Source organism: Lontra canadensis, unplaced genomic scaffold (assembly GCF_010015895.1).
Source record: "Lontra canadensis isolate GAN:19392208 unplaced genomic scaffold, GSC_riverotter_1.0 scaffold106, whole genome shotgun sequence".
Lineage (NCBI taxonomy): Eukaryota > Metazoa > Chordata > Mammalia > Carnivora > Mustelidae > Lontra > Lontra canadensis.
The window spans coordinates 3,094,423-3,223,328 of record NW_022631100.1 but is presented as its reverse complement, the minus strand read 5'-3'; the positions used below and the strand labels follow the sequence as shown (position 1 = coordinate 3,223,328).

The 128,906-nt window shown below is 40.9% G+C and overlaps 5 protein-coding genes, 1 long non-coding RNA gene and 11 other non-coding genes across 34 annotated transcripts in view; 15 read left to right on the top strand and 2 right to left on the bottom strand.

Annotated features, from left to right (window-relative positions):
• The window catches only part of RC3H1 (ring finger and CCCH-type domains 1), a 74,538-nt gene extending 63,446 nt beyond the window's left edge, over nucleotides 1-11,092 (top strand). For 4 of the 7 annotated variants that reach the window (XM_032838816.1, XM_032838815.1, XM_032838820.1 and 1 more), the window contains 7 exons: nucleotides 1,506-1,658; nucleotides 3,640-3,853; nucleotides 4,818-4,908; nucleotides 5,156-5,288; nucleotides 6,917-7,087; nucleotides 8,076-8,191; nucleotides 9,348-11,092. In XM_032838816.1, the coding sequence (XP_032694707.1) occupies nucleotides 1,506-1,658; nucleotides 3,640-3,853; nucleotides 4,818-4,908; nucleotides 5,156-5,288; nucleotides 6,917-7,087; nucleotides 8,076-8,191; nucleotides 9,348-9,498 (1,029 nt within the window). In that variant the 3' untranslated portion in view covers nucleotides 9,499-11,092. Of the gene's footprint in view, nucleotides 1-1,505; nucleotides 1,659-3,639; nucleotides 3,869-4,281; nucleotides 4,301-4,817; nucleotides 4,909-5,155; nucleotides 5,289-6,916; nucleotides 7,088-8,075; nucleotides 8,192-9,347 lie in introns of those variants that run through there. The other 3 variants (XM_032838817.1, XM_032838819.1, XM_032838821.1) reach the window with 3 other exon arrangements.
• A 22,321-nt stretch (nucleotides 11,093-33,413) lies between these two features.
• SERPINC1 (serpin family C member 1) lies at nucleotides 33,414-43,801 on the top strand. The gene is made up of 7 exons (XM_032838710.1): nucleotides 33,414-33,567; nucleotides 35,448-35,817; nucleotides 36,110-36,325; nucleotides 37,115-37,252; nucleotides 38,925-39,315; nucleotides 40,362-40,426; nucleotides 43,552-43,801. The coding sequence occupies exons 1-7, from the start codon at nucleotides 33,527-33,529 to the stop codon at nucleotides 43,726-43,728; spliced, it is 1,398 nt and encodes a 465-aa protein (XP_032694601.1). The 5' UTR covers nucleotides 33,414-33,526; the 3' UTR covers nucleotides 43,729-43,801.
• Nucleotides 43,802-58,222: 14,421 nt separating this feature from the next.
• ZBTB37 (zinc finger and BTB domain containing 37) lies at nucleotides 58,223-70,805 on the bottom strand. Of its 5 annotated transcripts, none has more exons than XM_032838724.1 (5): nucleotides 70,552-70,801; nucleotides 69,826-70,020; nucleotides 67,735-68,694; nucleotides 65,957-66,056; nucleotides 58,223-60,709 (listed from the first exon to the last, which is right to left on the bottom strand). In XM_032838724.1, the coding sequence occupies exons 3-5, from the start codon at nucleotides 68,655-68,657 to the stop codon at nucleotides 60,221-60,223; spliced, it is 1,512 nt and encodes a 503-aa protein (XP_032694615.1). In that variant the 5' UTR covers nucleotides 68,658-68,694; nucleotides 69,826-70,020; nucleotides 70,552-70,801; the 3' UTR covers nucleotides 58,223-60,220. The 5 variants fall into 5 exon arrangements, with proteins under 5 accessions (XP_032694615.1, XP_032694617.1, XP_032694618.1 ...); XM_032838726.1 differs by having other exon boundaries at nucleotides 67,735-68,691; XM_032838727.1 differs by lacking the exon at nucleotides 69,826-70,020.
• Nucleotides 69,995-75,177, top strand: LOC116855746. 5 transcript variants are annotated; one of them, XR_004380431.1, is made up of 13 exons: nucleotides 69,999-70,013; nucleotides 70,924-70,973; nucleotides 71,564-71,616; nucleotides 71,812-71,844; nucleotides 72,033-72,068; nucleotides 72,336-72,367; nucleotides 72,691-72,733; nucleotides 72,997-73,030; nucleotides 73,164-73,194; nucleotides 73,380-73,432; nucleotides 74,298-74,325; nucleotides 74,511-74,564; nucleotides 74,749-75,177. It is a non-coding gene; the product is annotated as an uncharacterized LOC116855746 (long non-coding RNA). The 5 variants fall into 5 exon arrangements; XR_004380430.1 differs by having other exon boundaries at nucleotides 74,298-74,564; nucleotides 74,749-75,173; XR_004380427.1 differs by lacking the exons at nucleotides 74,298-74,325; nucleotides 74,511-74,564; nucleotides 74,749-75,177 and having other exon boundaries at nucleotides 73,380-73,727.
• LOC116855821 lies at nucleotides 71,188-71,267 on the top strand. Its single transcript, XR_004380446.1, has one exon. It is a non-coding gene; the product is annotated as a small nucleolar RNA SNORD74 (small nucleolar RNA).
• LOC116855829 lies at nucleotides 71,678-71,737 on the top strand. The gene has a single exon (XR_004380453.1). It is a non-coding gene; the product is annotated as a small nucleolar RNA SNORD75 (small nucleolar RNA).
• LOC116855817 lies at nucleotides 71,886-71,966 on the top strand. The gene has a single exon (XR_004380442.1). It is a non-coding gene; the product is annotated as a small nucleolar RNA SNORD24 (small nucleolar RNA).
• On the top strand, nucleotides 72,198-72,265 carry LOC116855826. The gene has a single exon (XR_004380450.1). It is a non-coding gene; the product is annotated as a small nucleolar RNA SNORD77 (small nucleolar RNA).
• LOC116855823 lies at nucleotides 72,560-72,621 on the top strand. The gene has a single exon (XR_004380447.1). It is a non-coding gene; the product is annotated as a small nucleolar RNA SNORD44 (small nucleolar RNA).
• On the top strand, nucleotides 72,860-72,924 carry LOC116855827. The gene has a single exon (XR_004380451.1). It is a non-coding gene; the product is annotated as a small nucleolar RNA SNORD78 (small nucleolar RNA).
• Nucleotides 73,233-73,316, top strand: LOC116855819. The gene has a single exon (XR_004380444.1). It is a non-coding gene; the product is annotated as a small nucleolar RNA SNORD79 (small nucleolar RNA).
• Nucleotides 73,480-73,559, top strand: LOC116855824. Its single transcript, XR_004380448.1, has one exon. It is a non-coding gene; the product is annotated as a small nucleolar RNA snR60/Z15/Z230/Z193/J17 (small nucleolar RNA).
• LOC116855820 lies at nucleotides 74,364-74,441 on the top strand. Its single transcript, XR_004380445.1, has one exon. It is a non-coding gene; the product is annotated as a small nucleolar RNA SNORD47 (small nucleolar RNA).
• On the top strand, nucleotides 74,604-74,680 carry LOC116855818. The gene has a single exon (XR_004380443.1). It is a non-coding gene; the product is annotated as a small nucleolar RNA SNORD81 (small nucleolar RNA).
• Nucleotides 75,178-83,607: 8,430 nt separating the features above from the next.
• DARS2 (aspartyl-tRNA synthetase 2, mitochondrial) lies at nucleotides 83,608-109,781 on the bottom strand. Of its 3 annotated transcripts, XM_032838747.1 has the most exons (17): nucleotides 109,125-109,781; nucleotides 108,395-108,494; nucleotides 105,956-106,022; nucleotides 105,092-105,193; nucleotides 104,601-104,696; nucleotides 103,215-103,338; nucleotides 102,246-102,292; nucleotides 101,192-101,298; nucleotides 99,950-100,019; nucleotides 98,418-98,597; nucleotides 97,252-97,359; nucleotides 95,266-95,328; nucleotides 90,713-90,865; nucleotides 87,657-87,875; nucleotides 87,331-87,441; nucleotides 85,286-85,361; nucleotides 83,608-84,297 (listed from the first exon to the last, which is right to left on the bottom strand). In XM_032838747.1, the coding sequence occupies exons 1-17, from the start codon at nucleotides 109,243-109,245 to the stop codon at nucleotides 84,083-84,085; spliced, it is 1,959 nt and encodes a 652-aa protein (XP_032694638.1). In that variant the 5' UTR covers nucleotides 109,246-109,781; the 3' UTR covers nucleotides 83,608-84,082. The 3 variants fall into 3 exon arrangements, with proteins under 3 accessions (XP_032694638.1, XP_032694640.1, XP_032694639.1); XM_032838748.1 differs by lacking the exons at nucleotides 83,608-84,297; nucleotides 85,286-85,361 and adding an exon at nucleotides 86,481-86,517; XM_032838749.1 differs by lacking the exons at nucleotides 105,956-106,022; nucleotides 108,395-108,494; nucleotides 109,125-109,781 and having other exon boundaries at nucleotides 104,601-104,716; nucleotides 105,092-105,192.
• Nucleotides 109,782-110,408: 627 nt separating this feature from the next.
• CENPL (centromere protein L) lies at nucleotides 110,409-125,467 on the top strand. Of its 2 annotated transcripts, none has more exons than XM_032838805.1 (5): nucleotides 110,409-110,540; nucleotides 114,480-114,656; nucleotides 117,740-117,991; nucleotides 122,108-122,650; nucleotides 125,020-125,467. In XM_032838805.1, the coding sequence occupies exons 2-5, from the start codon at nucleotides 114,483-114,485 to the stop codon at nucleotides 125,083-125,085; spliced, it is 1,035 nt and encodes a 344-aa protein (XP_032694696.1). In that variant the 5' UTR covers nucleotides 110,409-110,540; nucleotides 114,480-114,482; the 3' UTR covers nucleotides 125,086-125,467. The 2 variants fall into 2 exon arrangements, with proteins under 2 accessions (XP_032694696.1, XP_032694695.1); XM_032838804.1 differs by having other exon boundaries at nucleotides 124,822-125,467.
• Nucleotides 117,304-117,406, top strand: LOC116855832. The gene has a single exon (XR_004380455.1). It is a non-coding gene; the product is annotated as a U6 spliceosomal RNA (small nuclear RNA).
• Nucleotides 125,468-128,906: the final 3,439 nt, after the last annotated feature.

Here is a 128,906-nt window from a genome sequence, read left to right as displayed (position 1 = left end):
ATAATACTTTGGATGTATTAGATTAAATAGAATATATTATTAAAATTAATTTTACCTGTTTCTTTTTTTTATGTGACTGCCAGAAATTTAAAAAATTATATATGTAGGTCTCATTGTATTTCCATTGGGACCGAGCCTGCTTCTTCCTCTCCCTCTGCTCCTACCCACCCCTTGGTACTCTCTCAAATAAATAAATAAATGTAAATTCATACATTATAAGAATACAAAATAGAGAAATTTCTCCAAAATCCCATTTTCTGTATCACTGTAAGTTTATTATAAGTTTCAACTTTCTAAATATATTTCAACCCTTGTGTGCATGAACTAACCTATTACTTTTTAATAGGATCATTTAGTAATATATCCTGTGGTTTTGTTAATATTTATATTTTTTATTGTTTTTACTTGACCAATTATCCTGTATATTTTTCTTTGTCAGTATATAAATTTATCTAGTTCTTTTTAACAGCCACATAATATATTAGGGTGGGGCAGGGTGAGCACTCTTGTTAGTAGGTCATATCTTTAAAAAGCTAGCTGTTCTACATGAAATTATCATGTGAAGGAGAAATAAAGAGATAAAATTTTTAAATTGTGATAGGACAAAACAGTTTATAAACAATAGAAATGGGAGTTGTGGGTGAAAATGATTAATATTTATGAACAGCAAAACCCTCTGTCACTATAGAAAACCAGTAATGATGACTCAGAAAAGAGATTTTTTTTTTTTTTTAAGATAGGGGGGAGGCATAGAACCACTTAGATATATCAGTAGCCCCTATGTTACCAGTATATCAATGTATATATATTTCTGATAAAGTTCTAGTCCTAGTACTGGCCTATAATGGTGTATGTAGCCTAGCCTTAGATCAGCTGTGTTCTCATATGGATCTGAGGAACGTATGAGGTAGTATACTTAAAAACACTTTGAAAACTGTAAAACTTTACACAAATGTCAGTATTGTGATTTTAATAAAAATACGTTAGACCTAGAATAGCTTTTCTGTCACTATATAATTTCAGAAATCATCTTAAGAAAATTCAGTATCTTACCCTTTTCACTTCACAGAATCAGCTTCAAGATGAGAATTTATTTAAAATACGAATTAATGCTATTAAAGAGATTTTAGTAAAAAAGTTACTGCATCATGATGCACTATATAGAATATTCTAAGCTACATTTTAAGTAGTTTTTAATGCTGTTGTTTACCTGGAATGTTCTTAAAAGAAACAATGAGGAGTGTCCAGCAAAGCTAGGGCCTGGTACATAGTAGTTTAAGTGTTGACTTCCATCTGATAAAGAAAAGGATGAGCAGACCTCCTCAAAAATCCCATCTTCACTTGTGTATTTTTCAGTTTACAAAAATCTTCTGTTGTAACAGATCAGATAATCATCATGTTGCTTTAGCATATGGTGTTCTAAGACATTCCTGCTTTTTCTGTGTTGTTATTTGTAAGACCCATTTCCTATACATACATATATACTTTTTTCCCCCCATCTGTAGTTTCTGGATGAAGACTTGAAGGTAGCTGGGAAATACAAAGGAAATGATTATAGCCAGTATTCTCCCTGGTCATGTGACACCATCGGCTCCTACATTGGAACCAAAGATGCAAAACCCAAAGATGTGGTGGCAGCGGGAAGTGTGGAAATGATGGTATGTCTGATACTAAGTCATAATGAATACAAATGAAGATAAGCCAGATGAATCAGGCCCCGTTAATAGTGTAGACATAAATAATTGAGATTTCCTTAAGAATTTCAGACCATATTCTATATGATGTGAATTGAATTATGTTTAAACTATATGGATTTTTTGTTTCTTTCAGGTATAAACATAAATCTTCTAATGCACATCTAGATAGACAAAGAAGATCATTTACTGTATTTCTGAGCAGCCAACAGTTAACCAAACAACTGTTTAGAACCCAAATTAAATTATTTTGTATGATTAATCAGGATCTTGGATTTCTTGTTCAAGTAAATTATAACTTTTACAGCTCTGAGGTTTAAACAATGAAGTTGAATCTAATGAGCAGCAGTAGTATTTGAGTCAGAATTGTAGCTAGCAAGCTTCAAGTGAACTTGAAATACATAGAAATGTGTTGTAATTGCTCAATTTTATTTTTATGTGTCTAATACTAAGTTTTATATATATAAAATATATATATATATATGAAACTATCTTAATTGCTTCTTTATTTTTTAAAGAAATAAAACTTTATAGAAGTAGTTAAATCTTCTTGTATATACCTCCCCAATCTCATTTTTCTTCCTTCCATCTTCCCTGAAGGTAACCTTTATCTTGAATTGAAACTTTATCATTTCATGGATACTTTTATACTATTCCTAAACAATTTTGGATTGTCTGTTTATAGGCCTTATATATATTACATATTTCAACTTGCATCTTCATTCAAGTTTGTTTTTTGAGATGTATCCAAAGTTATAGGTCAGGTTCTTTAATTTTAACTGCTTTTATCAAATACCGTTGTATGATAACTGGTGTTGTATAGTAAATATATATACAAATTATTTCTTTTCCTGGCTACAGGGAGTTTGCTCCTCTCTCTCCCTCTGCCCCGTTCCCTGTTCATGCTCTCTCTCTCTCTCTCAAATAATTAAAATCTTCTTAAATGGGTGGAGGATTATTATATTAAAACCAAAATTAGCAAAATAAGACTCATTTCCTTAAATCTCTCAAAAATAAAAATATTTGTCAACCTAACCTAGACAGAATTGAAAATCTCCCAAATGGTTGAAAGACCATTAGTGTTTTTCAGACATTCGTGTGCATATAAATTATGTCAGAGTCTAAGTAGAACCTGTTAAAGTGCAGTTCCTAATTCGGTAAGACCAGGGTGGGACCTGAGATTCTGCATTTCTGATGAGTTCCCACATGATGCTGCTGCTGCTGCTATTGGCCCTCAAACTATATTTTGAGCAACAAGTGCCTACCAGTTAGATTTCTGTTTCCATTTATCTTGGTACTTAATTTCTAATTGGAATCTCTTCGAAACATCTGCCTTGGCACTTCATATTTTTAGGCAGTGGTTTTCTTTCGTTCTTTCTTTCTTTCTTTCTTTTTTAAGATTTTATGTATTCATTTGACAGAGCTCACAAGTAGGCAGACAGGCAGGCAGAGAGAGGGAGGGAAGCAGGCTCCCTGCCGAGCAGAGAGCCCAATGCGGGACTCGATCCCAGGACCCTGGGATCATGACCTGAGCTGAAGGCAGAGGCTTTAACCCACTGAGCCACCCAGGTGCCCCTAGGCAGTGGTTTTCTAACTATTGAGTTTTGAAATTGAGTGGGTTGTGATGGGTCTTTTTTTTTTTTTTTTAAGAATAATTTAGAATAACAGTATAAATATAGGAGCACATACAGTAAGAGGTAAATATCTATCATGAAATTATATCTGTATGTTAGAATGTATATACATGTACTGGGTCGTGATGTAAGATGTATTTCTTACTGTGATCGGAGGTTTAAAAAGCAGTGTTTACAATGACAAGCAAATTATTTTAGTCCTACCAATAAAGACGTTATACTCTTTTTTTTTAAAACCTTACCACAGAGCTGGAGGAAATAATGTTAGAGAGCTAAGTGTAGGGTGGATTTCTCATTTTATTTTTTCCCAGAATGTGGAGAGTAAAGGAATGAGAGATCAGCGACTGGATCTTCAGAGAAGAGCAGCAGAAACCAGTGATGATGACCTTATCCCATTTGGAGACCGACCAACTGTATCTCGGTTTGGTGCCATCTCTCGAACCTCCAAAACAATATACCAGGGTGCTGGTCCAATGCAGGCCATGGCACCTCAGGGAGCTCCCACAAAACCTGTTAATATTTCAGGTAAGAATCAAAGGTAAGCTGATCTAGTGGGTTCTTATTCATGACTTTCAGCCGCCATCCCTACTCCCCATTTACTGTGAGTACTTTTCATAATCTTCCAAGGCAGTAATCTTTTAAACTCTTTCATGGTATTATCCCTACAGATAGGTAATTAATAACCCAGAGATTTCTAAGGGTACAAACTAAAATGTCTCTTTGTGAAGATTGCCTATGTTGGTTGTGTGTTAATAGCTGTGTTGCTTTTATTAAAATAATACATTCTCGGGGCGCCTAGGTGACTCAACGGGTTAAAGCCTCTGCCTTTGGCTAAGGTCATGATCCCAGGGTCCTGGGATCGAGCCCCACATCGGGCTCTCTGCTCGGCAGGGATCCTGCTTCCTCCTCTCTCTCTGCCTGCCTCTCTGCCTACTTGTGATCTCTGTCTGTCAAATAAATAAATAAAATCTTTAAAAATAATAATAATAATAATACATTCTCATTTTAAAAAATTGAAATGGGTGCCTGGGTGGCTCAGTTGGTTAAGTGTTGGACTCTTGATTGCAGTTCACGTCTTGATCTCAGGGTTGTGAGTTCCAGTTCTGCCAAAAGAAAGGAAAAGAAAGAAAGAGTTACAAAGACTGGTATCTTTTAGTAAGGAAAAAACATCAGTACCCTCTTACATTAGTGGACATCTTTCCAGATAGCTGTGTATAAAATATGCCTGTGCTTTTTAGGTTATTGCTATCTTATTTTTAAAAAATTTTATTTATTTATTTGAGAGAGAGAGTGGTGGAGGAGAGGGAGAAGCAGGCTCCCTGCCAAGCAGGGAGCCCACTGTGGGGCTCGATCCTAGGACCCTGGGATCATGACCTGAGCAAAAGGCAGACGCTTAACATCTGAGCCACCCAGGCACCCCAGATTATGGCTACTTAAAAGAATGAAATCTCTGAATTGCATCATCGCACAGTAAATTATTCTCTTACAGATTATAGTCCATATGGAACCCACGGTGGCTGGGGAGGGTCTCCATATTCAACTCATCAAAACATTCCTTCTCAGGGACACTTCGGTGAGAGGTATGAGTCATTCTTTCTACTTTTATAAACCTTTAAAATTATTCAGCTTTTCTTAGTTTATTTTTCTTGTCAGTGATTTTTGTTATTTTCATTATGAAGTAACACAGATTTTTATGTCAGCACAGTAGTAGATCAAACCTAGCGGGGGTGTGTGTTTTCTTTCAATTTGGTTTTTTTCAGTTGCAGTATAGTTGACACAAAATGTTACATTAGGTCAATAATATTTTATCCTTCTTTCCCACCAAAGGGAGAGAATGTCCATGTCAGAAGTGGCCAGTCATGGAAAACCTCTTCCATCTGCTGAGAGGGAACAGCTACGACTAGAATTGCAACAACTAAACCATCAAATTAGCCAACAGACTCAGCTACGTGGGCTAGAGGTACCAGCCTACAGATATTTTTTTCATTCCAATTTTTGAAGGGTTCTCAAAGAGGTTTTAAAAGGAAGAACTTCTAAGGTACTATGAACATAAAAACTTAAGGGCTGTTTCTTAAAGAGTTAGTATAGGTGTCCATTCTTCAAAGAATTTAAGTACTTAAGAATTCAGTGTGGGATAATAGGAAATTTAGAATTTCTATTCCATGAAAATAGAAAACAGATTATCTAAAAATTTCCCAGCAGAAACTTCGATTCCTTGATGGCACATTTAAGGTATACAGTTTTTATCAACAAATGCTTTTAGCTTAACATTTCTCATTTTTCATACTGCCTTTCTTAATTTAAAAAAATTTTCCTTTAATCCTCCACATTTATTTATATATCCTTAAAAGATAGAATTTTAGAACTTGGACTTAAAAAAGAGCCTCTGTATAGCGATTGTACTTTTCATTAATCTACTTCTTTGAGTTTATAAGTTACCAATCACAGGTCCTGACTGACCCTTACAATGACCTGGTCATGTAGGTTCGGCAAGTGGTATAGTCCCCCTCTTCTGGTTGAAGGATAGGAGTTTCACAGAGGTTGAAATATAAACCCAACTCTTCCTACTCCAAATTCAATGTTCTTTCCACCGTGTTGCCTAACACTTAAAGAGAAAAAATATCTGAAAACAAAGAATTTTTAAAATTCTTAAAAGTGCCACATAAAGAAGATGGTTTTGTTTGCTTTATTTACATGGGAGCGTATTCTTTGAATTTAGAAAACTGAAGACATTCTGCTGATAAATACATTGCTCCCTTCTGGAGAAGAAGTAACTATTAGAACATTAGTTGTTATCTTTCTACCAAAATCTTTGATAAGGAAGGCACCCCTTTGGGAATAAATTTTTAACTAATTCTCAGATTCCTCATTACAAAGACAAGTAGGAGATTGTGTTTTTTGGAACACATGTCTGACTTGTGCTCTTATGTAAGCAATTAGGCTTAGAATTTTTTTTAACTATGTAATACTCATATTTCATCTTCTTGTGCCATTATTTTATTTACACTGGTCTAGAACTTCTTCCTGATTTCTATTGTTAAAAAAAAAAATAGAATGCTGTGTTTATGTCCTTCTTTAGTTGATTAGCTTTTTAAAGATTCAGACCATTAACTGCAAGTATTATTTCTTACCCTGCTAGGTCATGGCTTTTTGTCTTATTTGAAATTTGTAGACTCATTTTCTGTTCCAAAAGAATAAACAGCATCATTTGGAAGTTTGCCACATATTTAACTCCGTATGGTTAAATGTCTTTGCCATTACTGAGGTTTCATTGAAATAAATTGCAGGATTTACTTCAGAAAATTCCATTTAAAAGAGGGGAAGAAATATGCATTTATACTTGACTTCTCTTTCAAATCAAGTAAGAGGAACTTATCCCTAAGATTAAATTACTGTTTAATAAGTTTAAATCCCCTGGTTTTTCTTTTTAGTTCAAATGGCACTCAAAAGAGAACCTTATAGTGTCATTTTTATTGCAAATATCTTCATGATAAACTATTTGAAGCAGTGGTCTGAAATTGGGCCTGGTCATTCTGTGCATGGTGTGAAATGTGTTGAGTTGTGTATGTGCTTGGCTTTATGTACTAGGCTGTTAGTAACAGGCTGGTGTTGCAGAGGGAGGTGAACACCTTGGCAGGCCAGTCACAGCCCCCACAACCACCTCCAAAGTGGCCTGGAATGATTTCAAGTGAGCAGTTGAGCTTGGAACTGCACCAGGTGGAAAGGGAAATCGGGAAGAGAACCCGGGAACTGAGTATGGTGAGTGTTCTGGTGGGAAAGCGTGGGAGCCGGGATAGGTGAAAAGGAAAGCTTCTGTGTAGTGATGTCAGAGAACTCATGGCTCTAGAGCTCTAGAATCATCACCCCAAGGCACTCTAGTGAGTGGTTAATACTTAGAATAAGTTTCATGAGGATGAGCTAGCTCCCTTTTTTATTCATTCCTCCTCTCATTCCCTTTTGGTTTGAGTGTGTTCTCGGTCTTAGGAATTCTGCATTATGAAAAACTTTAAGGGAAAACAAGGCAGTTAATTGTACAATATTAAATTACTGTTAAATATCCTGGTTAGGGAAGATGAGGGGATGGTGTTTATGATTTTGTGAATATGTGTTCACAAGTAGCATTCTGGTTTTTATAGCCTTTAGTTATTGAAGACCTGTTTTTTGTTATGAGTAAAATGCGATCTACACTTTCCTTATTGAGGAATTGTATCCATAGATATACTTAGGATTTGCTTCCTAGTACATGCATACTAGTGTTAGTAAATTTTGGATTTGGCGATTGAACCATTCCCCCCGGTTGCACGGTAATTGACTCTTTGGTTGCATAATTTTCACGTTCTTTCCAAGCAAATAAATGGGGTATTTCATTTTTCTGGCTTCAGTAAGCACATTATAGGTAGTTATTACATTTTGGCTTACCTTTTCTAAGTCATCAGTTTTTCTAACTTGAGGCATTTGCCCCCTTGTTTTCTGGCTTGGATAGTGAGCAAGTGTACTCTATTATTATCATGTATGTCTCTCTTTTAGGCTGCCCATTTCTTTGGTCATTTTATAAAAATGTATATGATTGTTCAAGTTCCTCTGAGGCAATGACATTCTAACTGGTTAAACATTTCTGACTCACTATGAGATTAAAAAAAAAAAGTGTATATGATTTGTGAATTATCAATTTGTATTATCTGTATTTGGTCTCTCATTAGCACCATTAAATAGAAGATAACTGAATTTACTTCCTTCTCTTTCAAAGGAGAACCAGTGTTCCCTGGACATGAAAAGCAAATTGAATACAAGTAAGCAAGCTGAAAATGGACAACCAGAACCACAAAATAAGGTTCCAGCTGAGGACCTTACTTTGACATTCAGGTAAAGGAAGGGACATTGTTATAGTCTTACATTATGCAGTCTTGACAGAAGTATCCTCATAAATATGATTTGTTTTTAAAATTATCATTCTGTATACATTAAGAATATTTTCACATAAATTTAGATATAAAACTTAGAAGTTTAGAACAGGTTCAAAACTGAATTACTGTTAATACCTAAAAATTAACTTTTCTGGCTCCATTTCTTCTTTCCTATTTTTTAGTTTATTTAAAGCCATTGTTAACATTTTGCTGTAGACCTTTCCAGCCCTTCTAAAGTGTGTGGGGATTTAGCCTTTTCAAATCCACCTTCCACCCCATCCCCTTGGTTTTTAATTCGGTCTATCCCATATCATCTAGAGGTGGAGGGATACATGTTAGCTCTCTGTGAACAACCCTACAATAAACAGGTTTGTCGTAGTTCTTTATGTGCACAGCTGTCATTATTTCCTCAGGGTAGTTTGAAGTCATTTGCGGCATAGTCCTGAATTACTCTCCTGATGATTGCATAGCAATAATTTCTAATGCCCTGTTGCTTTCAGGCTTAGTTTTTAGCTAATTAAATCGATGCATTGTCCTGAGTTCTAAATAATTTCTTGTACTTGTAAGCCTGGTAAAGCATGGGTCAGAGCTTTTAGTCCAGATAGTAAGAATTTAAAATTAGGGGTCTTACAGTCTCTGTGGAGAAACTCTCAGTTCTGCCCTTGTAGTGTGAAAGTAGCCATAGACAATCCATGAACAGATGGGCAAGCTATGTTTCAATAAAACTATACTTATAAAAACAGGCACTGCTTAGCCTTAGTTTGCCAACCCCTATGCTTAAACCATAGACATCGAACTGTAAATTAAAGTCCGAAAGTCCAAAAAAGCTACTTGCATATTTTTCCATACTAGTAAAAGAAAGGCCCTATTTTTTTTTTTTTTTAAGATTTTATTTACTTATTTAACACAGAGAGAGAGATCACAAATAGGCAGAGAGCCCGATGTGGGGCTCTATCCCAAGACCCTGAGACCACGTCCTGAGCTGAAGGCAGAGGCTTAACCCACTGAGCCACCCAGGTGCCGCAAGAAAGACCCTGTTGATTTTATTCTGCTAATACTCATTTTTACCTCTCTCCTTATTTAAAATTCCAACTTTTTTTTTTATATGTTAACAGCGATGTACCAAATGGCTCAGCTTTGACACAAGAGAATATCAGCCTCCTGTCAAACAAGACCAGCTCTCTGAACCTGTCAGAGGACCCTGAGGGAGGAGGTGACAACAATGACTCCCAGAGAGCAGGAGTCACACCCACTTCTGCTCCCTAAATTATGAAGAGTCCAACGTTTATCTTTTGCTCCTGATTAATTTGTGGGGCATAGGGGTAGGAGAACAGATAACTTCTAAACTTTTTCTCTGAGAGTGGTCAGAGAAATCAAGGAAAAGTAGCGGAGGCAATGTGCACAAACACCACTACTAAAAACAAACCCTGCACATAGTTCACATTAATGCATTTTTTAATTTAAAAAAAAAAAAGAAAAAGAAAAAGAAAATTAGCAGTATCTGCAAGCAATTCAGATTAAATTTGTTTTTGTTCTGTGAATGAACTTTATTTTAATAACTTTGGACGCCTTGGATCCAGGGCTTTAAAAAAAAAAGAAGATATTATATATACACTCTGTTTGATTAATTGTATGATCTTAATGAAGTAGGTTTTTCTTGTATTTTGGTATTATTACATACCCAGTGTATAATTCCTTACCCCCAGTCCTATCCAACGTTTGCAAACCCCATAAATTAAAACAGACAGAAAGCACCAGACTGTGAGAATTTGGTGGTGCTTGAGAAACAGAGAGACAGTAGTAGACTAGTTATTAGAAAATGTGCAGCAAACCAACTTTTCCAAGAGCTATTACTTGAAAGTCATAATTTTCTTTCTCTTTCTGGTTACTGGCCTCATATGTATGTTTTTCATATGGCACTAAAACTTTTAGTTTTCGCCTTTTCAGAGAGTTAATTACCAATTAACTTTTTGGTCCTCACTTCCATATTAAGGATCCATGTCATTCTCTTAATGTAATCAGAAAGTCAGGCCAATATTATAGGCTCTTTGATTAGTTTAAATGGAGATGATTTTAAGAATGAACTGTAACTTACTAGTACTGAAAATACATGGTCAGTGTATTACCTGTACTAAGCGGATGGTTGGAAATTTGGAGCTGTGCTTTTTCAAATTAAACTTCCTGCTAAAATCATAAAATGTATTAAAAAAAATCAACCATGTTTTAAAACTGCAACACTTGACTTGAACTGAAAATGAACAGTCATGTTATTTCAGTGGATGTTTTTATTTTGTTTTACTGTCAAAACCCAAAAGTATAAAATCACATGAAAGCCACTGGCTTTCAAGTAGATTTGGCAAATACAGACTGCCCAGATCTTAAGGATAGTTATGAATTGACTGGGTGTTGTTCAGAATCATTGGCACCATTAGGTCGTAAATATCTAAAAGTCAGTTTTCTTAGACTTGACTTTACAGTAGTGAAGAGATTCTTCGTAAAAGTGTTGAAAAGAATAAGGAAGAATTTTTTTAATTTAGTTCTGCTGCACATATTCTGATGCCGTGTGTCTATACTGAACTAAGACCCTCTAGAACATGTTTAGTGGGGATTATTTGATGTAGTCACCCTCCCCATCCCTCCGTTTGCCTGATTTTTTAAAACTTTCCCTTTCTGGACTATACTACTAAAACAGAAAGCACTGGTTATGTAATAAGTTACTGCATTGCTTTGGTTGGGTAAAAGCAAGAGTTTGTATTTTTCTTGTTTCTTATTTTCTTAACCCTTAACTCCTGCTGAGGTCATAACAACCTCAGTGTAAGCTCTGTGTCCATCATACTGTTAACTGAAACAAATGGGGGGGGGGGAATACAGTCCTGCCATTGCCTACCAGTAGGAGAGTCCAAACAGAACACTCTTTTGAGTAGCGATTATTTAATTTGCCCAGTCAAGGCACCGTGTTTATATACTATTTCACATTGAATTTGATTATGCCCTACAGACCTGGCTGGTCAAGGATTTGATATACACATATTGGCTTGGGATTCGAGCTTTCTTTTTTATTTAAATAAAAATTTATATATATTATATATATATACATATATACATAGCTATATCTGTATATATATTGGGTATGTTTTAAGGATTTTTTCGCATGAGCGCAGCTGTTGCGATAAAATGACTGATTGGGAGGTAGAAGCACTGAATGAAGATGAGGCATTTTCTCAGTTGATATCATATTTTCCTTTTTTAAAAAATACACACTTGCTTTTTTTGCTTTTTTGTTTGTTTTTGTTTTTGCTTGAAACCCTCTTATATGTAAGTGCTTATTGTTTTTTGGGAGAAGGAGAGAAACTTTGTATGTCTGACAGAGTCCCAAGATTTTTCATTTCTTTGTATAACTATAAAAGGCAACATTCTTGGCCTCCAACCTTCTGTAGGCAGATTTGGGCAGATCTTATTTCTCATTTGGACATGTTAGATAATTCCTAAATTTTAGAAGCAGTTGGTTCAGTTTGGAACTCAGAATGATTCTGATATTAGGGAATTTTTGAGTATTGATTTTGTTGAAGTTAAGAATAAAAGTAAAATTCTATTTTGGATATCCATTGAAACATCTAATAAGTCACCTTCTGTTATTCTTATTTTTATATCCTCCAAATACACTCCTTGCTTCCACCATTTTGATTTCATAAGCTAGGCAGGAATAGGTAGTATTTCTATTATGAATAAAACCAGAAAAGCCACTATTTTGAATTGACTTAAAATAGTCCCTTTCACTTTTTAAGGTAATTTCATTGGTGATGGGGGTGGGGGGCAGATCACTTAAATTGTAGCCTTAATTCTAGCTGTACCTCAGTAAGGCCCCACACACTCTAGAGGAAATCTGGTTGGGTGGAAAGGCAGAAGAATGATAGCCTATCCCACTGTGCCTTTAACTTACCTATTTTAAATTGGTCATTCTGCCTTATCTCCGTGGAAATTCTTAAAACTTTCCTATTACCCCCAAGCAGTTTTAGAAAGTAAATAAAACCTCCAAAGTTTGGATATTTTTTTTCCTTTTCCCTTTCTCTGTGATACACTTTGTGAAATGATGAGCCTGTAAGGGTAAGCAACCTTTTAGGGCAAAACTGCTTGACTCTTCAGCTGCTGCTGCTTTTTTTTTTTTTTTTTTTTTTTTGGGTCAAAACCTGTGAAAGGGATTGTTTTTTGGGGGTTTTTTGTTTTTGTTTTTGTTTTTCGCTTTTAAAATGTATGCCTTTACAGACAGTTAAGAAATTAAATCAGTCAAATAGGAAATACAGTTTTTATGCTTTCTACTTAGTAAATATTAATTTCTTCTGGAGATGACTTTATTTGCTTTTCATTGAATTCAAAAGCAAGACTGACATCACAGATGAACATGAGCAATTCTGAGAGGGTGAAGGTAGGAGTATAGTAATCATTGTGTTCATTCTTGTTTAGATAACAAAACCAGAATCTTATAGCTAGGAATATAAAAGTACTTTTTTTTCCCCCAAGGTAGCTCTGGAAAAGTGTAGAAGAGCTAAGAATAAGATATCTACACATAGTTTCCTAACTTATATATAGTTCTTTTACCTTATAGATATTGTCACAAGATAAGTCCAGTAGCTGCCCTGTCTTGGGTAATTTACAGAAGCTAAAGTGACCAAAGATCCATTCCTTATAACTTTTGTAATCAAAAGAACAGTTAGTTATAGCATAGGTTTCTAGTAATAGTATTCACATGATAAGACACTATTTCTAATGCCAGTTATAAATATCCAAATACTCAGAATGTATAAAAAAATTATTTGGTATGGCATTAATGTGGCTGATTCCCTTCTCTCATCGTATTTCCCTTCCCTTCTGGACTTCCCCATGCATTTATTCTTTTGCCTAAAAGACATAAAATTGGTATGATTCTCATTTGCTACCATGAATGTGTAACTCCATCAGACTTTCCATAGGTCTTCAGGGTTGGAGCTCAAAGTTTGTTTTGTTTTTTTTTTTCCTGACTCTTTTCTGTCTTGCAAATTCCCCTTGACTTACCCACTGCCCTCCCCAATCTGCAACAGTGACAGTTTGCTGCCTCAAAACAGAGCATTCAAATGAATTCGCTTAGCCAATAACTTCTGTGAAGTTGCCTTTTCTAATGGTGTTATTACTCAGTGATGCACAAATGTGATATTTGCCCTACTGGTAGGCAAACAAAGGTCTGGTTAAGAATGGTAACCTGCTGTTTTCTTTAAAGGAGAGCCAAAGACTTGTGCTTTACTCTGTTTTGGTTTTGGGGGAAATAGCCATTTTGATTGTGAAACCTTTTAGTATTTGTCAGTTGATTGTACTGTGTAAGTAGATTTATCTAAAGATAACTGTTAAAGGTAGCGGGCCTTATAAAATGTAAAAGTAATGAAAATTCACTAGTTTCTCTAAACCAGTGAATGTCATCTTTTACAATATTGTGTGTAAGCAGACCCCCTGTTTTTTGAGATTATCTTGTCATGATAGCATCTTGTGTGTTTTGGTTTTGTACTTGTGTCTGGAAGGACAATCTCTATCACTATGGTCAAGCTATGAGACTGGGTAAAAGAATTCATGAGCATGTGACTGGTGAGAAATAAACTATAGTCACTGCATGTCTATGATTACATTTGGATTTAGAGAAAAACATTCTCTTCACTAAAAAGTATTTGAGCGCTTTTAAATACAAATGGTGATGGATGGAGGTCTTACCATCTTTTTTCCACTTCATTTTTGCTCATTTTAAAGAATTGAGTAAAGGTTTCATAATTTTAAATTTACCTGTTAAAAGCACCTGTAATGATACATATTTTGTAAAAGGAAAGATCCAGTTACTTTTTTGGAGAAATTAATGATCTGCCTGGAAATTAACTTCAGTGTTTACCTAGATTTGTCCCCTAAAAGAGCCTGATTGTGTTTATTTTTTAGTTGGTGATACCTGGTGATAGTGTTATAAGATGATCTCTTCCCTGAAAAGTCAGCCTGTCCTTTTAGAAAAAAAATTAGAGCAACTAAACTAAAGCAGATTTCACTTTCAACAGTAGGGATTGAACAAACAAGCAGTCTACTGCTGTCATCATTTTACCCATTTTACTGGTCCTCATTCATACCTTTCTACCTTGGACAGCTATGACTTTTATATTTATTTGTGCTTCAGCTCAGCTTTATGAAATTTTCCTGCTGAAAGGATTTACTGGGAGTTGTAGGTGGATTGCAGTTAATATTTTATTCTTTATTCAGTTTTTCTGAGCCATTTGAAAAAGAAAGCTGTTTTTGTTAAAAGGTACTGTTAATTGTAGTAAATACCAACTTAAGATTTGGTTTTTAAGATTTTATTGCTTTGACTGCTAAAGATGTTTTCACGTATAAAATATTCTAATTGATAAGTAATACTAGCTATGATGTTAATAATAGGATACTGCCACCACCAGGAAGAAGTAACACCTTTTAATAATAAATGTGTTCCCAATAGGTGGGTTTTCAATACTGCACTGAAGAAAGTGGGTAGAGCCCTTTGAAATTGTTGTGATAAAGGGACTTAACCTCATCACTGGAATCCTTCTTTTCAGAGCCTCTGAATTTTCAGCCAAACACTGAATTTACTTTGAATTTTATTCCTAAACAAAACATCCCTAGAGTAATAATAACCTTTGTTTTCACAAGAAAATAAGGCACAATAACCCGAGAGAAAAGTTAAACCTCAAGATAATATTGTGTCCAAAAATGTGTATTTAGAAAAGTTAAATCCTGTGGAGTTAGTATATGTATGTATGTATATGTATGTGTATATATATCTATACACACACACACACACACACACACACACACACACACACACTAGACAAGGTGACTTATTTTCTTGTACTGAGGTCTGTTTCTGGTTGTTTTTGTTTTGTTTTGCTGTTTTTAACTCTGTGTAGACAGAGCTCACAAGTCTTTGGCTTCCATTTTAGGTTGTACACTCAGAGTCATCTTATAACTGGAAACTATCAGACAGCCCCTGCCCCCCACCCCAGCCAGTGCATAAAAGGGTCATGAAAAGGATGGAAAGAAACTATTAGATAATTGGTTGCCTGGATGTTGTTGGGTTTTGGTTTGGGGGGGGGTGGTTGCCTATTGTTGTTTTTTAAAATCACCATTTATAGTGTAATCACTGATTGACTGCCATTCTTACAATAGTATCTAAACAACCCTGTAATATATTCCTCTGATTTAAAGGTATTTGAAGCTTTTGTTTATCATTTTTACATCCTCTTTTCAACGAAGGCACTGTCCTGAGAGCTACTTTTTCCAGGTGTGTTGTTGCCCACATTTTCATTGCCATACCCCACATCCCAACCCCACCCCAATCGCCCTTCTGGAAATGAAAGGAACTTGCAGGGGAATTTTCTTTTTTCCATTTTATTCACTGATCAGAGGCCTTGTTGTCTTACTTTATGACGATACTCTAACTTTTTGGAACAAGAGCAGTGGAAAAAGTTAATTAAGATGATGAACAAAATCTTTTACCCACTGAAGCATTTTCCAGTTGTGAGATTCCTCTTTGTGTGTGGTCTCCCTTTGTTCCTCCTGCTGCCCTTTTCCCATGACTATGGTCAATTTGGTCTTTAGGCTCATACCAGTCTCCCCGAGACATTCTGCAGTCATTATCACCTTTTTGGGTGGATTTTATTTTGTTTTATTTTGGGGTTTTTTTGTTTTTTTAAAAAAAACTTTTTAACATTGATGCATATTTGCTTGGGATAGAGCTTGTGTAATTTACCAATCGTATTGATTGTATGTGATTGTGCCCTGCAGAGGTATATTTAACAAGACAAAAATAATTTAGGTTAATAAAGGAGCCCATGAGATTTGAGTCAGGTTATAGATGACTTTATGAAATCACTTAGTTTTGGATAGTGAGAATTTATATCTCCTATTCTTATAAATCAGTGCTAGACAAAGTACCATTTTTAAAAAGTTCTCTTGAATTCCTATTTTTTTCCTTGCCTCAGCTCCCTGTTTATTCTTGCCTGTCTCCACCCACCCGTTCAGGAATAAAAATATTGTCTTAAAGTGACAGCTGATTTTTAAATTGCTAAAGTTTGTGAAATTTTACTTTTTCCAGGTGTTTTCAACTTTCTAAAAAAAGAAATGAAAATAAATGGGTTGGAATTTCACAAACTGTGAATAGTTCTTGAGATTCTGGCAAACTGAAATCTTATTTGAAGACTATCTCTTGAAAGTTGTGGTTTTGGAATAGGAAGAAAAAAACCCTGTTCGAAATGGACCATTTTCTTCTCTTTTTAATGTGTTTATATTTCCAGTTTTTAAATAGCCTTCAAAACAAGTGAGGTGGAAATAAAGAGTAATAGGAAGATGTTTAGGGCAGCAGAATTCTGGGTCTGAATAAGTACATGTTATACTTGTCAGGTTTTTAAGAGGATTAAGGCCATCTTTATCAATTTTGTATTATTTGTGTGCATGTTGTTTATATCAAAGATGCCACATTTTGTTAAAATGCTATTTCCTTTATTACCGTAGAAACTGACTCAGCCTCATGTTGCTCCTAACTAGTGTTTAAAGCTCCCATGAGTTGCAGATAAAAGGGTTATTTTAACAAGTAGAAGGAGGTGATTCACCTTTTGGTTTGTAAATATATGAAAGTGTCTACAAGGTCTTTATCTGCTTTCTGTCAGCATTTATATTAAATGATAAATTAATGAGAAATGTGTAGTCTTTTTTATAAACGAGTGTGCCATTTTATTCTAACCTTGGGATTGTTACACCTTTTTTTTATGTGAAAAATGGAGAATTAGATAAAAACATACTTGCAGTAGCCAATTTTGTAGAAATATCATAGGAATTACTCCAACCTTAAATACACTACAATCCATATTCCTTCATATGTTCTAAAGCTATTGCACAGTAAAGGTGGTACATTTGAGATCCTAGCATCAGTAGTCAGTGAGACTCCAGGGCTAATAACCAGAGTTCTGGTTTTTTGTTTTGTTTTTTTTAAGATTTTATTTATTACTTATCTTTATAAGCCACTTCCTAATCAGGACCTTCTTTTATGTTTAAGCAGCATGGACTTCCTGTGGATACCTTCCTGATGCAAATATTTTTTGTCTTTCCATCCTAACTGACTTCTAATTGTCCTGAAATCCCCACCCATTAGTCATTCCTTGCAGTTGGAGGGTGTGTAGGTTGATTTTCTCCTAGAGACTGGTATAAAATATGCCTTAGTCAGCAATTCAGTGGCATGAAGAAGGAAAAAGGGGAGGGGAAGGGGCTGCTAGATTCAAAAGGTTAAGACAAAAAGAAAAATACAACATGTGGAGTTTATTTGGATCCTGAATCAAATGTGGGGGAAAAAAATTTTTTTTTTAACTTTACTTATTTAACAGAGAGACAGCAAGAGAGGAAACACGAACAGGGGGAGTGGGTGAGGGAGAAGCAGGCGTCCCACCGAGCAGAGAGCCCAATGCGGGGCTCGATCCCAGGACCCTGGGATCATGACCTGGGCCAAAGGCAGACGCTTAACAACTGAGCCACCCAGGCGCCTGGTTACTAAGTAAGACCGAGGAATGACCTTTTTGTTCAGTGTGATAATAGCAACATGTTTATATAAGTAAATGTCCATATTTTTAAAAGATGTATAACTGACAATTCCTGGCATTTCCTTTTTTTTTTTTTTAAGATTTTATTTATTTATCTGACAGAGATCACAGGTAGGCAGAGAGGCAGGCAGAGAGAGGAAGGGAAGCAGGCTCCCTGCTGAGCAGAGAGCCCAATGCGGGGCTCGATCCCAGGACCCTGAGATCATGACCCGAGCTGAAAGCAGAGGCTTTTTAACCCACTGAGCCACCAAGGCACCCGTACAGAAAAGTAATATACCTAAACAGTGAAGGTTATTTTCACCTCCTACCAACAATTAGCATTTAGGTATCTTTGTTTGGTACCACACCTGACCTCAAGGGAATCAACCATAGTAAAAGAAAGGTTAAGGGGCGTCTGGGTGGCTCAGTGGGTTAAAGCCTCTGCCTTCAGCTCAGGTCAGGATCCCAGGATCCTGGGATAGAGCCCTGCATCGGGCTCTCAGCTCAGCGGGGAGCCTGCTTCCCTTCCTCTCTCTCTGCCTACCTGTGATCTCTGTCAAATCAAAAAATCTTTAAAAAAGAAAAAAAGAAAGTTTAGAGGGTATGAAGGATGGTAACTACTGCAACCATCCTTGAATGTTACAAAATCTAGAGTGGGAATTCCAAAACCAGCCATGCCATCTTTACCACTATGCTAGGCCTACCCTGCCCACGAGCAATAGGAGATTTTCTGACCCTTTACACTGAGACTCACATAGATTAATAGGAGTTTGTTTTTTGTGTATATTAGCATTTCATTCCCAGTACCAGCTAATCTGCAATGATTAATAAATGCCCTCCACTTTCCAACATGGTGGCCCATTTAGTTACTGGCTGCCACCCTTATTTGGAAGACTTTGCATCTCAAAAGTGGCCTTTCAACTAGTCATTGAACACCCACTTTGGTGTTTACTGAAGTGAATTATTGAGTACTTAATCATATGTAACACACTGTAGAAGATAGAATCCTGTCTTCATCTTCAAGGAGCTTAGGCTCCAGTTATGGAAACTGACATGAACAGTTTTAAAATAGGTAACAGGGACACCTGGGTGGTTCAGTCAGTTGGCTGGCTGCCCTCAGCTCAGGTGATGGTCCGGGGTTCTGGGATCAAGCCCTCATTGGGCTCTTTGCACAGCAGGGAGCCTACTCCTTTTCCGTTGTGTTTATGTGCTCTCGCTATCTCTTGTCTCTCAAATAAAATCCTAAAAAAAATGTTTAAAAAAAAACATAAAAGGGGAGGAGCAAGTTGGCAGAGGAGTAGGGGACCTAAATATCAGGTCCCAGGAGTTCAGCTAGATACCAAACCATTCTGAACACCTACTAAGAAAAGATCGAAGAGCAGAGCAGCAATTCTCGGAACAGAAAATTGACCACTTTCTGGAAAGTAGGATGTATGGAGAAATGAATCCAAGGCAACATTCGGGAAGAGAGACCATGGGGAGAGGGCCAGCCCCTGGCAAGTGGTAGAGCAGTGAGCACAAAATCAGAGCTTTTAGAAGTTTGCTCCACTGAGGGACATTGTTCCAGAGGCTAAGCAGGGGGTGGTGCCCTTGCGGGGACAGTGTGGTCTCAGGATGCACAGGGACACAGAAGGACCGCGGGTGCCTGAATGTGGCAGAGCTCCGAGGTGTCAAGGCAGGAAGACTGGCTGCAGAGATGGAGTCAAGGCGGGGTCTCTCAGGGTTACCTCAAGCTGTAATCCAAGGCACAGTTGGGCCACTGCTCTTTGAGCAGGGACCCCACAAGTGGCAGATCCAGGGAGAACTCCTTCCTCCTCCAAGAGGAGCAGCGTGGGAACATGCTGCAGAAATATGCTGGGTTTGGAAACTCCAAACAGGGCCCTACGCCAGAGAGAAATGCTCGCTCACAGTCTGGGTGAGCTCGAACTGCAGCTGGAGACCAGGGAGATGGGAGGGATTGACTGCTTTTCTCTGAGGGTGTACTGAGGAGTGGGGCCCTGAGCTCTCGGCTCCTATGGGGCCAGAGATTGGGAGGCCGCCATCTTCATTCCCGTCATCCAAAGCTACATGGAAAGCGTTCAGGGAACAAAAGCTACCAAGAACAAACCCCCTAGCAGATTACTTAGCCTGGCCCCCACAAGGGCGGTACAATTCTGCCTCAGACAAAGACATTCGAGAATCACTACAACAGGCCCTTCCCACAGAAGATCAGCAAGAACATCCAGCCAAGACTAAGTTCACTGATCAATGAGAACTGCGAACTCCAGAGCTAGGGGAAACAATACATAGAATTCATGGCTTTTTTTTCCCCCTTAATTAAAAAAAAAATTTTCCTCTTCCTATTTTAATGTTTTCTATTTTATCAATACCTTCTAAAAAATCTTTTTTAATTTTCATTTTTATAGTCCTATTTTATCTCTTCATTGTACTTAACCTTATTTTTTTGTATACATACAGGTTTTTTCTTCAAAATTTTGGGATAGTTTCTTCTAACAGATCAAAATATACCCTAAATCTAGCACATGACTTTGTTCTAATCTCCAGCCGGATGACATTCTTTCCTTTTTTTTTTTCTTTTTTCAATCAACTTCTTACCAATTCCTTTTTTAGAACCTTTTTAAATTTTCATCTTTAAAATTTTTATTTTTCATCTTTAAAATTTAAAGATGAAAATTTAAAATTTCATCTTTAAAATTCATCTTTACAGTCACTTGTGTGTGTGTGTGTGTGTGTGTGTGTGTGTGTATCTCCAGAATCAAGTGTGTGGCTCTCTTCTATTCACCAGTCTAATATATATTTATTTTTTATTTTTCCCCCCTTTCATTCTACCTTTGATTTTTGGTCTCTTCTGATTTGGTTAACATATATTTTTCTGGGGTCATTGCTACCCTGTTAGTATTTTGTTCTCTCATTCATCTGTTCTTATCTGGATAAAAAGACAAGGCAGAAAAGCTCACCACAACAAATAAGAACAAGAGGCAGTACCGACGGCTAGGGACCTAATCAATATGGACATTAGTAATATGTCAGAACTAGAGTTCAGAATGACAATTATCAAGGTGCTACCTGGGCTTGAAAAAAGCATGGAAGATACTAGGGAATCCCTTTCTGGAGAAATAAAAGAACTAAAATCTAACCAAGTTGAAATAAAAAAAAAGCTATTAATGAGGTGCAATAAAAAATGGAGGCTCTCACTGCTAGGATAAATGAGGCAGAAGAAAGAAATAGTGATATAGAAGACTAAATGATGTAGAATAAAGAAGCTGAGCAAAAGAAAGACAAATAACTACTGGACCATGAGGGGAGAATTCGAGAGATAAGTGATACCATAAGACGAAACAGTGTTAGAATAATTGGAATCCCAGAAGAAGAAGAGAGGGACAGAAGGTACACTGGAGCAAATTATAGCAGAGAATTTCCCTAATTTGACAAAGGGAACAAGCATCAAAATCCAGGAGGCACAGAGAACCCCTACAATCAATAAAAACAGGTCCACTCCCTGTCATCTAATAGTAAAACTTACAAGTTTCAGTGATAAAGAGAAAATCCTGAAAGAAGTTCGGGACAAGAGGTCTGTAACATACAACAGTAGAAATATTAGATTGGCAGCAGACCTATCCATAGAGACCTGACAGGCCAGAAAGGACTGGCATGATACATTCAGAGCACCAAGCAAGAAAAGTATGCAGCCAAGAATACTATATCCAACGAGGCTGTCATTGAAAATAGATAAAAAGCTTCCAGGACAAACAAAAACTAAATGAATTTGCAAACACCAAGCCAGCCCTACAAGAAATATTGAAAGGGGTCCTCTAAGCAAAGAGAGAGCCTTAAAGTAACAGACCAGAAAGGAACAGAGACAATATACAGTAACAGTCACCTTACAGGCAATACAATGGCACTAAATTCATTTCTTTCAATAGTTACCCTGAATGTAAATGGGCTAAATGCCCCAATCAAAAGACACAGTGTATCAGAATGGATAAAAAGAAAACAAAAACAAAAACAAAAAAAAACCACCAAGACCCATCAATATGCTGTCTGCAAGAAACTCATTTTAGACCCAAAGACACCTCCAGATTTAAAGTGAGGGGGGTGGAAAACAATTTACCATGCTAAAGGACATCAAAAGAAAGCTGGGATGGCAATCCTATTATCAGATAAGTTAGATTTTAAGCCAAACACTATAAGAGATGAGGAAGGACACTATATTATACTTAAAAGGTCTGACCAACAAAAAGAGCTAACAATTTTGAATATCTATGCCCCTAACATGGGAGCAGCCAATTATATAAACCAATCAATAACAAAATCAAAGAAACACAACAAAAATACAATAAAAGTAACACCCCTCTCACTGAAATGGACAGATCATCCAGGCAAAAGATCAACAAGAAAATAAAGGCTTTAAATGACACACTGGACCAGATGGACATCACAGATATATTTAGAACATTCCATCCCCAAACAACAGAATACACATTCTTCGCTAGTGCACAGGGAACATTCTCCAGAATAGATCACATCCTAGGTGACAAATCAGGTCTCAACCAGTACCAAAGATTGGGATCATTCCCTGCATATTTTCAGACCACAATGCTTTGAAACTAGAACTCAGTCACAAGAGGAAAGTTGGTAAGAACTCAAGTACATGGAGGCTAGAGAGCATCCTACTAAAGAATGAATGGGTCAACCAGGAAATTAAAGAAGAATTTTAAAAATTCATGGAAACAAATGAAAACACAACTGTTTAAAATCTTTAGGTTACAGCAAAGGTGGTCCTGAGAGGAAAGTATATAGCAATACAAGCCTTTCTCAAGAAATCAGAAAGCTCTCAGGTATACAACCTAACCCTACACATAAAGGAGCTGGAGAAAGAACAGCAAAGAAAACCCAAACCCAGCAGGAGAAGAGAAATAATAAAGATCAGAGCAGAAATCAATGAAATCGAAACCAAAAGAACAGTAGAACAAATCAATGAAACTAGGAGCTGGTTCTTTGAAAGAATAAGATTGATAAACCCCTGGCCAGAGTTATTCAAAAGAAAAGAGAAAGGACCCAAGTTAAAAAATCAGGAATGAAAGAGGAGAGATCACAACCAACACCAAAAAAAAATATGAACAATTATAAGAACATATTATGAGCAACTATACACCAGCAAATTTGACAATCTGGAAGAAATGGACGCATTCCTAGAGACATATAAACTACCAAAACTAAACCAGGAAGAAATAGAAAACCTGAACAGACCCATAGCATAACCCTGTAAGGAGACTGAAGCAGTCATCAAAAAGCTCCCAACAAACAAGAGCCCAGGGCCAGACAGCTTCTCAGGGGGAATTCTACCAAACATTTAAAGAATGAATACCTATTCTCCTAAAACTGTTCCAAAAAATAGAAATGGAAGGAAAACTTCCAAACTCATTTTATGAGGCCAACATGACCTTGATCCCAAAACCAGACAAAGACCCCATCAAAAAGAAGAATTACAGACCAATGTCCTTGATGAACATGGATGCAAAAATTCTCACCAAAATTCTAGCCAATTCATTAAAAGGATTATTCACCACGACCAAGTGGGATTTATTCTTGGGCTGCAAGTTTGGTTCAACATCTGCAAATCAATCAGTTTGATATAATACAATAATAAAAGAAAGATGAAGAACCCTATGATACTCTCAATAGATGCTGAAAAAGCATTTGACAATGTACAGGATCCTTTCTTGATCAAAACTCTTCACAGTGTAGGCATAGAGGGTACATACTTCAATATCATCAAAGCCATCTATGAAAAACCCACAGCAAATATTCTCAATGGAGAAAAACTGAGAGCTTTTCCCCTAAGGTCAGAAACTTGGCAGGGATGTCTACTATCACCCCAGATATTCAACATAGTACTAGAAGTCCTAGCCTCAGCAATCAGACAACAAAAAGAAATAAAGGGCATTGGAATCATCAAAGAAGAGGTTAAACTCTCACTCTTTGTAGATGATATGATATTTTATGTGGAAAACCCAAAAGACTCCACTCCACATCTGCTAGAACTCGTACAGGAATTCAGTAAATTGTCAGGATATAAAATCAATGCACAGAAATCAGTTGCATTTCTATACACCAACAACGAGACAGAAGAAAGAGAAACTAAGGAGTCAATCCCATTTACAATTGCACCCAAAACCATAAGATACCTAGTAATAAACCTAACCAAAGAGGCAAAGAATCTGTACTCAGAAAATCATAAAGTACTCATGAAAGAAATTGAGGAAAACACAGGGAAGTGGAAAAACATTCCATGCTCATGGATTAGAAGAACAAATATTGTGAAAGTGTCTATGCTACCTAAAGCAATCTGCACATTTAATGCAATCCCTATCAAATTCCCATCCATTTTTTTCAAAGAAATGGAGCAAATAATCCTAAAATTTATATGGAACCAGAAAAGACCCCAAAGAGCCAGAGGAGTGTTGAAAAAGAAAACCAAAGTTGGTGGCATCACAATTTCAGACTTCAAGCTCTATTACAAAGCTGTCATCATCAAAACAGTATGGTACTAGCACAAAAACAGACACATAGCTCAATGGAACAGAATAGAGAGCCCAGAAATGGACTCTCAACTCTATGGCCAACTAATCTTTGACAAAGCAGGAAAGAATGTCCAGTGGAAAAAAGTCTCTTCAACAAATGGTGTTGGGAAAATTGGACAGCCACAGGCAGAAGAATGAAACTGGACCAATTCCTTAGACCACACACAACAACAATAGACTTAAAATGGATGAAAGACCTCAATGTGGGACAGGAATCCATTAAAATTCTTGAGAACACAGACAGCAACCTCTTCAACCTCAGCCGCAACAACTTCTTCCTAGAAACATCACCAAAGGCAAGGGAAGCAAGGGCAAAAATAAACTATTGGGACTTCATCAAGATCAAAAGCTTTTGCATAGCAAAGGAAAGAGTCAACAAAACCAAGAGACAACTGCCAGAATGGGAGAAGATATTCACAAATGACATATAAAGGACTAGTATCCAAAATCTATAAAGAACTTATCAAACTTGGGTGCCTGGGTGGCTCGGTGGGTTGGGCCTCTGCCTTCAGCTCAGGTATGATATCAGGGTCCTGGGATCCAGGCCCACATCGGGCTCTCCGCTTGGCAGGGAGTCTGCTTCTCCCTCTCTTTCTCTGCCTACTTGTGATCTCTGTCAAATAAATAAATAAAATCTTAAAAAAAAAAAAAAAGAACTTATCAAACTCAACATCCAAAGAACAAATAATCCAATCAAGAAATCCTTAGAAGACATGAACAGGCATTTCTCCAAAGAAGATATCCAAATGGCCAACAGACATGTGAAAAAGTGCTCAACATCACTCGGCATCAGGGAAATACAAATCAAAACCACAGTGAGATACCACCTCACACCAGTCAGAATGGCTAAAATGAACAAGTCAGGAAATGACAGATGTTGGTGAGGATGCAGAGAAAGGAGAACCCTCCTACACTGTTGGTGGGAATGCAAACTTGTACAGCCACTCTGGAAAACAGCATGGAGGTTCCTCAGAAAGTGGAAAATAGAGCTACCCTATGACCCAGCAATTGCACTAGTGGGTATTTACCCTAAAGATACATATGTAGAGATCTGAAGGAGCACATGCACCCATGTGTTTATAGCAACAATGCCCACAACAGCCAAACTATGGAAAGAACCTGGATGTCCATCAACAGATGAACAGATAAAGAAGATGTGGTATATATATACAATGGAATGCTATGCAGCCATCAAAACCCCCCCAAATCTTGCCATTTGCAATGACCTGGATGGAACTAGAGGGTATTATGCTAAGCGAAATAAGTCAATCAGAGAGAGACAATTATCATATGATCTCTCTGACATGAGGAATTTGAGAGGCATTGCAGGGGGTCATGGGGGTAGGATGGGACAAAATGAAACAAGATGGGCCCAGGGAGGAAGAGAAACCATAAGAGACTCTTAATCTCAGGAAACAAACTGAGGGTTCCTGGAGACAAGGGGGGTGGTAGGGATAGGGTGGCTGGGTGATGGACACTGGGGGGGGGTATGTGCTATGGTGAGTGCTGTGAATTGTGTAAGACTGATGATTCACAGACCCATACCCCTGAAACAAATAATAATTATATGTTAGGTAACAATCATCAACAAAACACTAGAATTACTAAAAAAAAATATCCAGCTACAATTGTCTTCAAAAGAGAAGAGCCAGGAGCTGTGATAATGTATACAAAGTAGACTTCACCTTGCTTGGCTGAGCAGCAAAGGCTTTCCTGAGGCAGTTGCATTGAAAGTAAGACTTAGAGAATGGATAGAGCAGCAGGTAATGTTGGAGACGAGAGACTGCTAGTCAGAGAAAACAGAATATGTTTCTATGGAATATGATTTTTTGGAAAGAAGAATCTGTGTTACTCAGTGTTTGAGGCAAGAGTAGAGGGAGTGAGACCATGGCATGAGATGAGGCAGAGCTGGACCACAGAGGACTGCAGATGATGCTAAAGTATTTTGATTTTATTCTGAAAGTAAAGGGATTCCAAGGAAAGGTTACAAGCCAGCAATGAAGGGATCTCCAGCTCCTCTTTATTCACATTTATTGGAGAGTTTCTTTGTCAGTACGTCTCAGACGAAATGTGCATACATCTCACCTGGCGCTCTTGTTAAAGTGTCCTTACTGTTGCAGCAGCTCTGGAGTGGGACCTGGGATTACCTAATACGCTCCCAGTGGCTGGCAGTCCTGCTTGTCCGCAGACCACACCTGTGAGCAGCAAAGCAATTTGAGAAGCGGGAAGATCCAGTTTCTGCCATCATCAGACTTCTGTAAAGCGAGTGAGATGTAAGACCCGATTAGCATCACCTGGAGACTACTTCAAGGAAAATGCTTCGAGCTGGGGAAGCAAGGTGATTCAGGGAGGCTTTTACTTCTGAAGAGGTGATTCTTAAAGGTATGAAAGGGTTTATAAGATGAACAAGGTGGAGAGTCGACGCTGCAAGCCTGGAGCACGATCTCAGACGTTCTTCCCTCCTCTTCATTCCCACTGTCCTGGTGCTGACCAGCCCTCATTATTTCCTGAACGTCTACTGTGGCAGATTCGTGAGTGGGTTTTCTGCCCCACGCCCTATTCCATTTCAAATCCCGATAATCCCTTCTCACTCTGGCTTAAAACCCTTACCGATTTGAACCGCCAATGTATAAAACTCAAACAACTCAGAACTATACACAAAGCTTTCCGAGGCTTGGCCTCCACCTGACTTTTCAAGCTGCCCCCAACTCCCTGAAGTTCATTATTAGGTCACATTCTTGCAGGACCCTGTATGTGCTCCTGGAGCTGCAACTTGACCACAAATGGTATAAGCATGACTGGCATCACTAAACACCCAAACACGTGCCACCCAAGTCCGCCGTCTCCCATGGTTCCCTTCACCAAGCACTAGGTCGTTTCCTACAGCATCAGGTTAAAGGGAAAAAATTGCCTTTGCAATATCAAAGCTCTCGTAAATACTCAGTTTCCAGGAAGACCTACAGCCACCTCAGCTTATCTTCTTATCCTCTCAAGTCTAAGGATTTCAGGCTATTATGATCTAGATTACAGGACCCTCTGGTTTCCCTCAGTCCCTAAGCTTGCCCTCCTCCCCTGAGCGGGCCCTTTGTTACCCTGACAAGCTAGGGAAACCGACACATCCTAGGAATCCTGGATGGCAGGTGAGACCCCGGCCGCGCCTCCGGTGTGGGCCGGCCCCTTTCTCTCACCAAGCAGCTTGAGGGTTTGCCTTTGGCACCATTCCCCGCTTAGCCGGACTTCGGACTTCGGTAAGCACACAAGATAGGATTCCTAAAACTCGTTTCTGTTCAAAGTTGAACAACCTATTCCCAAGCAGCATGTGTTGGTTTTCGGCACTGGCCACCTGGAAGGGGCTCGAAACCAACCCCATGTCCTGATGGGATAAAAGCTACCAAGCCACATTCATTCCTAGATCCTCATTTCCACCTCCCTGCTTGTAGGAGTTTGGACAGATTTGCTAAGCAGCCCTCCCATGGCAGCAGTGGGTGAGAGACCCCTGTCACATGGTTGACCCATACTCACTAAACACACCCCCTCGGCCTTGGCTTCCCTAGGAGTTCTTCCCAGCAGTTCCTAGGTCTGTCCATGCCATCCCCTCTGTCTCCACATAACCTCCCCCGTCCCTCTACCTCTACTGTCTTAGCCCTTCTCCATGTCTCTTTCACCATCCACACCTTCCTGGACTAAAACAGGACAGTGAGTTTGACCTTGTACACTGCTCTTCTGCTCAACCTCCTGAGAATGCCCTCGCCTGCTACTTCTGGTCGTACAAGGCGTCAGTCCCTCTGGAGAAGTAAGCATTTTTAATAACCTCAACTTTCCATTTAGGAGGGATTTAAAGTATTTTTCTGCTAATAAGTCAGCAAAACTTCTCTGAAGCCGGGTTCCTTCAAACACAAATATTTATCAAGCACCTGGTACGTGGAAGGTCCAGTGGCCTGTGCACTGGGCATGTTCAATAAATATTTGTGACTTTGATTTGCTGTCCCTGAAACTAAAGCTGGACTTTCTAACCTGTGTGAGAATTTTAACAAATTCCAGTGAGATGCTTTGAGAAGCTTACGGAAAAGCTACCAAGTAATAATGCAGGATTATTTTGACAACCTTCGTTTCACCTCAGTTAAAATAGCATAACCACCTCATAACCTAGAAGCCCAGGAGAGCTGGAGATGGCTCTGGTTTGTGTCTTGGATATTTTGCCAAATTTCCATGAAAAGTTAAGCTTTGAGTTACTCAGTAACGAGCAGCAGGAGCTCAGCTCTCCTATTGATACTCCACCAAGGTCTTCTTGGTGCCAGAGAAAAGAACAGCCCAGAACACGAGGGAATGAACAGCAAGCATCAGGAGCTGCTGCTGGGACTAGAGGCCAAGTAGGGAAAGAGGGATTTTTTTTTAACTTTACTACTCACTTGAAAGAAATATATTTTTTTTAAGAGAGGGTGGGGCACCTGGTTGGCTCAGTCGGTTAAGCCGCTGACTTGGTATCAGCTCAGGTCATGATCTTGAGTTCCTGGGATCCAGTCCCACATCAGACTCCAACTCCACTGCCCGGCCCGTGGGGAGCCTGCCTCTCTCCCTCTCCCTCCGACCCTCCCCTCACTCTCATGTGTGGTCAAGCTCTTTCTCTCAAGTAAATAAATCTTTAAACCAATTAATTTAAAAAAAAAAAGAGGGTGACTGAATGCTATATTCTTTCCTCTCTGTGGCCCCTCAAACCTACCCCTAACACAGCAGAGCACAGAGAATCCCCAGCTCCTTCCGACCTTGTTTCCACTCAGAGAAAAATAGAGTCTGCCCCCAATTTCAGATGATTAGAAGCTACCATGAAAAATTTGATTTAAGCACACTTTTAGGTCTTTAAGTCTAGACCATTGTTAAGACCCTACAGAATAAATGAGTCTGAGGCTGAGTGGCTTGATGGTGTGAGGCAGGGAGAGACCCACATTAGCGAGCCCAGCATAGATGCTCTTTCTCTCTTTCCTGATCAAAGCAGTCTGAAATGAACTAAGAAGAAAGGGATTTGGGATCATGAAAAACTAGACAGTGCAGGGGCGCCTGGGTGGCTCAGTGGGTTGATCCTCTGCCTTCGGCTTGGGTCATGATGTCAGGGTCCTGGGATCGAGCCCCACATCGGGCTCTCTGCTCAGCAGGGAGCCTGCTTCCACCTCTCTCTCTGCCTGCCTCTCTGCCTGCTTGGTGATCTCGGTCTGTCAAATAAATAAATAAAATCTTTGAAAAAACAAAACAAAATAAAAAACCCAAAAAACTAGACAGTTCAAAGGCAAGGGTGGCAGAGACAGGGGCGGGGAGAGCTGTATGAGACCCAGAGACTAGGCCGGTGTTTAAAACTCCCAAAGACCAGCTGAAAATCTCGTTTGGAATGCGCATCAGAGACAAATGCCTTCTAATAAAAATGTGTAACCAAAGAAAGTGGCAATCCTTGGGTTCATTTCTAGGCCCTGGGGCCCTGGATTTGGAGGGATTCATGGACAAACTTGATAGAGACTATCCGGAGAAGAAGAACCAGCTGATGACATACAGACCCTGCTCCCAGAAAAAGAACTGGAGTTTTAACCTGGGGAGATGACATTTTCTTCATGGCTGTGTTACAGGAGCACCAAACCTGTGAGACAGGTACATGGGTATGAACCGCAGCTTTGCTAGCTTTCTAATCTGGGGCACATTCTGAAGCCTCGTGAAGGGCAGTTTTCTCATCTATAAACTGGGCATAATAATATCTCACTGGTTTAGCTGACAGAAGAATTAGTCCTCACCCCTATCATCTCTACTCTGTGATACAAAAGGTAGCCTACCAAACACTGATGGGCAGCTTACTTTTTCCCCTATTTAGTTATCCTGGAGATTTTCCATATCAGTTCAGAGAAAGGATCCTCATTCTTTTGGACAGTGGCATAGTCTTCCAGTGGGAATGTACCTCGGTTTATTTATTTAACTACTCCCTTCTAGATGGAAGCTGTTTGTAATCTTTTGCTATTACTACAAATCAGGTTACAATCAGTAATCTCATTGACACCCATGCAGATAGAGCTATAGAATACATTTCTTGAAGTGGGATTTCCAGCTCAAAGGCTAAATTCATTTGTAATTTTTGGTACTGTCAAATTTCCCTTCAAATGGTTACAGCATTCTGCCCTCCTATTAGCAATGGATAAAAGGGCCTATCTCCTCACAGCCCAGCAAGACAGTATGCTAGTTTAGTTAATCTCTCTTAATTCTAATATTTTTAGTGATAACCCTTTTTAGGGACTCAGATGAGAAATAACTGGGAAAGTACAGTGCTTGAAAAGTCTTGCAAAGGAATCATTGAGGGATGGTAAAATTAGCAGGTGAAGTTTGATGAAAAACCGTATTTACATACTCTCGAGGTATCTGCCCACAAGATACATACTTAATAAAAAAAAGAGAAAATTGCACATTTTACAGCAGAGAAAAAAACTTGGCAGACACCATCCTAACCAAGTGACCAAAGTTACTAACATCACACCACTAATGGAACAAACGGACATATCATGTCTCCCCTGATATGATCCACTGAGAAGGATACAATATTACTTCTGCAGTGCTTGCCCTTAAAAAAGTACAACTTGAATCTAATCCTGAGGAAACCTCAGATACACTCAAATTGAGAGACATTCTTCAAAAATGACTGGCTTGAGAGCACCTGGCCAGCTTAGTCAATGGAACATACAGCCCTTGGTCTCAGGGTCATGAGTTCAAGCCCCACACTGAGCATGGAGCCTACCTGGAGAAAAAAAAAAAGGAAAAAACAAAACATAACAAAAACTGCCTTCTACTCTTAAAGCATGACAAAAGAGAGCAACTTTTCAAACCAGAATACGCTAGAGACATGACACCCTTTCAGCTGAATCCACCATCTTCCAGTAATTTGCCAAAAGGACCAACACAAAGGGAAAGAGGAGAGTCACCTGCTGTAGGTCTTTTGGGAAACATGGGGTTGTTCCTTTGGCCACATACAAGCAAATCCACAAGAAAGATGATACTGTAGACATCAAGGGGACGGGCACTGTGCTAAAAGGAATGCCCTGTATTAATATGACAAAACTGGAAACATCAACGATGTTACCCAGGATGCTGTTGGCATTACTGTAGTCAAGGACAAGATTCTTGCCAAGAGAATTGATGTGTGTTGAGCGTATTAAGCATTCTAGAGCTGAGATGGCTTCATGAGGCATGCGAAGGAAAATCGTCAGAAAAACAAGCCAAAGAGAAAGATACTAGGGTTCAAACAAAGCAGCAGCCTATCCCACCCAAAGAAGCACACGAGAACCAACTGAGAGGAGCCAGAGCCAACGGAACCCATTCTGCATGAACTCATGGCATGGCAGCTGTAGAAAATATAAAAGACCTCTGGACTGCAAACAAACAGAAAGGCGGGGGGACATGACAACTAAATGCAACATGTGATCCTAGAAAAGGAAAAAAAGGACAGGGGCACTAAATCAGTGTTTCCCAAAGTGTGGTCCAGGAGCCCCAAGAAGTCCCTGGGACTCCTTCATGTCTGCATGAAGTCAAACTTGTATATACAAATTTTAATAATACGTAGATATTATTTAGCAAGATTACAAAGAGATCCTGAAGGCAAAAGTCCGAGAACCACTGCTTTTTGGGACATCAGTGGGACAACTGGCAAACTTAGAATAGTTTACAGATTTGAATACAGTCCTGTATTGTCAGTTTTTCTGACTTTGATCATTGTACCATAGACATGTAAGGGCATGTCCTAGTTTTTAGGAACTTCATACACTTTAGGGATAAAGGGATATTTTATCTGCAACTTACTCCTAATAGGACAGAAAATAACATCTATTACATGAATAAAAATAATATAGGAATTATACCTATTAGTGCACCACTTTCGAAGAAACTTCAATCCCACAGAAGGAGGCGTACTTACCCTGTGAATACTGTCACAGCAATCCTTAGGATATTGGGTTTGGCTCTTTAGGAAGAGGATAATATAAATAAACCTACCCTTTATCTCCATTAGTTTGAATTCATTTAATCTCCTCCCCAAAACTGGAAGTAAAAATAACAATATACACCAAGAAACAGGATTTGGTTTCTTTGCTTTTAAAGAAGTAGCTCAAGGGTGCCTGGCTGGCTCAGTCAATAGAGCGTGAGTCTTGATCTCAGGGTCGCTGAGTTTGGAGTTGGATGTAGAGATTACTTAAAAATAAAATCTTAAAAAAAATAAATATCTCAAAGATAGCATGTATGTTTTTATCTACCCCATACTTTGTCTCCCGATCCCCCAGTGGGATCAATTCCTCCTTTGTTTGTCCTTGTCTGGGTCATGGACACATTGGTCCTTAGAAGCCTGAATGAAGGTAGTAAGTTGTTTCAGAATACTCTCCCCTCTGACTAGATTTTATGGACTCTCTCTCTCCTGAAAGAGAGCTGTGACAGCATACAGCAGGCACCTGGGTGGCTCAGTTGGTTAAGAGTCTGCCTTCAGCTTGCGTCATGATCCCAGGATCCTGGGATCCAGCCCCATATCGGGCTCTCTGCTCAGTGGGGAGTCAGCTTCTCCGCCTACTTGTGCTCTCTGTCAAATAAATAAATCTTCCAAAAAAAAGAGAGGGGGGGCATATTACACTGAGCAGGGAGAAAGTTAGAAATTTCTGGACATTGAACTTGACTAGTTATATTCACCTATTTTCTACCTCCTGGTTTGGTTAACCAAGAAAAAAAAAAATCCTGTAGACAAAGTTCTCTGTCATGCATTTTCTGACCAGGTTTAAATTTGAGAACATGTCCTCCTTTTCCTCTTCTCTAAAATTAATGAAGAGAGTGAGGGAATATGCCTAAGAGAGGTGGGCCTTGCCTTTCCTCGCCCTGACTGAACTTTAAAACTTCTCTAATTAAGCAATGCTGTGCTCTACACTTTGCTTAACCCTGGAAGCTGGTCATCAGCCTTTGACCTCAGTTTTCCCCTCGTCACCAGCTCCCTCCCCCACCCTAGCTTCTGGAACCTCAGTCAGATTCAGAGGAAAGAACCAGTTTTCAGAGCGATTGCCTCAGAACACACTATCTCTACTCGCCTGGCCCTGTGGAAGATTAGCAACCATGTTTTCCAGTGGGATAGGAACTGTAGCTACTGGAAAAAGGTAAGAGAGGCAAGTTTTCTCTTTTGCATGCCCTCATTGGGGTTTTTCACTTTTGAAGTTCTCCTGAAGATGGCCTCCACCCCTTCCAGAAAACCAGGCCCTCTCCTTCGTAGTAACAATAAAAGACGTGTTTGGAAGACGTCATTCCAAGCACCCTCCCTTCCACCCCCTCTTGGGGTAAGCCACACCTTGGGTTCTTAGCCCAAGAAACAAAGGGGATGTCTTCTCCGCCTAGAGCTGCTGTGCCTGTGCCAGCCCTCAGAGTAGCCCTGGGACACTCCAACGCAAATTCCCAGGCCAGCCATACAGCTGAAAAGAGGGAAAATTTAACCTGTGAGGATCTCCTAACTCCCTTTTTGCTTCTCTTTCCACTCAATTGCCCCCGCTCCAAAATCTCAATGACCTTTGACTGAAGGACAGCAGCCCTGTTCACTAGCCTCACAGGGAGGTCCCCTCCTCCCTCAATACAGCACCCATTTCCCTTCTTGACCTGGGCTGTTTTTGGAGGCTCCAACTGAGGCTGTAGCACCACCATCTTGGTTTTTCTTCTCCCGAAGAACAACACTCCCAGATCCCCTTCAGCCTCCACATGTGTTTCCAGATGTAGCTGAGGACCAAAAAGGGAAACCAAAGGCAAGCAAGATGGGGAAATGAACAGCAAGGTTCTCTCTCTCTGCTTCTTCGCCCTGCCTTCTCTATCTCCCCAATTGCCTCTGCTTCTTTCCCGTTCTGTGCCTCTGTTCTTAAAGGGCTGCAGAGCTGACCTCACCTCACACAGGGAGCCAAGGACCCCTCAGCTGACCCCAGCCTCCAGCCAGCCCAGCACCTCAGCGAGTCTTTTTCTGCCAGGGGAGACTGAGAAACCTCAGTACCCACACAGACTCCCAAGTCAGCCAGAAGAAGCTCCCGGCCCACCCGGTCTTTGTACAAAAGTACGACAAGAGTTTATCTCCCAGTGTGCCTCAGTGTTCCAATTCTCCTAATATGCCAGTAGCACAATCTCATTTTTAAAAAAGTAAGATTAATGTCATTGGCTTTTAGTGAACCACTGTTGGAAGCATTCAAAAATCCAGGCAGAGGAATGATGAGGGCCTGCACCAAGGCGGGGGAGAGCAGGACGCAGAGTTCTTTGAGTCCAGGGTCTGACTAATGAGGGTGAAATTGAGGAACAGGTAAAGGAGGAAACACCCCTCCCCCCCCCCCCCCAACGCGACCTCCGTTTTCTGGCTTGAGGCTCTCCTTTGCTGAGCTGGAGGATGGAGGAGGAGAAGAGGTGGGTGGGGGAGACTTACCAGGACAATCATCGGGTGGCAATTTCGCTAAGGAATCTTCAGGTCGTGCAGGTGGCATTATCTGGCACACAGTGGGTCTGGCGCTCCGTGGGGGAGGTAGGGCTGGAGCTGGAGGCCTGGGCACTTAGGTGGGGCTTCGCCCTGGTCATCCCTTCTTACCTGTTTTATTACCGAAATCTCTGCTGCATCAGTCCGGATCCCCAGCTCTTTAACACCCAGGAGGCCTTTCCTCCTACCGCGCTAAGTCTGCGCTGGGCGCTCAGGGTCCTGCCTGTTTGCCCGGGCGTGGGTCCCGTCTCGCCCAGCGGCAGCTGCGCGCTCCTTCGTTTTCCTCCCGCCTTGGGCCCGCGGTGCTTTAGGACCCTCAGCTGCTTCAATCGTTGATTTTAACTTCAACCTGACTGTGTCGGGGCAGGTGGATCCACTTGCCCCCAGCCCACCGACCGGTCCTGCGTCGGGCCCGCCTCCTGGCCGCGCTCCCGGGGCTGGAGTCCTGTGCGTTCCCGGGGCACCGCGGGGCCGGGCAGCGGAGATCGGGGACCGGGGTTCTCCCAGCCAAGCTTAACTCCGCTTTCTGTCCCCCTATAGGAGGGCATGTCTTCTGTCCTTGCTGCTCACCGGGCTCTGGGGCTGTGTGACCTGTGACTGGAGCCCCGTGGAGGACATCTGCACAGCCAAGCCTCGGGACATCCCCGTGAACCCCCTGTGCATTTACCGGGCGGCGGAGAAGAAGGCGGTGGAGGAGGAGGGCGCGGAGCAGAAGGTCCCCGAGGCCACCAACCGGCGCGTCTGGGAACTGTCCAGAGCCAATTCGCGCTTTGCCACCGCCTTCTATAAGCACTTGGCCGACTCCAAGAATGACAAGGACAATATTTTCCTGTCGCCCCTGAGTATCTCCACAGCTTTTGCTATGACCAAGCTGGGGGCCTGTGACAACACCCTCAAGCAGCTGATGGAGGTACAGTGGGACGCCTTTCTGCCTAGCCTCCTTGCTGGACGCCAAGGAAACCTGTGTTGCCCAGAGCTGGGGAGAGACGTTAGGTGGTGTCCCAGTCTCTTTGTGCTTTCTGCCTTCTCCTTCCTCCTGCTTTGTTCTCCTTTTATCCTGCATTCACTTAGCAGATGTGAGCTGAGTACTTCGCCTGTGCGGGGTGCTGCTCTTGAACGAGGTCTCAGGTTGGGTGGCGGTTGGTCAGGGGCTGACCCCACCACCTTAGCCAGGCTTCTCCATTTTCTTTTGGCTTCCACAGGTTTTTAAGTTTGATACCATCTCTGAGAAGACGTCTGACCAGGTGCACTTTTTCTTTGCCAAACTGAACTGCCGACTCTACCGGAAAGCCAACAAATCCTCGGAGTTAGTGGCGGCCAACCGCCTTTTTGGAGACAAATCGCTTGTCTTCAATGAGACCTACCAGGACATCAGTGAGGTGGTGTACGGAGCCAAGCTCCAGCCCCTGAACTTTAAGGTGAGTCGCAGATGTCGTCCCCGACCTCAGAGTTCTTGGTCTCCACTCAGAGGTTGAGAAGATAGAGAAGCAGAATCCAGGATCCAAATGAACGCGGCGAAGCTAGTTGAAGGCAGTTTGGGGGTAGGGGAGTGCCTAGAAGTCAGCACCCCTGGAACATATCTGCTTGCTCAAAACCTGAGAAATCAGTGCTATCTCTGGCTTAGGTTGTGGTGCCCGCTCTTAAAACGCTGTATAAATAATAAATTCTTCATGTTATCTCCCAAGACCAAAAAGGACTCTGGAGATGCCAGTCTTACTTCATTTTAAAAAAATTACCAGGTTCAAATAAAGTTGGTGTATGCTGCATTTTGTAACCTCCTTTTGGAGATTCATGAAGTGGCTGAGTCCTGCAACAAAGAAGTCTGTGGCTTTATTCAGTCAGCACTTCTCCATTTTTTTTTTTCACCACATAAGGGCATCCTTCCTGCCCCTCACCCCTGCATAACTCACTAGCTTCTGGACATGTCAGAAAAATAGTATTTTGTTTTCTTTTTCCCCAGACTATTTTCTTCTTTTCTGTTCCTTTATTTCTGCTTCTCTTTATTTCTCTTTCTTCTGTGAATATTTACTAACCATCTGGAAGATTCATGGCATTATACTAGATATTTAATTTCTCCCCAATCTGGGTTAGAGTGGGAAACGGTGGGAAAGGGCAAAGGGCTGATGAAGAAAATGAAATGCTGTGTGGGGAAATAGAGAAGCCCACTGAAAGCACAGGTGGGTAGGTTTGTTTCCTATTCTCCTCAGGAAAATGCAGAGCAGTCCAGAATGATCATCAACAAATGGGTAGCCAATAAGACCGAAGGGCGTATCACTGATGTTGTGCCTGAGGACGCCATCAACGAGCTCACGGTCCTGGTGCTGGTCAACACCATTTACTTCAAGGTACTCTAGATGGCCCCGGAGAGACCCAGAGGATGTCCTCTTGTCCTCCAGCTCATCTGCTTTCACACCATTAGGCATTAGATAGATCCTCTCTGAGAAACAGTCTATGCCTGGCCTGAGGAGAAATATGAATTTACTGGGAGTCTAGAACCATGTCTAGGGCCATGGCTGCTGGCCTGAAGTCCAGGGGGCCTGGTCGTGTCTCTGGGCACAAGGAAGAGTGTACACACAAACTTAGCATGCCCAGCTGCAAAGTATGCATGGTGCTGAACTCTTATACACGGGTGACAATTTTTCTATCCAGTTAACTCCATTTTGGAATCTGGAACAACACGGTAGGCTCTACTGACAGTTCTCGGTGATGAGGTTTTCTCCATTGTCCGGAGTAGCTTCAGTAGTGACTCAAAGTTCCCCTTGCCTGGAGCTTCTGCACCTGCAGGAGCCAGGCTCAGCCCAAATTCGGCAGAGTCCTGTGACTGGGTCGTGCACATGGCTTTGTCTCTCTCAGAGCTGAGATTTCTAAAGGCTACTCCAAATGGAGACATGTAGGAAGGGGAATGGGGGGCAGGGTACTGGGAATAAACAGGCCCCTGGTACTCAGGAGGGCCACAGGTTTAAGCTGGGGGGAACTGGGGCACATTTGCCCATCTCGGGTTGTGCTCTACGTGCATCCCCCCTCCTCCCCCCCCCACAGAGCCCAGGAGTTCAGCCAGGCCTGTTGCCACCCACCTGCCCCTTGGGGTTTCCTTCTCCCTCCTCAGCATGGAGAAGGTTGTAGTTACACAATGTGTATTGCCCTTTATGGTTTACAGAACACTTTGGTGTTTATTAGCCCTCTTTATTCTCATAATATCATCAACGAGACCTCGGGCGGGCCTCTCAGATTACTTAAATCCTGACTCTTCCATTTCTGCTGTGTGAACTCAGGTGAGTTACCGGAGGCCTTTCTGTGCCTCAAATACTGCATCTGTAAAGTGAGAATAAGGACACACTTCCCTCATGGGCTTCTTGAGGGGCCTGAGTAAGTGAACACAGGTGAAATGCTTAGAGTGGTGCAAGTATTGCCAACTCCAGCTCCCAGTTTTACAGGCGAGGACCCAAATCAACCAGCCAGAAAGGACAAGGAATGGTAATTACAACTCAGAATATTTCACAGGGCTGTCTTGTATCCCAGGGTCCCTCCATCTTTGAGCAGGAAGTTAGCCAGGACTCACCCCCTGCCGGGGCAGGGCTCTGAGACAACTCCCTGGGTTATTACCTATGTCTGGCCTTTATTTATCGGGGAAAGAGCCCAGCCTTTTGGATTGAGAAAGAGACAGGTGGGAGGCAGAAAGCAAAGGGCAATTAGATTTAAACTCAAAAAGATGCTTGTGAAGAGGCCAGTAGGTTGTTCTCAGTTTTCATTTTTATTTTTCTAGTTGTAAAGCAAATAAATAGCCACTGCTGAAAATCTGGGAAATACAGAAAAGTTCACAGAAAAAAAACACTGGTAATTCCATCACTGCCATAGTCATTGTAAACCTTTCCATCCACAGCCCTCTCACATTTCTTCTACTAAGTCTACCTACATATTAGGGTGATAAAATAATGTGACTATTTCCCACATCAGGATTCTCCTACAGTGGGTTGCGGTCTTCTCACTGTGATTCTTCCACCTGCTGTCTCCTCCCAGGGCCTGTGGAAGTCCAAGTTCAGTCCCGAGAACACAAGGGAGGAACTGTTCCACAAGGCTAATGGGGAGTCGTGCTTGGCGTCCATGATGTACCAGGAAGGCAAGTTCCGCTATCGTCAAGTGGCTGAAGGCACCCAGGTGCTCGAACTGCCCTTCAAGGGCGATGACATCACCATGGTGCTCATTCTGCCTAAGCTGCAGAAGACCCTGGCCAAGGTGGAGAAGGAGCTCACCCCGGAGATGCTGCAGGAGTGGCTGGACGAGATGACAGAGATCCTGCTGGTGGCCCACGTGCCCCGCTTCCGCATTGAGGACAGCTTCAGTGTGAAGGAGCTGCTGCAGGACATGGGCCTTGTGGACCTGTTCAGCCCTGAGAAGTCCAGGCTCCCAGGTTAGCCCAGGAAGGGCTTTTCTCTTTGCTTTGTCCATTCCCCCCGCCCCCAAGCTGGGTTGAGCAAAGGTGAAAGAATTGTGGAAAGGGTAGAAAAGAGCAACGGGTTAGGAGTAGAGCAAGGGTTCTGCTGCTAACTCGGGGAGATCCCTTCCTTCCCAAGGTCTGGTTCCTCTTCCATATCCTGGGGAGTCTGCGCCTAGATGTCCAGGGGCTCAGTGGGCAGTGGGATGCTTTGAGACTGTAATTGATATGCGGGATGGGACCACGTAGAGAAGAACTCGAAAAGACATCAGAATTCAAAGTAAGGATATGATTCAGAGCGGGAGACATCTTCATCCCACAACATAGGCAGTGCTGACGTTGAACAGCCTGATATTCCAAAGGGCTCCTGAGTTTGCCCTAACATCACTTGGACAACAGATGTGGCCAACCTTCCCCCGCTGTGAGACTTCAGCAACAGTGTTCTGTCGCCTTGGTTCCTACCATCCTTTAAAAATATGCATTAAAATATCTTTTTACAAAAGAAGTTTACAATGTCAGGTAATTGAATTTACCTTTAATAGGCTGCCTATGAACAGGGTCTAACCAGGGGCTCCTGGCTCAGAAGGAAGGGCATGTGACTTCTGATTTCAGGGTCATGAATTTGAGCCCCACGCTGGGTGTAGGGATGACTTCAATAAATAAAAACTGAAAAAAATTTAAACTAGGTCTAACCAACTTCTCTCTTGAAAATGTTGCCAGACTGGAAAGAAAGACATTCCTACTAAGTGGAGTGAGTTTTTCTTTAAGAACAGAGTCCCCTACCCCCTTCCAAGAGCTGAAGCATGAGAGTACATTCTCAGGAGCCAGGCTGAAAAAGCCTAAAGGACTTTATTCTTTTTAACATGTATTTATTTACTTAGGGAGTATCATTAGATGAGCGTTCAGGGTTTTTATTTTTCAAAAAAAGCCCTACAGAACCTCTTAATTCAAACTGCATTCCTTTCTGTGGGTTGAAGCCAACTTTCTCCCACTTCACAGAACCTTCTCTGGTTTTCCTTCAGGTATTATCGCAGGAGGCCGGAGCGACCTCTACATCTCAGATGCATTCCATAAGGCCTTTCTTGAGGTGGGTACATCTTCCTTTGCTCTCTTCTAATGCTCTCGCTTCTTTTTTCAGTATATTGGTCTCTCACGTGATTTGTAACTATGGAGTTCTTGCTCCCTGGGTCTATGGTTTTACAGTAGGTGTGTGAACAGCAGGACACAACTGTGGAAAAAGGCATGTTTCCAGTGTCCCTCAAACCCCAGATCTGTAGCCCCCTCCTCCATGAGGCCTCCCCAAGACAGCACTCCCTGAAGCCTTCATGGTCCCATTGTTCTAACCCCCACCCACGACTTCTGAAGCAGGTCAAACATTTAGGGGAGGGTGACACAGGAAAAGAAACCAACAAAGGCTACAGAGAAGGAATTCAGAGGAGGAGAACGGGGGAGTAGGCGTTCATGGAAACACAGGCAGGAGTTTTAGGGAGACAGAAAGCATCTAGTAACAAGATTGAAAACTGACCATAGGTTACCATTACCTGTGGAATTTGGACAGACTAGTTGGGGCACAGGCCTGATTGTAACAGCTGAAGAGCAAATGGAGGGTAAAGAAGCCGAGCTGATGAGAATGGATCACATCCTAAAGTGTGTTCCAAAGAACTAGAACTCTACAAAAAACAAAGTTCAGTGGTCAAATAAATGCATATGCTCTTCTTGGGAAATTAACAATGCACACTGGCATTTTGGCATCTAAGAAGTTCCACAGTGAAAAAAACCGGTTCCTTCTGGAGGGGAGGAGGGTGGGTGGGGGATGGGTGAAACAGGTGATGGGGATTAAGGAAGCGCTTGCTGTGATGAGCACCAGGTAATGTGTGCGATCATTAAATCACTAGATTGTGCACCTGAAACTAATATAACACTATGTTAATTAACTGGAATTAAAATAAAAACTTAAAAACATATATTGCTTAACCCAGTGTTTCCCCAACTCAGGTGCCCATGGAACCCTTTACTAGAGTAATAACTATGTAAAGCCTATAGAAATTCTCGTTCTCAGGGCACCTGGGTGGCTCAGTGGGTTAAAGGCTCTGCTTTCGGCTCAGGTCATGATCCCAGGGTCCTGGGACCGAGCCCTGCATCAGGCTCTCTGCTCAGCAGGAAGCCTGCTTCTTCCTCTCTCTCTGCCTGCCTCTCTGCCTACTTGTGATCTCTCTCTGTCAAATAAATAAATAAAATCTTCCAAAAAAAAAAAAAAAAGAAATTCTCGTTTTCAAATACTGAACTATGGACCAATAGCACTAGTTCAGTGGGGAGTTGACTCTTGGAGAATCCAGAATGGGGTCTGAGAATCAGCATATTTACAAAGCTCCTCAGGAGATTTTAATCCACAACCAGGTTTGGGAAGCCACTATTTTCTGGGGGAACCAGTCTGGAAGGAAAAGGAGATGGCCACTGTTAGAGAAGGTCACAGGATTGAGAAAACCGCCAAGAAAGGTTATGGTCAAAGGAGAAAGGTTTCAGAGCATGGTGCTAGTAAATACAGTGGCAGAGTCCAAGCTCAGAGGGATCAAAGGACAGAAGGAAGGCAGAATAATTGTTATGAGACTGAGGAGATCCAATAGCTTGAAAAAGAAAAAGATTATAGTCTGAGAAGATAGTGTCATTATTATAATTTCAAAGGTAGAACAAGTCTGAGAGATGGCAAGTTCAAGGCATGCCGTGGGCCTGGTTTGGTTATGCAGAGCAAAGGTAGTGCTCATTGGGGTTGATGAGATGAAAGGAATCGGGGGAGGTTAGGGTGCTGACTGGGGCTCCTACCAAGATATTTTAATTATCTGCATTAAATGATAGCAGGAGTTAGGGTTGACAGAAAGGCTATGAGTGAGGTACCCAAATCCTCAACGTGGGGATAAAATCCATAGGATGACAGATGTCAGTGACCTGCAGGGCAACAGTAAGACCAGAGGGCTGTATCTTCAAGGTATTGAGATCAGACCTAGGGATTTTATAGGAGTACTGGATTAGTGGTTTTGGAAGTACAAATGCCACTACTGACACCTTCTTTGATATGGATTATGAAGGAAGTACACTTAGGAAGACTGTGAGGGAAGCTGGGTCTTCAGTATTTTCACTCTGATTGAAAAGTCCTCGTCTAAGGACCCTAAATGGAATAAGTCAACTCAGACACCCTTGAGGGCTTTGAGTTACCACTAGGAAGACGCAGAGGTTGGATTTAGCGGGCTATTCCCCCTTTAGCCCACTAAACAATGGCACAAGGTTTCTCCACAGCTCTTGGAACAAATTTGTTTTCCTCGGAAACCTTGGGAACCCAATATACAGGACCCCAGCTGATTGTAGATCTCCTGGGAAGCCATTAGAGGCCAGTGTCTGCTTTGAATAAGATGATCCTGGTCTTGCAAAGACCTGTCTGCTCACAAATCCAGTCCTAGAATGACCATGAAACAGCATGGAAAGACAGGGGCATTGGATGGTAAGGAAGCAGGCAAGAAGAGTGACAGGGACAGCGTCTCTTCAACCAGCTCCACAAAGCTCAGGGATCTGAAGGGCTTTCATTAAGAGGCAGGGAGAGTTTTGGTGATATTCCGGGGCCCCAAGCAAAATTTTCTGAAGGTGTCTCTCTGGCAATTCTGCTTATCAGCAAATTAAAATACCAATGTGTTAGACTATTACTCCAAAAAATACTCCCCTCATTCAGCCATAAGACCCTCGTCTTTTCATAGGCCCAGTGTCCTGAGTGGTTGCTTGGGGTAGTTCTGTCTGGGATCTTTATGCTCCAAGAGTGAAACTATCTCGACTACAGAGTTCTGATCTAGATTCAAAGTCTCTTTTAGCATCTGGTACAAGATAACCCTCTTGCCATACCCCGTATGATGGGGCCAGCCAGAAATGCAACAGCCTTGTGTATATCCATGTTACTGGCTCAGTCAGGGGTTACCCGAACGGAACCCTTGCTCTTACCCAGCACAAAGCTTGGAGGAACACAAGTGGTTACATCAATATTCCTTGGATGAAACAATGAGTAAAAGTCGGGTTCTGGGGTTCTGGTGGGAGCACAACCTGACCCGAGCGTATTCTTCCCTGGAGAACAAACAGCATTTTGAGGAACTGCTGTGTCTGTGACTGATTTATGGCCTCCAGTGAACTGCAGAGGAGCTAATGTTTCCATTGTGTTTCCTATCTGGTCTGCAGGTCAACGAGGAAGGCAGTGAAGCAGCAGCAAGTACTGTTGTCGGGATTGCTGGCCGTTCGCTGAACCCCAACAGGGTGACCTTCAAGGCCAACAGGCCCTTTCTTGTTCTTATAAGGGAAGTTGCTCTCAACACTATTCTCTTCATGGGCAGAGTAGCCAACCCCTGTGATAACTGAAGTGTTATTTTTTGCACCTCTTCCTGTTTTGGTTTGTGATCGAAGTAAAAATAAACACAACTACTCCCAATTATGAATGGATTTTGCCACATGAAGTGAAGACAGGGAGAGGGGAAATGGATAGAGATACTAGCGGGCATTTGGTCAAGTGAGTGCTTTCTATTGTTCTCTATCAGTGAGCACACCTGGGTCAAGAAAAGTGGAGGAAGGGGGTGCCTGAGGGGGACTCAGTTGGTTAAGCCTCTCCTACTCTTGATTTCGGCTCAGGTCATGATCTCAGGGTCATGAGGTCGAGCCCCGAGGCCCATGTAGGGCTCTGCACCCAACAGAGTCTCCCCCTCCCTTCGCTCCCCCACCCCCACGCTCGCTTGTACACATGCTCTCTCTCTTAAAGAAATAAAATCTTAAAAAAAAAAAAAAGTGATGGAGGGAAATATGTTACTTCTGCATCTTGAAAGATGGTAGGATGGCAGACATCCCGAAAGGGCAGGGGGAGCCTAAAATGTCAGTATTCCCATCATACTAAAAAAAAAAAAAAAAAAAAAAAAATCCAAAAATTGTAAAAGAATTAATCTCTGTAAACAGAAAAACCAGACAGTCAAATCTGAGTATTAAACCATTTAATTCTCAAACCACTCACATGCATAATGTTCTTTTACACAGTGTTAAAATAAAGAGGAAAATGTATTTTTATACAAACAGAATTTCAAGTATACATTAATAGACTTTTCAAATTACTAACCAAGTTGCTAAGATTTCATTCACATTGTTCTTAAAGCTGTTCAACGAGAAAGCTTTTGCTAAACTGCTTTAAATATGTTTATATAAACCCATATCTTCACTCTTTCTGAATCTCCCTCCCCCAACCCCAGTCTCAGCCCGCCCTCCTGCCCTCCCCCCTCCCCCGACACGACAGGGCTTCCGGGGCTCTAGGAGACATGCAACCCCACCAAGGACTATTGGCTTGTCATCAGGGGAAGGACAGAATCTACAGGAGGAGAGACTGAGAACACCTGTCAAATTAAGGGAGAGAACAAATCTAATATAAATCGGAATCGTATCTTATAGCCTTTGTTTTCACTTGAGTTTTTACTTAAATCTCAGCCTCCCACAAAACAACCTAGAAGTTTCTGGCAATTTGGTAGCTGAGAAAATAACTTAATACTGGGTATTTCCCCCTGGGGAAACTTCTACAATCAGGGTAGCCATTTTAAACTTCCTCATTTTCCTTGTTTCTTTTTTTTCCCTTTGGCAGGGGGTGGGGACAGCTTAAAAATGGGTAGGTTTTGTGTGTTGACATTAAGGAATTTGGTTCATTTCACAGGGTCTGGCAGGAGTTCTCCCTCCTCAACTCTCCTCCTGAAGTAATCTGGCTTCAGGGCCAGGAACAGCCACTCTCCTTAGGAATTAAAGTGCATTTGTTCAGTAAAAGGGGGGTGAGGGGAGGTGCGGTTTACACTTAAGTGATAATGATTAAAAGAGGGTGGGGTGAGAGAAAATCCTATTCCTATATATAGGTATTTATAATTAAGGTCATAAAAAAAAACAAATATTCTCTAAGGAAATAAGATGCACGAACCAGGGCCAGCACCCGCAGAGGGGGAAGGGCGCGCACCCGGCTCACTGGCTTTTCTGAGGCATCTTTAGTAATGGTGTAATACCTTCAGATGAAAGACACAAACCTCAAATGTTTGTTTTTTCTAAGGGAAAAAACAGACCGGTAGGTTCTTCTAGTTTAAAACTCTACCTCATTCCCTTTCAGGGATAACAACATTTTAGAAACTGATTGTCTGTTTTAATACGAATCTTTGATTAGCAAGTTGTGAAAAAAATGTTACCTAAGTTTGTTGCTTAAAAATACTACAGTAACCTTTAAAGATGCAGGAAGAGGGGGCACGTTGATCCTTGCTATTGGTATCAGGTGAGGGGAAGAGAGATTTTCCTATAGTCTCTTTATTTGATAGCTACCACCACAATCTTATTTTCTGACTATTTTCCTTGAAGTGCTTTACCGTGTCTTGGGGGACAAACCCAAGAGACGTAAATGCTACATTAGCTGTATGAAGAAGTGATGGGCTCAAGATGAGAAGGGGGAAATGGTCCTGGGTTCTGGCCTCTGAGTCCAGTGTGATCTGCTATTCACAGTGACCAGTAGGAAGGCACAGTGCCAGGGACAGGTAGATGGGGGACAGCTGTCACCCACCATATATAAGCACCATAGAGAACAGGTGGACAGATTTCTTTCAGACCATGTCCATCTGAAGGAAACCACATTTCAGCTACCTTGACTTTTCTATCTTTGAACCCTCAGCCTTCTCTTCTCTCAGGGCCAGAGCGTGAGTGGGTCCCAACCCTGAATGACGAGGAGCCAGGAAATCTAAGTGCTCTTCCAAATGATGCTAACATGCCAAAGATGGAGAGTTCTGGTTTTCAGATTTCTTAAAGGAGAGGCCATTGGTTCCTTACTGAATTGGCAGATCCCTTCCAGTTCTGCCATTAGGTCACAAAATAACGCAACGGGCTACAACTGTGAACACAGACCAGAGCAGATAAAAAGGTAGTGGACTGAGACAGAACACATTTCTATTGTTCAGGAATGTTTTTCTTCTGTTGAGTAGGTGGAGGGGGAGGGTGGTGAAACTGTAACCAGACTAGCATCGTGTAGCTGTTTCAGAAAGGACTCCCTCCAAGTTGGAGGGGAGCCGGCAAGCCCGTCCAGCAGAGCAGAGAACTTGACTGGGCTTTACAGTCCCAACAGAGAATTCCCGATAGGGGATTTGTTTCATTCCTTGTTTAAAATCTAGAACAAGTTTCTATATTTTGTACCATTACTTTCCCATCCTCCTCATCACTTCCCCCCTCCCCCAGGAATCATAAAATCCAGTGCAGTTTGATTTGCATAAAGTTCAGCAATGTTTCACAGTACTCCACAATCCTCCTCCATATGAAACCCTAAGGCCTACTCTCTGATGCATGCAAGTCCCAAAGGCTACTGTTTCTCTCTTCCACCCCATCTCAAGAAGCCTTCATCCATTTTCTAAGGCGTAGGAGGCATTTTCTCTAAAAGACGTTGCAGCATTTACATGCGATGTAAAGGCCTCCATGCTTTAACGAAAATTCATAGCCTGATGCTATTTCAGTCCTCTGCACTGACCAATCTTCCCTACTAACCAATTTTTCTTCTTGAACATACCACCTATTTGAAATGTAAAGTAGCAATTACTGTAGGCAAGATATGAATGAAAATTTCTACAGTGCCCAGAATTCTCTCAGAAAAGACTGCTATACCTGAACTTGCTCTTAAACAAAAATTTCTATCATCAATGAGAAATCACTTGGTAGCTAGTCAGTTTGAATGGGGGGTGGGGTGTCTCACTTGTAAGGTAATCAAACAGTTCTCCCCTTCCCAATACCATGTGCGAAGCTGCCACGGGCAGGCATTTTTACTAGCTGGTGTGGGAAGAAAGAAAGATATGGAACCTCATTTAGAAATTACCAGGTTAGGTCTCTGACACCCAGAATAGAGATACTAAAATGACTCATTTCACATTTCATGTAAAATTCAGAAATATTTAAGCCTTAGCTAGTGCATATCATTCACAAAAAAACAAACAAAAAACCAAACAAAACCCCAACCCAACAAACAAACCCAAAGTGAAAGCCACTTTACATTGAAATCCCACTTAGAAGACCGGCTAAGAGACAAATAATCAAACATATCACCATGACCCCCAGGAAGGATCCTTCTCTTTTTCCATTAACTTTAATAATGCTTCCTGTTTATTTTACAAATAAAAATCATCCTAGGTGGGTTGGGCTTGGCCCTTTTAATAAGTTCAAGTGCTCTATGTTAACTAGCAGAGTTGAGAAACCTCCACTCAAATCACATATGCAAAGGAAAGAGGATTCTAGAGACCTGATTTTGAAAATCTGTTTTGCTTACCTACGCACACCTGATATTTGGTATGGAGACAACATCTCAACATCTCTCTCCAGAACTACTTTGAGGACAAACAGATGATCCATTTTACCACCTAAACCTTGGCCCACTTTAAACTCAGAGTCATGCTGGGATATCAATAAAGGTATCTTATGACACACAAAAACCCAGGATTGAGGTTATCCTGCCGAAGACCACTCAAGATTACCGGGCCAGCGATTCTCAACTTTGGCTGCTCACTGGAATCATCTGGGGAGCTTTAAAGTCCAAGCTGCACAGCAGACCAATTCAACATGAGGGTCCAGCTGGGGGGTGGGGGGGGGCGACATTGTGTACATGGCCCGGGTGATGCTAATGTGCAGCCAGGATGGAAAACGACTGGCTTAGGCCAACTGGCTCAGTAAGAAGAAGCATGCAGGCCAGTGTCCCCTCAAGTCAGAGGGAAGAAAGGTAAGACTCCATCTTCCTCTCAGATTCATAGATTTGATACATGTCCCAAAGACAGGACCTAGGCATTTCTCACTTTTTGTTTTGTTCTTAAATAAATCACTTTGGCTGTAACAGGTCACACTGCCAACAGTACATTTCAGATTTGGGTAAGTCTGCACTTAAGTATGTGTTACAGCAAAACAGCTGGGGACACGCCTAGAACAGACCTGGTCCAAAAAGATAAGCCAGAGGGAGGAGGCTTCCTAAGCAGGTGTTAATTCCTGAGTCTAGGATATTAGCATGGCTTACAGGCTGACAATTATTCTACAGTTAGAATAGCAATAGCTGGACAGCTCTTTCTGCCCACTGGTCCTGTCCCTGTGCTTTAACACACACACACACACACACACACACACACACACACGCAGGCAAGCATGCAGAAAAGAAAGGAAGAGAAACAATAGCTGTGGTGAGTAGACTCACATGGTTTCCTGCCTCATCTCCCTCCAGAACTCATGCTGTGTTCAGGCAAACCACTAGATCATTGGTCACCGAGGACTAATGCCCGTCGCATTATTTGGAATTTCACACTGTATCATTGCTTGCCTTTCCCAGTCACCAGGAAAGCAAATACTTATCAGGCAGTACCTAAACACAGAGGCCAGCCTGTGCACGTCTGAAAACAGATCACCCTCTCGTTCTCACTCCTAACCCGAGAACGCCCATTTAGATGTTACAACCAGCCAGTGCCTTCGAATGAAAAGGTGGAAAGCACCACAGATCCATGAAAGGGCCAAGAGTCCTTCCTAAGCTAGAACACATGTTCCAAATGCAGGTAACCCGACATGGCTCAGTGTACTAGTGTCCCACGCAGTAAGACAGGTGAGTGTCACAAACAGATTTCAAGGTCAGGTGGTGTGCCTAGTGGCAATTACTGAAACCCAATTTCCTGACACCCGCAGCATCCTGGTGAGGCCATCTTGACTACTGTAACAGCAGAGGCATTAAAAACAGGACTATCTCTTTGCAGTGGCTAAAAGCAAAACAAGTGATCCAAAACCCCATGTCACGCACCCCTCTGTGTCAAGATACTGGCAAAAGGCTCATCATTGGGCAAGTATGGTTAACCATCAGGTCCCCCAGGAATGGACCATCAATGGCAATGAACAAAAAACACAGCTCAGGATTCAAACAAAATGTTCTTATCATTAAAAGGAGTTTGGTGCATCTTTACAAAAAAAACAAAAACAAAAACAAAAAACCAAACCAAAACAAAAAAACAAAGATTCCACATGCACTGCTACTCTGGCCGAACAGAAGCCAGCAGATAAAAGCACTAAACCAAAGGATTCTGACAGCGTTGGATCTGGACACTGGAGCTAATACCAGCATCCGCACATGACCATGAGAACTTGTGCTACCGCAGCCTCTAGACTGTGTGTCCGGCTTTTCCTTAGCTTTGCTACAAAAAGCACACTCTTTCTTCAGCCAAGTGCTCAGAGGTAGAGGAGCCGAAGCGAGTACAACAGGGGACGAGGTGGACAGTGGCTGAGGAACGCAGCTTCCTGCCCAAAGGGCTACAGGGCAATCTTGGAATATGCTTAGTCTTTAATGGGAGGTAGACTATTCTACACTGACTTATATGCCTTCATCAGACACCTGTTTCTCTCTCTCTCTCCCTCTCTCTCTCACACACACACACAATCACATACACATCACGGCAACTCGCAAGAAAACTGCAACTTGCAGCAAAAGTATGCCCACCCCAACAGCTCCTTTCACTCTAAATTTGATATCCAACCCCAGCACTTCTCAGGTAGATGCAAGCCAAGTTTGTTATTTTGAGGTCCCTCTTTAGGCCAGGCTTTTTAAACATACACTTCACTTTAACACCTACATTTTTTTTTTTTTGTCTCTAAACAACAGCTACATTAAGTGGGTGCAATGTGTTATAACATCTTTATAAATAGAAAGTGCAAGAAATAATTTTCTTAGCCAAAATACAAAGCAACAAAAAGCTCTCATAGCCTACTATGCCAAAAATTGGATTTTTCAGAATCAATGATACAGCTAACAAATGCTTCTAATGCTACCAAGGTCATAGTGGATGAGTAAATATATTTATAAACATATATTTATGAAAAAAGATACTACGAAAATAGCCAAACTTCCCACAAAAGTTATTTGCATGAACTATCTTTAGTATACCACTCTGTGTTCAATGCACATGCATATACGATTGAGTTCTATTAGTGTTATTTTTACTGGGCCAGTTTTCCAAAAAGAAAACAGGCTCATTTTTTAAAACTTCAAGTTACATGATTTAAAACCATTTTTTAAAAAATATTAGAAATACCATATAAATCCTAAATATCTCTGCTATCTCACTGATAGCTGTTCTAGATGGAGAACTCGGCCACACTCTGAGTGACCCCTGCTTGAGCGTCTCGGCTTCCAGAGGAAACACCCTTTAAGCTTTGTTCCCTGTGTTGTAATTCTGTTTCTGCACTGGTTCATAGACAACCACTACAGTGAGGACCCCATTGCTTTATAGGAAACTCAGTAGATATCTTTAAATAGGTCATGAACATCTGCTTTAAGACATAGCTACGAGCAGAAATCTAAACCCTAAGGAATTTCTATTCCCGCAGAATGCTGAGACCAGCCTGAGATGCTGGAAAGACTCAGTACGATCTCAGTCTACAGGTGTCCTTTTTTCTGCCTCTGTTCTCTTCTGCAAAGCAAGACCACAGTACTTCATTCTCATGCCACCAGCAGAGGATTTCAAACTTAAGCATCACAGAGAATCTAGAGGAGGATCCAAAGAGTTGTCCCCCGCGGAACGAAAGACGTCTCCATAGGTCACCGTAAGATTTTTTCATTCCCTGGGAATGTATTTTTAAAAGGCTTCTCTGTCACAGAAAGCAGACTTTGAGGTACATCAGAGTGGAAATGTGGGTCAAAATGAAAATGTTAAGGCTTGTTTTTAATCCATTGAAATTTGCCCCAATCCTTATATGACAAAATCTAATCCTGATGCTTAATTGCCTCAAACATTTCATCCCTGGCAATCCAACTACAAATGCCGAAGTCTTTTTCCTTTCCCAGCATTTTGTAGAGCCCTATATTAAGCCGTCGGCCCTGAGTACCTTTTCCTGTATTTGCAATTCCTGAGGCCCGGGCTCAGGAACAGAGACCTCTTCACTCTCTGATACCTGGGGATGACCAGCAAGAAGCCCTCACCGCTAATTCTCCAGGAACCCACTGCCCACAGAATGGATAGATAATCCCGAATCTTTCTTCTCTTACAAAGCATACTGATTTGGGGGGGTGATCCTTTTTAGAGCAGAATTTTTTCTCTGCCCATATTTCTTCTGTCACAGCAATAGTCTAAACTAGCACAAGCCAGCAGGAGTTTAAATAAAGCACCCTAAATGACAAAAATCCTCACAGTTCAGTGATCTGTTCCTTTAGATGACAGGTTGACAGCAACTGCTAATTTTAAAGGACTAACAACAGATTAAATTGAGCAATGAATTTTCCCACATGAAAGGTGACAGAAAACGGGATGAGCTTATTCATCTTCCAGCACAGAACTGCGCCTGAGGTGGCGCGGCGGCAGTTAAGGTGGGATGAGGACATGTGGGTGAAGCTTTCAATAATCTCAAGAACACGATCCATGCAGCCACTCAACAGAAACTCCTGTTGAAAGAGATTTAGTAGCCATATAAATTTTCCATACCACAGGCATTTGGGCCTATTTGTAAACTTAAATACAGCTGACATCTCTAACAGCAAGCTTTTTACTCCCTCTGGAGTGTTTCTGGCTCAGTATGTACAGATACTGTAGCTTCACAGAAAAAACCAACAACCAGCAAATGGTCACAACTTAGAACTTGGAACAAAAGAAGAACAAAATGGAAATACTGTTGTTAGATAAATGAAACTCAGTGGGTGTGTAGCTAATGAAGCCTGTTCCGGGTACTTGCCTCATTCTCCTTCTAGCTCCTTGACTGACCCAAGGTAGACATCATAAGTGGTTTCTACGGCACAAACAACTAACCCAAGTGAATGAACACAGAGAAGTCCAGAGAAATCAATAACCTGATGGTACCTACGACAGATTAAAGTGGTCCCAAATCCTTGACACACATGCCATCAAGTGGTAAGGTATTTCCTCCCCCCTTGATCTGGGCTGACCAGTGACTCCTCTGACCAACAGTGTATGGTAGTGACCCTGTGGGAGCTCTGAGCCTGGACTCAGGAGGCCTGGTACCTTCTGCCCAGCCTCTTGGGAGGCCTGAGCTGCCATTTAGTAAGTCTGACTGCCCTGATGGAGAGACCACACGGAAAGTCCCTGAGACTCCAGGCAGGGAGAGGAGGCCTGCTGAGCCCCATCTTCTAGCCATCCCATAAGGCATCAGGCCTGTGAGATCAGCGTGGACACTGCAGACCAGCCCAGCCACCTGCTGAATACCCAGGTGACCCCAGTCATCACCACAGGGAACCGGAGAATTGTCTAGATGAGCCCTTCCTGAATTTCTGATTCACAACATCATAAGACATAGAAAGTTATTATTTTAAGTCACTATAGTTTAGGGCAGTTTGTTACAAAGCCAGATATACAGGAATGCTGTCTTTCAGTTTTTGCCTTGGTGGTAACTTGAACTGATTCACAACTGGACCTACCAAATGGGGGACTCCTGAGTCAATGGGCAATACCCCCAGAAAATATCCACCATCCAACATCTGCTCAGAGACTTTATCTTCTGAAGAAAGCTTCCAAGCATGCTTTCTTGAGTTAAAAATTCACTGAAAGCAGTAGTTACTCGCTATTGTTTCTTCCAGTTCACCCCAAGTTGTTATAAGTAAACAGAGTCAATATGATGTAGTGGAGAGAGTCTGGGCTTTGGGATCAGATGGGAAATGACTGGGTCGGCAGTTTATTCACTGTGTAACCCCGGGCTCCTCAGTTTCTTCATCTATAAAATGTTGTAGAATTACACGTCTTAAAGGCAACATAGTCTAGTACAGTGTCAACTCTAGTGTCAGACTGCCTGGGTCAAACTTCTCTGTGCCTCAATTTCTCCCTCCCTAAAGCAAGGAGAGTAACAGTGTCGCTCTGACGGGACTGCCGTTGAGGACTGGGTGAGTTAGCCAATGTGAGACACACGGATCTGTGCCTGGCACGTAGTAAGCATTCAGAAAAACTCAACTATTTTTAGTTCTACCATTATTACATCACAGGCTTATTCTGAGGATTAACTGTGATTATGCCACTAAAGCACTTAGGACAGTAGAGTCTGTCCCCTTCTCTTTGATCTCTGTGGTGAAAAAAAGAGATCTATCCAGACTCTAGCCAAGAGGATTCAGGACTCTCAATATAGGAAGCCACAGCTAAACTATGTCTAAAATCCATTTTGTTATATAAATTCCAAGCACATGGTCTGGTACCAAAAAGTACTTAATATTTACTTTATGGAACAGAGTCTCTTGCATACTACTTATCACACAAGTGATTTCACAGAATAGGAAACATTTTCCCACGAGAAACTCTGACTTTTGGCATTAGGGATTAATTCAGGTTCGAAGATTCACAGTTTATTAAATTGTGCTGTTGTCCACATAGATGCCGCACATATAGCTCCCTTCACTGGATGGTGAATTCTAGCCTCCTCAACAGGACATACTGAGTAGACATGAAGAAGCAAGCATTAGAAGAGTTTTATTTTTCATGAATTGCTCTGCCTTTATAACTCAGCTCTGTTGTTTAAAGCTTCCACTCTTTGAGTGAGCCGGCCCTTCTCAACTGCATGAAGACGGGAAGTACTTGTGATACAGATAATGGGGAAGATACGAGAGAAGAAATTTATTCACGTATGTACTCTGTGAAGACACTACACATTTCACTTAATAACTGCCTTTTAAGTCACTGCTGTTCCTCCCAGTTGAGGGAGAAGGAAGTCTGCCTACACAAGAAAACTGGAGAGTCTGCAGATATCTTCCAGATTTGGAGACCACTGCTGCTGTCAGTAATTACATCCTTTGGAATGTAAGTAAGTCAGGTGTTTTAAAGGACTCATAATATCCAACTTTGGGGGCGCCTGGGTGACTCAGTGGGTTAAAGCCTCTGCCTTCAGCTCAGGTCATGATCCCAGTGTCCTGGGATCAGGCCCCGCATCGGGCTCTCTGCTCAGCAGGGAGCCTGCTTCCTCCTCTCTCTCTCTGCCTTCCTCTCTGACTACTTGTGATCTCTGTCAAATAAATAAATAAAAATCTTAAAAAAAAAAAAAAATCCAACTTTGGCTTGTCCTGAGCAAGAAGACCCACTTACTGCAAAGTAAAAAAGACTGGTCCTGGGAAAAGCACTACCTAAAAATGAGAAGACTGAAAACAGAGAAACTCTAGAAAGCAAAGAAGGCAAAACATAATACCGGTAATTAACAAAGAAGTCATAATGCCCACATGCTGGGCACACAACATTGTTTTCAATGCTTTCACACAGAAATGACAACTATTCCCTAGAACTCGCGTGGAGCTGGAGGCAGACGGTTCACTGGGCTCTCTAAATTCAATTGCTTTCACAAGTTCTATATCCCAGATTAATCAGAAAAGCAACACTCCACAATGTTAAGAATGCTGTATTACTCTAAGTGCTCTAAGACAAGGGAGTTCTAACCTAGGCAAATATTCTGGAACTTTACAGTTTCAGGGTTGTCTATTACTCCTCGGGCATATCATACACATAATACTTACTAATGTCCAACTCAGAAAAAAGGAACTTTAGGAACAAAATGCCTAGTAGAGAGGTGCCCTACTGGAGGTTAGGTCATTCGTCTGAACTTGGTATGCGTTGGTTGAGCTGACAACAAAGGACGAATCAAATTCACTACATTGTGTCAGCATGGCCTAGAACATTTTGTCTTGACAAATTTAACTCAGAAGTCTATGAATGGTTTCCATACAGGGAACGATTATATTCTCCTCTTATAAGGAATTCTGTTTATAATCATCCCAACATTTTCCATGTTTTGCACATCTGGCATAAATAAGCTATTTGAACAGTAAGAATGAACATTCAGAGAGCAAATAAATAATGGCCCAGTACATATTTAGAAAAATGATAGTAACAGAAATTGCAAGATGGGTCTAAGAGCAATTTGAAATCCTCAGAGATTTCATCATATTTTAAAACATTCATTGGAAAAAAAAAATAAAGGAAGGGAAGAAGATTTGGCTTTTTACTACTCCACATTGAACAGAGTGAGTTTGAGGAAATGAAAATGAAGGTTTGTAGTACAGAGAAAGGGTAGAGGTTTCTAATCTAGAAAGACAGTATTTTAGGTTAAGAATCAAACCACTTATTCATAACAGAAGTTAATTTTTAATACTAATGGGAAAAAACTCATTCTTGCCATTATTATGCAAATCAGTTCAAGTGATCTCAGAGGAATGGCAAAACTTATAAAAACATTAACTTTTTTTTTTACAGTATTTTATGTAAACATGGTACTCATTTAATCCTACATTATTATGCACGGGAATTATTTTTTAAATTACTTTGTTACATCTGTAACTACCTCCTAAACTTTAATCAACCTGCACCTTCAAGGCAAAGACAGATCATAAGGCTATTCTAAATGCTTTTAAAGCAATGGGTATCATTAAGAAGGAACACAGAGAGGGTTACAAGACAAAGATCTGGAAAAAGATGGCAAACTCTCTCAAGAAACTGAGGCATACATGGCAACACGAATTTAAAAGCTCAACCAAACTATTATAAAGACAAAGTGGCAGGAGTGCCAATTTTGGGGGTCACTGTTTCAAATCTAATTCTGCAGTTAGCAAACTTTTCTGTCAAGTGACAAACAGTACATCTTCAGGCTTTGCTGGTCATGTGGTCTGAGTCACAAAGCACTCGACCTTGCCATCACAGTAGAACCAATACCTGAAGAACAGGTGTGTCCCCATTCCACCATCGCTTTCTCTAGACAAACAGATGGCCTCAGGATTGTGCCCTGGGGGCCTCAGTCTGCTGAACCCTGATCTGATTCATAAATTCTAGGGATATACTTTGCTAAGGGGCATCCTCTCGAACCCAGGGGTTTACCTGACTTAATAGCTTTGTGTCCCATTTCTAAATCTCAGCAACTAAAGTACTTCTGTGTTGTGCACCCTTCCCAAACGGCAAAGGTAAAGAGCCCTGTTTTCAAAGACAAGTTCAATAAAGACCTCTCTGTTACGCCTTAAACCAGTAAGTAGATGAGAAGAGCATCTGAGGGAGAGGAAAAACAAAACAAAGCAAAACAAAACACACCTGTCTGTTGGATCTAAAGAGAGAAAAACTTCCAGGATTCCAACCCTTTCCTGATTAAATGCCTTCCACTACGATTAAGAAGACTGGCTGTATTTGCTCGATTTAATTTTCTTTCCATTACCTGTTGTTTTTATTTCTTTAAATTAGATCTTCTAGCCAAACAAAATATAATTTTTACTAGTTAAATGAAATTAGTGTCAAGTAATAGCTAGAAATCTTTAAGAGTATTTCTTGACCAGAGACTACTTGGCTAAGGATGGGGCTCGTGATTTCACTCTTCCATCAGACCAACTTCCATCCAAGGCCAGATTTCTACTTGGAAGGTGGGAGGAAATTGGTTTATTTCTATTGTTATAACATCTTTGGAAACTGGAAACATGTAAAAATACCAAAAAACAAAGTAATAAGAAAACTTTCCTCAACTGCTATCTCCCTTCTTCTCCAATCCTTATCCTTTATTTTCACTTATTCAAGATTAGATTTAACTGGTACAATGATGGCTTGGGGGGTAGTTGACAAATTACATAAAATAAAACTCAGCTCGGTTCAGAGGTAAATATGGTTCTGAGTAAAGAGAGAACAAGTCATTAGAAAGAGCCTTTCTGCCTAAGAACAGTGTTCCTGTTCATGCCAATGCTATATTCAGATACTGGTATCAGAATTCAGAGAGAATAAAAGGTACCTTTTAGAATGAAAACAGATTAATATACTTCCATCTCTCTTCTTTTGCTGGCAATATTGGGTAGCTCCTTTGCTATTAAGTGCCACTCAATGAATGAAAATGGTCCCAGTGTTTGCTATTTCATGGCATTTAAGTACTTAATGATGATTTAGCTCTGACTGCTAATGCAGTTCCCTTCACAAGGTGACATGTGCAAGTTAAGATTTGGTAATGAATTTTCGGCATTAGCTATAGTCCATTTAGTACGTCCCTAAGAGAGGTATCCTCTGTGCACACACCAATACAGCTATTCCTTAATGTAGATAGAACACTACTAACCCTATGACCCTACAGTGATGTTAGCTAAGGACTAGGACAATGTCACAGTGAACCTGAATAAGAACCTTGGGTAGTTATTTAGAATAATAATATCTTTTCTGGCTAACATGGAAATTGCTTTCAGAAACTTTTATCTGTTTAAAAGCTAGCCTGGCTTGAACGTTCACGAATTTCATGGCTCTGGGCTAAGCCAGTTAAGAGGTGAGAACCAGCAAACATGACTGTGCTGCTGTGGTCCCGGAAGACCTGGTAGCACTCTATTCACAGTATCAATACAGCAGAAACCTATGACAAATGAATGAAAAGGGACGTGAATCCATCAAACACTCACAGCATTTCCACATCTACTAAACAGCCCCGACTTCATTTAAAAGGTCAGTTGCTAATCCTCTGGCTGGAATACTGACCAATGCTGCAAAGTCTCTCTTGACAAAGTTGACTGCACTTCGCCTTTACAATTTGGTAACAGTTTAAAAAAGCTCTATTTCCTCACAGAAAAATCTAAGAAACTAACAAAGCATAAAGAACTTTCCAGCATACTACTTCTCACAAGTAGGATGGACTTAACATTTTTTTGGTAGGCTTGAAAGCTCCATCGACAGCAGCATATTCTGTCCTTCTCACACGCCTGCCTATTCGGTAATGGCAAAATCTGTCCACGGACAGCCTAGATGACCAGCTAAAAGGTTTCCCTATGGATTTTAGGCTAATTTCAAATCCACTTCTATGCCACAGAGCATAGCTGACCCCTAAGATGGCCCTATCGTGCTGTTGCCCAGCTGAAGAGGAGAATGCCCCAGTCTATGTCTCCGAAAGACAAAAGACGGCTTCCCCGGATTGTGTAAGGTAGGCTCTTATCACATGGTAGCATCATCCCATTCCTATTACAAGACGCATTTCCACGTTCTTCCAGAAGGGAAAATAACCACTCTCTAGGGACACGGTGCAGCTCTGTGTGTACGTACAATTCGCAGATTGCTCATGAGCTACGCTTTGCACTCTAACTTCCTGTCATCAAAGAAATGCCATTCTTTTCCACCCACCTTTCCACATACTACAAAGCATTCTCAGAAAGGGAGCACGCTACTAACGTTCTCACAGATGGCTCACCAGCGCAGGCATGACCAGCCCTGCCCCGGATCTCTTTTACAATCATCTATGCCTCCGCACCAAAATAACTCAAACCACTGCATATTTAAATACTCTTAAAACACTAAAGATCCATTAGGATACGCTATGGGTTTTTCTCTTTTCTATTTGCACTGTAAGCATGTCCTTGCCTGCACCCCTTACTAATCCTCCTCCATTCTCTGAATGCGAGACAGGGCATCTAAAACTCTACATGTTTGGTAAATTTTTTCTGACTCTCAGTGCTGGATTAGGAATCTCAGAAATCCCCAGAATTACCAAAAAGGTCCCTTGAAGTTTTAAAAATCTTAGGAATGATTAAGTAACCAAACCTGATCAAAACTGATCCTTTGATCAATTTATTGCAACGTGATTGTGCATGATGTTTTCTGGTGAATGCCCTGTAGTGTATTATTAAAAAGCAAAGCTCTTGGAGTCACCAGCAATTTGCTGATGGTGGGTTTATGAATTACTAGGTTTGCAGACGCGAGACATGGATTTAGTGAGGTTCTTCTATTGGCTTGAAAATATAAACTTTTACATGTGTAGAAGGAAATGGAATTGTGGTTGCAGTAAGAACCATAGTGTTGAATTTCTTCAACCACACTATTGCAGAAAAAATGTGTTTAAAACTTCATATAAAAGTTATCAAATATGGAGACCTGTAGATTTAAAAATACAGTCCAGGCTCATTTCACTGGAAAGTGACACTTTTTGATGTATAATATTGCTGTTATGTGAAAGGAGGAGCCACAGAGACTGGATGAAACTTTGGTACTCAGCCTAACACATTAATTCATCTGGACTAGAGCCATTTCTTAACACCCAAAGATATTTAAGCACTACGGGGTACAAATCCCGACCAGGAAGTGGCAGTGCTCTGTGCCATTTGACATTCGCAAAAAAACCCCACTTCCTTCCCTGCTCCCCTCTTTCTCAATAGGACACTCAAGCCCCCAAATGTAGCAGAACCTACTGCGAACACTCTGCTGCTCATTTCACTTCCAGTTGCCTAAAGTGCTTCAGGTGATGCTGCCCACACGACAACACGCTCCAAGATGGCGGCTTACAGGAAACAATCAGGCAAAGTGTCAGATGCCTAATCAGAGCGAAGGTAAGGTCTAACCTTTCAAAACAGTTAAGAACCACCAGGATACCTTTTTTTTTTCTTCAAATGTGAAACTGCATGTTCTGGCAGGGAAGGAAGAGGAGAAACGCCTCCTCCCTATTGCCGTCACGACTACTTCCTTCTCTCCTGTGGCTGGCTGGTTCAGATGACCAAGGCTCCTGCTGTTTTTTCAGATCTGGGCAATTATAGCCACCAGGATGATATGGACCAAAGTACAGTGTTCAAACATGACTGGTAGATAAATGACCATGTATCATTGTTTTGTTAAAAAACTTTTTTCTTATAAAGTTAACAAACCAAGGCTGTTGATCCCTGAATTAGAAAGTTGATTTGCTTGATTATTTTCCAAAGGATGAGGTGGGAAGGAGGAGGGGAAGAGCCTCTAGTGCTTCTGTGTCTGTTGCTCATCCTCTAGTTTGGCAACATCTTGGGCGCATCTTCCGATCTAGTGATGTGGCATTTTGTAAATCTAAGTACCAGCCCAGGGCCCTGCTGCTGGCTGCTGACGGCCCAAAGGGGAAGAGGGTCTGCCCCCTCCCCCTCAAAGTTTCAATCTGGCCCAGTGGTGGACACAGAGCCCTGGGCAGTTTCCCCAGGAGCAACTGTCTCTTCTTGAGAAGGTGACTCTTCCTCGGCTTGACCTCGAGATGTGACAGTTGTTTCAGGGGAGATACTATGAGGCCCCTCCAGGGGTATACAGCCAGGGTGGTTTTTGCGAAAGTGCTGATTCAAGATGGCCTGGAAGGGGAAGCTTTTGCCACAAACGTGACAGTGGAAGGGTTTGTTACCTGTGTGCTTGCGGATGTGATACTCCAGCTGATCTTTCCGGGTATACTTTTTGCCACACATGCGGCAGACAAATGGCGTGATACCCATGTGCAGGCGCATGTGGCGGTCCAAGCTCCCCTTCTGGTTGAAAGATTTGGCACAGTAGATGCAGGTGAGACGGGGGTTGTACCGGAACCACCGCTCAGATACTTCTTGCTCCCGGAGATACTCCACATAGCCACTTACTCCCATCATTGCGGACTCTTCTACCTGTGCCAGGTGAGGAAAGCAAGAAAGAACACTTATGCTTAAGTATACATATTAAGAGAGATCAAATCTCTTTTCACTTCTCATACTAAGCCATCTGCTAATTTTTAGGAGAGATCCAAACAGGAAAGTAATTACTACAAAAAACATGTAGTTAAAGATATTAACATAATACTTCAAAGAACAATCTTAGGACAGATTTCTTTCAAAGAGCAAGACAGTAGAGTTACTTGGGCTGACAACCAACCTGCTCATCAAACCCCTGCTGAATATCGTATTTTATAGTCACAGGAGAACCTTAGGCCAGTGGTGCCATCCTCTGGACTCTCAATGATCATGTAGGCCCTTAGGCAGTGCTGGCCCCATAGGACTTTCTGTGATGATGGGAATGTTCTATAACCTGTACCATCTCATGCAGTAGCTCCTACCCATATGTGGCTCTTGAGCCTTTGTAATATGGCTAGTTTGACTGAGGAACTGAATTTTTATTTTTAATTGTTTTCAGTTAATTAAAATTTAAAGTTAGTCACATGTGACATGACCAATGATAACAATATATGATGGCAGAGAACACATTATGTGTGGCAAACACATCATAAATTCTATTTGTGGCACTATCATTAACACCAAAATCTAATCCTGCAGTAACTACCTTTACAAAAGAGATACAATTTGTCAGTAACAATGTTCTTTACCCAAAAATATGTTAGTGCCATACTGATACATAGGATTTTCATTCTATTCAAACTGTAACTGACCTCAGAGCAAATTGGCAGAAGAGGTGGGAAAGGAAACAAGACTGAGATATGGATTTACTAACTCAATTATTCCTTCCTGTACCCTTTTCACAAATTGATACTCATTAAGTATTCACTGACCGTTGTCCACCAAAGACAATGACAGATAACTACAGAGAAAGAAGCATAAGACTCGGTTTCTGATTTTGCCCTTGGAACAAAAGATAAAATTTCTGAACAAAAACCAAACAAAGAGAAACAGGATCAATACATATTCCTCATGATGCTGCTTATTCACTTTTCAAACAGCTTACACTGAAGGTTACGCTGGCAATACGGCGCACAGATGTATTATCGTCTTGCTTTATACACCTGTTTGTAGTGGTTTTGAGTTGATTTAAACAGATTATTAAGATAGAATAATCTGGGATGCCTGGATGGCTCAATCAGTTAGCGTCCGCCTTTGGCTCAGGTCATGATCCCGGGGGTCCTGGGATCGAGTCCTGCTTTGGGCTCCTTGCTCAGCAGGGAGCCTGCTTCTCCCTCTGCCTGCTGCTCCCTTGCTTGTGCTTGCTCTCTCTCTGACAAATAAATAAAATCTTTAAAATAAAATAAAATAGGGTGGCTGGGTGGCTCAGTGGGTTAAAGCCTCTGCCTTCGGCTCAGGTCATGATCCCAGGGTCCTGGGATAGAGGCCCGCATGGGGCTCTCTGCTCAGCGGGGAGCCTGCTTCCCTTCCTCTCTCTCTGCCTGCCTCTCTGCCTACTTGTGATCTCTGTCTGTCAAATAAATAAATAAAAAATCTTAAAAAAAATAAATAAATAAATAAAATAAAATAGAGTAGAATAATCCGTGATGTATGTATTATCTCTCCAATCTCTCCTTTAAAACTATCTCCCTGCCAAAGTTAAACCTTTTATGTTGTGGTAACAAATATATATAAAACATTAAAAAAAGCAATTATTATAAAAGTAGCATTACAATGCTGCTGTCAATTACATCACTAACCCTTCAGATTACTGAAAAGAAAAGCTTTCCTTTTCTTTCTGATTTATTTTTCGTTATGAAGGTCAAAGTATACATATCTTCCTAACTTTTCATTAACAATTTTAGACAGAATGGTATGCTGAATCGTCAATCACCCAAAAATTATCATCCAAGGAAAATTTTTTCTTCTTTAACCTCACTTATTCCTCTCCTTTCCCAGATTATTATTATTTTTTAGAGTGAGCCGCAGGGGGATGGGGAGAGGGAGAGGAAGAGAATTTAAGCAGACTCCTGCACTGAGCATGGGCTCCATCTCATGACCCTGAGGTCATGACCCGAGCCAAAATCAAGAGTTGGATGCCTAACTGACTGAGCCACCCAGGTACCCCTCTCATATTATTTTTGAAGAAAATTCCAGACATAATTTCATCCATAAATCTCCTACTAATATATCTCTAAAAGACAAAGATTATTTTTCTTAATATAATCAAACTACCACTACCACCCCTAAAAAACCCAGTAATTCATCAATATCAATTAAAGACCTTGTTTTGTTTTACCTAATATGAACATTAACAAAGTAAATGGTTAAATTTTTTAATATATGAAATAAATAAGGGCTCCTCCTACCTGGAAGCTGAGAGTGGGAACAATATATTTCTCTTAATGAATCATATAAAAATCTTGGATTTACTTTTTATAACCATTTTTTGAAAGTTTATTACTATTACTTTTTTAGTTGGGGCTTGAACCCATGACTCCAAGATCAAGAGTCACATGCTCTTCTAACTGAGGCAGGCAGGTACCCCTAAACATTTTGGATTTATAAATGCTTTTCATTCAAAATTCTTTATTAAAATCTCACCATTCAGAAATTACTGATATTTTCAGTCTGCTGACTTCTGAAATATTACATGTATACACATAAATGCCATATATATAATGTAATGTTTTGAATAAAAAGCTTATATGTGTATATAAGCAGTATAAAAATGTATGAGGCAATTACAGATGTTTGGCAGAAGCTAATGTACCAATGCAAAGAGAAGACAATGCAAAAGTTCACTCTGGATTAACTGGAGAAAGACTCATCTAACTTGTAACTAACTCTGTGCCCTTTTCTTGAATTTCTAAAAATGAGTTTTGTCTCCTTTCACATATGTAAACTGACAGTGTCTCCAGCATTTCCAACAGAACAGAAGCAGTTCTCAGCAGGCTTGGGAAGCAGTATGTGAAGTCAAGTGTTGAATAGTAAGCCTGAGGTTTTAGATGATTTCTCATTTGTTTTATATAACATTTCTTTCTGCTCCATTTCCCTGGATAATCAAAACTGAACTCCTATAAAGAACGAAGGATTAGCCCACTAAAAGTTCCTGGACAAAGCACAGAATAACTTCTCTGAGGCTTAGTTTTCTCATCCACAAAATTAAAAGGTTAGTACATGTTCTGCCAGCTCAACAATTCTCTCAAGAGGATTCTCAGGAGAATCAAACACAATAAACATACCATGAAACATTCTGAGTGCATGTGATTACCCTGTGTAGCAATTAACAGTGCTGAAATGTGGGTTCAAATCTGAATCCTACTTAATGTGTGACCATAAGCAAGTTATGTAATTACTTCATCTGTTAAATGAGTATCATAACAGCATCTACCAGCTAGGTTGCAATGAGCACTGAATGAGTTAATATGCTAAAGTACTTAATGTAGCTAAGTAAACGTTAACTAGTATTAAATATTACAAACTTACAATACTATTCATAATCTCAAGGGTATCTATTCTCTAAAAAAAACCTCCTGCTTAACTTTAAGGAAAGTATCATACCAGTATTGTCTACAAGCAGAAAGTAAATGCATTTTAGTTATCTATGCTATCATTTTATCTTTTAAAATGTACTTAATTTTTAAGTCTTTTAAGTTATCCTTTTAAGTGAATTATTCCCTATAATGAATACATTTCTTTTTTTTTTTTTTTAAATGTTTATTTATTTATTTGACAAAGAGAGATCACAAGTAGGCAGAGAGGCAGGCAGAGACAGAGAGAGGAGGGAGCAGGCTCCCTGCTGAGCAGAGAGCCCGATGTGGGGCTTGATCCCAGGACCCTGGGACCATGACCTGAGTGGAAGGCAGAGGCTTTAACCCACTGAGCCACCCAGGCGCCCCTAGACTCAGCTCTTAATACCATCTTCAGATAGTATTACTTATTTGCTTTATAGCCTGTACCTTCTGCTTTGGTCAGGGAAACCCCCTTGCAGAACTCCGATTTTTATCCCTATCCCATCTACATACGAATAAGTTATCTCTTTCTAACCACTTCTTGAAAAAGTGCATTTCATCTCTCCTGAAGAACACTTTGCTATGGGGACACTGATTGTCAGAACTGGCTGTGAGCACTCCCGCTCCCCCAGCACTGCTCCTCAAGTAACTGCAGTCTTTCCTGCTGGTGTTCTGTGTATCTGTTAGTCTGTCTTACCCACCCCGGCGGTTGTAAGGCCTGTCCCACTGCTGTATATATTTGCCTCACAGTCACCTTCACAGGGTCACTGCCTCCTACCAGAGAGGTGAAGAGAAAATCCGGGTCCTAATTATATGAATGAAGTTACTTTTCCTCCAAGCTTGTAACATTTTCTCTAACACGTTATTAGAACCAAAAAACTATCTTCTAACGGTTACCTTCCTTTTCGGGTACCCTGGCATGATAACGTACAATAAATACAGTTTCTAACAACGTCCTACTGCTGTTAGTATACTGTGGACACAATAAACATCCAATGGTTTACATAAAAACTGAATAAGATACGATCATACAATGCAGAAGCTATCCAATCTTAAACCACCAGTGTTCCCTTTTAAAGAGCAAATATATTTACAATTTACTGTGTTCTACTTGGTAAGCGCACAATCTTTTGAAATATCAATCTTCAGTGATACAGACTTATGAGAACAAATAAACAAAAATACCAACTACTTACACTACTTGCTAGGGAGAGTTACAAAAAAGATGGAAAACATCATTCCTATCCTTTCTAGAACATTTTGGTCGAACAAAAGATTCCGGAAGGAAAAAAAAAAATGAAAAGATACCAGCATACAAAAAAAGCAATCACACACAAAAAGTGCATACACAATTTATTTACAAATATGTGCTACTATTTAAATCAGAAATTATGTAATATTACACCCACTCGAGTACAAAATCAGACTCTCTCCATCCCAGGTCCTAAATTACCTGCGTGTATTTTTCAGGGGTTATTTATATTATTTTCAGTCAGGAATACAGACTGGTTCCTATCATCAGGAAAGCGTTCCACAATCTCATCTTTTTTCACTTCCCAAACTCTGCTGCCAACAAACGTGTATTTCGTGCATGCTCACAAGCCAGAGCAAAGAAGAGAAGTAATCGAATACGGTAGTTAACAGGGCCACTGTTACCTTTCCTACATCGTTTCTTTCTTACTCGTTATGTTCTATTCACACGCAGTGGCACTTCTTCGACCACTGCAGCCGCCCTAAATCCATTACATACCTGGGAGCTGGGGGGCTTAGGCTCGTCCGTTCTCCCAGGAGACTCACTTCTGGCTCTGTGTCTCTCGGCCAAGGGAACAACACTGCCGGAGGGGCTAAATCTGTTGGAAGAGGAGCAAAAAGGGGACTGATAGACAAGTAGCATCAAGGAACTTCAATAGTGATGTCTATCCTTTTTATCCCATGGCTGAGGAAGGGGCAACAACCAGAAAAACAGATTACTAAGAAATACTTTCATCAAGTCAGTATAGGATCTGATCTGAAATAAGAAAGGTCTGCCTTAGTAAATTTAGCAAACACAAAACGACACAGCAGATAGGCCGCAGGGCCTGGGGAAACTAGGCTAAATGAAAGCTTCTAGCCGTAAGTACTGGGAGACGATATAAGCATAAATTAAAACTGGGTCTCCTATTTTGTTTCTTCTACATAACTATTAGGCTTTTGGTTGTTCCTTCCCCCAGTGCCCATAGTAACTTGTTTTATATTTCAGACTGCTGATACAGATCATGGAGATTAAAAATCTTTGCACCCAAAGCCATTACTTCTGATACAGTTTTGACAGTGGACACAGTGCTAACACAGGGGGCAATAAGTATTGTGCACAAGGAGATTTTAACTTTGAAGGATGCAAGAAGAGACCACCTATAATGGATACGGGATATGTTCTCTGAATTTCTCTGACACCCATGTCGCTTTCAAGACCAGGTGGGAACCAAAGTAACAGCTTCCTTAGTTTTCACTATTCACGCAATTTTAGTTTATTTTTTTCTTTTTTTAAAGATTTTATTTATTTATTTGACAGACAGAGATCACAAGTAGGCAGAGAGACAGGCAGAGAGCGAGGAGGGAGCAAGCCCCCTGCGGAGCAGAGAGCCTGATGCAGGGCTCGATCCCAGGACCCTGAGATCATGACCTGAGCCGAAGGCAGAGGCTTTAACCCACTGAGCCACCCAGGTGCTCCTTGTTTATTTTCAAGAGTGGAAAAAAACAAATGTTACCAATCTAAGTTGGTAATATTTCTTTCACCTGAGACTGTCTTTCAGTTTACTTAGATTAGAATTATTGCTACTTCCACCAAAAAAAAAAAAAAAAAAAGTTCTAACATCTGCAATATATTAGATAAAGTGAGGCATAGGGCATTTGTAGCACTGGTGGAAAATAGAGACTCTCAGGCTTGTGGTGCCAGCAGTCATCAATTAAAAAAAAAAACAAAAAACTGGGAAGATATTATCAAACGGCAAATGAAAAAAAAAAAAAAAAGGGAAAAGCATCCAAAAAAGTTTCTTTGGAATTACTGTGATTACACTAAAAAGAACAATCTGCGCTGGTACCATGCTGCCTCTAATTTGGTGGGTGGAGGCAAAGAAAAGTAAACAGTTCTACAAAGGAGAGAAAAAGTCCCCGAGGCCACCTACCTGTGTGATAACATACAACGGAAAGGCAAAGATGCCAGGCTCCCAGCTGATGATCAGCTCCCGGCCTGGAAATCCGAGGAGGCCCTGGCAATTACTGATCCTAGTGTGGCTGCAGCTGCTATCCTGATTCATGGAAGTGTCTAACTTTACCATAGTTCCCACAACACTGTGAATACTTCATGACTAGGAGCTTCCCGCTTAAAAAAAATAAGAATGCAAGTCTTTTGGCATGCCTCCAGATTCCCCAACATCAGCTTGTCTTGGCTAAGAACATCAAGGAAGATGCACTCTGTACCACACGGAGGGCCTGCTTCTGCTGTGTCTGCTCAACAGCGGTTAGATGAACAAGGAAAACAAGCCTTACCTGTCAATTTCACTGCTTGTTGGCCGAGCCACCTTGGCTCCCGAAGATCCTAAAGGGTAATTTTCCTGTCCCACAGAACCGTGGCCTGTGGTGTCAATCACCATGGCTGTGACTTCCTCTGCACTACTCCCATCTTCTCCGGAAGGCTGATTCTCAGGCCCGAGCCACTCCTCCAGATTCTCGGTTTTGATGTGTACAGCTCCAAGGACCCTGACTTCATCATCACTGCGGGCCCCTCGGTCTGCTACTCCTGTCTCCACGTACCACTGTCCTGCTCGGTTGATTCGAAGAATGGGCTCCCGGCTCTCGACATCAGAGCTCTGTTCAATTATCTGGGGGCTGGTGGACTCCTCGGGAGGACTGAGCTCCCTGATATCCAACACAGCGCTCACCTGACCTCGCCGGTTTCCCTTTGCGGTGTTATGCCGAGGGCTAAGGGAACGGTTTAGATTTGGTGTGACCCTGTGCGATTCTGGAGGTCTTTCTGGATGCTTTGTCCTCGTTTGACTTAACTCTGCTTCAACTTCTGCCACGTTAATTTTGAAATGAATGCTCTCCAGGATCTGTGTACATTTGTCGATAATATGCTGCATCTGCAGAAAACTGGCAGCCGTCAGGTAGCTGATGATATCTGCCAGTTGCAGGCATATCCGCCCCGTGTAACAGAAAGAGAGGAGCTGTTCAAAAACAGTGGGGTTTTTGATGACTGAAATGGAGACAGTACTCATCTCATTCAAGGACATGTGATCCCGGAAATAGGGTGAGCTGGCAGCCAGGACCACTTTGTGAGCCCGAAAAGCTTGTCCTTGCACGTTGACCACAATATCACAGAGGCGTCCCTGCATGCGCAGCTGGTTTAGATGGCTCAGGACAGAGTTGCTGAAGTCAGGGATCTCCAGTTGTATATTCCCACCTTTCTCCATGGTCGTGCCTGAGGGTGTAGGCAGGCATTCAACCCTGCTGAAAGAGGAAACCATAATCATCAGTAGTTAGCATTTCACTCAGGCTTTCCAATTCAAATCTATTTAAAACTAGTTGTGGGTAAAATTTCAAAATCTCCAAGTAAAAAGAGAGAAATTCCCTTACGTTTAGACATGGAAAAGAAGTACCAACAGGTTTTTCAAACACCCTTAAAACCAAAATGTGATCAATAGACTTCTATAAACTCGAGCTATTTCCACACGTCCCTTACTAATAACCTATGCAACATCAAAATATAAATTCAACAGGACAGAAGGAGCAAATGCAGTTGTGACAGTTCTTTTTTGTTGTTGTTCTTTGGTCATAAAGTATTTGCACACTGAATATAAAATCCTGCGACGTTTCTTTGGAGGAGAAAGTAGTAGTAAGCTCTTTGAATAAATGTAATTACACACAAATGAGTTGATTAGGTATCCCTCTTGTTTTGAATACTTTATTACAAGCTTCGAGAGTTAAGCTTACTATTTAAAAGGTCGCTAATAGCCCATAAGAATGCAAGCCACTATTTCTAAGCTTAAGAGTCAGAGTCCCCACCAAAAGGCTTTGGGTTTAGGGCTCTGAATCAAACTCGAGGTTAGGAAACATGCCACAGCTGTGTCAGAACTCACTGAAGATGCAGAGAACTTAAAGTTCACTCTCAGAATCAGGGATGAGTAGGTAAACCTACTTCTACCTAAATTCAAAGTTAGGAATTTCAGGGTGGTGATGATACGGATTCTAAAATTTCATTCCCCAAGACTGGTTAAAAAAGAAAAAAACAAACCAAAAAAAAAAAAAAAAACCAAAACCCAGATCATTCACCAAGCATGGTCAATATTTTTACATTAAAAGATTTTTAAAAAAGAACTGAAACACTATGCCGGTAACTGCATCCAATAGCCTTCAGTGGTTGAGAGTAGTTGGTCTAAATCTCCACAGGAAGACACTGACTACAGCCCAATGTTTCCATTAATCTGCAACTTTGTAAGACATTACACAGTTATCTTAAGATCTAAAATTTCAGGAACTTATCTTGACAAGCTCACAGTACAGCCCCGCGTTTACGACACACTTATCGGTAAGAAGGGAAGTGTATAACTGCTTTCAAGAACCAACTTTAGCCAATCTGACCTTTTTCCAAAGCGTTTTTGTTTGTTTTGAAACTTTTAATCCAATAAGAGCCTCTGTCGATGCCATCAGGAATTCAGATGTGTTTATTTTGGAGCCTACACCAGCGCCTTTTTTGTTTGCTCTTTCCAGCAATTCCCCAGTGAGGAGGAAGCCCCTGGAGTAAGGTCTTTACCGTCGGCACTGGAAGGGTGAGAGCTGTAAGAGGGAGAATCGGGAACGCCATGGGGCTGGCCACTCCGGTATCTGAGGGGCTTCAGCCTGCGTTAGGAAGCGTGGGTAGCGAGAACTAGCAGAAGGGCGAAATGTCACCGAGAAGCGGGGGAGCAGACGGGTGCAAGGCGCGAGGCTGGGGAGCGAGCAATCAGGTGAGGGCAGAGCATCGAGAAGGGGGCGGCGCCCCGGGACCCAGTCCAGGCGGTAAGCGTAGGCGGGCGGGGAGCTGCCCAGAGGTGGGTGTGTGTATCTGGGTGTGTCCCGGCTGCGGTGGGGGAGGGGGCGGCCCATCCCGGGGTCCTGAGGGAGGGGCCCGGCGAGGGGGCGGGTCCGGCAGCTCAGCCCGGCCCGGGGCCAAGGGGGTGGAAGGTCTCGGTGCCTTGAGGGTGGGGTGAAGGGGAGTGGCCGAGCGCCCCAGGAGCAGGCTGCGGCGGAGCCCGGACAAGGCGGCCCCGGTGCAGGGCAGCGGGACCGGAGTGCGGGGCCCGAGCCCAGTCAAGGAGCAGCACCTACCTCCGGGGGTGGAAATGGGCCGGAATGGGCCGGAACACCGTCCCGGAAGTGAAACCCCCCACCCCCTCCCCCGGAGCGGGCGACGTGCCGGAAGGAAATCACTCACCCTTACACCGCCCCCCTCCCCCTCCCCCAGCGCTTTCCGTCCCTCGCGCCCCCTCCCCTCTCTTCCTTCTCAGTCGGTCGGAGGGCGGGAGCCCTGAGTCACGCGGGCGGCCGTGTCTCCGCCCGTAACGGCGAGGTGGGCGGGGCAAAGAGGAAGGAGGTGTGGCTAGAGGCGGAGCAAGAGATGGAGGGGGGGGGAGGAGCTGAAGCGGGCGCTGGCGGGGAGGGTGCGTCATGACGTCATGACAACCCATCCTTATATACTAGCGCCGGGACGCCATCTCGGTCTTTCGAGGTTGGGAGTTGGCGCTTTCCGTGTAAGTGTCGTTTTGGCGTAATGGCTTCTTCGCTCGAGGCCTCCAGCTCTTGTCAGTTCAGTTCACCTTATGCATACATGTATTTCTCGGCCGGTCGCGATCCTTTGCAGGGTTCACAGGATGAGATGGTGGACGATTACGCCTTGGGTGCGGCCGCGGCCTAAACTGCTACTCGGGTTGCGGGGGCTGAACTGCGAGAAACCCCTGGGCTCGCGTTCCCTGCCTGTGATGAAGTCTGCGTTGGTAGGGACATCTGAGACTGTTGATGAATGCCAACGGCTCTGATGGCGGCGCATGCCGAGTCACCCGAGTGGGCCTTTGTTAATGACCTGGGCCCGGGCCGCCTCCGGCCTTTTGTTGAGGAAGTCCGGCGGATGGGGTAGTCCACGTGGTGCCCATCGGCTGCCTTCCGCGGTGCACCGTTACTTACGTCGTGGCGCCCCACGGTGTGCCGTGCGCTTTTTCTAACCTGTGAAGTGCACCCTTAAAGTCATGAAATGGTGGCTGGTGTAGGACACATGGTAGGAAAATGACATGCTTAGACTTACTAGATCAAAGTGGTGTCTTAAAAATGCTGATCTTTTCCGTAGGAATGGTGCCGGACACGAATGCAGTGTGGCTTTTGATGGCTTCTGATGGACAGGTCAGAAACGGGTAAACGCCGTGGTAGGAATCAGATCTGCTTGGAAGTGGTGGTTTTGTTAAGCCCGTGATGGTTTAAGAGTAGTGGACAGAAGGGATTTCTGAAAAATTCTGCTGAGGCTTAAGTAGTTAGAAAGTTGGTCATTAACTTGGCCGCGCGGTGTGTTTCATTGGATATTCCTTGTCTGTTTTCTAGTTTCGTGCTGAAGGGGCGGAAGTGGCTGGCAAGGTAAGTTACTGAAATTTTCTCAGGGGAAGTTAGGTTGAAAGTGCCACAATGATGACATTTATTTGCTACTCTTGACCGTGAGAATGATGAGAATTATTACCACCTTTACACTAACTGAGGCACACAAAAGGGTGATTTAAAGAATTTATAGATTGCCACTAAGTTTACGTGAAGCTTTTTCTTCCTAGATCCTGAAGTTAAACACCCTGGCTATGGGCAGGCAGGTGAGAAACCTTTTATATACTCCATATTTACTCCGTACTTTTTTTTCCTTTTTCTTTTTCTTTTTTTAAACAAATGTTAACTTCTGTACTCTGGTATCTTCTATTAAATGCTTGCGGAACTTGCAAAACATACTATGATGGTTGCATAGTTCAGCAGATTGGATCATGAAGAGAGACACCATTTGTCTGATGTATCTGAGTTGATAGTAAAATTGGTTTGGTATAATAGCATAAGCAAAATGTCACTAACTTTATCCTTTTCTGTAGGCATTACACAGAATGAGATGGAAGTTGGAGGGGTGAGTACAATTTACTTTGAACTAAAAACATTGGTAACTGGGCATACATGACAAAGAATGTCACTAATGGCTTTTTAGCATTGCCTTATGCACAGAAAGCACTCCTACCATGAAATGCTTCAATGCATTAAATAAAGGGCCAGATCCTGTCCTGTTACCATTAGCTAGGACACTGTCATTTGTAAAAACCAGCCTGTATGATGATAAGCAAATACTGACTGAACATGAAGGTCTTAATTAGCTCTACCTGATATCAGGCATTTATAGATTTGTGAGAGAAAAAATTCATTTTTTGTATCTTGCTAACTATTATTATTTCTTAGGTGGACTTGAGTCTTTAACATGTCTGGACAGACCAATTATGGGGTAAGTAATTAACATTTAGTAGGTCCAAAACTACTCTGAATGCTGAAGGATAATGCTTAACTACCAAGTTAACTAGTTTTGTGGCTGGTCAGTGAATGCATGTTGAGCATGTTCTCAGCAGGGTTTTTGAAATGATGTTGATCAAATGTCTGACCTGAAATGAGCATGTAGACAAAGTTAACACTGAAGAACCCTGTACAAAAACTCTGAGAAGAATTCGATGATGATTAACATTTTAATAAAATGTCTTTTTTCTTTTCTAGCTTACAGGCCCCTATCATGGATGGCTTGCTTGGGGTAAGACATGAAAACAGCTTGTTATCTGAAGTCTGGTCTGTATTTCTGAAATACACTGTGTTAAGTGTTTTCTGGTGTTGAGAGGAGGACTTGGCTATTGTGACATGTGTCTAAAGCAGTATCTTTTTGTTAGGTGCTGAGTTTGAAGAACTTTTTATATAAAGGTATGTATTCTAGTGATCTTACTTGGTTACTAGGAAGATGCTGTTAGTGATGATTTTTGAAATTAAAAACAGATGGGAATCTCTCTGAAAAAGAGTGAAGATTTTTGAAAACTGAAACAGTACTGGGAAAACTTCAAAAACCTACTTAATATTATTTATTACTAAGTTTGACTAAATTTCTGCAGGTATGAAGAGTTGGGGCAGCTTACAAGGCCTGGAACGGGGAGTTTAAGCCAAGGTACAGAAATCCCAAGTTTGGTTTCTGTGGGAAGTGTTAATTTAAAGCCGATACAATGATGAAACCATAGTTCAGCAGACTAGCAGTGATGAGCAAAATTGTCTTTCGCTCCTATCTGATGTATCTGGCTGCAGCAATCCTATCCATACCCTTGAAAAAGAAAATTTAAGACCTTTTTACCACAGAAAATGTTCAGGTTTGGATACTATAGTGGCTCAAACACAAATAGTTCTAAGGATTCACAACTGGAGAAATGCAGTCTGATCTATTTTTGCCGGGAAGTTTTTTGTTTTTTTTTTTTTTTTTATTTGACAGAGATCACAAGTAGGCAGAGGAAGTCAGAGAGAGAGGAGGAAGCAGGCTCCCTGCCAAGCAGAGAGCCCCATACGGGGCTCGATCCCAGACCCCCGAGATCGTGACCTGAGCTGAAGGCAGAGGCTTTAACCCACTGAGCCACCCAGGTGCCCCTGCCAGGAAGTTTTTATGGCATATAAATCTGAATAGATTAGGCCAGGATGAGTTATTTAATAAACTTCATTTCCAGAGCAGTTTTAGTATTCCCAGCAAAAGAATGTAGAATTTCTGTGTATCCTGTCTTCACACACTTCACCATCAACATTGGACACTGGAGTGAGACTGGCTACGATTACGAATCTATAGTAGATGGTTCTCAACAAAGTCTAGAGTTTACAGTAGGATTTACTCAGGGTGTTATATGGTGTATGGGCCTGGACACTGTAGGACACCTACACAGTTGTCATAATGTGTGGAATGGGTTTGCTGCCCTTTTCTCAGAAAGTTAAAAATGGGAAGAATTTAGAACAAATTTTAAATGAAGGACTTTTTTTCCTCCGTATTCAAACAGGCCGACTTGTCAACCTGAAGATTTAAAGGTAAGTTGGTCTCTGGTCTGTGTGGGAAGTTAGAATGTAACCAGTGATGTAGTGATTCTGCCAAATGAATTAGAATGATATCACTCCTAAAACCGTTCCATTTTGATTCTGAGGTTACTTTATTGACAAGTATCACAATGTTTTTTTGTTTTTTACCATGATTAACTTGGAATTGTTGCTTTTAGGGCAGTTATGCGAGAGCAGCAGTCCAGTTATGAGAGCAGCTTAACAGTTAAAAGGTGAGGCTTGAAAACAACAGTACTGTTGCTGTCTTACCTCAGAATACATGATGATCTCACTCCAGCTTGAACTCTCTCACTGATCACTTGATGATTATAAAAGATCTGATGTTCTGTGTACTCAAAATATCATTAGAATTGGAACACAGAAATGTGACTAAAAATAGCTTCTTTGTCCTTGCAGGCACCTGAATGGATGCTCATGGGATAGAAGAAGAAATCAATTTCAATAAATTCTTACGAACCATCTGATCAAGAGTGCTTATTTCAATTTAATGGGATGAAAGAAGGGAAATAGGACACCTTTGAAGTTTAAGACCCTGTGACAGTTTAAGTAATGACCTTTTCATGTGTATTTTACAGGATGTCCTGGGTTTGAAAGTAAAAGCAGAGGAATGTACTACAGCCTTTTTGTTTAGAATACTGTATTTGTGTTGATTTAGAACAGTGACATGACCTGGGATGAGCTGTATGACTTGCAGAAATTTTCTAGGGCTGAATGAATCCCTGTCGGCAAAATACTTGCTATTGCACACCACGGTGATGGGTCTCTTGGAAGTGTTGATACATTGTATTAGGAAGTGTGGGAGGCCGCAATAAGGCTTGAGACGAGGACCAAACCAGGCCCTCACTTGTGCCTCCTTTAAAGTCCGAATACCCTAACAAAAGGTTTAGGACGGGAAAAGTTGAGTAGCACTGAGAAAGGGTCTGTGCTATGTGTTGTGCGCTTGCCTGCCTGACTTCCCACATGCTTGCTAAATAGAGAACAATTCGGTTGGGGTCATAAGTTCATTGCTGGTCCTTGCTGCCCTAGTACAGCCCATAAATTACTTTCAGGTTTGCTGTATCAATATAGAACAACTGTACTGGCATCAGCCATTGGCATCACGAGGTCTGCTTATAGTCAAATGTGAAACTTATTACGGGAACTCGTGGTGGTTTAACTAGACATAGGTGTATTGCTTCTCCTATTGTAATATCACTATATGGCCTTAATGCTTTGAATAAACTTAGCACCTCCACAGTGCTCCTCCTCAGTGCTCCTCCTGCCCCCATCTCTCTGAGTTCTTTTCTTCATCCTCTTACCCTCACGTTCCTGGTCAATTTGTCGCACCGGCCGCAACAGGGAAGGGACTCCCATTATCCCCCACCCCCATACATAATTGAAAGAAAGCCTAAAAATATAGAATAGATTATAACAATGAGGTCAGTAGTGCTGGGGTTATTCCAATATCCTTAAGAAAATAGGTACTTAGTAGGAGTGCTAATTTTGCAAATGGAAATTGGAGTTTTGGTCATTAAGGAGTAGTGGTAGCTAGTGGGTTCCCAGTTACTCCCTAAATTCCTAAGGAGACTGCTCCGGCTTCTGGAAACACAAGCCTTAGATTTAGATATTCAGAATCCACTCAGCATTTAGTACTTGAAGTTGGGGGCAGGACACAACATGATACATGGATTACAATTTTATTTTAGGACAACCTACTTACTAGACTGAGGATGCTGCAAATCTGGATATAGTGTGACTCCAAATAAACATTGGGGTCTGATGGTGTGTTTTGAGGCTCTGAGTAAGAAAATTTGGTTTTGAGCTCTTGGCTACAGTCACATTGACATCCATACTTAATGTTCCTTCTACAGGAAGGCACGAATTTAAGATGGTCTTTCACATCCTAAGTAGGCAGAGAGGCGGGCAAATGCGGGGGAGAAGCAGGCTCCCTGATAAGCAGAGAGCCCCCTGTGGGGCTCAATCCCAGGACCCTGAGATCACTTAACCCACTGAGCCACCCAGGTCCCCCAGGAAGGTATGAACTACAGATGGGATTAGTTCTATCTCAAATTGTGACTGGATGCCTAAAGATCCCAACAATGAAATCACGCAGCAATCTATCATGATAGTCTTATGGCTCAATGACAGCCATTAAAGTGAATTCATATGAGGCTGGTTGAAAACTTAAGTGAGGACTAATGGCAAATCAGAAGAGATAGCTCTAGTATACTAGGAACACCAATCCTGTCTTATTTAACAAAACTTGAGTTTCTGAATGTCTATTATATGCTAAAGGTATTAGTTAATCCTTACCATGACAGCAAGTGAGCAATTTTCTCCATTTCACAGATAAACAACCATAGGCTAAAGTTGCCAGAGGCCACACAGGTAGCAATGTCAGAATATACTATAACGTTAATAATGTAATGGGTAGAATTTGTACGCTGAAGGATAATTCTCTCAGAGGGCTGGAAGGGAGGGCCAAAACCACTAGAAGAAATACTACAGGGAAGGAATATTAAAGGTCTTGGCATCTGGTCTGAAAAGTCCCAATGTGTACCTAGAGTTGCTAAAGCTGGCTTGACAGAAGATTGACAAAGACTTAGAGACTTTATGGAACAAAGGGCTCCCCAAAAGTAGGGCTGGGCTGATTTTTAAAAAACGAAAACCCTAATGTGACTTGAGCCTCTGGCATTGGGTGGGAGCTTGGACTCCCAAGTTATGAGGTGCCTTCCAATCCTGGGAACCTGTAATCCTCTAACTTATCACCTACCATTTACATACTGAGGGAGGTGAGGGATGGGCGTTGTAGGGTACTGTTCAGTCACCAGTAACTCCAGTTTGAATAACTGATTCCCACATTGATACTTCCAGTATCTGATTTGGCCTCCTGGAAAAAACACCCATTACTGAGTGATGACCCATGTAAGTGATTTTCATAGAACATAATGGAAATAGCCCATTAGTGGACCCCACCTTGCCAGAAAGCCAACAAATGGTAGTTCTAATTTAGTACATGATCTGTTTCACTAATTGTCCTGCCAAAAACACAAAGTAATTATGTTCTCGAGCTGAAAAGCTGGGTTCCAGAGTTCAAAACTAGTGCTTAATTATCCTTCAAATGTCACAGCTTTTAAAACAGCTAAACGAGCTTTTTTCATCTTTCAAGAAGCTGTACATTTATGTATTTTAAAGGGATCCTCATGCTCTTGAAAATCCCTGAGGCTGGAAAGGATAAACTTACGCTTCCTTCTTCCCTCTTATTCCTGGTGTAAAGGGAGAGAAAGTGTTGGGGTATTGTGCTGCACACATGATAAAGCTGAGACTGGACTTGGGTTCAACTTTCCTTTGATCTTTTCATCCTAAGCCATCCCAGAAAGGAGCCCAAGGCAGGGCCTGAACCCATGACCCCGGGATCAGAAGCTGAGCTGAGATCAAGTCAGCTGCTTAACCGACTGAGCCACCCAGTTCCCCAAAGCTAGCAGAAACACCTGTAAATACAGAGAACCAACAACGGACCGCCAGGGGAGGGGGAGGGGCAAAACGAGTGGAGAGCAGCAGGAGGTACAGGCTTCCAAGCAGTGCTGGGGACATACCGCAAAGAACAATTCAGGCAAAACCAATCCCTGCCCTCATGGAGCTTACATTCTATTGAGGCAAATAAAATACAGTTGGTCAGGTAATGTGATTAGTGCTACAGAGGAAAAACGAGGCAGGGAAAGGAGGGCAGAGCATGCTGGTGGGTGGCAGGAGCTCACTTGAATATCATTCTCAAAAAGGGAGTACGGGAGCAAAGGCTTGAGGGTATTATTAGGGAGTGAACAATGCAATTATCTGGAGAAAAAGTGCTAGCTGGCAACTAGGGCAAAGGCCTGGACACGGGCTCATGCCTGGTGAACACCAGTGTGGATGGCACACGGGGAGCTCAGGAGATGGTCAGCAGGTAGCAAGTGGCAGGCTACGGAGGACTCTGGAGGGCACTGTAAGGACTTTGGCTTTTCTTTGAGACGGGAAACCACTGGAGGGTTTTGAGCAGAGGAGGGAACCTGACCCTTAACTGACAGACTGCGGAGGGGTAAGGACGCAAGCAAGATTGTTAGGAAGCTTTTGCTGTGGAAGATGGCCACCTGAACCAGGGTGGTAGCCTGGAGGTATGAAAGGATCAGATGCTGGGAATATTTTGAAGGTAGAGCTCACAGACCTTTCAGACACGTTTCTCCAGATCTGGGTCTGACCAAAACACAGGACTACTTCGTGTTTACAAGATGACTCTGGAATGTCTTGGAAAAAGAACGTTAGGTGATAATAAAGCAACCTTTATGTGGCACTTAACAATCAGGGACATATGTCAGAGACTCTATGAGGCACTTAAAAAAAAAAAAAAAGATTTTTTTGTCAGCGCATGCAAGAGCACAAGCACAGGGAGCAGCAGGCAGACGAAGAAGCAGACTCACCACTGAGCAAGGAGCCTGAAGCAGGGCTTAATCCCAGGACCCTGGGATCATGACCTGACACTTAATCAATTGAGCCACCCAGGCGCCCCTATATATGCTTTTAATTCCCCTCCAAATTTGCCTAGCTATTTTTATCATTTCTTATACCCCACTCACACATTTAATTCCCTTTTATTTCTATAAATGTATGTTTTGTTGTCAAGATCTGATAGGTCCCAATACATTAAATATTTGCAAATCAGATCCTGGTTGTGTGTCTGCTGATAAAGTCTCATTAGTAGCTTGTTTCCTTGGGTGTTTTTTGCCACTTTGGAAAACAGTGTGGAGATTCCTCAAAAAAATAAAAATAGAGCTATCCTATGACCCTGCAATCACCCTACTGGATATTTACCCCAGAGATACAGATGTAGTGAAAGGAAGGGCCATATGTACCCCAGTGTTCATAGCAGCAATGGCCACCATCGCCAAACTGTGGAAAGAGCCAAGATGCCCTTAGGTGAATGGATAAAGAAGATAAGGTCCATGTATACTATGGAGTATTATGCCTCCATCAGAAAGGATGAATACCCAACTTTTTTATCAACAGGGAAAGGACTGGAAGAGATTATGATGAGTGAAATAAGTCAAGCAGAGAGAGTCAATTATATGGTTTCACCTACTTGTGGAGCATAAGGAACAACATGGAGGACATTAGAAGGAAAGGAAAAGTGAACTGGGGTAAATAGGAGGGGGGAGATGAAGCATGAGACTATGGACTCTGAGAAACAAACAGGGTTTTGGAGGGGAGGGGGGCAGGGGGCTGGGTGAGCCTGGTGGTGGGTATTATGGAGGGCACGGATTGCATGGAGCACTGGGTGTGGTGCATAAACAGTGACTCTTGGAACACTGAAAAAAATAAAATTAAGATGTTAAAAAAAATTGTGAGATTGATGTTCCTTGGAACTTCATCTTCAGCAATTCTTTGAGAACCAGGTTTAAGTTGTTTTCTTTTGCATTTGCTTTTATCAACCTAGGAACACTATGAATCTCAGAAAGTGTTCAAATCTCTGTTAAGTGTCAGCTTGTGGCTGTTAATGGCCAGAGCAGATCCCCAGAGTCAAAGCAAACAGAGACAAGTTTCTTTGTCAATCACCCCCTACTGAGGGCGTCTCCCTTCAGGAGCTTGTTTTACATGGGCATCGCTTATCTAACTTCTTGATTTACGCAGGAGGCAGTAGGTTTCGTTTGCCCGTTTCCCCCTGTGATCCATCAAAAACGACTAGGTCACACCAGATCAGCAGTACCCCAGGACATCAACAGCTTCAGCACCTAATTACATCAGCGTCAGGGACATTTCTGGTCTCTAAGGAGCTCCCTTACTAGTTCATTTATGCATATAAAACGATTCAAAGAGGGCATATAGGTGGTTCAGTGGGTTAAGCACCTCACTGTTGATTTCAGCTCAGGTCACGATCTCAGGGTCATGAGATCAAGTCCTGTGTCCGCCTCCACGCTCAGTGCAGAGCCTGCTTGAGATTCCCTCTCTCCCTGCCCCTCCCCCAACTCACACTCTCTCTAAATAAATAAAATTTTTAAAAAGCTTCAAAAAATATTTTATTTAGGAATTTTAGGTGTTCTATACAAGTAAGATTTTCTAGGATAGTTACTCTATCATATTGCTAAAGTGAAGTCCTAAGCTAACACTATTTAAATATTCAATGATATTATATGAACAGTAGTTGTGTGCCAAAATAGATTCAGTTACTTAACTCCCACTGCCCGAACTAGTGAGTATTCTAAAAACTGGCCAAAAAAATCCAGTTTTCTGAATTTTTATGAACCTCTTTACATATAAAATTTGTTATATATATGTGTGTGTGTGTATTCTTGTTTCCTCTTTTATATAAAAGTGCCATTTTCTGAATTAGAAAACTTTCTGAGAAGCATAAAGATTAAAAATTTTGATATATTGTTCATCATCAGGAGTTTCAGTTAGAATCTTTTTTTTTTTTTTTTTTTTAAAGATTTTACTTATTTATTTGACAGATCACAAGTAGGCAGAGAGGCAGGCAAAGAGAGAGGAGGAAGCAGGCTCCCCGCTGAGCAGAGAGCCTGATGCAGGGCTCGATCACAGGACCCCGAGATCATGACCTGAGCTGAAGGCAGAGGCTTAACCCACTGAACCACCCAGGTGCCCCTGAATTTTTTATATTTATTTAAAAGATTTTTATTTATTTATTTGACAGACGGAGATCACAAGTAGGCAGAGAGAGAGGAGGGGAAGCAGGCTCCCTGCTGAGCAGAGAGCCAGATGCAGGGCCCGATCCCAGAACCCTGGGATCATGACCTGAGCCGAAGGCAGAGGCTTTAACCCACTGAGCCACCCAGGTGCCCCAGAAAATAATTACTTTTAAAACAAAAACATGCTCCTTGTGTCAGATGCTTGTGGGGTCCTCAATAATTTGTAAAGAATTAAGTGATCACCAAAACTGCTGTTCTAGGTCAAGAAACCGGAGCCTAGAGAGGTTGAACGGCCGGGCAAGGTTGCAAAACTAGAGAATGGTAAAGCAGCAATGAAATTTAGGTGTATCTAGCCCACACAAGCTCTTTGTACCAAGTACACTGTCTACAACAGAGAAGATGAACTCAGGTGTGCACTGCTGCGGCACTTCCACAGCTGTCTCATCTGATATTTTACTGGGCACCTGGTTATTTCTCATGGTACAAAGTAACTCCCTTTCCTCAAAATAAGAAAAAAGGTGTCCTTAAGGCAGTATTTTTAAGATGGGTTATGCTTAAAAAACCAGTAGCAAGGAATGGGATGGTACAGAGTTCTGGTTCTTCAGAGAAGGGATACGGGAGCAGCTGTACAGATGGACTGTCTTATTCAAGCGAAGCCCTAGAGCATAAAGCAGCAATCCCATCAGACTCATCATCTGACAAATCTCTTCCCAACAGGAGAAATTATTCATAAGACAGAGCTCCTCGAAGCTAATAATAACTATTGATATTGGAGCTGGCACTTGCTTACCTTTGTTTTTAAAACTTGCAACACAGGATAAACCTAAATTCCCTAGGAGAGCGGGGAGGTTGGATTTGAAATACAGTTATTAGCATCCCGTTGACTATTAGATTGTGCATTTTGAAATCCTAGCTGTGTTGTTTTCAACTTTATCATTAAGTAGTTCCTTAATTTTTGAGAAAAGACTTAATTTAAAATCACCCCACTTCAATGGTAAGGGATCTAAAATCATGACATTTCTCTGGATTTCAGAATAAGCATTTTGGTTTTTTTTCCCCCGAGAGGCAAGACTGAAGAAGAGCCCAGCGATGCCCAAAAGGACTAGGTCTTCGAGATAACAACACGGGATAGTTTGACTTCTGAGGACTGGGGACCTTTGGTATTTGCAGCCTAGAAAATAGTCTCTGGATTTTAGGTGTCTTCTGGAACTTTCATTTCCAGGATAAAAGACAACATTTTGCTTGGAATCAGGCTTTACGCAGTCAATAGTGAATTACGTTTATCCCCTGGGGAATAAATGGACGTAAACTGCATTTCCCCACCTATTAAAGGGAAGCTCTAGAAATTCCCTCCGCTGAGAAAGGGTATGCAGACTTGGATACCTGGAGAGCCCTGCCAGCAAGAATGTTCTCACGCCAGAATACACCCACAGGTGGGGAGACTGGATTCGAGGACCAACTTTAGAGAAAAGCTCCACCTAACGGCAAACCGCTTTTCTGCAGCAGGTAAGAACATTCATACTCTTGGTCCACTGAGTATGACAGGTTAGAACTGGAGGGGAAGCTGATCCTATTTTCAAACAAACAACTATAGGACCACCAAGAAAAATAGGCAGGGATAGAGGGCTGATACTTGGTACCTCTAAATTACACATCAAAAGAATGTCAAGGCAGAAGTGAAGATAAAGTAGAAAAGAAAACTTTCATTCATCAAGGCCTTGTTCATTTCATAATTATTAACTTATTATAAGCTTTTATTTATGTCATAGAATGTATATGAAAATTACAATACCTTTGGTGTTCACTTTTCTATATATCTGAGGTTGGCCTAAGACCAATATTTTCAATTACTTACAATTGAGGAGAAGTGTTATTCATGGATTAATAGCAATTATTATTATTATTATTATTTTAAAATAATATATATATTATTTATATATACATTTTATTTATTTTTTAAGATTTTATTTATTTATTTGATAGAGATCACAAGTAGGCAGAGAGGCAGACAGAGAGAGGAAGAAGCAGGCTCCCTGCTGAGCAGAGAGCCCGATGCGGGGCTCGATCCCAGGACCCTGAGATCATGACCTGAGCCGAAGGCAGAGGCTTTAACCCACTGAGTCACCCAGCATCCCAAAGATTTTATTTTTAAGTAATTTCTACACCCAATGTAGGTGAACTTACAATCCCAAGATCAAGAGTTCTATGTTCTACCCACTGAGCCAGCCAGGCACCCCAATAATTATTTAAAAAAATACAATCATAAATAGAATACTGATTAATAAAATTACTGTTTTTCTTATGCTATAGATGTCAATTTTATTGAATCTTAGACTGTAAGATATATAGATATACCAGTTTACAGGTAGATAATACCATTATCTATTATATTTGTGTAATCCTTTATAGTTTTCAAACTATTTTTATTCACAATTCCTTCCACATACATCATTTCCTCTGGTTCTGGCAAGAGGAGCCTGCTGAGGTAGCCAGGACAAGCAGTGTTCCCATTTCATATAAGCAGGAAAGGAGGCTTATGTAACTTGCTCAAGGTGAAACACCAAGATTTTATGACTTTCATTTTGGTGATTTTCTTTTTTTTGTATTATATCATGATGCTTCTCACTATATTATGCTTATCGTTGAGATATCACTATTTAGCTTCCTTTACAGGACTCTCTTGATGAGGCTGGTTGAAATGACCCCCTCATCAATTGACTAAAGGGGCAAGCATCTCCCCACATTTCACATGGTCTGATTACTGATTACCTCTGTCTCAAGTAAATAATCTACTATCCAGGTATGAAAAACATGATGAGAAAACACTAAGCTATTATATTACTCAGACAAAGGGCCATTTTCACACCTGTCCAGGTAACAGAAACTACACAAAAGTCCCAAACAAAAAATCCTAGTAATGCGTGTTATCAAGTCAAAATTAGATACCTTCTGTTTCTTTGTTGTGGTGAAGAATGTTGTTTGGATTCCTTCCCCCTGAAGACCTGCTCATCAGGCTTGTGGCAGCACTCTGCATCTGATTTCATCCTTGGGAAGCCAAGCAGACAAAACTCAAAAGCTCAACTTTCTGGATGGCATGGCTGATTCAATGAGTTCTTTTCTGCTTCTGAGTCTGCTGGCCAGGAGACCTGGATATGATAGGGCTTCAGTTCCTCAGGAGGGAGAGAATCTGGGGCATTGCTCATGAGGTCGTGCCCCCTGAAGGATTTGGGGAAGGCTATGACATCTCTGATGCTTGGTGCTCCAGTGACAAGGCATATCAGTCTGTCTAACCCTGGAAGTAAAATATAAAGGTAACAAATGAGAGTGGAATCTAAGGTTGGGAGTGACTAAGTTTTTCCATAAATGCTGTAGAGAACTTTTAAATAAGAATCTTTAGTTGCAGCCAAGCAGAGTTCCCTGCCTTTTTTAGGGAACTTCTGTGTGTTTGAAAGGTTCTTTTCTGTCTTATCCTAGAAAAATGCCGAGGATGAATATTCACATGCTCAAATGAAGTCACAGCAATTAATGAGTCCTTAGCAAGGGTTTTCTAAAGGTTGACAAAAACCAGGTGCTGTGCAGGGCACTCCAAGAACACAAATGGAAGTCCTTGCTGTTGAGTGCCTACAATCTAGGTAAGCTTCCGAGAATTTCTCACACTCCTCGTTTGATAAAACCAGCAAGGTGAGCAACGATGGCAGAAGGGCACTGGCATGTTCCTGCTCTCACACAAGCTGAATACTACACGGAGCAGTGCCTTCCAGTCGCCTATGAATGCGTCTGTGAGCCCCCAGGGACTTGAACAATATTGACTTAACACTGAAGTTTTATTCTATTAAGATATCTTTCAAGGGATGCCTGGGTGGCTCAGTTGGTTAAGCTGCAGCCTTTGGCTCAGGCCACGATCCCAGGGTCCTGAGATCGAGTCCCACATCGGGCTCCTTGCTCCACAGGGAGCCTGCTCTCTCTGCCTCTGCCTGCTTGTGCGTTCTCTCTCTCTCCCACTCTCTGAAAAAAAAAAAAAAAAAAAAAAAAGAAATCTTTCAAGTGCAAATTATAAAGTTTTACCTTTAGCTGGTAAAGTACATATTAAAGTACATTTTAGAAGTACACTATATCAACGAAAGGAAAATAGAAACTTAAAATCTTACAGAATTCTTGGGCTCGCACCCTATCCTTTTTATCCCCTCCTCTCCACCTCTGCCCCTGCCTGGAAACTGAGCCCAAATTTGAGACATAAGATTACGGAATGAAATTTCGCTTGTCAAAGGACAGTTGTTTACCTAAGGCAATTCCTCCATGAGGGGGCGCCCCAAAATCTAAAGCCTGGAGCAGATGGGAGAGCAATTTCACATCTTCCTGAAATTCAAAACAGAATTCAATTTGAATACACACTGAGGGTCCACAGTAAGCGTAGATGCTAAAGGGAAAAAAAAAAACGAGTTAAAAAAAAAAAACCACCTTCAGATTATTTATGGTTTAGCAAGAGACTAGGACAAGTCACCGAATGAAACATGTAGAGAGAAGCCTGGCACACAGTAACGCAGCCGGTATTACACTGAGAATGGGGACAGGGTAGCGCCTATCAAGGACACGGAGGTGTGGGCTCAGAAGGGTAGGATAAAAAGCAGGAAGTGTCCTATCACAGGGCCAAGGTAGGAGAACATTAAGAGAGGAAGAGCGTCTTCTCTGCTCAGCAGGGAGCCTGCTTCCTCCTCTCTCTCTGCCTGCCTCTCTACCTACTTGTAATCTCTGCCTGTCAAATAAAATAAATAAAATCTTTAAAAAAAAAAATAGAGAGAGGAAGAACGTCAAATGCTGCTGGGAGGTAGGACAGCTTGGGGGCTAAGAACAGGCCACTGGATCTGGTGGCTCCGCGAGTTAACTTATGTGGGGCAATGTGTGTGGAAATGTTGAAAGTGTGTCTGACGGTGGTTCTCTCCCCAGGCTACAGAGCTGAAACAAGAGGGGAGCTTTTAAGGAATGAATGCGAAAGCCTCACACTTACAGCCTTTCCTGTAATTGACCTGGGGTGGAGTAGTGGGGTGGTCTTTTTTTGTTTGTTTTTAACAATTTGCACTTGATTCTGTTCCAATGCGCAGCAGGGCTGAGAACCACGGGTGGTGGGGAAGAGGCAGAAGCCATGGATTCTCACTGGCTCATTTAAGAAGCTTGACAATGAAAGGAAGGAAGAAACCTGGCTGGGAAACTGATGACTGGATGCCTTGAGTTGGGAGGAGAAATATTATGGGAGGTCGCAATGTCCGCAAGGCTAATGGGGGGAGTCTGTGGTTTGGAGTTCTCCAACCCTGCCTTCAGTGAAGTTCCTCCATCCTAGGGGCGCATGGGGGGCTCAGTCGTTAAGTGTCTGCCTCTGGCGTAGGTCATGATCCCAGAGTCCTGGGATGGAGACCCGCATGAGGTTCCCTGCTCGGTGGGAAACCTGAGTGGGGAGGGAAACCTTCTCCCTCTCCCACTCCCCCTCCTTGTGTTCCCTCTCTCACTGTGTCTCTCTCTGTCAAGTAAATAAGTAAATAAAGTAAATAAGTAAATAAGTAAAATCTTAAAAAAGAAAGAAAAGTTCTTCCATCCTCCCTCACACCTGTTAGTTAATCCCACTAAATAATCGCTCGAGATCAGACTCTCCTTGGACTATTTTTTTCCTGAAATCTAACCTGGCCCTCCATCGAATCATCAAGAAACTGCAGTTTCTTAGGCCTGCATCCGTGGAGACTCTTCTTTTAAAAATCCTGATTATCCCACTCTCTGTCATATCTTATCACCCATATGAAATGATACAAAATTCTTTCAAGCCAGGCTCTTTCTCTAGCATGATCAACACTTCCATGCATTTCTGACCACATCATTTTTTGTGCAGTGTGGTGGTTCGGAGGTTAGGCGCTTGGGCTCAAGAGCCACCTGGCCTGGATTCGAATAGTGGCTCTGGTGACTTCTGTGCTGTGTGACTCCGGGCAGATTATCAATCTGCCTCGGTCACTCATCTTTAAAATGGGCAGAACAGGGTAATTGTGAGGATTAAATGTGTCTGTGCATATAAAGTACTTAATGCCCAGCACACAACGGTCCCTACTAATAAACGACTATTATGATCATTTACTTTTCAAAGTCTTACACTAAAGGTAGAGAGACAAGCCAACACTATTCTCTATCTAGTGAGTCCTTCATTCCTAACAAATTAAAAAAAAACAAATCCCACAAACATTCTGGAAGGCAGCTATGCTCACCACATCAATGCTGGCTAAAACAACAAATATTCTGGTTAAAACAACAACAACAACAACAACAACAGGTTAGAAGATGATGTTACCTTCAGTAAAGTTGCCAGAACGTAGCGCTGGAGCTCTGCGTCACGAATTCGGATAGAACCCCCGCCTATCTCACTGCCATTTAAAACCAAGTCATAGTGTTGACTACGGACCTACAAGATTCACAGAGCCTTTACGTTAGGGAAAATTTTTAGTTTTCTGTTCTACAGGTTGAAGACAGTGCAGCTACTCAGAGACAATGTATTTACTATGTGCTCAAACCCAACCACCTCTCTGAGGCTTCCAGAACTGGGTGAGACTGTGAAATCAGACCGTCTTTGCCTTTGTTTCCCCATTTCCTTTTTATGTGGAAGAACAGATATGGTACCTTCTCGGGTTCGGTGTATAAGAGCTGCAGGTCACTGGGGTGGGGAGCAGTGAATGGGTGGTGGGCTGACTCCAACTCTCCGGGATTTTCCTCCTTGGGAAGAAAGAGTGGGAAATCCACAACCCAAAGGAAAGAGAACAGAGCTGGGTCACGTAGCACCAATCCTCTCGCTTCTAGAAGGTCGGCACATTCCAGTCGTAATTTTCCCAGCGCAGAGCACTGTAAACAGAAGATACGAATGTTGATTTAACCACTATGACAGAGTAGGCAGCAAATGACACAAGCCAGGCCATCCTCTGAGAAGGGACGAGACGATTACTCAGACACTCTGAGCCTCTCAGGAGACAAAGAGCTGAGGATGATCGGATTGAAACATGGTTGAGAAGGACTGTCACACTTGGAAGATCGGGTGAGAATTTGGTAACACAGTGACAGAGGGCACAGACACCTGAGTCTGACTGACCTGGGCGGGATCTCGGTTTGGCTACTGACTCACTTCTCCACACCTTTTTCCGGAGGACAATGGAGATAAACCGATCTACTCCAAAACACTGCTGTGAACATCAAGTGAGATACCTACGGCGGCTGTTCTGTGATTATTCTCCTGACTGCTCCTGCGGGGTGCAGTGAGGCTCCAAGGGGTGCCTGGCACCCAGCTGATGGCCAGCAAATGTTGGCTATGATCAGAGGGGCAGTATGGGTAAGAGGTCCATTTAAGAGTGTGACTTTTGAAACTGGACTTCACAGGTTAGAAACCTGCTCCCCTACTGCCTGGTTGCATGTGAACACATTTCTAACCTCCATGCCTGTTTTCTTTCTTTAAAAAAAAAAAAAATTATTTATTTGAGAGAGCAGAGAGCACAAACACACGGGCGGGGGGACAGGCAGAGGGAGAGGGAGAAGCAGACTCCCCACTGAGCAGGTGTCCAATGCGGGGCTCGATTCCAGGACCCTGGGATCATGACCTGAGCCAAAGGCCGACACTTAACCCACTGAGCCACCCAGGCGCCCCCATGCTTCTGTTTTCTGATCTTAGAATGGTCCTTCTCTCCCATAAGGTTGGCATGAGGATTAAATGAGTTAATGTCCACAAAGCACAAGAACAGTGCTGAGCAAACAGAAGTGCTCACTACGATATGCGGAGCTTCCCTGAGAAAGGAAACCATGCCTAGAAACAAGCACAGGGCCTATTCTAGCTTACGTGTGCACCTGGGGCACTTGACCTATGGCATATTCAGAGTGCTAATGCTCTTTCTCTTGAGTCCAATTTTTAGTTCTTTCAAGGAGTCCTAGCAGGAATTCAAATGGTACTTTCCTGAGAGAAGAACGCCATCAGCTTCACCTCATACCAGGGGAAAGCAGAATGACCAGTAAGTTTGCAGCAGGGTATTTATACAATACAAAATCGCGAGTTCTTTTGTAAGAAACTCATTGACAGTAAAATGTGTAGTTAACTGGTGCATTCCCCAGCAAGTTTATCGGCGCTGTTCATGACTGGTATTAAACAATAATGTTGATAAATGAATTCATTAAAAACATGACTGCGGGGGCACCTGGGTGGCTCAGTGGGTTAAAGCCGCTGCCTTCGGCTCAGGTCATGATCCCAGGGTCCTGGGATCGAGCCCCACATCGGGCTCTCTGCTCAGCACAGAGCCTGCTTCCCTTCCTCTCTCTCTGCCTGCCTCTCTGCCTACTTGTGATCTCTGTCAAATAAATAAATAAAAATTAAAAAATTAAAAAAACAAAACAAAACATGACTGCGGCATCAAAACAAATTTGTAATTAAATAGCTTTCTTTACCATTATGGCAGGTGAAGGGAAAGAGGGTTCCACATTTATTTATTTACTTATTCAAAAGAAATGTTTTAAAATTTTATTTATTGACTTATTTAAAGTAATCTCTATAGCCAACATGGAGCTGCAACTCATGACCCCAAGACCAAGAGTCGCGTGCTCTTTCGACTGAGCCGGACCGGCGCCGGATAGTGGGTTACACTTTGCATTGAAACTGACCTCTGAAGCTTTTCCTTTGGAAGAACCAATGATATGTATAGCACAAATACAAAAAAGAAGAAGGGACTTGATAAAGTACTAATCAAACACCACTGCTATAAAGAAATCATATTATACTTTAGTGCAAAAATGAATTTATATCACATTTGACCTTTCCAATGTATTTTCGATATTCATGTTTGACAGACATTCCATCCTTCCATACCTTTTACAGTGATCTCTATGCCTCAGTCCACTCCACAGATCTCCTGATGGGTGGTGAGATGGCCAGGGCATGGCAGCACTCATCACCTCCCAGCAGCTGTTCTTGAGGAGGAAGGGTCTGGCCTTGACCAAGTAGGGCTGGAGATATCTGCCAGCCCAGTAGCCTTCCAGCAGTCTCATCTCTCCCTCCACAGTTTTAGGAATGCATTATCTACAAAAGTTTGGGATTACCGAATCTTCCTAATCTACAAAACCTTGAAAGTGAAAACATTTTTTCACAGTCCTACAAGGAATACCAATGGCCCTTGACCTGAGTGGCTTTCCTAATCAGAGCCATATCTAATCTGTGTGAACAATGCCAATCATCACATCGTAATTATCACTGTGTGAGCAATTCCGATAGAGGCTGGGAGCTGATGAAGAGAACACTTCTTTGGATTTTTGTTTTTAAGTGATTTTGTTTTTAAGCATTGTTTTTAAGTGCTGAAAGGTATTTATTAATAGAAAAACTCATATAGAGCAGCCCCATTTTATGAAATTAAGTCAACTTTAAATATGTATTATGTACACAGCATCAATAGCACAGCTGTTCACAGGTGGTGTTTCTTACTGCTTTCTTTCTTTCTTTTTTTTTTTTTTTTAAAGATGTTATTTGTTTATTTGACACACAGAGAGAGATAGCGAGAGAGGGAACATAAGCAGGGGAAGTGGGAGAGGGAGAAGCAGGCCTCCCGCTGAGCAGGGAGCCCCATGCAGGGCTCGATTCCAGGACCCTGGGATCATGACCTGAGCTGAAGGCAGATGCTTAATGACTGAGCCACCCAGGCGCCCCCTCTTACTGCTTTCTTGTGCTCCCCGGCAGTCAGCAGGACCACATCATCCTCTTGGATTTCCATTAGTCTGATTAGTCCCGATCTTTGCTCCTCCAGTATAGACTGAGCAACTGGAGAATTCCAGTTTCTACTGGCTTCTGGGACTACAGGTAAGACTTCCTGTGATAAAGAAAAAGACTTAGTTACATCTTTTTAAAAAGTGGGGGTGATTTATTTTTCTTGTCATAGAAAGATTTCTTGCTCCCAACAGGACATGAGATGATTTTCACTCCCTCCCTCAACCCCTTCAAACTAGTACTAGAGGAATTACAGATGTCATCTCACCATAATCAGAAACAAAAGGGAATAAAAGTTGGAGAGACACTGGCAAAGAGGTTTCTGCAAATCTGTGGCAGGCTGCAAATGAACGGAATAGGAACAATCACAGCAGCAAGAAGCAGGGAGCTCTGGCCTGGAGTAAATGGAGTCATCTCAGTGCAGAAGGGACGGATTTTATCCTGCAGAAGCCCAGAGGGTAGGCTCAGGACTCCGATGAAGCTTTGGATTCTCAGGGTAGGGGCCAGTGGCTCTGCTGCTCCCCCTAAACTGAACGTACCCATTCACAAAGCCCCTCCAAGGACCCTGTATTCCTAACCACTTAAAAAAAATTTTTTTTTTCCTTTAAGTAAGCTCTACACCCAATGTGGAGCTTGAACTCAGGAACCTGGAGATAGAGAGATCAAGAGTTGAATGCTCTACCAAGTGAACCAGCCAGCTTTTTAAATGCCACATTCTGGAAGGTGAGGGGAGGACGTTCCGGGAGGTCGGGGAGGACGGATGAAACAGGTTATGGGGGTAAAGGCGTGCACCTGTGATGAGCACCGGGTATTGTAAGGAAATGCCGACTCACTAAATTGTAAACCTGAAACTAATATTATACTGTATGTTAACTGACTGGAATTCAAGAAAGAATTAAAAAAAAAAAAAAACCACCTCATTCTAAATATATACAATCAAGAGTCACCATACATCAAAGAAATGCTGCAGTATTTAAAAAAAAAAAAAAAGGACGCAAGAGGAAAGAGGTAGTTTAGGGACTGAATCCTCAAAGGCCCTCAAAAATATATTCTATCAATAAAACCAGAATAAAATATGGAAAAGAAAAAGAAACAGCTACTGGGACTGAAACATGATTGCTAAAATGAATCAACAGAAGAGTTGAAGAAATTTCTCAGAATAAAAAGGAAAAGAAAATGGTGAGGAAGAATACAGGGAAAAAAAAAAAGAGAGAGACATACTAGTTAAGTTACAAAAGGAGGTCCAAATATGGCTAAAAGAAATTCCAAAAAAAAGAGACTAGAGGGAATGATGAAGTCAAAACAATCAGTAATAGAACAATTTTCCACAAATGAAAGACATGAGCCATCATATTGAAACAAGCCCTGTAGGGTACAACACATGAATGCAAAAAGACCCAAACGTACACAAATTGAAATTCTGCAACATTAAGGATCAGGAGGCTGAATGCTTCCAAAGGAAAACAAGCAGCTTTGCTGTGAAGGAACGCATTCGTGTCAGCATCAGGCTTCTCATCAGTAATAGCAGATACAACAGAAAAAAGCAATGCTTTCAGCAAGCTAAGGCTGTGCTGTCTAATACAGTAGCCACCACTCACACATACCTATTTAACTGAAATGAAATAAAATTAAAAATTCATCTCCTCAGGTAAACTAGCTTCATTTCAAGCACTGGATGGCTCCCCTGGCTAGGGGCTACCATATAGGATGACGCAGAAGCAAAACATTTCCACCAACAAGGAAGGTTCTGTTGGACAGCACAGAGTGAGGGCTCTTGTGAAAGAGAAAGTAGGGGTAAGGGCAGAGGACAGAAACTTCAAGCCTACTCCCTATTAAGTGTGGAGCTGATGCAGGGCTTGATCCCATGACCCAGGAGATCATGACCTGAGCAGAAACCAAGAGTTGGAGGCTCAATTAACTGAGCTTCTCAGGTGCCCTGAGTAGCACTGTTCTAAAGGGATGTGACTGCAATTCTGAATTTTATACTAAGCCAAATTAGTCATCAAGAGTGAGGTTTTGAACATAAAGACATTTTTAGGCGAAGCAAATGTATCTCTTGTGTGCTTTCTTAGGAAGTTACTTGAGGATCTACTCCAACACAAATAAGAAAGAGGAAGATCTGGGATCCAGGGAGAGTGGCTTCAACTCAAAAGAGGAATGAAGGAAAGGTCCAGAAAGATGGCTGTGCAGGAGGTACGGAATAACTAGGTAAGGTCTGTGTGTGGAAGCTTTGTCGCTTATGCAGAAGTTAACAGATTAAGTTTAAAATGGAGAAGTAAAAACAAACACAAACAAACAAAAACACCAGTATGCAGATATATTTCTAAAGAACGGAGACATTCTGGCTGGTGTGGGACTGGAGTGATGTGAGCTAGAGAACACACTTATGCATCTCATTAATCCTTTACTACTTGTGTGTGTGTGTTTGTTTTTGAAGATTTTACTTATTTGTCAGAGAGAAAGCGAGAGCATGTGCACAAGCGGGGGGAGTGGCAGGCAGAGGGAGAAGCAGGCTCCCCACCGAGCAAGGAGCCCAATGTGGGACTTGATCCCAAGACCCTGGGATCATGACCTGAGCCAAAGGCAGACACTTAACGGACTAAGTCACCCAGGCATCCTACTACTTGTGTTTTTAACTCTGTACATGTGATATATTGCTAAAAATTCAGACACATATTTAAAAAAAAAAAATCAAGTAAAAATAATACATTAAAAAAACAGAAGTGTTACCCATTTCTTCTATAAAAATCAGTTAATGAGAAATGGTAAAAAGGAAAAAAAGAACATGTAGTAAGAGTTTCATGAACTGAAGGTTACTGAAGTTAACCTTCCAGCTTATTTCCAGGTCCTGTCGTTCCTAAGTGCAGACTTCAAACACTAGCAAGATAAAAGTAAAGAAAAAAATTGGAAGATCTAGAGTTGCCACTTATGAATTTTATCAAAGGCATAAAATAAACTTAAAACATTATCTGCTATTAGCATAATTTCATAAAAGAACATACGTCTTTACAATAAAGAACAAGGAGAAGTAGAGGATAATTCTTTAAATTCATTTAACTTTATGAAAATCTTTTTATATTGCTCTGACTTTTCTCATTTTGCCTTGACCCATTTTGGAAACCATTATCTTAATCTTCCTTTCTTGTTGAAAATCCCTTTAAGCCCGAGGTATGAGGCTTGGCTGTGGTGGTGGCAGAGGTGGGTGGTCCATTTTCAGTACACAAATACTGTGTTTTTACATGGTTATGATCAGCGTTTATATAAAATTCTGTATTTTCCTTTTCTTACAAATCATTACAATATGAACATATCCCCCATACTACAAACTCTTTGGAGACAAAGTTTTAAAAAAGGAACTTTAATCATATCAATTCCTTTGATTATACCTTAATTTATTTAAGTATTCCCATATAATTTCATCTTATTCCTATTGTAAAGGATACTATAATGAGAATACTCTCTTCAGATTTAGAATGTATTCTACAAAGTATGTCACAGAAAATTAATGACTCAGAGGGCATGACTATTTTTAAAGTTACTGATTCCGAGAAGGCTGAGACGATTTCCAGGTCCAGTGACAAGATAAGAAAGGCCCGTTTGCCACTCCCACTCCTCTGTAGTTCAGTTCCTCCATTCACCAAGCCAACAACACAAAATGTGTCTGTCAAAGGTGGATTCAGAATTTTAAAAATTCTGAATTTTAAAATCTTAAAAAAAATTTTTTTTTAATTTTAAAATTTTTAAAAAAGGTACAGGAAGAACAATGAATACAGGCTTCCTTCAAAACCTGGGCAAATGAGGTTCTAATCTAATCCTAACTGGATTAAAACTCCACACTTATTTATTTTTAAAAATATTTTTACTTATTTGAGAGAGTGACAGAGTGTGAGAGCGAGAGAGAGCACCAGTGGATAGAGAAGCAGAGGGATAGGCAGACTCCCCACTGACCAGGGAGCCTCACGTGAGGCCTGATCACGACCTGAGCTGAAGGCAGATGATTAACAGTTTAACCAACTGAGCCACCCAGGTGCCCCTCCACATTTATTTTAAAAACTATGGTTGAGGGATGCCTGGGTGGCTCAGTCGGTTAAGCTGCTGCCTTTGGCTCGGGTCATGATCCCAGGGTCCTAGGATCAAGTCCCGAATCGGGCTCCTTGATCAGCAGGAAGCCTGTTTCTTTCTCTGCTCTGCCTGCCACCCTGCTTGCTTGTGCGTTCGCTCTCTCTCTCTAATGAATAAATAAACAAATACAATCTTAAAAAAAAACAAAACAAAAAAACTATGGTTGAATTTTCACATTCTGATCAATGGTGAATTCAACTGTCTAAGTCAAAATCTTAGAGTCTTGTCCTGGGATTAGAGGAACCTTAAAAGAAGAAAAGTAGAAGAATGGTCTGACATAGTAAGACCTCAAAAATTAGAGATTATATAAAGAGCTCAAACACTTATTAAAAATATGGAATCCCTAATAGGAAAAAACAACTATTGTAATTAATTCCTTACCTGATTAAAATGGTCAGCTGCAAATTTTCTAATGGAGTCAATGTCCTTCCTTTTTAAGTATTTCTGAAAAGACAGTAAACTCAGCTTCATAAACATGTCTACGGTATCAAATGGGCTACAAATACATTTTGTGTCCACCACAATAGGATTTAATATAAAATTTAATTTCTGCTTCCAAATGACAACATTTTAGAGCTTTTACAGGGCTTATTGTCCCCCTCTCCCCACAGTTATGCAGGAATCATTGGCAACGGCTGGAAACGTGGTCCACAGAAAAGCCTGCCTGTGGAATACGCAGGGATCATGTTCAAATCTTTACAACTGAATTGTGTAAGAAAAAATCATTTTCAGATCAGAAAGAGGACTCAGAATTTGCTTATTTCAGGTCAGTTAAAATTCTTTGTATCTTACTTTTTTAAAGTTATCTCAATGCCTTTGTAACAAACACTAGGACTATCATCGTAACTAATATTCTCGGGGCACTAGACTAGGGATGGGAGATACGGAAAGGCAGAGACATGATTCACACTCCTGCACTTCTTATAGTCGGCTTGGGGAAGACTGGACATACTCAAATTGAGGCAAATAATACCAAGCAGTATATGTTAAACTGAGCTTACCTGAATGCATTCATTATGTCTGGACTAGAGTAAGGACACAAATTACTTTCCACTAACCATACGAAGTGAATAAAAAGTAATGAGACTGAATTCTCATTCCCACTTTGAATACACTAATATGCTCAAGAACACAAAGGAGTCATCTTTCAAAACAGTAATTTTATCCACAATACTTCCAGAACCCCTCTTCTCACATCCTGTTCAAAGCAGGTGTGCTAACTATGGAAAACAGACGTGTCTCATCACCTCAGAGTCGGGGTCTGCCTAGCCCAGCTGTTCTTTCTCCTGCCATCACTTCCCCTCGCTTTGGCTTTTCACATTTCCACCTCCTCGCCCTCCTGCTGTTATTAATGCAACTGAATGCAACCGAGACCAGAGCCCTCAGAAGACCCAGAACCAACATGCAAGTGTGATCCTGGAGCTGATTATGGGCTGGGAGCCTTTGGGTAAACTGAGGCTGGAAGACATATGAATACTATTTCACGCTCATCACTGGTGGGAATGATCTCAAATGAAGTAGAAGAGACTTTATAGCCTTTTTAAAAAAGATTTTATTTATTTGTCAAAGAGAGAGAGACAGAGAGAGACCCCACAAGCAGGCAGAGTGGCATGCAGAGGCAGAGAGAGAGAAGCAGGCTCCCCGCTGAGCAAGGAGCCTGATGCAGGACTTGATCCCAGGACCCTGGGATCATGACCTGAGCCAAAGGCAGCGGCTGAACTTACTGAGCCACCCAGGTGTCCCTTTATAGCATTTTTTATTTTTTTTACTTTTTTTTAAAAGATTTTATTTATTTACTTGTTAGAGAGAGAGAGAGAGAGCATGAGCACGGGCAGAGTGGTAGGCAGAGGCAGAGGGAGAAGCAGGCTCCCCGCCGAGCAAGGAGCCCGATGTGGGACTCGATCCCAGGACGCTGGGATCATGACCTGAGCCGAAGGCAGCCGCTTAACCAACTGAGCCACCCAGGCGTCCCCCTTTATAGCATTTTTTAAAAGAAAGACAAAAACTCTAGATCTTGAGTGTAAACTCACACTCACAAGGTTTTATTCTCTACTTTATATAAAAATAAGTATTTTCTTTCTTTTCTTTTTTTTAGAAGCGGGGGAGGGGTAAAGGGAGAGAGAGAAATCTCAAGCATGCTCCATGCCCAGTGCAGAGCCCAACGTGGGGCTCAATGTTGGGACCCTAAGATCATGACCTGAGTTGAAATCAAGAATTGGACACTTAACCCACTGAGCCACCCAGGTGCCCCTAAAGATATATATTCTTAAAAAAAGAACTGTTCTACTTGAAGTTTAATGTGCCAATGTTGAACATACTTACTTCCTGAATATATACTCTAGAGAAACAGAACTACGAGTCACTTACTGTTCCTTCAGAGACACGGATGGCTTTGACGGCTCCTTGGGGTTTACTAAGTGCGTCTTGAAGAAATCCAACCTTTGTATTTCTGAACAAATCACTAATATCTATGATCTATAATATGGGTAACAAAAAAAGTAAATAAATGTGAGGTAATTTTTATCTCAGAATTTTAAAAACAAGATTCTAAAAAAGCAAGTAGATCTTATTACGTTAAACATTTACAGAGTACAGTCGGTTTTTAGTGGGTTGGGCACTATGACAGGGTTAATGTACTAATGTATTGTTCATCATTATTAATTCATTTAATCAGTATAATAAAAGTATGAGATATGCACTCTCATTATCCCCATGTAATACAGGAATAAACCAAGCACGGAGAAGAAAATAACTCGGCCAAGACAACCTGGAGCTGGAACTTAACTCAAGAACTCTGACGTAATTAGCACCCCAATTTCCATATTACAAAAGAAGAAATAAGACGTGGTTAAGTTGGCAGCTGTAAGCAGGCAGTTAGAACATTCTGTGTATTTTTTTCATCCCAAGAATCGAGCACTGCCTATTTATAGATGAAATGAAACTTTGATTTCTAAGGAATTTGCACTGAGAACTGAGATAGAGAAATGCCAACAGCATTATAGACATAAAGGGTCACTGCTTTCTAAGAGCAAATAAGGAGAGGCTTGCTAATGGAACTGCTCCATATAAATCCTACTCTTACCCCCAGTTAAAATATGTATAGATCTCAATAATTTGAATAAACATTTCCATATACTTGAGCTCTTTATAGGCTAGGGAAAAAGAATAAATCTTAATCATTTGTCTTCCAAGTGCCAGTTTAGCTTAAGAAAAATTAAAGAGGAAAGAATAGGTTTTTTTTTTTCCCTTTCAAGTGACCATTCATGTCCATATAATTACTAAGTTGTCAATAATAAAAACTTTATGGCAAGAACACCTTACTCTTGGAAACGGTCTTGGAGCATAGTAGATAGGACAAAAGTACTGTAGTGCTAACATGCTTTTATTCTCTCTTGCTACAGCTTGGAAGCAAGCTAAGGTAACAACAAAAAATATGATGTAACAATGTGTGTAACTGCTTGTAAATTTCAAAGTGGTTTAACAGATTGCAGGACAATGGTAGGACAGAGTCCTGGAAAAGTGAAGAAAAGTACCTTCATCCCAAAGCGAGTGTCAGGTTTATCAGTTCCATAGCTGGCCAATGCCTCAGCAAAAGTCAGAGAAGGAAAAGGAACCACCACAGGATCTTTGTCACTGGGCCAGGAATACTGGAGCAGGCCCTCAGTTAAACTCCGGATTCCAGTCTGGTCTACAAAAGACATCTCTATGTCAATCTGAAACCAAAATAACACAGGGAAACTAACTTGGACAGTCACAGTAGTAATATGTACATATTTATACATTCTGCTGGTTTCAAGTTACCACAGGATTCTCCACATAAATACTTAATCCATGGATGGGGGTTGGGAGGATATACTGCACATCTGTTTTGTGTCGGGCATTTTCCTAATGCTTTCGGATCAACCTGTTTAGTTCTCATCACTCTCCTCATGGCTTAAGGCTCGGAGAGGCTTTGTAACTTGCCTGTGTACATGTGGTTAGTAAGTAGTGAAGCCACACTTGACCCCAGGTGTGTCCAACTCCAAAGCTTATGATTTTTGCCCCTTTACCACACTGATTAACATGCAATCATATAAAAACCAAATCATGACAGCTTTGATGAGTCAGATTAAATGCCAACATACAGAAATCTTGGCTCTTAATGTACAAGGCATTTGTTTTAAAGAACTTTATCCTATGGCGCCTGGGTGGCTCAGTTGATTAAGTGACTGCTTTTGGCTCAGGTCATGATCCTGGAGTCCTAGGATGGGGTCTGCATTGGGCTCCCTCCCTCTGACCCTCTCATGCTCTCTTCTCTCTCTCTCAAATAAATAAATAAAATCTTAAAAAAAAAAAAAAGAAGAAGAAGAACTTTATCCTAGCAACGCCATTACAACACTGCAGGAATCTTTGGCATTTCTTAGTTGATGATCATAAGCGTTCTAAGAAGGACACATTAAATGAATCAAAAATTAAATAGTGTCTCAACTGCAGGTTTGTTTAATTAAATATCTGATGGATAAAATGTGATGAGAAGTAAAGCACTGGCACACATTAGAGCTCTTGTGGGCTTGGTTCCAGACTGCTGCAAGGAAGCAGAATCACAATCAAGTGAGTCAAATTAATTTTTTGGTTTCGCAATGCCTATAAAAGTTAGGTTTGTACTATGCTGTAGTCTATTAAGTGTGCAATAACATTATGTCAAAAAATATATGTACCATAATCAAAAAATACTTTATTGCTAGGAAATGCTAAACATCATCTGCACTTTCAGGGAACCACAATCACTGATCACTGGTCCACAAAACAAATACAATAATGAAAAAGTTTGAAATATCGTGAGAATTACTAAAATGTGACACAGAGACACGAAGTGTGCAAATGCTGTTGGAAAAATGGTGCTGATAGACGTGCTCTGAAGGGTTGCCACAAAGCTTCAATCAGTAAACAACACAACGTCTGCAAAGGACAATAAGCAAAGTACAACAGAACAAGGTCTGCCTACATATAAAAATTACGGCCCGGTCTTGAACTACTTGGCTGGAGCAAGGCTGACCAAGAGGCAGAAGTGAGTATCACGCAGTACCTGAGTAAACTCGGGCTGTCGGTCTGGTCTCGAGCCTTCATCTCGGTAACATCGGGCAACCTGAAAATATCTACGATTGAAAAATAACACGAATTGAGTCACGATTCTAGGAAGATACACATACTTTTCCCCAAAAGTTCTTGGCAGTGCAGTCTATGAAATAAATTAATAATGGTACCTAAGGGACATATGAAATTTTAAAAATTCTTCATGATGCTCTAAGCAGATGTACGGTAGACCCATAAGAAACTAACTAATCTGTGCAGTTTTAAAAACATACAATGGCACCTTTCAATATTCATATAGTAGATTGGCATGCAAGGCAGCTTATGCCTCTTTATATAGACTCTCTTGCTCTGGCCAAATCAAAATACTTATTGCTCCGTGAATACACTTGAGCTTTCTTGTGCTATGGCATTCCCATTCGCATCTTCATCTACTGGGATGCAGCACTGTCCCAGAAGGCCTTGCTCACAGTTGTTTAATAATATGTCCCTAAACAACGCCTAGTTTGCAACTGTCAACAAACTCACTTTTGGGTTCTATCACAGCTGGTTTATTTATTTATTACCCTATTCTGTCTTACTATATTCATTAACTCCTGGAGAGCAAAATCTTTAGTTTTTGTCTTTGTTCCTTTCTTTCTCTCTTTCTTTTTAGGTAGGTTCCATACCCACTTCGGAGCCCAATCAGAGCCTGAACTCACGACCCTGAGATCAAGACCCAAGCTGAGATCAAGAGTCAGACACTTAACCGAGCCACCCAGGTGCCCCTAAAACTTTTGCTTTTTTTTTTTTTTTTTTAATTCCCTGCACATCTACTAGCATATAGCTTTGCACATGGCGGCTACCCAGTACATCTTTACTAAATAATGACTACAAATGTTTGGGGTATTTTACAAGTATTTTCCAAATGCTCAAACATTTTCTACCTTCTTTTTTTTAAGATTTTATTTATTTATTTGACAGAGAGAGAGATCACAAGTAGACAGAGAGGCAGGCAGAGAGAAAGGGGGAAGCAGGCTCCCTGCTGAGCAGAGAGCCCAATGCTGGGCTTGATCCCAGGACCCTGAGATCATGACCTGAGTCGAAGGCAGAGGCTTTAACCTACTGAGCCACCCAGGCGCCCCCATTTTCTACCTTCTTTTAAGAGATCAGATGATTTTGTGTTTCCTTTTATTCCCCCCACCTTCCTCCCTTTTCTTTTTCTGACAACTTAACTACTAGCACACAGAAGGCTCACCTGTCTAAACCACCAACCATCAGAAGCTGTTTAAACTGTTGAGGACTCTGAGGGAGACAATAAAACTTTCCAGGTTCCCTCGATGGTATTACAAACTCTTTCGCACCCTTTTAATGAGAGAAGGAGAGCAGAAATATGGTTAAAAAAAACCTGAACCTAAGACCTGGTGGAACTTGATACTTCAGTTCATCCCAAATGAAATTAACTAAAGAGCAAATGACAGAGATCATCTCTTGCTCATCTTTTAGTCCCCCAAAAGGCTTGCACATAATAGGTTTTTAACAATGTTTGTACATGGTAAGTAATAAACGCACTTGCTGAAATGAATTCCCAATTCTGTTATGATCTGAAAGAATTTTGTGCAATTCCTATCCAGTAATTGCTAACTGCTTTTTTAAACTATGTTTTTATAAGTCCACGGACTGTATAAATAACAATGTTTAGAAATGTCAATTTTTTAAAAAGATTTATTTATTTATTTGACAGAGAGTGACACAGCAAGAGAGGGAACACAGGAAGACTGGGAGAGAGAGAAGCAGGCTTCCTGCCAAGCAGGGAGCCCGATGTGGGACTTGATCCCAGGACCCTGCGATCATGACCTGAGGCAAAGGCAGATGCTTAATGACTCAGCCACCCAGGCACCCTAGAAATGTCAATTCTTAATGAATAAGGAGTTTATTTTCTTTTAAATTTTTTATTTAAGTAATCTCTATACCCTATTTGGGGCTCGAACTCACAAGTCTGAGATCAAGAGTCACATGCTCTTCTGACTGAGTCAGCCAGGCACCCCACAAGAGGTTTATTTTTAAGGAAACAATTCATTATTGGTTTGCATTTATAAACATTAAGGGAAAGAAAACTCATGTAGGAGAAAAGTTCTGAGTCAAAATACCCATATAATTTTCTCCTCTCTTAACAAAACCCAGTTAATGTGACCACTGTCAAACAGTAAAATATATTAAAAAAATATAGCCACATGAATATAAAAACAAAGTGGTCCAATTTCATAACTAATAAGACACTATTGGTAGGTTGATTTAAGGGATATACATACCCCGGGAGTCCTCTTAAATAATGTCGGTGTTTCTATATCCACAAATCCTGAAAAGAGAGAAGCATCAGAATTTAATAATTAGGAATTTGTCAAATATGCTGTCTAGGGTACAGTTCAACAAATCTGAAACTCCTACATTTTAATTAGGAATTTTGCCTAAAAGAAGTTACCAAGCTCATTGAATACTGATTTCCGCACAACCAAGATGGAAGATTAAGATTTTCATAAAACCCTATTTGGCTCATAAAGTGACACTTTTGTTGTGAAATAATTCCAACTATTTGATGGATTCTTTACTGAATTGTTCTGTTTTCTAAATGTTCTGCTTGGATAGCAAAAATAAGTCAAACATAGTAGAAACCCCCACCCGCCCAGGACTGATTGAATAGTCTAGTTTAATTCACAGGACATTTCTGAGCTCCCAACAAATTATTATAAACATGATAAAGAATTAAGAAAACTCGGGGTGCCTGGGTGGCTCAGTGGGTTGAAGCCTCTGCCTTCGGCTGGGGTCATGATCCCAGGGTCCTGGGATCGAGCCCCGCATCAGGCTCTCTGCTCAGTGGGGAGCCTGCTTCCCTTCCTCTCTGCCTGCCTCTCTGCCTACTTGTGATCTCTGTCTGTCAAGTAAATAAATAAAATTTTAAAAAACAAAAATTTATAAACAACAAAAAAAAGAATTAAGAAAACTCACAGATAACAAGGGGCTTCTCTACCTTCCACACAGTATCTTTAAAAGACTGTATTTGTGACCTAGTAGAACGAAATTACACTCTAAGTTACCAAATTATGCCCTAGGACAAAACACCTGGAAATGAACCTTTCTTCAAAAACTGCTTTACACATTAAGTAAATTCCAGACATCTGGCAACTTCTGATTCAATCGTGCTAAAGAGAAGATGCAATAAGACGTAGAATGAACAGAAGAGATGCTAAAAATGCTTAAAAACTTTCAGACATGTTCCTTACCGTGTAGATTACAGAGATACTCCCGCATTTTCATGACCATCTGGGATCTCAGTCGCAGGTTATACTGCATTTGGAAACTTCGCAAGTCTAAGTAGCGATACTGCAAACGAAGAGCCTCTGTTTTCTAAACAAATGGGAAGAATTTAATGTTTAAGTATTTTTTGAACATTAAAAAGATATTAACTTTAATACAGAGCTTGGATTTTCAACAACTTCAGTTCTATCTTTACTTTCCACCATTCACGAATACACCATCCTTAATTCCTACAGCTTCTAAGTTTGTTACTAGCATAGATTTTATGTTTTTTTACTCTTCATTATTATTATTACCCCTCATGGATCACAATTTGCCTACCTTCACTAAACACTTATCTGTTCATTTAAGCCCATAGTTGAGTCTTGAAAAATATATTTAAAGACTTCAGCTATCGTTTCAAAATATACACCAGAGTAGGGGGTGCCTGGGTGGCTCAAAGGCAGTTAAGCATCTGCCTTTGGCTCAAGCTATGATCCGGGTGTCCTGGGATCAAACCTTGAGTCAAGATCCCTACTGAGCTTCTCCTCTCTCTCTTGTCATTCCCCCTGCTCATTCTCTCTCTCAAATAAATAAATAAAATCTTCAAAAATATATATACACCACAGTAAAAACAGCTATGACATTATTACCTGAGTGGAGCTACAAGTGTAAGAAATGCAAGGAACAGTAGAGGGCATCTCCACTGTGGTACTCGTAGGAATCGGTAAGGTTTGCTTATTTTCAAGCTGTAAATCTCTGCATCTCTCTGCACTGACAACTTTTTTTTTTTTTTTTTTAAAGATTTTATTTGTTTATTTGACAGACAGAGATCACAAGTAGGCAGAGAGGCAGGCAGAGAGAGAGGAAGGGAAGCAGGCTCCCTGCTGAGCAGAGAGCCCGATGCGGGACTCGATCCCAGGACCCTGAGATCATGACCTGAGCCGAAGGCAGCAGCTTAACCCACTGAGCCACCCAGGCGCCCTGCACTGACAACTTTTTAATCAGAAATACAACTGTCATTTCTTTGTGAAAGCTGAGCTGGGGGAAAACTGTATATTTCCCCCCCCCCACACAAAAATGTCAGCCCTGTAATTATATTTCTTTTTCTAACTAAAAGATGAAGTATTGAGAATTTAAGATACTCTTAAGATACTCTATTTTATTAATAAAAGAGGATGGGATGTCTGGGTGGCTCAGTTGGTTAAGCGTCTGCCTTCAGCTCAGGTCATGGTCCCAGAGTCCTGGGATGGAGCCCCACATTGGGCTTAGCGGGGGGCCTGCTTCTCCTTCTCCTTCTGTTGCTTCCCCTGGTTGTACTCTTTCTCTCTGTCAAATAAATAAATAAATCTTAAAAAAACAGAGGATGGCACCTTCACAAAGTCCTTAATTTCAAAGGGCAGCTTCTTGCAGGAATTCAGAAGTTCAGCCGTCTTAACTTTGATTTCGATCTCACCTGTTGGCATTTTCTTAAAGAGAGAGAAAAGACCTATTTTAAAAAAAAAAAAAATCACTCATCAGGACAAGTACACAGTGGTCATTTGTAAAACGCATGCACTTATTTACATATGTAAAGTGTGTGGGTGCTTGGAGGGCAGAGTCTAAAGCATCCTTGTCTTTGTGTGACTTTGACATTCTTATGCGTATCTGGGGCCGATGTGCTCACTGACAGAGGTCTTAACATGCCTGTGCACATTGGTGTGTGCTTCTGGTGAAGATTTTGGAATCTGCAGGTTCATTTGTAGAACCTGCAGAACTTTCAGTGCCTGATGTCTAATAGGTACTTGGTGGCTGCTGCCTGAATGTGTAGACAGTGCACAGGTATACAGGTAAAATTTACATAGACCGCTTCTAAACTACTAACTGGATTCTCTTGTCCTGGAGGTCGGGAAATTACTGTCCCGGATACTTGCACCACAGATTCCACGGGGGCTTCACAGAGAATCTTCCTCACAGAAGCAGCTGACTACAGAATGAAAGAGAAAAACAGTTCCGACAAACAAATGAGTTTAAAGGAATATGTAGTAACTGCAGTCTATGGTTTAGAAAAATATTAACACTCATAGTTAGATTGCCATAAATACTGGGGCTGCCCTTAATGACTTTCTCAAAGAATTTTGTAAACTGCATCCCCATTTTGACCATACATAATATACTAGGTAAAAACTATTAGTTAAGGGTTTTAGAATTGTTTTCCTTAAAGGAAAATAAGGAGAAGAATGATCGATGGAAACAATTCCTACATACTTTTGAGGCAATTGTCTCCAGAGTTAGCTTAGGGACAGTTACATCCAATAGCAATAATGGAGTCCAAATGAAAGGAACTCTCCTAGGTGCCTATGTTCGTCTATGGATCTTGATCCCTGAAAGTTAATTCATTGCTCTTTACTTACTTCAAAGACTAAGAACTGAGTAAACCATATGTTTGTTGGGTATACATGCATTTGTAAACATTACAAGACAAACCAATATTGCCCAACAAGCATGATGAGAGATATTTTATCTCATTTTAATGGTAAATTTTTTTGAGCTGGTAGTACCCTTCACATGGCTCAAAATTCAAAGGGTATAGATAGATAGTAAAAAGTCGCCTTTCCCAGAGATAACCAATGTATTATTCCAGGAACATTTCATCACACTCACACACACACGCTTATCCAACATACTTAGCTTACTCTACCACAGCATCAAAGAGGCTTTCAGATAATAGTAGGAATCCTTCGATTACCTCCTCCTGGGGAATGACAACTTGAACAAGCCCTTGGAAATCTCTTAGGACCAGGAAGATGTTTTGCCTGATCAATGAAGAAAATGAACATGTTAGGACAAAAATCTCTGAGCGAAAAATTTAAGCAGGCAAAACAACAAACAAACAAAAATGCATGCAATTTCCCATGTTCTTTTTATAATAAATAATTATATGTTTTCATTATGTGCTACATTCATGCAATTATCTATGTAAATTTATTAATGTAAAAAAAACCCAGACTTTGCATTTGTTATTTTCTTAATCTTCTGTTTTTAAATTTTTTAAAAAAGATTTTATCTATTTATTTGAGAGAGAGCTCACAAGCAGGGGGAGCAGCAGAGGAGCAGAGGGAGAAGGGGAAGCAGGCTCCCCACTGAGCAGGGAGCTCCAACACCAGGTTCTGATCCCAGGATCACGACCAGAGCCAAAGGCAGCCATTCAACCAACTGAGCTGCCCAAGATGCTCCTGTTTTTTTAAAAAATGGGAGTTCTTCATTGGGCTTCCTGCTGTGTGGGGAGCTTGCTTCTCCCTCTGCTTGCCATTCCCCCTGCTTGTGCTTGTTCACTCCCACTCTCGCTCTCTCTCTGACAAATAAATAAAATCTTTATTTTTTTTAAAAGATTTTATTTATTTGACAGAGAGAGAGAGATCCCAAGTAGACAGAGAGGCAGGTAGAGAGAGGGGGAAGCAGGCTCCCTGCCGAGCAGAGAGTCAGATGCGGAGCTCGATCCCAGGACCCTGGGATCATGACACGAGCTGAAGGCAGAGGCTTAACCCACTGAGCCACCCAGGCACCCCTAAATAAAATCTTTAAAAAAAAATTTTTTTTTTTTAATAAACTCCATTCCACAAGCAGGGCTTGAAATCACACTCTGCCCACTGAGCCAATTTGGCACCCCAGGCTTTTCATTTTCAATTTCAATTTTTACTGGTTATACATGCAGCTAATGTTATCCAGCTGGCTTGTTAGTAAAAGGCAAATTTTTAATATTCATTGGCTTAAGTCTTTATAAGAAAATTTTATTAAATTTGGAAACTTTTCAAGTATTAAAATCCGAAGATATTTTAGGATATTAGAAATATCCAATTGGTCATTTCTTAAATATAGAAATATAAACTCTTTTCTTCTTTCTTTTCCTTTTTCTTTTTTTTTTTTTTTAGGATTTTATTTATTTGAGAGAGAGAGAGAGTATAAGCAGGGGGGGAACAGCAGGAAGAGAGAGAGAGAGACAAACAGGCTCCCGGCTGAGCAAGAAGTCCATAGTGAGGCTTGATCTCAGAACCCTGGGATCGTGACCTGAGCTGAAGGCAGACACTTAACTGACTGAGCCACCCATGTGTCCCTATAAACTCTTTTCTTAAAAAATACAACTATAATTTTCTACAGGTGGTCCAAGTACTAATACTTCCACAAACCATCAAGAAGGTCCCCCAAATCCCAACATTTTAGTGTTCAACCCGCACTTCTTATACTAACCTTAGGACCAAGCAGGTACAGAAAACCTCTTTGGATTTTGAGTTCAGAAGTCACCACATTTATGGGTCAAATATCTACCCATTTGGAGCATACTCTTTTTTTCTTTTTTTTTTTTTTTTGAGGATTTTATTTATTTGTCAGAGAGAGCACACAAGTGCAAAGTACAGGGAGTGGCAGGCAGAGGGAGAAGCCGGCTCCGTGCTGAGCAAGAAGCCTGACGTGGGACTCCATCCCAAGACCCTGGGATCATGACCTGAGCCAAAGGCAGATGCTTAACCGTCTGAGCGACTCAAGTGTCCCCCTTTGGAACATATTCTTTAGGAAGGCCACACAGTCTCTGTATTTTGGAACTCTTCATTGTTAATTAATGTACTATTCAGGTATGTGATAGAATATCGAGATGAACAACAAAATGGGCTTTAATCTTAAGGAATCTCTGTTCAGGTTTTTAGGCTTTTTCTCTACCTAAATTTAGAATAATAAAACTTTTTCATGCTATTGAAGCCACCAGCTGGCTCACTCCCAATTACTGCTCCTAGAAACTCCTCAACTTGAGTAGGCTAAGGGACATTTCAGTTCACTGGTGGAACACGTGTTATTACACCCTTCAACACATGCCACTCCAGTGACTCTATTTGGGTCTTGCAAAACAGATCTGAAAACTCAAGGAATTCTGAGAATCCTGCAGGAGTTGCAAAGCTTTTGCTGTTCTGATTGGAAACTTTAATAAAAGTTTGGAATTGACTGGGGGAAAACAACCTCCAGTCATTCTTTTGGGGGAGGGAGGGGCAGGAAGCGTATCTTAAGCAGGCAGATTCCAACACAGGGCTCTATCTCAGGACTTTAAGATCATGACCTGAGCAGAAATCAAGAGCTGAAAGCTTAACCGTCTCAGCCACCCAGTCACCCCTCACCACCAGACGCTCGTAGGCCAGTTTACCTTCGGTACTGAATCCATCCACACAAAGTGACTTCTTGGCCTACGTGAGAAGAACGCAACTCTCCACAAGTGTTGGTCCGAGCAACAAAGCTACTGAATTCTTTAAAGAAAAGCAAGATTAAAAACATATTATTTCCAAATTGCTTGAAAATAAAGACCCTGAAATTATATGATCTTAAGTATTTAATGTCAATGAATGGAATTTATAAAGTAAGTTCAAGTGTGTAATTTGATTCAGTCATTATTAAATTTACCTGCAGATGTGTCAAAATCCAAGTGAATTAACGGTCTTACTGTACAGTTTTGCCCTGCATTAGGAAATCTAAATTTTGATCACGTAGCATTTGCATTGAGACCTAAAATTACCCTATTCTCAATAGTGCACATTCCTTTCCAAAATGAAATGAGGTTTTGGAAGTAACAGAAGTTTGATGGTATGAATCTAGAGTGAAACCGGTCACTTGCCCGACAGAAAAGACTATACGAAATACTCCCAAACGTTAAAGAATTTTTTAGGCTTATTAATAGCATCAGCTAAAAGCAGAACTCATGTGGTTACTTTTTAAAACTCCAGAGAAAAACTGACATTGTAAGAAATGGAGAGTGAAAGATCTGCCTCTACACATAAAGCTATCCAGTTCAGACTACAGGGAAATGGAGTAAGAGCACTCTGACTGCAGAGACCAGGAAGAAGTACTGTTTAGAGGACAGGGCCCCTCACTGCTTTCACCTGGAATTCTCCTCTGTGAAGTGAGCACCAGCGTTCTGGAGAGAGAACTCCGGATCAGGTGGGTGATCCTTCCGGTGGGTGTGGAAAAACCCCTGTAGAGCCGACTTAACCAACAGAACATGTTGGAGCCACTGGATGGCAAGAGACACTCACGAACCCCAAGCAGCCGGTGCTGGATGATGGTCGAAAGTCAGTTTTGGAAATAGACACAAATCCCTTAAAATGCTAGTTGTTTTCGCTCTCTTCTCCAATATTTAAGCCCTCCTCCGCTGAACATTCAAGTACACGTGTCTAGAAACTAGATAAATCTGCAAGTTCTTTGGGGCCCCTGGAGGATGGGTAGGGGAAAGATCCTTTTTCCATCTCAGTGCATCAGTGTCCACTTCTAACCAACAGAACTGCGGCCAGAAGAGCCGACAGAACGCTTCCACACAGCAGGGCAAAGGGGGTCTCCGCGACCATGCAGAGGCGAATGGGCTGATCACCAGGAGCACGCCCTTCCTCTCCTTCCACGCTTCCCCGAAGGTCCCCGCAGGCCGAACTTGGGATACAGGAAGGAACTCGGCCTCAGGTTTCAAATCTCCCAGACCTGGCGGCCGGCCTCCGGGCTTCAGAAACAGGAAGGCCAGCAAACCCAAAACCTTCGCACGTCCAGAACCCACACGCCGACGACCGCTGAGAGACAAACACTCCTTGTTCTGCCTGAAAGCGCCCAAGCTTCGGTGAAGGCATTCAACCAATCAGAGCAGAGGTGCCATCGCCATGCTTATTATGGGCGGAAATTTGCCGGAACGCTTCACGCAGGTAGAAAAGTTCTGAAGACTAACGCATCGCTATTAGCCACGTTGACGATTACGGTCAGGTCGCTCGACCTCAGTTAAAATGGCGACCGTAGTCGCTTCACTAACGTGTAATCCGTACCAGGGAGGCTTCCGGCGTCCGGCCGCAGAGCGAGACGGGAAACTATTTTAAACTGAGGCGGCGGCTGAGCCCTGGGGTGCCGCTTCTCAAAGGCGGGATTTCAGAGCTAGCTGGGCCTCTGAAGGGCTCAAGTGGAGAGGGGTTAAGTTGGGACCCGCTGCCCCTTATTCTTTCTCTTCTCTGGCAGAAGTCGACTCCGCAGGAGCGAGGGTCGCAGAGCTGGTGGGTGGGTCCGCGGAAATGCCCCTCCTGCGGTGAAGTCGCCGGACGTCTGAGGAAACAGTTTGTGTCCCTGGTGAACCCGGTTATTGTGGAGCGAGAGGGAATTTGAAGGGGCCAAGGATTCCTTCCGAACTCTCTCTTAGCTGCCGTTTTGGCGATTTTTTTTTTTTTTAAACTTCAGGGGGGTTTAGTTTCTACCTAGTTTTGGAACCAGACTTGAAGAATGATTCGTGAAGCCGGAATGGGTGACAGCGTCATCACGGCATCTTATTGGTAAGACCCTTTGTCTTTGTCCAGGACCGGCAGTACACTTTATGTTTTGCCCTGAAATGTGCCCATTTTCTTTACAACACTTGTGTGTTTAGATGGCTGCACGCTGCGTGCTTGGCACTCGGATTTGGGTATTGGTGACAGTGTAAAAAGTGAATTAAGTCAGGATCTACTACAAGAGAAACAACTAAGTTGTAACTGTGTGTTATGAACTACAAGTGCCAGAAGAGCTGGTGATAACTCTGGATACCCGCCAGCTTCTGAGAACGTGAAACCTCCAGGATGGGTTGCATTTGGTCAGACATATGGGAGGAGAGCAGCATTCTTAGTTGGCTGTAGGCTGAATAAAAAAGTCAGGGAGCAGAGGCGAACATGACAGGCACGAAGGGGGGTAGTAGGGTAATGATCTCTCTAGGGCAGTGGTTCTTCTTTCTTTCTTTTTTTTTTTTTTTAAGATTTTATTTATTTATTTGACAGAGATCACAAGTAGGCAGAGAGGCAGGCAGAGAGAGGAAGGGAAGCAGGCTCCCCGCTGAGCAGAGAGCCTGATGTGGGGCTCCATCCCAGGACCCTGGGATCATGACCTGAGCCGAAGACAGAGAGTTTAACCCACTGAGCCACCCAGGTGCCCCTAGGGCAGTGGTTCTTAACCTTTGCAAAAATTGTCTGTGGGACCTTTCTTCCTGCCCTTCCACCACCAAATACACATGCATGCGACATTTTGCATACAACCTAGGGTTGTTGGATTTTGTCCATAGATCTTGGTCTGAGAACTCCTGGAGTAGAAAATGAACCTGAATAGTGCCAGATAATAAGATCACATAATGTGGTACCATGAAACTCAGAGAAGTTCTGACTTCATCTGAAAGATGAGTGGGAATTGTTATGGGATCTCCAGCAAGGTAATGACAAGATAGAAGTAGGGTCTATGGATCACTGGTTATGGACTGGGGAAAGGGGTTAAGACTGGGACACTAAAATAATGAGTCAAGATATATTTTGAACCTCTAATTTATTGGGCAGGGCAAAATTGCCCATTACAGAGTGCAGAGTGAGAGGGTAAAATAAACGTTAAGTCATTTTCTGATCTTTCATGCGTGGACTGGGATATTTCACATTACCATAATATTAAATACGTAGGGGAAGGTTTTTCTCAAAACCTACTGTCTCAGTGCCCCTAGACAGATTTTTAAAATCTTTTTTTGGAATTCATAGCATTTTTCTTTTAAGGAGTCAAATTCATCAGGGCGTCTTTTGCCTTGAAATTGATCTCTATTGAAAGGCAATGTGGAAAAAAAAAAGAAAGGCAATGTGAAAGAAAGATAAGAGCACCTTCTCTGGCATTATACTGTCTGGGTTCAAATCCTGGTTCTGGCCTTCTTTACCTGTATGAGTTTGGCAAATTACTTAACTTCTTTGTCTTTTTGTCTGTCAGCTGGGAATATAATAAACCACCTCATGGGGTTTGAGGATTAAATGAGACAGAATTTGTTAGGGGCTTGGACAAGTACCTGGCACCTGATGAATACTCAATAAATGTTAGCCATTAATCCAAATAAAAATTTGAGAGAAGCATTCTGTGTAGATGGGACTGATTAAATTCCCCCCCCCCCGCATTTGTTTGTTTGTTTGTTTGTTTAAAGACAGAGCACCAGTGAGGGGTAGGTGTAGGGGCAGAGGGAGAGGGATAGTGAGAGAATCTCAAGCAGGCTCCATGCCCAGTGCAGAGCTTGAAACAGGGCTCAATCTATGACCGTGAGATCATGACCTGAGCGGAAATCAGGAGGCAGACTCTTAACTGACTGAGCCACCCAGGTGCTCTAAAACTGCCTTTTAAAGATGTAATTCAGTATGCATTTAAAGGTAGAATGCTTTAAAGTAGCAGCTATTTAAGTTGTGTGATGTATGATGTTCCTTGGGTGTTATCTGAACATTTGGGTATTGGTGACAGTGTAAAAAGTGAATTAATATTTAATATTTAAATATATATTTTATTTATATATTATAAATATATATAATATATATATTTATAAAGTATAAATATATATATTTTATATATATTTAAATAATATTTAACCTGTGAAGTTTTGTGCAAGATACAGAGGGTGCCTGCCCTATTTTGACATAATGAAATTTAAATATAGTAATAAATACAAGTTTTCGTTTTTTAAAAAGATTTTTATTTATTTGAGAGTGTGCACGAGCGCACCCGGAATCATGACCTGAGCCTAACTAAGGCAGACTCTTAACCAACTGAGCCACCCAGGTTGCCCCTACAAGTTTTCATTTGTGAAAAACTTTTATCAAAGGGTAACTGTGCCAATACTTGGGAGTAATTATTTTATTTTTATTTATTGTAATTTTTAAATCATAATTTCTTTTAATGAAAATTATAATTTCAGAGGTCTAGGAAATTCTTCTGTTCATTTAAACCGATACTTGTTAGGGGAGGTGGGCAGAGAGAGGATGGGTTAAGTGGGTGGTGGGTATTAAGGAGGATACTTGCACTGGGTGTTGTATATTAGTGATGAATCACTAAATTCTACTCCTGAAACTACTATTACACTGTATGTTAACTAACTGGAGTTTAAAGAAAAACTTGAAACTACAAAATAAATTAAAAAAAAAATCCACAATACTTGCTAACAATTAAAGAACACTCAGCATTATATTAGGATAATTATACAAGAGACATAAAAAGCATGATTTCAGTCAAAGTATTTTTGTCTTCTTGGGAAGAGAAAAAATGCACACCAAAAAAATTATACAAGGAAGTGTATGAATGTGGGCCAAAATGAGTGGTATAGACAAGATGATCAAGGAGAGCTATGTGGAATAGCATTTTATTAATCTCTAAACATTTTATGAAACATTATTGAGAGATTTTGTTAGACTCATCTAGAGGGTTTTTGGGCTTTTAAAAAATATTTACCCCTGAGACCTCATTCTATACACACACAGCCATGCCCCTATACACATTGCTTCCAGGAATGAGCTACTAATACAGACAGAAGTGTATATATACACTTCTGGGACAAAAAGATTAACAAAAACCTACTACTTGGAAAGAGATCAAATTCAAGCATGGTCCTAAAGGAGGTGGATTGGAAAAAGGACGCTTCAGATAAGGAACATGATTGATAGGCAAAAACATGAAGACAAAAATATGTTTATGCCTAGGAGAAGTAGGATAAGGTCAAGCTATATTATGAAAGATCTTAAATAGCAGAAAAGTAGCATTTTTCTCATCACTGTAAAGTTTTTTGCACAGGTGACTAATGATAAAGTGTCATTACTGAAAAGTGGATTACCCTTAGATATGGTCATCAGAACCTAGAAGTAGCTTTGGGAATGGATGACAGAGACTGTTGAAGGAAAAACTAGAAAGAATCTGCTTAATGACTACATGTTCAAGAGCCACTTTAAATTAATTTTAACATAGAAAATTGACAGGAATTTGAAAATGGACCAGCTAATTTTGGGAGGAGAATGGGAGGGAGTTGAATGTAGTTTTGAACATTCTGTGTTTGAGGCATTGGTAAGATTTTTTTTTTTTTTAAGATTTTATTTATGTATTTGACAGAGAGAGACACAGCAAGAGAGGGAATACAAGCAGGGGGAGTGGGAGAGGGAGAAGCAGGCTTCCTGCCGAGCAGGGAGCCCGATGTGGGGCTCGATGCCAGGACACTGGGATCACAAACTGAGCCGAAGGCAGAGGCTTAACCCACTGAGCCACCCAGGCGCCCCTGGTAAGATATTCTTAAAAATAGCCTATAGCCAATGAGAACTTGGTTAAAAAGTCAAAACTGGGGTGGGGGGGGATGGAAGGGAATGGAAGGGAAAGAAAGAACTTTATAGCAAGGAGAAGAAGAATCAGTGAAGCTGTGAGCCTGAATTAATTTTTTAGTGTTCAGGATTCTGGTTTTATTTCTTTTTATGTAGATCATGGATTCTCATGATACACCAGGATCGACTCCTAGGCATAGTGCGTCCTCAAGGCTTAAAGATTACTTTATAGGTGCCACCCCTTTGCAGAAACGATTAGAATCAGTCAGGAAGCAGACTTCATTTATCCCAACGCCACCTCGAAGGAAAATTCCTCAGTGTTCACAATTACAGGTATGCCTTTTGTGTTCTTTCATGTTGCTCAATAATTGAGAAAATCTGTGAGCAAAACATTTTGACTTTTGTTACTTTTTTTTTTTTAAGATTTTATTTATTTATTTGACAGACAAGTAGGCAGAGAGGCAGGCAGAGACAGAGAGAGGAGGAAGCAGGCTCCCTGCTGAGCAGAGAGCCCGATGCGGGGCTTGATCCCAGGACCCTGGGATCATGACCTGAGCCGAAGGCAGAGGTTTTAACCCACTGAGCCAACCAGACACCCCGACTTTTGTTACATTTTTTTTTTTTAAAGATTTTATTTATTTATTTGACAGAAATAGAGAGAGATCACAAGTAGGCAGAGAGGCAGGCAGAGAGAGAGGTGGAGGCAGGCTCCCTGCTGAGCAGAGAGCCCGATGTGGGGCTCGATCCCAGGATCCTGGGCTCTCAGAGGCTTAACCCACTGAGCCACCCAGGCGCCCCGACTTTTGTTACTTTTTAATAGTATTTTTAGTATCTTCTTAATCTCAGGTAATAAAATGAGAAATAGCAAAAACAGCTATTCACACTATCAATACCACCTCTGTTAAGTCTTTTAACTTCCTTTAATCTGGAGCATTTCCACAGTATTTCTGTATTTTTTATGACATTGACATTTTGAAGAATGTAGTTTCCTCCCTTTTCCTTTTAAAATTGAATATTCTTCATTTTGTATTTGTCTGATGTTTCCTCGTGGTTAGGTTGAAGCCGCATATTGGCTGGAATGCAGGGTAGAGGCTGTCGTGTCCTTCTTGGGGAATAACATCAGGTAGCACAGAGGTGATGTCAGTTTTGATCATCCTGTCAAGGTGTTGCTCAGTAATTACTGTTTTATTCATCTCTGCATCTGATAAGCAGTCTGGGAGACACTTTAGGATAATGTAAATATTCTGTTCCTCTCTAAATTTCCCCTCATACTTAACATCCATCGATAATATTTGCTTGATTCTGTCTTTATCATTATGGTCCCAGTATCATGATTTTCCAACTCCCATTTGCTGCCTATTTACCAACCAGCCTTTGGCATTCTATTGTAAACGCTTCTTATTTCTCCCCACTTAGTAATTTATCAGACTTAATTTTTGTTTTTCAAAACTTTCTAAATCATTACTAAATTATTTTGGTGTTTATATTGTCTCCAGTTTGTCTACAGCAACATTCTCTGTTTTGATTATTCATAAACAACTCTGAACATTTAGAACATGAGTAATTTGTGATTTCACTGGAACATGAAATAAAACCCTAGACAGTGTGGGTTTGGTGTTTGGTTTTGAGGAACATAGCAAGGAGTGTGGCTGATCCGTCACCCACATCCTCCCTGGAGTCTTATTTTCTTCTCCATGTTGTATGCCTCATATCTCTTGAGATATGGGAAAACTTTTGCTTCTTTCTGAAAAGTTTCTTAAATTACTAGTGCTGGTAATGAAAGTGATGGTTCCTAACAATAAAATAGAAATTGTATATAAAATAAAGATTGGAATGTTCAATTCATTTCCTTACCACTGTGAAATAAGTAATTTCCCCATACCTTTTGATCATAACAAGAAAAAAGTTTATAGCTTTTTATACAAGTTTTTTTTTTTTAAAGATTTTATTTATTTATTTGACAGCCAGAGATCACAAGTAGGCAGAGAGGCAGACAGAGAGAAAGAGAGAGAAAGGAGAAAGCAAGCTCCCTGCTGAACAGAGAGCCCGATGTGGGGCTCGATCCCAGGACCCTGGGATCATGACCTGAGCCGAAGGCAGAGGCTTTAACCCACTGAGCCACCAGGCGCCCCTTTTTATACAAGTTTTATAAAAGTTTCCATGAACACTCTAGTCAGAAGAAATATTTTTATCAAGTAGACAACTGTAATGAAAGTTCCAAAAGATAGTTGGAGCTGTAAGACTGTGTCAGAAAGTGTGGATTTTATAGAAAATTTCAATTTAGTATCAAAGTAGGAACTGTATGGGGATGTATGAAGACCCTCAATAATGCCATAAGGCCAATAGGAAGGAAGTGTTTTTGTTTTTGATGGTACCCGTTGTTCTAATAGAGCATGGTAGAAATGCTCCGAAGTATCTTTTTATTTAATCTGCTAAATTTGACATTGTGTCGTAGAGTGGATTTACTTCCAAACGTTTAAGAAAATTACATAATTAAAACTAATCAAATTAAATGCTCCAGGAATAGTTACTATTTTGAGAATCTATAATTTTAAATTTCTAAAGGTGAAACGTAAATGTTCATCCAATAAATATTTATTGAGCAGGTGTTCTAGATGCTAGAGATATAATACCTAGTAAAATAGGCAAAATCCCTGTTCTTATCATACTCATGCTCTAGTAAGGAATCAAACAATAAAAATCCAGTAAACATATCATGTCATATAGTCATAAATGCTGTGAAAAAAAAAAGCGGGTTAAGGAGATAGAAAGTGCTTGCTTCAGCAGCTCATATACTAAAATTGGAATGATAGGGGCACCTGGGTGGCTCAGTGAGTTAAAGCCTCTGCCTTCGGCTCGGGTCGTGATCCCAAGGTCCTGGGATCAAGTCCCACATCGGGCTCTCTGCTCAGCGGGGAGCCTGCTTCCTCCTCTCTCTCTGCCTGCCTCTCTGCCTGATTGTGATCTCTGTCTGTCAAGTAAATAAATAAAATCTTAAAAACAAAATTGGAATGATACAGAGAAGATTAGCATGGACCCTGCACACGAATGACACGCAAATTCGTGAAGCATTCCATATTAAAAAAAAAAAAAAGTGTCTGTAAAGTGACAAAATTGGAGTGAGACAAAATTAGATAGGGTGGCCTCTTGAGTGACATTGGACAGACCTGAGTAAGGGAAAGGAACATGCCATGTGAACACATGTGGTAAGAATATTCCAAAGTGAAGATACAGCAAATGAAAAGGCTTGTTCAGGGATCTTCAGAGTCTTGCAAACTCTGTTTTGGCTGGAGTGTAAAGATTAGGTACCCAGTAATGGATTGATATTAAATATTTAAAAAACAGTAATTAAGAATTAGGAAATATTAGTAAATGAGAATTTAAACTTCTTTTGTCTTGATTTTTTTTTTCTGTAGGAAGATAATGATCCTCAAAAAGTTGCATTCCTTCTGCATAAACAATGGACTTTATATAGTTTAACTCCCCTGTATAAATTCTCCTATACTAATCTCAAAGAGTATTCTAGACTTCTGAGTGCATTTATTGCTGCTGAGAAGCAAAAAGGGCTTGCTGTGGAAGTGGGAGAAGACTTCAACATCAAAGTGACTTTCTCCACTCTCCTAGGAATGAAAGGAACACAAAGAGACTCTGAAGCCTTTCTCGTCCAGGTAAGTTATATAATCAATCTTTGCTTCCCAGGGGGAAAGAATCTGCACTGTCTTGGTTTAGAAATTGTGGTATTTTCTTACCGTTTAAAAAAAAGAAACTTAAGCTTGTGATTTATAACCCATCTTATGTCTCGTTTGTCCAAATTACAGTAATTAGATATGGCCAACTTAAGAAGTTTTTTTCCAATTACATTATAGTCATCTTTATCATAAAATACATAAAAATATAAAGAAAATTGAAAACCACAGTTTAACATTTTGGTATACGTCTGACAGTAGACAATCTGAGTAAGCCTCTATTTATTAAAAAATTGAGTCAGTACTTTTCAAAGTAGAAAGCATCAGGCCCAGATGGGTTCACTGGTGAATTCTGCCAGACATTTAAGGAAGGAGTTATTTCAGTTCTTTACAGTCTCTACAGTCTCTTCAGAGAATAGAATGAGATTAACTCATTCTGTGAGGCCAGCATTACCCAATACTAAAACTACATGAAGATTACTAAAACTATAGGTCAGTATCTCTCATGAACATAGATACGTCTGTGTGGCTATCTGGATCTATTAAAATTGGGATTCCATTGCCCACACTTTTGCATATGGCCTTTTTAAAAAAAATTAATAATATTATTTTTATTTATTTATTTATTTTTAAAGGATTTTGTTTATTTACTTGACAGAGAGAGATCACAAGTAGGCAGAGAGGCAGGCAGAGAGAAAGGAAGAAGCAGGCTCCCTGCAGAGCAGAGAGCCCGATGTGGGGCTCGATCCCAGGACCCTGGGATCATGACCTGAGCCGAAGGCAGAGGCTTTAACCCACTGAGCCACCCAGGTGCCCCAATAATAATATTATAATTACTCATGTCATTAAGAATACTACATGTTTGTAAGGAAACCTGCATAAATCTGGACTAAATTCCTAGAAGTGGAATTTCAGCACAAAAAAATGCATATGTATATACATATATAAGATATGTATATACATATATAATCTATCATCATATATTGTGATGTATCATGCCAAGTTACTCTTAGAAATGTAACGTTCTGGGCCGCCTGGGGGGCTCACTGGGTTAAGCCTCTGTCTTCAGCTTGAGTTATGATTCCAGGGTCCTGGGATCGAGCCCCGCGTTGGGCTCTCTGCTCAGCGGGGAGCCTACTCCCCCCGCCCCCCCCCGCTCCTGCCTCTCTGCCTACTTGTGATCTCTGTCTGTCAAGTAAATAATAAATAAAATCTTAAAAAAAAAAAAAAAGAAATGTAACGTTCCTTCCTGTGTGTAGTATTTAAAAGTAGTAGGACTATCTTTGGATTGATTAAGAAACTGGATTTATTATTCATGCTTGCTACTTCTGTTTCTTGAGTGAACTCATCTTAGTCATTATAAATTAAATTCTGAAATGGTCAAAAAGGCCTAATTTTGCTTATTTGTGTAGATCAGGGGTCAGCAAACTATGGCCTACAGGCCAAATCTGACATGTTACTTGTTTTTGTTTTTGTTGCTATGTTTGTAAATAAGGTTTCGTTGGAACAGTGCTCCTCTCATTGTTTACATACTGTCTGCAGCTGCTTTTGTGCTCCAACAGCACGTTTGAGTATTTGCTACAGAGACAATATGTCCTGCAAAGCCTAAAATACTTACTATCTGACTTCTACAGAAAAAATTTGCTAACCCCTGCTGTAGGTCATGATATTGACAAGGATCTTCAAGATTCCTAGGATTAGGTTTAGCTGCATAAAACAGAAAGCCTAAATAACTGTGAATGAAATGTCTGTCTTGAGGTTTAATAGATAGAGCCTTATTTGTCTTACAAAAAAGTGGAGGTAAGGTGTTCAAAGCTGGCATATGCTTTATGAATGAATAATCTAGGCTCCTTCTGCCTTCTCTCTCATCCTTGGTGCATGGCTTCTCTCCGTAAGGTTGCGTGTAGTCTGACTTGGCTCCTGAAACTCTAAATATTGTCTGCAAGGTCTAGGCAGGCAGTAGGAGGGCAAAGAGGGTGCCTGCCACTGAGGAAACCTTTAATGAGGCTCTAAGACCCAACAACTTCTCTTTACATCCCAGTTGGAAGGCAGACTAGGAATTTTTTCTTTTTTAGTGGGTACTTTGCCACCTCATTAAAAGCACAGTTTTATTGTGGAAGGAAAAGTAGGTACTGGGTAGATAGTTAGCAGTCTTTGTCAAATGCCCAGAGAAGGGATGTGATTTGCATGTCAACAGGCAGATATTCTTTCAGGAATAGACATGACCTCTTGAGCTCTTAGTAGAGTGTCCTAATAGTGACCGAAGTAAATCTCATTTCTTCATAGTGTTACAGAACTTTTAGGTTATGAAAGTGTGATAGACCTATCTGGGCTTCAGGGCTTTTGAGTCTCTTATACTCTCTTGAACAAGAAGGAGAAATATGCTAAAAGTAGTTGTTAAAGTGATTATCTCTAAAGGGATAGGAAACTGGGCTGTGATCTTCACTTTATCCTGGTCAGACTTTAAAACTATGAGTATCTGGAAGGTACGTTTGTCCTGTAGTTTAGAGATTTGAAGTTTGAAATGTTAATCTGCTGGGAAACTTAATCAGGATTCTAAAAAATCTGAATGGATTGGCACAATGGGTCAAATTGAAAGAGATTAAAATTTTAATAGGAGTAAATATATCGCCTCTCTATATTAGGGGAGGTTTACTTTTTTTTTTTTTTTAAAGGTTTATTTCCTTTAGAGAGTGCACAAGCAGGGGGAAGGGCAGAGGGGAAAGGAAGAGAGTCTCAAGCAGACTCCCTGCTGAGCACTGATGTGGGGCTCATTCTCAGGACCCTGAGATCATGACCTGAGCCGAAATCAAGAGTTGGCTGCTTAACTGACTGAGCCACCCCGGTGCCCTAAGATTTAAAAATGAATAGGGATAATTTATATAAAGCTGTCAACTATAAATGAGAACACTACTGAATCTAAGATTATATTAATAGTAGTAAAATCTAGGTTAAAGATGGTAACAGTCCTTTAATCAGATCCTTTTGAAGTGACTATATTCACTTATGAATGACTCCCATGTCGAAGAATTTCAGAGTGACCAGGATAATGTGTATGTCATAGGAGGAATAGTTGGAAGAAACTAGAGATGTTGAACTTGACATTACATATGATACAGATCATCAAATATTTGACTGTAGAAGAGAAATTAGATTTGATTTGTTCTACATGCACATAAGGAAGAAAACAGGACCTATATATGGAAACTGTGGGCCTAACCAATGAAAGAACATTTTTAAGTTGATAGAGCTGCCTTGGGAAATCCTGAATTCTTCCTTTATGGAAGAATTCAAGCACGTTGGATTTGATGACTTTTTATAGTCCCTTCTGAAGTTGAGATTTTGAGATTTTTTTTTTCAGGATAGTGTACTTGGTTACACTATATTGGCATTCCATATTTTTCATTTTGGCTGCACCAAGATCTTGCCATCCATATACCATGTCCTAATAAGAATATTAGGAGAAAGATGTGTTATATATACACAATGGAATACTATGCAGCCATCAAAAGAAATGAAATCTTGCCATTTGCGACGACGTGGATGGAACTAGAGGAGGGTATCATGCTTAGCGAAATAAGTCAATCGGAGAAAGACAACTACCATATGATCTCCCTAATATGAGGGAGTGGAGATGCAACATGGGGGGTTAAGGGGGTAGGAGAAGATTTAATGAAACAAGATGGGATTGGGAGGGAGACAAACCATAAGTGACTCTTAATCTCACGAAACAAACTGAGGGTTGCTGGGGGGAGGGGGGTTGGAAGGGGGGGTGGGGTTATGGACATTGGGGAGGGTATGTGCTATGGTGAGTGCTGTGAAGTGCGTAAACCTGGTAATTCACAGACCTGTACCCCTGGGGATAAAAATATATGTTTATAAAAAATAAAAAATAAAAAATTAAAAAAAAAAGTATTAGGAGAAATGTCAATTAACTTGATAAAGCCTAATGATGATTAGGGAGATTATTTCCTTTGTGTTTTTTTGGCAAGCAGTACAACATATCTTCTTATTTTAAAATGTACTAATTTTGAGAAGATGTAATTTGGAGTAAGTGTACTTTTGAATTTAATGAACCTTTTTTTTTTTTCTTTGTAGATTCTCTCAAAATCTCAATTGCCATCTGAGAACAGAGAACATAAAGTGTTGTGGACTGGTTGGTTCTGCTGTATATTTGGAGACAGTCTTCTGGAAACTGTTTCAGAAGATTTCACCTGTGTACCCTTATTCCTTGCAAATGGAGCAGAGACAAATACAGCCATAGTAGGAACGTGGTTTCAGAAAACTTTCGATTGTTATTTCAGTCCCTTAGCAATCAATGCTTTTAATCTTTCCTGGATGGCTGCTATGTGGACTGCATGCAGAATGGACCAGTATATGGCTGCTACTGAATTTCTTTGGTCTGTACCCTGTAGCCCTCAAAGTCTGGACATTTCTTATGCCATACATCCAGAGGATGCAAAAGCTTTGTGGGACAGTGTCCACAAAACCCCTGGGGAAGTTACTCAGGAAGAAGTTGACTTATTTATGGACTGCCTTTATTCACATTTCCATAGGCATTTCAAAATTCATTTATCAGCCACAAGATTGGTCCGTGTTTCTACATCTGTAGCTTCAGCACATACTGATGGAAAAATAAAGGTTAGTTTGAACAAATCTAGTTAAGTAATTTTTCCTTATTGTTATGTAGCTTTCAAAATGTATGCATTTGCTACATTGAAGAAACACATTTGAATGCTAATTCGAGACAGTAGGATATTTTATGCTTTATAAATAATTTACTAGAAAGTCTTCAGTCTCTAGATATAGCTTTATAATGGGAGAATACTATATGCTGTGAGCTACAGATTTTGGTAATAATAGGAATTATTCTGTAGTAATTTTTAAATATTAAAAATTGTTTTGTCAAACTTGGAAATAATTATCAGAGCAACAGGATTTTGTATGTGAGATCAGAAAATTATAGCCAGAAATACATAACTAAGATGTCATCTAGGCTTTTTTCTCCCTAGGAAGGAAATAATTGACATTGTTTTACTCTCTATGAAATACTTACTAGAGGAAATATCAGAAATAAGAGAGTGGGCACCTAAATATAATAAAATATATTAATATATTTAAAATGTTTTAAAATGTAGGCCATAGTAAATAGTGAATATTGAGCTTGTGACTGTGCTAGGAGTTTAATACACCTTAATTTTAATCTTTAGAGCAACCCTGTAGTAGGTGTTTTTATCCACATTTTATTTTTAAAACAAGGGAAGAGGCCAAGTTAGGTGAAAGTGATACCAGCAGAATAGCTTAGTCAGAGGAGGAGTCAGTATTTGAATGCTTATCTCTTAGGTTCCAAAAAGCTCATACTCTATAAACACTGTATTAGTGTTTTTCTAATTGAAGGTCCTATTGCAATAGTAAGTTGGAAAATAATTTTGATGGGAAGAGACCAGCTTTAAAAAACAAAAGAAAGATATGTAATAGAAAATATAAAAATGACTGTATCATATGTAGTAAGGGTATATACATTTGCTTGTACTGGGTCATGATGTTAAGTTTATTTCTTTGGTTTTCAGTGAAACGTTTGAAAGATTATACCATACCTTATTTAATTTGATATTATAAAAGGAAAATAATTCCATTTTAGCACCTCAGAATTCAGTGTTCATGAAGCCCTTGTGTATTTAAGATTTTGTGGTCATATGCCCACTCTATAAAAACTGCTTCATATAATGTGTTATTATGAATATAAAGGTGGTTCTTAAACACATTGATTTTATCTGGTCTATACTACATCTAAGATCCTCTTTTTTTTTTTTTTTTTTAATTTTATTTATTTTAGAGATAGAGCAAGTGAGTGGGAGGGGAGAGCAAAGAAAGAGGGATAAACAGACTCCTTGCTGAGTGTGGAGCCCAGTTCAGGGCTTGACGTCAGGCTCGATCCCACAACCCCGAGATCATGACCTGAGCCAAAATCAAGTCAGACGCTTACCCTACTGAGCCACCCAGGTGCCCCACTAAGAGCCTCTCTTAATGATTTAAGATGGTGACCGGCTCCTACCTTCATATAATGCCATGGTGATAGCTAACATTTAAACTTTTTTTTTGATAGTGAACTTTTAATAAGCAGTAATTATATTAAGAAATAAATATTAAAAAGCATTTTGTATGTACCATCTCACTCAGTTTTTCACAACAACCTATTGAGATAGGTTGTGAAGAGGAAACTAGCACAGAGGATAAGTAGGTTCCGCAAGATCAAATAGCTAATAAGTGGAGTTTGAATTTGAACCCAGTCATCTGAGCTTATGCCTTTAACTGCAACTGTGTACTGCCTCTCAAAAGTTTGAAATTAGTGTATTAACCAGGTTTTTGCTATCTGCTTAGTTACTACAAGGTACTTTTGGAATCATATATCCCTTTGAAAAGAAGGAAGGTATGGAACCTCTTTGTAGAAAATGTACATACTTATTTTGCATAGAAATCCAAGGGGTTCAGGGATACCCCCTTCCTCTCCTTACTCCTTATATACATAGTTAGCCCATCTGTGGAAATCAGAAAAAATTAAGAATTTTACTTATTTCTAAGCACCACTGACTAATAGTTGTGTATTTATTAAAGTTACTAGTCTTCATTAAATAGATCAAAATTTATTTGACTTAGAGCAGCAGTGGTTTGGGTTCATCTTAGCTTCCAAATGTAGAATTTAAAATAAGCCTGGAATATTTAATCAAATATCAAACTGCTTTGTTATCATAATTCTGATTTTAAGTATCTTTTTTTTGTGTGTGTGTTTGTTTGTTTGTTTGTTTTTTCAGATTCTGTGTCATAAATACCTTATTGGAGTCTTGGCATATTTGACAGAACTGGCAATTTTTCAAATTGATTGAAGTCTTGTGGGGACTATAAATGATGGATTATATGCTTTTTTTCTCACTGATTATTTGCCTAATTGCTATTCTGAGAGGCCCCGCAGGAGAAATAAGCATCTGTCTCTGCGTCTGTTTTCCTCTCAGTGCCTTTGGAATTGCCCAGATGGAATGGAATTCAAGAAGGATCTAGAAGAAAAAAGAAGGTGGTAGTGAATAAATCACAGCCAGGTGCTCCATAATAGTCATGATGATCTGGGATGCCGATGTCTAGAAAATGCTGAGTTGTTTTCTTGGACCATCTTTCTAAAAAATATGTAATGTTTATTACATCAAATTTTTAGGATTCAAATGAGGTATCTCTAATATTATTTCTGATTTGGATCTTTAAAACCGTCAGTTCCTTTTAAGCATTTTAGGGTTGGATCCAGAAGGAATTTCTGTCTTCTAAAGACATTTTCCTAGTATCATTTCACTGTAGAGAGCTGGCAATTAAAATCTCTAAAGGAAACTGGAGATTAACGTACACTTTTTAAAGCCACTAATATGCTTCTGTTTTTAATACTGTTCAATTCTTATTGCAATGTTGAATTAAATATTTTTAAAATGAAGCAGTGTGGTGACAGATCTTTAATGTATCAAGAATGAGAATTGTAGTCTTTTTCTCTAGCACAAATGTTACAAGCCAACAATCATATGGAATCAGAGGCAACTGTGAGTCTCTTGCGGGCAGAAATTATCTTAACTTTCATGTCCCTAATCTTGCTTTAGCACAGTACTTAGTAAATATCTGCAGGTTAAGTGAACGCATTTTAACCAGCTCTTCCATTTTATAGATGGCAAACTATGAGTTCGAGCAACCTGGGAGACTTGCCCAACTTGCTATATCTATGTCTTTAAATTTTAATTTATTGAGCATAGGAAGATTTTGTTTTACTTTGCAAATGATGTTTTTTAAAATTTGTTTGAAAGAAAATAACTTTAATAGGCTGTCATTCTAAAAACAAAGGTTAACTTCTGGATTGGGGTATTATTTCACATATATCATGAATAGCAGGGATAGTGGAAAAAGCATGGGCTTTGGAGTCAGACAGTCATTTTCATTTAACTAATATTAAGCTCCTATGTTGTACTTGAAATTGTATTGAGCAACAGGGGTATAGCAATGAAGACAGAAAATATCCCTGTCATGTGGAAATTATATTCTAGTGGAGGAAGGTAAAAATAATTTCAGTTGAGATAAATGTTATAAAGAAAATAAGGCAGTACATTACGGAAAGGGGTGACTTTTTATACCGTTGTCCAAGGTCTCTCTGAGGAAGTGACATTTGAGCTGAGTCCTGAGTGGTGAGAGGGAACCAGCTGTGGGAAGGTGTAGAAGAATATGCTAGGCAGGTGAAATGGCAAGAGCACAGGCCTTGAGATGGCTAAGAACTTGGCTCATTTGAGGAACAAAGGAAGTCTGTGTATGTCTTGAGCAGAGTAAGGGTGGAGTAGTAGTAGATGAAAGTGAAGAAATTGTGCAACAGAGACTTATTCCACTGACTATGTCTTCCAATTTTTGACTTGACATGTAGCTGTCTAGAATAAAGATGACCTTTTCCGGCCTTTCTCAGAGCTAGGGGTAGTCATATGACTTACCTTCTGACCCATGGTCTATAAATGGAAGGATCGTGTAGAGCCTCCAGGAAATCTTCCTTAAAAAACAGTGGGCTAGTACCCTTTGCCTTTTAATTATTCTTCCATCTTTTCTGCTTGGAACACCTATAATGACTATAGGTGACTAGAATTCTAGTCATTCTTTGTGGTCACGAGGATGCAGGTTAGATCCCTAGGGGTGGTGGAGCATGGTCTAAAAGAGTTTGTGCTTCAGGGACTTCTTCTTTTTTTTTTTTTTTAAGATATTATTTATTTATTTGACAGAGATCACAAGTAGGCAGAGAGAGAGGAGGAAGCAGGCTCCCCGCTGAGCAGAGAGCCCCATGCGGGGCTCGATCCCAGGACCCTGAGATCATGACCTGAGCCGAAGGCAGAGGTTTTAACCCACTGAGCCACCCAGGCACCCCGCTTCAGGGACTTCTTAAAGCTGAACCCCATTGCCACCCCTGGGTAGTTTTCCTCTAGACTTATGTGTCGGGGAAGTAAACTTTTTTTTCCTAAGAGAGGGAGGGTTGTAGGGGCAGGGGGGTAGAGAGAGTGAGTCTTAAGCAGTCTCTACCTCCAGCACGGAGCCCAACACAGGACTTGATCTCACAACCCTGAGACCATGATGTGAGCTGAAGGCAAGGGTCTGCTTAACCGACAGCCATTCGGGAAGTAAACTTTTATCTTGTATAAGCTGTTGCTATTTTGGGTCTCTTGCTCAGAGCCAAACCTAATCCTGATAGAAAGAGGCAGTATCTACATCATCTAAGTTTTTGTAGATACTGTGAAGAAATTGGATTTAATTCTAAATGCAATGGGAAACCATTGAAGTTTTAAGCAGGAGAGTAATATTATCTAACATGTTTTATAAGATATGAGGGAGAATGAGTTATAGGTGGACAAGAGTGAAAGGAAAAACAGTTAAAAGATTGTTTGAAATGGTACAACTGCTACAGAGAAATTAATATCTAGCAAAATTATGTGGGATTTACCCTTTAACCAGCGGTCTCACTTCTGGCATTCTATCCCCAAAACTCACTGGCAAAACATAAATGAAGCCTGTACAAGGCTATCTATTGCAATAGTATTTGTAATAGCAAGACTGAAAAAAATCCAAATGCCTATCAAAGGGGGATTGTTTGAATAAATTATGGTGTAGCTGCACAGTGAATTACCACTATCTGACTATAAAAAGGTTTGAGGAAGATAATCTAATACTACCATGGCGTGATCTTGATCTCTAAGAGGCGTTGTTTGAAGAGTATGTGGACAGTGTATATACAGTATGCTCTCTTTTATAGAAGAAATGGGTAAAATAGGAGTTTGTGTGTATTTCCTTTATGTTTCCAAAAAACAATGGAAGGATAAACCAAAAACAAATAAAAATGTTACTCATTAGGGGGAAGGAAGAAACTGGATAAAGGGAACAGGAATGGAAGTTAAAACTTACTTGATTGTTCCTTGTTTAGAGTTTAGAACTATGTAAGTGTTTTATTTAGTTAGAAACAAAATCGGATCAAAAAGAAAAAGTGATCCTTAAAAACTGAAAATAAATAAACCTAACTATATTTAATTCATGCCATAATCACCAAAGAATTATTTTTAGTATTTTTAAATCCTAGTATTTTGACTTTATATTGTCAGCTATATCTTAGGAACAGAAGAGCAGCAAAGGAATTTAAGTTGTACTCAGTTACCTTGTTACTAATAATATTGGTATTCTTTTATCATTGTTTGTAATAAGATAAAACATAACAATGTTATGAACCAAGGTTTTGAGCATAAAAGATACACAATTATAAAGTAAAGTAAGCTCAGTAGAAACTCTGTAATGTTAAATTTGAATTGGAGATACCAGGGTGAACTCATTTATTTTCAAAATGTCAAAGTTTTAAATTTTGATTAAGTCCAGCTTATCAGTTATTTTATTTCTCATGCCTTTGGTGTTGTGTCTAAGAAGTCATTGCTTAATCTGAGGTCCCAAAGGGTTACTCTTGTGTTTTTCTAAGGATCTTACAATTTTAGCTTTAAATTTAGGTCTGTTATCCAGAATTTTGAGATTTTATATATGGGGTGAGGTAAGCATTCAGATTCATCATTTTACATATTCATTCATTCTTATCATTCATTTGTTCTAGTACCATTTATTAAAAAGACTTGTTTTCCCATGTCACCTCTGTCACCTTTCTTAAAAATCATTTGGCCGTAGATGCTTATTTCTGGACTCTCAACTCTGTTTCATTGATGTCAGTCTTTATGCCAGTACCACACTGTCTTGATTAGTGTAGCTTTGTAGTACATTTTGAAATCAGGGAGTATGAGTCTTCCAGCTTTTCCTTTTCCTTTTTTTTTAAAGATTGTTTTGGTTATTCTGGGTCTTTGGCATTTCC

Coding starts and splice junctions, on each gene's coding strand:
- SERPINC1 (XM_032838710.1), top strand. CDS start 33,527: ATGTTTTCCAGTGGGATAGGAACTGTAGCTACTGGAAAAAG. Junction 35,818..36,109: donor CCCTCAAGCAGCTGATGGAG/GTACAGTGGGAC, acceptor TGGCTTCCACAG/GTTTTTAAGTTTGATACCAT. Junction 40,427..43,551: donor TCCATAAGGCCTTTCTTGAG/GTGGGTACATCT, acceptor TCTGGTCTGCAG/GTCAACGAGGAAGGCAGTGA.
- ZBTB37 (XM_032838724.1), bottom strand. CDS start 68,657: ATGGAGAAAGGTGGGAATATACAACTGGAGATCCCTGACTTCAGCAAC. Junction 66,057..67,734: donor ACAAGCAGTGAAATTGACAG/GTAAGGCTTGTT, acceptor CTCTTCCAACAG/ATTTAGCCCCTCCGGCAGTG. Junction 60,710..65,956: donor CTAAGCCCCCCAGCTCCCAG/GTATGTAATGGA, acceptor CACCTGGCACAG/GTAGAAGAGTCCGCAATGAT.
- DARS2 (XM_032838747.1), bottom strand. CDS start 109,245: ATGTTCTGTTGGTTAAGTCGGCTCTACAGGGGTTTTTCCACACCCACC. Junction 103,339..104,600: donor AAATTAAGGACTTTGTGAAG/GTGCCATCCTCT, acceptor CCATTTGTTTAG/AAAACAGAGGCTCTTCGTTT. Junction 84,298..85,285: donor TCATGGAGGAATTGCCTTAG/GTAAACAACTGT, acceptor TTTTACTTCCAG/GGTTAGACAGACTGATATGC.
- CENPL (XM_032838804.1), top strand. CDS start 114,483: ATGGATTCTCATGATACACCAGGATCGACTCCTAGGCATAGTGCGTCC. Junction 114,657..117,739: donor CTCAGTGTTCACAATTACAG/GTATGCCTTTTG, acceptor TTTTTTCTGTAG/GAAGATAATGATCCTCAAAA. Junction 117,992..122,107: donor CTGAAGCCTTTCTCGTCCAG/GTAAGTTATATA, acceptor TTTTCTTTGTAG/ATTCTCTCAAAATCTCAATT.